Source organism: Semicossyphus pulcher, unplaced genomic scaffold (assembly GCF_022749685.1).
Source record: "Semicossyphus pulcher isolate SPU_LCO1_2020_fin unplaced genomic scaffold, fSemPul1.0.p SCAF_3, whole genome shotgun sequence".
In the NCBI taxonomy this organism is placed as follows: Eukaryota; Metazoa; Chordata; class Actinopteri; order Labriformes; family Labridae; genus Semicossyphus; species Semicossyphus pulcher.
The window spans coordinates 16,467,914-16,609,547 of record NW_027211704.1 but is presented as its reverse complement, the minus strand read 5'-3'; the positions used below and the strand labels follow the sequence as shown (position 1 = coordinate 16,609,547).

The following is a 141,634-nucleotide window of genomic DNA, read 5'->3' as shown; positions in this document are numbered from 1 at the left end:
GGGGGCGATGCCGAAATTGTTCCCCAGTTGCAGTGTACTTTGTACGTCATGTCCTGCATCATGAGACTCAGAGGCAGACTGTGTTGAAATTTTCTGGAAACTGTCAAGAAGTATTTGTGTGAACAAATTGCCTTGAAGCATCCTTTGAGCTAATTTGCATTTAATTTGAATGTCCCTACACACTGTTAAACACACACCTTCCCTTATCTACCTCCTCCTCTCCCTCCTCAGCCTGACCACAGCTCAGTGAACCAGCCGTCGGCCTCCTCAGCCCCATTACTGCATCACTTCTGGGGTAACCAGAGCCACCCCGGCCCCTCTGACACCCGCTCCCACACTCGCTGTCCTGTCAGACTTCTGATTTGATTTGTCTCCTCAAATTGAATCTCCCTCTGAAACAAACACCCTTTTACTCACACAAACACTCACAAACATGACATTGAAACTCCTCTCAGTCGATTGTTTACGCGCTGACTCTTATTCGCAGTAAAAGCTGCTAATAGGAGCAAATTACTGCCAACAACTTGGAAATATCAAGTGCCCGACTGCTCGGCTGTAATGGAGTTAACCGCTGACCAATCCGATTAGGGGTCTGTGAGGGGCTCATGGAGGGGATGGAGAGAGAGGAGGGCGTGTCAGCCTCGAGGGACGGGGGAGTGGAGGGTACCTGGCTCCTGGAAGCTAACTGTTGCTGCTCGGCTGTAATTGCGTTTGGAGTGGACGGTGGGTGAGAGCTGCTCATGCCATGCGGACTGGAGCTGGAGACGTGATCGGATCAGGCTTTATTAGGAAACAGAAAACATCTGCTCAGCTCAGGCCTTCCCCTGTCTCTCTTTTACTGTAAGAAAGATAATTCCTAGAAGTCTTCAACAGCACTTCCTGAGAAACTCTGCGTAAAAGCAGGTAAAAACTCACTCGCAAGAACGAGAGCAGAAGAAGCCAAAAACCTAACAGCTTTCTGGAGCATCTGCTACTTACCAGAAGAATTCAGATCTCTTTGTTTCACAGTAACGTGCTTGAGATGATTGAAGGTTTTATTGAGGTTAAGGACACGTACCTCTCCTTTGAGTCCGGGCACTTTCAGCCTCGTCCTGTTTGTTTTCGTTCTGCTTTGTGCGAGACATTAGGCTGCCCGTGACCCCGGAGGTCAGCGCGAACACAGCTCTCGTCTCCCCGGGTCAACTTTGTTTGACGTCTGGAAATGTCGGAGTGGTAACTCAAACCAGGCCTGTTAATCACGGCTAATGCACGTTTGATGCTGTATTTCTCCCTCTATCTCCTCCATTACCGCAGCCTTGCTTCCTCATTCCTCCCTCCTCCTCCTCCCTTCTGTCTCCCTGTGGTACTCTGCCCCTCTCCTCCCACTCCGCTCCCCTCAGGCATCCCAAACCTCATTTACACAGATATGTTTAGCCAGCACAGGAAGCAACCCGTGCCCTTAACAAAATTACGCTCCAGCCAGCGAATGAGCCGCGGGGCTGGTCTGCAGGGACCAATCAGAGCGGGGCTCGGCTCTCCCACTTCCTCCTTTAGTGGACTCCAACATGCTGACTTTTTTGTTTCCCCCTTTCTGTGAGACGACTCTGGACCCAACCGAGAGCTCCCCTCCTACATTGTGAACTAATGTGCTCCATTACAGCTTTTATATGTGAACGATGTTAATGATAAGGGCCGTAATGATGGTGATGTAAAGTGCTGCGTTCACAGACCCCGGGTGCACGGCGGCGCTCTGATCACTATCTCTGCGGCGCCTCAGTCATTTGGCTCTGAAGTTGGCCCTATTAATGGGACGCTGCGTTTCCTTTTTACATCCTCTTGTTCTTCCAGGATGAGTTTTAAAGAGATCGCACTGTTTAAATAGAGCTTCATATGCCCATAACTACGTTGGCTGACAAGGGCAGACACACTGCAGTAACCCAAAGGATTCCTATTAAGCCGGAGATATACTTGCTTGTAACTACATTTTTGCGTGTGCATGATGGATGCCATGCGTCGGCTGTGCACATCCTCAGGAATGAGCTGCAGTATGCACATGAACAGTAGGGGCAGTATAGAGGCAGAGGGGATCGAGGGTCGACACAGCAGCAGGGACAACAGTGACTGACAGTTCTGAAGACAAGCTACTAAACCAAGTCCACAATTATCCACATCTGCACGATGTGTCATTGCCACTGCACAGCCACAAACATGCCTGTCTAAATATCTGTTGACAGGTAAGTTCCACTTTAGAAGTCAACGTGGAAACCTGCAAAACTAAATAGAAAGCGGAGTGGGGACGGTGCCGTCGGTGTATTCTGTCCACCGAACACACAAAGGGCCCGATCAGACAGAGTGCATTTTGCAGGCTGTAAAACATGAGGCGCATCGCACTGCCTTTTTTGTTGAGGCCTACGGTTAATAAAAAAGAGCAGCTCACTGCGCCTTTTTTTTTACTGCAACCACCAAATCATAGCTGTCATTAACCTAACCGTTATATTGTAAACTGACAGAAGGCCCGCCTCTCCTTTCATCCGATTGGACAATCAGAAAAACGCCCATGACGTCGGGCGCTTTTCTGCTTTGAGTTGAAGTTTTTTCAACTCAAGGCGCTCAGAGCGTTTCCTCAAAAACGCGAAGCGCACAGAGCGGAAAAACGCAAGGCGCTCTGCAGCGCAAAAGCAGCGTGCAAATTGGTCCCTCCCTCACATTGAAAACAAAGACAAAAAAGCCCCCAGCTGCTAAAACGCACTCTGTCTGTCGCTTTTTCTGCGGTGATCTCAAAATTAACATATTAGTAACCACCTCGAGTGTCGCCATGTCTCTTGTTTACATCCCACACATACCGTAGTTGCATACAACCTGAGCTCGCTGGTGTGCCCTCTAGAGGTGTCCTCCAGTAACACACGTAGTGCATAGGCAAGTATGTGAACAATTACGTTCATGATGCAGCTGGTTGTGGACGCGAACGCAAGGTTTTTCTGTTGCATGTGTTTTATGTGTGTTTTTGCAGCACGCTACCTGTTAATGCATTTGTTTTGGCTTTTGCAGCATGTTTTGTGTGTTTGCACATTTCCATCGTTGCATTTGTGTTGGATTATTGCATGTGTTTTTTACTGTACATAAGTGACATATTTCTTACTTCTATTTATATTTCCTATATTCCTATATTTCTTCATGCTTCGCTCTGTGTCAGAGCAACTGTAACGCCCGAATTTCCCCCCAGGGATACATAAAGTCTCTCTGATTCTCATAATCTGCATTGTTTTCGAATTTTGCAGCCTGAAAATCTTTTTGGCCACTGCAGAGCGTTTGCACTTTTCAGCTACCGTACAAAACAGATGTTAAAGAAAAACAAAAAAAACCCCAGCAAACCTTAACAACCATTACTAAAAGATGCTTTTCATTTCTGCACGTCTGCAGGTCTGTTGGGCGATATCCCTAAAGATGAGCGTCTCCGTGTGATTCCTGTTTAATATTCCGTTGTTGTCTGTGGTCTTGGAAGCACCAGGATGCCACTTAAACAATCCCTCCTCCTCCTTGAACCTGTTTCAGTATGCACCAGGGACTCCGGAGGGGTCTAACCATGTGAGCTATCTCCCTTTCTCCCTCGTTCAAATCAGCTCTCCCTCGGTGCCCTCCGCTCAGGTAATTAACTTCTCCCTCCCGCCTCCACCCCCTCCTCACCCAGCCTCTCTCTGCTCCTTATCTGCGCTCCTTTCAGACTGTTAAAACTATCAGCCTCCTTCCCCCCTGTCCCCCCGCTGTCTAATTCCTCTGACTGAAGGTGGGGAATAGGTAGAAACTAATCCAGACCTTCCACCACCTCCGTCTCACACCACCTGAATCCCTCTCTACCTTTTTTTTGTCCCTTCTTTAAAAGAATCAGAGCTTTTCTCCTGCAGTCTGAATGGAGATTTAAGAGATGTGGATTAATTAGACATGTTATCCTGATCAGTGAAAGGGAGACTTGATCGCTGCTCGCTATAACCTGATTAGGACACACACAGGCTGAGGAGGAGAGGTGAGCAAAGACAGGCTAAATCTTTGACTTTCTGGGACATGGAGGGATTAAAAGGAGATTGTAATTGCCTTTTCTCCCCTCCTTCAGTTCATTTGTATTGACAGCTTGTTCCTCGTCTGTCTCGCAGCACAGAGGTCGCAGCTCTAAGAATAGACCTGGGCCGCCGATTGACAAAGACAGAGCAGGAATGAGAGGACGAGGAAGAAGCTTTCATCTCTTCCTGATCTGATCCCGAGCGTCTGTGTAAATGGTAACGCACACACAGTCGGAGAACACAAAGACAGGTACAATCTTTGACAGATAATCACAGTCATAATCGCCATAAAGGAGAGAGAGGCCTGATTGAATGTGAGAAGAATTAAACAGAAAGACGTGCGCGCTCCTCTCTCTCTCTCTCTCTCTCTCTTGTGCCTCTCAATGTTTCTACCCGTCTCTAATAGCCTGTGACTCGCAGTGTGTGGCACCGCTCGCTGAGTTCGAGGTCAAGTGTTAAGTGTTGTGTGTGTGCTGAGGATTTGTTCCAGATCGTGTGTGGTTAGCCGAGACGATGTGAAGTGCACTGTTAAAAATTACAAGTGTCCAGCTGAACTGGCTCGTAAAAGTCAAGTCAGCAGTGAGTTTTCAAACAAAATGATGAGATTAATGTTCGTAGCATCAACAGCCAAATAGGGATCTTTTTTAAGGGCTGCAGAAGTAAATTAGACGTTAATCACAGTTTTTAGTGCCTCCGACTGAATTGACAAACAAGTTAAAAGATTGGTTTGACTTTAGGATCCACTGCTTAGAGTTAAATATTAGGGACCTGTGGCAACTCAAGTGTTCAGCTGTCAAATTCAACCGTTTAATATTAACTAACCATTTTTTTAATCCCGAAACAAAAAGTACAAACAGGAAGTGTTGAGCTTTAGGTTCATGTTGTAGCTTTAAAAGCTCGCATAAGGTTTAGAAAAATAAGTTTATTTGAAGTTTCAGGTTATTTGCATTTCTCTGATTTAACCTGATTCTTTTTCCTAATTTTAGCAAGATACATTATCTCTTTTTGTGTATAATGTATGTTAGATTAAATTGATTTAAAACTGGGCTGCACACTGGTGCAGTGGTTAACGCTGTCACAGATGAATGGATGGATAAGTTTGTGCACATGCACGTTCTAAGCAGCGATACCGTACATAAATTGTCAGTAAAGAAAAAAAACAAAAAACTTTCTTTGTTGGGAACAAATGGACTAATTAAAAGAATCTTGACAAATCCTACATGTTTCCAGGTGGTGGCAGTAACGTGGCGCATTGGGCTCCAATATGCCACTAAAATACAACAGAAGAAAATGACCAGTCAAATCAATGGCTAATGTAGCTAGCTTTGGCGTGCTAGTCGCCAGCCTGGGAATATAGCCTCCCTCGGCCTCTCAATAGTCTGAATTTTGTCCTTTTCCCTGAGCCATAGCCAGTCTCCCGACCAAGACACGGCACGACTTTATGCCACTGTGACTGATTAACCTGACATGGTGACCATCGTGAAAGACAAAAATATTGTGTAGTCTGATCCCGGCATAAGGGATAATGTATAGAGAGAGTCGGGGTCCTGCGCATCCTGTCGGGGTTCCATTCTGCTATAACGACCTGCTCACTAAATATTATCGAGCTTATTACATGGCTATTTACTCAAGAAATCAATACATTGACACAAAATATTGATTTAGAAAAGATTTCATTCATTTTAAGATGATTTTTTCCCGTTTTCTGTTTAAAAACAGTCTGTTACACTCACAATGAGAGCTGCATCCCTAGCAACATTCTCTTCTTCATAGCAACGGTCTGTTATAGAGAAATAGCAGACCTCGGAATGCAGAATTAACCAATCAGAATCAAGTATTTATCACAGCTGTGTAATCATTTGGTTTACTTCATGGTTCTGTAAAACTGAAGCAATGGTTCGTAAAACAGTTATTTAGAATTTGTCCACATGTCCGTGAATTCAATAACCAACATACTGCGTATGCTGTGATCAACAGGTAAACAACAACAAATACTGATACGATATTTGTAGTTTTTTTTACTTAAGGAAATTAGTTTTACAGTGTTAAATTTGTGTCAGGATTATTCTCAGGGGACAAAATGCTTTAAAATGTAGATAACTAGATAATTGGAGTATCTTTTAGAGATCTTTTTTTTACAGTGTAAAGGCTCCTCTGTCAGGCGTCTGTGGTGGGCGTCCATGGAGGTAGACCTCTGCCTTCCACCTGAGCTTTTAGCATCAGCTGATCAGAGGTGATGAACACTAAACCAGAGGGTTCACTTTCCCTCTCCGCGTTGTGCTTCTGCTTCCACTTAAACAGCCTGAAATAATATCTCTGATGGTTTCTAATGTAATGATTTCTCTCCGTCACGGCCTCGGCACACACACACTGGACGGTGTAAATGTCTGAATCGAGGCCTCTTTCTTTTTTACTCCGCTGCTTGTATCATGTTGCCAGGACAAAGAAATCCCTCCTCCTTTTACACCTCTGTCTAAAGCCGGGACAAAGACCTGATTCACACACCCTCCATACACTCTTACCCCGCTTTGAGTGTTTACTGTTTACCGCTTTACACACAGCAGCATAGGTTGGCCTCCTACTCAAGTGAAAGCTGTGAGTGTTAAATGCGGTTCTGGCTGTAGCTGTGCAGATCTCAGAGGGAGAGCAGGGTGGATGGATGGATGGAGTCAGAGAAAGACAGAGATAAAGGTAGAAATAGAGAGCTGAAAATGAGCGGGTGCGAGAGGAGAGAGGAGATTACTCACAGTGCTTATCTCAAAGTGAAAGAAGGTTACAGTGAGAGAGGAGAGAGAGAAGGAGGGAGGAGGGGAGGGTTGATGCTTTGGGCTAGTTGGTCAACAGCTCCATATAAGACCTGGACGTCTGTGTGTGTCTGACCTGCCTGTGCAGTGACGCTGCACCAACATGAAATATAACTGCCTGTCATCTCTCCCCATCACCTCCACACTCCTCCACTATCTTTTCACTCCTGTCAGGGAAGTGATGTTTGTAAGAGCAGAACAAATATGCCAGACCCCCCCTTTTATAAAATAATGGGCTGCTGCATACTTGATTAAATGCCCGAACTCGGCGCAATGTCCCCGGCGCGAAGAAGACCTGCGCGGCGCAGCGTGATGACGTCACATGTGTCTACCTGCAGCATGAGAGAGTTAGAAGCCAAAATGTCTGTGGTGTGGAAGTTTTTCAAAGTGTCCGAAATAGATAGCAAAACTGCTATTTGCAATGACTGCTCAGCTTCGGTGATGCGAGGAGGAGCCAAGGCAAAGTCTTTCAACACTACAAACTTGATTAACCATCTCAAGACCCGTCACCCCGACCGTTGTGACAGATGTGATAAGAGTATCACCATTATACTGTACGCTAATTCCAATACAGAAGAGAGTTGATGATCTCTGCAATTAGGTGTGCGGGAAAAAAATATCGATATCGGTAATCGGCTAAATGAGTTGTAAAATATCGGCATATCGGATATCGGCAAAAAAATCCAATATCGTGCATCCCTAGTTGTGCATGCTGCCTCACCGCCACACTGTGATGGCTTTCTGGAATACTAAACTATAACAGCCATCCGCAAGCTCAAGGGACTCAATGTAGCCCCCCCCATCACCTCCTTCTATACTACTGTACTGTTCCAGCTGTCTTTTTCACACTGCTATCTGTCACTAACCGGGCCAAACTCATACGCATAACTAACACCGCTGCCAACATAATCCGTCTCCCCACACCCAACTCAACAGCAGGTCCATCGCACGCCTCACAACCTCAATAGAACAGGACATCACACACCCACTCAATCCCCACATCGCCCCATTACCCTCAAGACGCAGGTACATAACTCTGATACCCCTTTCCCGCCTAAATTTAGTGCGTTGGCGCAGCTTTTTCAGACCCGGGAAGGCCAACTTATAAATGCCGATTGTCTCTTTTCCCATTACAAGTGAAGTATACTCCTGTCGGTCTCTTTTCTGCTGTGTCACCGTCTGACGTCACAAACGCGCCGGAGACAGGGTCAGTAAACAGGGAAGATGTTTCGGTGGTTAGGTATTTATTGTATCTATTACTCATTCAGTCTATTTATTAAACTCGGAACTTGGAACAATGTTTGAGCGCTGCTTGGTCGGAGACGGGCGGAATTTGTGGCTGAGATGACAAGGAGTCGCAGAAGTTACCGACAGAGCATAGCATCGCAAAAGAAAGGGGGCGGAGATTAGCGTGTCGACGTGGTTTTTGTGTTCCCATCGGTGCCGATCGGAGCCGAGGCGATAATTACCCGGGTCTGCTGCAGAGTCATTTGACCCCGGGTCTGAATGCCGATTGTAGCCTTTCCCATTAAGCGAAAAAGCCGGGTGTTTTTTCTGAAAAATCCATGTCAACGCGCTAATTTCGGTGGGAAAAGCTGCATAAAAAACCCACCTTCACAAGAAAAAACAGTCATGTAACACACCCATTTTATCTTTCTGTTTCAACCGGACGTGACATTTTGCTCTTTCTTCCTCTTTGTTTGTTGTTCACAGTCCTCACTGTGCTGCCGCCACCTCTTCTCTCTCTCATTGTTCTCGTGGGTGACTCAGAAGATTCATATATCTTGTTTGCTTTGCATTGTCAGCTGTGTATCTTTATGTCTTTTTTTTGTCAGTAGGTTACACAGGTTATTCTGCAGGAAAAGATCAGACAGTAAATTTTTAGAGGCACAACATGTTAACAAAACACCATCTTGGGGCCTGTTTAAGGTCGTCACGGTAATTTAAACACAGCAGCCATCACTCATTCACTGTGTGACAGATGCTACAAAGTACGGCTACAAGCAGCTCCCAGGGGAGCGACAGACAGGAGGGAAGGATTCAGCAGTAATGGGATGCGAGGGATGGTCAGGGGAAGATAAGATTTCTGTGTCAATCAACCACAAAGTGTGCAGAAAATATGACATGTTGGCTCACATGAACACTATTAAATGTATTGTTTACCATGAAGAAATAGAAAGATTGTGTTGCACAGACCAGGGCCTCAGTTGTATTCTTTTGGATGGGTGCTCTGCTGTGCCCCTGTGACTGTTTCATTGTGTCTAACTGGATTAGGATGGACAGATCGAGATGGAACCAGCGGGGACATAATGGCATTAGTACCTGCAGACTGAGCACTAGTGATCCGTCGTCAATCCAAACCCGTTCAGCCGGGATTGACTGGTGATAAAGACTTTAAAATGAAGAGCACTTTGCCCTCCATGTGATAACCGGACGTTTACAGAAGTCTAACAGAGAGAGGTCACTTTACATGTATTAGCATTGGCTGTTTTTAAAGGTTCAGGCTATTGTGAATCAATCAGATGGAGTCTTGGCGTAAACCAGCTTTCCATTGACCACCTTTGTGTCCAGAGAGGAGCGAGTGTTGTATCTTTGTTCCCAGAAAACAGCAGTAACGGCGGCTGTTTCCTATAAGCCAGACACATCCTGTAAAAGGTAGAAATACCAGAGACGAGGAAAGATAGCAGAAAGTAACGGTAATAGTGAATTTGTGAGCAGTAATCTGCTGAGATCTCCATTAAGTGGCAGCGAGCAGCGAGCCGGGCAGATAACCTTTGTGTCTGGGAGCCGCCACTATCTGTAAAAGAAGACATCATTGGATTAAACAGCCGCTCCTACTGCCCAAACATCTGATCTCTGACTGATACATGCCTTTATTAATTACTGAGTGCAATTACAGCCCGACAGATGGGTGATTAAACTTAATCCGTGGCATGTTTCAAAGTCTGACTGTAACCTGTATTTCTTTATTATACTCTTTTTTTTGGCAGAGCTCTGTGTGCAAATACCTCTCAGAAAGGAGATGATCTGATGGATGTGGGAGTTTTTCATTGCATGCAGATGTACTGATCTGATAAGCACCTGCATGAGTTTGTTCCTCATACTTGTCTTGTCTGCATAGTGAACAAACAAACAAACATATTTTAGGTATTTGGAATCGTGCCCCTGCCGCATGTCATCCCCTGTTTCCAACACTGTCCTCTCTCTAACAATAAAGGCGTTAAAGGCCAAAGAAATTTAAAAAGTGAGTTTGAGTAATCCCCCGGCTTCTCAGCTCAGTCTGCAGTGAACGCCAGGTTTCACACAGTTTTTTCTGCACTTTGTGACATCACAAAGTGCAGCCTCAGCAGGCTTCGGAGAGCTGGCCAACCAGAAGAAAGTGGGCTTGTAGGGGCGGGGTTTCTTAAAGGGACAGAGCTGACTGAGTCCTTGCAGGCAGAGAATGAGGGCCTGCACAGAGCACCAGCTAAGCTCTAGGGCTGGGTTTAAGAAATCGATTCTCATTTGAATGACCCAATATCGATTAATAAATCCCAAGATAGATCTTTAAAAATATGTGTAGAAACGTGTCTGTGTAAAATAAAAAGAACTGGATATAACTTCTTTGGGGTCAATTCTTATTGTAAACATTAAAATGTTTGATAATGCACCAGGTTAGAGGTGCATTGATATTGTAACTGAAATACCCCTAACAAAAATTGAGACCAAATCGGATCAGAAATCGAATCGAATCGGGACCTTGTGAATTGGAATTGAATCGTATTGAGAAATCCTTATCGATACCCAGCCCTAAGCTACGCCACAGGTATCACAGAGTGCGCACAGTGAAATATGAAGCTTGAAATTAGCATTACACCCCCCCATTAAAGTCAGATTTTGTTTGGAGGAAAAAAAGGAAAAGACAACTGCAGCTCTGTTAGGTTGTGCAGGTAATGTTTATTAGTGCATTAGAGTGGAGGTAACTAGCTCTAAACACAAAGTAAATCTGAGGCTGAGGGAAAATCCTTACTTTTAAAGGTCTATGTTCGTAAACCAAAGTACAAATCAAAGTATCGACCTGATGTTGGTACTAAAGGAAACGTCACACATCAAAGGGATTTCAGTTCATCCTGAAAGAGGCATGTGCACCAAGTTTCAATGTTTGACGAGAGATTAATCTCTGAACAAATAATGTCAACCTCATGTTGGTGCTGGAGGGAAGGTCAGAGGATCATCTAAGTCATCAGGATTCATCCTCTGGAACCTCAGACATTTACAAGTTTTATTTCAGTGCATCTAATATTTGTTGAGTTATTTTAGTCTGGACCAAAGATGTGGACTGACAGGACAACCAGTGACCAACATTGCCAGTCCTATAGCCACGCTACTAACATTTATGAATCTAATTCTGCATTTTTTTTTTAACTAATATTAATCAGATCTATCCATCCCTCCATTATCTTTACCACTTCTCATGTTCACGGCTGCAGGGAGGCTGGAGCCTATCCCTGCTGTCATTGGGCGAGAGGCGGGTTACACAGGTCTGACACACGGAGACAGACAACCTTTCACGCTCACACTCACACCTACAGGCAATTTAGAGTCACGCATTGACCTAACAAGCATGTGTTTGGACTGTGGGAGGAAGCCGGAGTACCCGGACATGTAGACTCCACTCCCCACTTAGTCCAAACCGGGATTCGAACCAGGTACCTTCTAGAGCCGCTTTCCAACTGGTCAAAAAACCCACTAACACCCGGCTTTTTTGCTTAATGGGAAACACTACTATCAGCGTGATGCTGTGCTCTGTCGGTAACTTCTGCGACTCCTTGTCATCTCAGCTACAAATTCAGCCCGTCTCCGTCCGAGCAGCGCTCGAACATCGTTCCAAAATTGTCGACGTCAAGTTTGATAAAAAGACTGAATGAGTAATAGATACAATAAAGACCTAACCCCGGTAACACCTTCACTGTTTACTAACCCTGTCTCGGGCGCATTTGTGAGGTCAGACGATGACGCAGCAGAAAAGAGACTGAAAGCAGGATACTCTACTGGCAATGGGAAAAGAGACAATTGGCAGGTCTGAAAAACCCACGTCAACGCGCTAATTTCGGTGTGAAAAGGTTATAGCTGTGAGGTAACAGCGCTAACCACTGCACCACCGTGCAGCCATCAAATAAATAAATCGATCAAGCTTTTTTTTATCTAGCACCAAAAAGAGCAGGTACAGACCGTACTCTTTGTTATAGTACTTAGAAACCCAACATTGATCCACCATGAGCACGTGCTTTGCTCCGGTGTCAAGAGAAGCTTAGGTAGAAACCTCAAGCGGACTCATTCATGAACAGCCGCCTGCCTTATTAGAAGCATGCTCAATGTGAACCAGATTTCTCTATAGCTTTGATATTAAGGCGGTTATGAAAAAATGGAGCTAGTTGAATGAGTGCCGGATGTTTGCGGGACTTGAGAAAAAACAGACGGCAGAAGATGACCGATCAAATAAAAGCATCAGCGTGACAGCTGGTTTCAGAATTGACGAGTGTGATCTGTCACGGAGGTGTCAGAAGGAAGTCTGAATAACAGAGAATAACAAATGTAATGTGTTTTACGTCTCATAAATGTGATTAATATTAGTGTAAGTGAGATAATGTTTGGCTGCTGCTTCAGTGTTGTTTCAAAGGAAGTGTGCTGGCATGAATGAAGCCGTTTGAATGCAGGGCGGAGGGCGGGGAGAAAGCGAGCGAGCGTTAACACAGTGGAAGTGGCGCTGTTCATTTGTCAGGAGATGGATTGCAGCCATTGAGAGGAAAAGCTTTTAATTTGGCTCTGGTGTGGTAATTAGGTTTCAATTCGCTGCGCTCACTAAGAGGAACGAGGAGGGTAATGAAGTTAGTCATCTTACTGTGTGTGTTTGGAGAGAGGAGGAGGAGGAGGGGTTAAGTATGCACGGTCTACATTTCTCAGTGGCTCTCATGCTCTAATTCATTGTGTAATGCTGTTTATTACGGGTATCACAGCGCTTTAAAGCATTAGTTAAGTGGCCCCGGCGCATTACAGTAATGGGGAGAGAACGTGAAAACACACTGAAACCGGATCCAGCTCCTCTCCGCCGTGCTCTCCTCTCCGTCTTAATAATAAGCCTCTCTTTACACTGTAGGAAATACTTTACCTCCGCCTCGCTTGTCCTCCATCTTTTCCCCAGTGTCTCCTTCTCCCGGTCGGCTCGAGCCTCCGCCTGCACTGAGCTGATGTCACTAATGGCCGAGGAAATAATATGCAGACAAGGATAGGACGTGGTGCGTTCAGGTTACATGGGCTGGGAAAAAGGAGATTAAGAGGGAGTGAAGGGAGAATCACAGGAAGAAACAGGCAGTGAAAGATTAAAATATAGATTGAATTAGAACTAGTGGGATGGATAATACAAAACATGTCATTATAGTTAAAGCACGTGTGTACATTATATGCTAACGTGTCGTTTTGACGTCCTTTTGTGTTCTTGGTTTGTGCATTTGTTGTCTCTTGATTTACTGTGTGCTGAAGGGCTTTTGTGTCTCTGCGTACACTTGTGATTTATGTGTGTGTGTGTGTGTGTGGCGTTGCCTGTATATGTGTGTGTGTGTGTGTTTGTATATTTGGCAGTGGGCACAGTAGCCACATGACGACCCCTGCGTGACCCCTGAGAAGCGTGTAGGCGCCGGGGTTCAGTCTGACTCTTGTCACATGATCCCCTGCTGCCCTCCCTCTCTCCATTCACAATGGAGTATTAATCTGGACAACACACACGCACACACACACACACACACACACACACACACACAAACAGTCACACATACTTCGCTAAAAAGAAACACGTCTCTTTGTCTCCGAGTGCAGCTTTTTAGGAACGTCTGTCAGCTGTAACACGAAGGAGAAGAATCGATATTCGACGTGCATTTTTCTAGAATCATCTCTCTGATCTGTGTCTGATCTCTCAGATCAAAGGCAGCTGTCCAGATCTACTTATTCTTCCAACTTTTTTTTACAATCATGCATCCTGCAGAGGCATTTCTAGTTGTTTTTTTTAACCCTTCCCTCTTTCCTTCGTCCTCCCGCCTGCTGACTCTCCCTCTCATTGCTTTGCCATTAAAGGATTAGCGAGGTGAGAGACGGGTGAGGCGGCCTGAGGTGCAGCTGGTTTTCTGCTAACAGAGGACGCGCGACTTCTGTCAGTCATGTCATCCGTCTTCCCGCCACACTGGAATCAAAGCCCTCAGCGGAGTCTTATTTTAAATCATTATTTCTGCCTTATAAAAGCTAATATACCGTTAGGCGAGCGACTTCCTCTTACCTCTCCGCTCTCTCCCATGGTTGGGGCCTCCAGCCTCCCAGCATCCTTGGTGTGTGGGCTGACTCCAGCCCGGCTTCCTGTTATAGAAATTCGCGGAACCACGATCCCCCCCGCACACACACACACACACACACACACACACACACACACACACACAGCAGCCATCTGTAGGTGAGTGCGTGTCTGTGAATGCCATATACTGTATGTGCACCACTTTCTCACACAATAGAGTCCACACGCGAGACCCAACAGGACGGGCTGAGACGGTGAGTGAAAGGTGAACGGGTGGAGTAAAGTGACAACACAAATATACACAAGAAAGAAAGAATGTTGTAGCATTACACGCAACAAATTTTGAAAATGTAGCCGAAAGTCAAAAGTTGAAAAGTACAAAGTAAACATTGACAGACACAGTAATAAAAGGGAAAGTGGAAGTAGAGTGAGGATACCTTCCTGCTGTTCAAATTAGGGCTGCACTTAGAATATCTACAACCAAGCCAAGTTATCACAGCTAAACAGTCTGTGTCTGATCCATTAGCTTTTGAGTGAGCTAGTTTAACTTCCTGTTTCCCACGAGAGATTTGATTGGACTCGCCGCATGCTCGACAGCAGCTGATGAACGACACGTACGGAGAAACTTAAAATAACCGGTCTTCTCACTACTGTCCGCCGTAATCTCTCAGAGGAAAAGCCAACTACTCCCGACTGCTGGCCGACGATTAAATACATGTATGAGAAACACTGAATGAGCTAACACGTGTGCGACCGCAGTATGCCAGTGTTTGTGTCTCATGTGAAACCAGCATATTTTAACAACAAACATGACCTCTCCTTTAACCTTACCAAACTGTAACTTTAGCGTGTTGCAAAAATATTGTGTCGTGTAGGTGTGAGTTTATTTTTCATATGAAAAGTAGTGCATTTTTGTCAGTGGAAGGTGAGCACACAAAGTGCAGGACTTTGACATAGTGAATTCAAATGATCTTTTAGTAACAAGATGTAGTGCCAGAACAGATATTGTTGTCAATTTTGTAGAAACATTTGCAACAACCTTCTTTAAAATCTTTGCTAGTTATGTTGATAAAAGACGTAGCTTGTAGACTTTCATTACTCTCATTATGTAGCATTTTCTATTCTAACTTAGTCGCCTATAAAAGTAATCTCAATGAGGCAGGTTTGGACAGATATCTGAAAGTTTTCCCCGTTTTTCCTTCAATCTATTGAGCTCTCAGTGCTACTAAAGCGTTTCACATTCCTCTCCATCCGAGTCCTTCTCTGGGTTTGTGCTCCTGACCGATGAGCGAGTTAGATAGCATCCGAGCGGCCTCCCTGCACACTGCACCACCACACCACGACCACAGACGGGTGGGGGTTTGAGACGGGTTTCAGTACAATGTTTTTACTGTGTAGCAGGCAGACCTCGGCCATTGTGAGAGTCCTGGAGTCAATGTGGGCCCAAGCTGAGCCACTCACATCAGTCTGAGCTCGGACACTTTGACCTTTATGCTTATAGACAATCACACAATGTCAAACACTGATATAAGAAATGGTGTGTACAATAAGAGAGAGAGAGATTTTCACACGTCTCAGTGTAAGGAAACCCGACTGTCTACTCTAAACTGGATCTATTGTGAAACAAACACGATCAAACCGCTCGCTTACACCCTCTTTGTTCTTTTTATTGTCATTTAAGAAAATACTTCCTTCATGAACCACGGCCCCGGGCCACGTAACAGGACAATGGCGCTCAGATTGCCGTGACAACGCGGCCGAGGAGCTGCGGCACAATCGCGGTGGATTGAGTGACGCTGTGAGGTTATTAGTCCATGTTCTGAAACCTCACCCTGCTCACCTTCTCCGCTCATCTCCACCTATAAAGTACTGCTTTACTGCTCTGTTCTCCTGTTACAAGCACAGGACTGTAAGTGCTTCAGACACACTGTGTTACTGTGTTACTGTACCGCCTATCACATGTTTCAGAAGTATTATCAGGAGTGGAATTGAACTGTGACTGTAATATTGATGCTTTTTCATCTCATACGCTAAAAAAAAAGAACTAAAAAAAGTTAGTTTCCAGGCTGCCTTAAAGTCTTAGGTTTACTGTATTTGAGAAGATAAGTTGAGATACATTTGTATTAATTCAAAACAAATAACTCTTGTTAGTCAAATTAACTTTTACTTATGTCCTTTAGTTTACTTTTAATTACAATTTAGTCATTTTGTTAACTCAGACTTCACATTTGATTCATGGCCGAACTGGGGTGCATTCAGGGTCCTTCCAGCTGTGAGGCGACAGCGCTAACCACTGCACTGTACAGCCGCTTACATTTGGGACAACTTAGGGGGCTTTCACATCAGGGACCCGGGCCCTGATTCGAGTACACTTGACCCCAAAGTCCAGTTCATTTGATTAGTGTGGACACTGTGTACCATACTTGGGAATTATAAGTTACCATGATTAATTGTTTTACAGTGTATTTTTTTTGCTGCTAACTAAGCTAGCCACTCTCCTGGCTGTCTGAGGATGTTGCTACAGTATTCTTAGTAACTGTTGCTCGTATGTATTTTACTCTTATTACTTAACCTCCTGTGTTGCACTCATTTTTGGCACTATAACACCACCAACTGCTGAATTCAGCCGTTGCTTCGAGTCTGTTCAGCTCTCTGCATCACCGTGCACCTGCTCACATAGTGAGGAAACGTGTCAGAAGATATTTGTGTTACTAAAGAGTTAAAAAAAAAGCTTGATACAGGTCAATGTGTTTAGAAAGCAGGTGCACTTTTATGGCATTATATCTGTGTTTCTTAAAGGCTGAGGTATGGGACATTTTGTAGATGAGCAAACACAGAGAACAGGCCTGTGCTGGTATCCAGCACAACATCACTCCCTCTCTGTGATATTGCTTTTATACAACAGTTACACAAGCAGCAAATAGTAGTAAAAAGTAATAATCAACAACAGATTATTTTTTGCTCCACAACTTAACTGAAACTGGACTGTTGTTGCCAAGCAACCCAAACATTCTCCTGCACTCTGTGTCTACAGGTTACCACGGATCAGCTGTTGTTGATCATGTACATTTATCTGTATGTTTTCATTTATCATCAACCAGTGAAATAAGAGTCTGCTGTGTGATTCAGAGGTACCAGCTTGATCAATGTAGACATACACAGTCTGCTGTAATGTCATTAACAGTATTCAGACACACGGCTGAGGCGGACTGATGTTGTTCTCTATATCAGCACTTATGGAATACCTCTTGTCCAATCAGATTACTCGTTCAGAAGTAACTGTTGTATAATCTAAGTGTGATAACCAAATGTTGCAATATATACTCAGAACTGAGGCACAAATATAACTAAATGTAGCCTTGTATTTGTTTGAAATAAGAGAATATATTTTTACAGTGCGTGTCATGATCAATCCCTATACTGTTTTATTGTCTCATTAGATCTCAGCATGTAGTGTGTGTGTGTGTGTGTGCGCAGGCCTGCATATGAGCAGTCGACTGGTTAACAGGGTTAAACTGTTTAGGAAACACACATTGTCCTCCAGCTCATTGAGTCGTAGCAGCTGCAGCCTGCAGTGGTTTCTGGCTCCTCTGCAGGTGACAAACAGCCTCATTATATCTGAGCTGTGTGCGGGACAATACAACAGGGTGTTGCGGCCACTGCAACAAAAGCAGTGAAATTAAAGATGTGAAGACGCTGTGTGAGGCCGTGTGGAAATGGTTACAGAGGGCAGTGGTGGGACATTAGAGGGGAGGGGGGGGTCTGCTGGGTTATATACAGCACTGCAGCAGCAGCAGCAGACACAACATGTGAAGCGGATCCATGTCTGTCACTCTCCTTTTTTTTTCTCTCTCTCTCTCAGCGCTCACATCCATGTCTCCAGTTTCTCTTGGCCCGATTTCCATCCCTCGCCCCACCTAAGTGTGTGAAAGTTGTGTTGTGTTCCTGTGGAGCAATATGATCACTTTGTATGTGAGAAAAGCCCTGAGAAATATCTTTTACCGGTGAAAAAGTAAAGAATTAAATGTGTCGATTAATGTCAGACACGCACGCGGTGCTGGAAGGGTTAAAGAAGCACACCACAATGAGAAAAAAAAAAGCAATAAAAAGGAGAGGAAATGAGAAGCAGCTCGATGGTGAAGGCTGATAAGAGGTGCACTCGTCAAAAAGGCAATCAGCTCGAATTAAAAAAAAGAAGAAGAGAAGTTAGAAGAAAAAGAGAGATGTGAAGAAGAAAACGGAGATAAAGGCACATCGCGACACTTTTACCATCAAAGTCTTATGAGGGAGAATCAAAGCTGGGGGGAATTTGTGTGCGGGATCTTGTGTTTGTGTGTGCGTGTCCGGTTTTGCATATTTAGCTCATTATCAGTTTTGACTGCAGTCACTTCCAGCACGCTGAGTGAGATATCAGAGCGGGGATCTGATGAGGGGGAGGTGAGAGCTGTTAAAAAAAACCCCGCTGGAGTTGCAACATACGAGCTGAATGCTGGGTTCAATACTGAGGCTCTAAGCTTGTTCGAGACAACCTGATCATTTAAATCAACAAACACAGGCCCCAATGTGTTCATCCGTCTCACTCTGACTCGCTCTTATTCCTGTCACGGCCTCCCTCGTCCACCTTTCAACATGTCTTCTCTTTTCTGATTGTTGTTTTTCAGCTCTCTTGGTAGTGCGTGTTTCTCTTTTTGGCTTCTTCTCTCTCTCTGTGTTTCTCTCCAGTGATGTGTCCCTGGGCAAAGAGGGGGCCTCAGCAGGTCACAGAAGGGTCGGCAGAGAGACGACATTAGCAGCAGAGACGCTCGGCCTCCGGGATAATCCACGACCAATGATTATCTACGATCTCGCAAGCATATCTGCTCGTCGCCGTCGATGGGATCTATTTCAGGTACAAAACTCTGCTCTTACGTAAGGCGAAGGAAAGGAAAAGGTTTCAGGTCGGTGCTACCAACTGGAAATTTGGGTCAAATAAAATAAGTACTAGTGAAAGGTGGACAAGTGAGGAAGCTTCTCAGAGAGGAGGAAATGAAACAGCTAAATTATACCACAAGAGGAGACGATTGGTGTCTGGAGACCATCAGGTGTGTGTGCCAGTTTTTCATTGTTGTCTATCTGTCGTATCTTCTCACACACACTGGTAACACAATGAGGGAGATTAGCAAAGTCTACAGAGAATGAAGTGTTAACGTGTGCCTTATGTGCGAGGAAGCACACATACCTCCCTATTCTATGACTCTGATCCTGACCTTTAACCTTGGAGGTGTTTTGCAGTCACAAGATTGTCTTCTTCCATTAAATATTAGGAGTCACCTCTCCTTTTTGCAAATACTTTTTTGTATTCACCAACAATGAATTACTTGTGGTCTAGATCGCCTACGTTATGTCCCCTAACTCTTCCTTCCTCTTGTGCCACTGTGAGTTTAACATTTGTTTGGATGGTACTGAAATGCATTGTAGGGCTTTAATTAATGAGTATCATCCTTAGAGGAAAAGCCACTGTCAGTCAAAGCTGGTGTTCTCTGTAATCGATAGAAGCAATAATATTTGAAATTGGAAATTGAAATTGGAAATTGTGGAGAAAGTTGTACAAACAGCTCGTGGTTTCGCCCATTCTACATTCCTACAACACCCAGCGTGCATTGCGCCCCTCCCTCTGAAAGGAACGGCCCAGCGAGAGACACTGGAGTGAAATACCACTTTTTTTATTTACTGCAGGCAATGGCTCAGAGCGCTACAGAATCAGAAAATGACAAGAATATACAGACGGATCATCTAAAAAATCTTTGACTTTGACAGGACTTTGACAGTCTACATTTCAAACCTGACGATTTTTAACGAGACTTGACTCGGTTATAAATGTGGAATGTCTGGGAGGGAAAACAGGAGAGCAGGCAACGTTTCAAGGCACCGCACAGAACAAATGATTACATTTTACACTATGTGTTTTTTTCATCTGAACACCAGAGATGTGGACTTGAGACTTGATGACTTGGACTCGAATCTGACGTGACAAAAAATAAATGACTTGAGACTCGACTTGACTCGGGGCATGATGACTCAGATGACTTGAGTGTGTTAATAAGTTTGAATGTTTGCTGTTAAATATAAAATTATACAATTCAATGTTGTAAAGTTTCTGTCTAACTAACAAGTATGTACGCAGCGCAAACTGGGAATCATGATTGGACGCCTCAAAAAGCTCCCGGTATGTGATTGTCATGAATGATGAATGAACTCCTCGCTATGGCAACACGCAACATCAAAGCCCACCGCTACCTGATGTTTTTCCCCCAAAGAGAAGCCTCATCAGTCGTACTCATTACGACTCAGTACAGTCAGACAGATACAATTCATTGTCATACTTTTTGGTAGGTTATATAAATCGGGACTTGACTTGACATAACCTGTGACTTGACTTGACTTGACTTGCCCACGAAAACATGACTTGAGATTTACCTGGGACTTGAGCAAAGGCGGGCTTCCTAGATTGAGGAAGTGTAGTTTAGCGAGCTCCCTGGCCTCCACCAGATGACGTGTTTTATGTAGTCCAGTGGAGGTTTTCCACGGCCCACTGGAGAAGTGGATAGCGTCCTCCAATTAGCATTTTTTTCTACCATAATGGCATTAGCTCCACATAATAGCACGATGGGACAGAGGTTGAAAATCGGCAAACTGGCCCTTTAATGAGTAATTGTTAAAGATTATAGAAGACCAGGGAAAGCAGCAATCTTATAAATAACCAAATTTAAAAGATGCATAGTCAATAGACTAGTCAATAAATCATCAGATCATATGGATGCGATAAAGAGAGAAAGATGCCAAATTACAGTTTGGATTCAAACTTGAGTCAGGCAGCAGGATTTCAGCCACACCTTCAGTAGGAACAGGTTCAAACACTGTCGGCTTTGGCGGCGGTCTCTAAACTAGCTCATTTCACCAAACCCTGCTGTTACACACGTATATGGGCCAGTGTAGGTGCAGCGTACCTGAGATGTTTGGTCCCTCCCTCCCTGTGTCCTCACTCCCGGCCTAGATACCCCTCCTCTCAGATTTCCTGAGGGCTGAGCCCGGGGCTTTTTGTCAAATGTGTTATAAGATAGGAGGAGGGGGGTCCGGACGCCCAGTCCCAGGGGCCCTCACACACAGGACGTTAGCCTGGTGCTACAGTGTAGCTCTGTGGGGTAGACGTATGTCTCCCTCCCTCTCTGATGGACCCTCCCTCGTTCTTTCATTGGTGCAGCCGGCTGAAGAAAAGAGGCGATTGTTTGGAGACAAGAGGGATGAATTTGTCTGCCTCAGACGGGAGAAGAAAAGCGGTCTGAAAGGGACTTGTCAGTGGTTGTGGATCGGGTGGTTGGAGGGTGTCCCACTTTTCAGGGAGAATGCGCTGTGTGTCAGCATGTCCTACCTTTCCTGCAGTGTGTGTGCCTGTACAGTGTGTGTGTTAGTGTGCCCAGATTACTCCTTATTGTTGTAATGTAACACATAAGTGCCACCTAAAGGTTTTCCTCTTCCTGCTTTGTGTGTTCCTGTTAGGAGGAACTTTATCTTGTTCCTACATTTTGATATCTTAAGGTGAACCATAAAAGTCTCATTACTTTTGAGGAAAGACCTCAGCATACTTTATATCTCCATCTTTAAATATAAGAATAACATCTCCCTGTAGCACTCATGTTTGGCCTCAGTGAGAGTATGTCAGCGCGTCCCCGTGGACAGGAAAGTTTTGTCAGCGTTGTGTCGTTCACGTCTCCTCTGGGACGCTGCTGATTCTATCTCGTATTCTGAGGACGGCCGATAGTGGCCCCCTCTCTCTGTCTTTTTCCTCCCCTTTGAGATCTCAGCAGAGACAACGACTGTGTGAATCAAACCCAGATCTCGCTGAAGCTCGTCCCAGATTGCAGCCGAGAGGACACGTCTCACACACTCGGGTCCTCTAAGAATGAGCAGTGTGGGAGCATGTGTGTTTAAAATGAAATGACTGCATCACAGGTGTATTTGTCTCTTTGTTACCCGGGGGACGAGAGTGTGGAGACAGTGGGTTATTTTTAAGTAATCGGGGTCACAGTAACCTTTTTTCATGACCTTAGTCATCCTCTCCTCCCTGTGTCATTATTAGGGCTCTGAGCTGTCTAACTCCGCTCCTTCCTCCTTTCATCTCCTTTATCGTCATCTCTCTGCTAACCCGCTCCTCTGAACTCACTTCTGGCCGTGTTTTTGATTCCTTTAATTGAGTTTGGTAGAAAAACAAACGGTCTTAGGAGGGGGGCGCTCGTGCAACGGTAGGAAATATAAATCTCAGCAGTGAGCTGATTTAGGATGCCCACCCAGTCCCCCTAACTCCTCCTCCACAGACGTCCTCAGAGGGGGTTCACCTCGAGAGGACTTCTTGGCTGCGTTTTATCTCCTCTTTATGAGGAAAGTACCGTTTGTTCGCTAACATCTTCGGTGAGGATGTGACATTTTAAAAGGGTCTGTGAGTAAGCCTGAGTGCAGCGTGTGGGGGGGTTTGGAAGAATGACGGGGTAAGTGCTTCCAGGGTGAAAGGTCAGGGAAGACTTGAGAGGAGGCTGCATGCTGCACTTGAGTTGACCCTTAACTTTGTGTCATCTAAAGACTCCCGGCTGGAGCGTCGAGGTAGAGACGGCCTTCAGATTTCTAAGGAATTCAAACTGAGAATTTTTCTTACTGGTTAATGGACTGTACTTAAATAGCACTTTTCTAATCTTCCGACCACTCAAAGCTGTTTTACACTACATGTCACATTCACCCCTTCACACACACATTCACACGCTGATGGCAACACCCTACATGCCAATCTTCAATGAGTATCTATACACATTAATACCTGATGGCTGTGCCTTTCGGAGCAGTTCGGGGTTCAGTGTCTTGCCTAAGGACACTTTGACATGTGACTGTAGCAATCAGGGATCGAACCCCCAACCTTCCGGTTAAGACCGACTGTACCACTGAGCCACAGCCGCCCCTACTCTTTACGCCATTTACTAATCTCACCGACTGTATGGTTTACATTGTAGCAGGGCTGTGGCACTAAATTTTCTTTGGGCCCACTTAGTCTGTTTTTTCACTAGACTGACGCCCCTGATTATAGCTGATAATTTCTCCAACTAAACACACTAGCCCCTTTTTACACTACCAGTTCAAGGCAGGGTTAATATTCCTCTGTTATGCCTCATCTTTTATGTAAAACGCATGGGGGGGGGGGGGGGGGCAAAGTTGTTCCCCCTCTAAACTGGCATAGGAGGTACAGAGGCGTAACAGAGGCGTGTGAACGCTGTGTAAAACCACACACGGGGGCGGCTTTACGCCAGCGTTGCCTGGTTCAATGTAAAATGGCAAAGGCAGTGTTACAGCGCTGCAGCGGAACCACATTGAAAAAAGGCCGACTGACATATTGACCTGGTTTCTACACGCTAAGTTTTTAGAATATTCTTTAAATGTTCTCCCTTTAACCTGCTTGAGAAAGGTCATATTTTAAAGTGAATTGATCTGAGTTTTTGAGTCAGGTATCATTGTGTGGTAATACAGTTAGAATGTGTTTTAAAAGGTTAAAGGGTTTTACACTGCACCACCACACAATGTTTCTTTGACCCTAAAGCAGACGTGATGTTCACTGCCAGGTCTAAGGTGTCTTATGTCACTGTAAGAGCGCCGTCATGTAACACACTGATATCGAGGAGGCCAATTTCATAAGAGTATTATCTAATGAGCCGATGGTTAAGTAATTGTGGGGACATATGGCCCAGCCTGCTCAGTTTCTCAGCACTAATCTGCAGCTCTCAGTGAAGTAACCTGTTTGTTGGGAAGTGGTGTTTCATGTCAACAAGGGTTACAGGGGTGATGTTAGTGCATTGATACTGTGCTGCTGAGAATTACTGCAAAGCTCGTCCTAAAAGGAGAGGGTAGAAATGACTTGGTAGGCAGCCAAGGAGGTCTGATGAGCGCTACAAAAGCCCCTCTGTGCCCTGGTTGGACAATAAACATGGTTTATTGACTGTTTGATGAATAGAAGATGGAAGTTATGGAGTTTTTTCTTTTTGGCTTATTAAAGATAAAGTTTGTACAATTTCTCAGCCGTCACTGTTTATATGGTTTCTTTATTAATTAGCAGTACGCATTAGCCACCGCATTTTCTTTTCTCTGTGAGCGTGAATTCACTGACTTTGGCAGCATGTCAGAAGTGTTGAGCAAAAGTCATGATATAGAGGCTTAAAAAAAGCTGCACTAAACATCGTATTTTCCTTATTTAGATGCTAAGATCTCACCTCACAATGTCGCTGACATTAGCAACACTTGTGGAGCAGATTTGTGGAGGTCGAACTGGCTATTAGTCCAAAATCTGCGTAAGGAATAGTCAGAAGACATTTTGGGATGTGAAAGTGAAACCACTCTGGCATTTGTACAGGTAATACGAAGCTTAATCCAGCAGGGAGTTAGCTTAGGTTAGCATAAAGCTAGCTCTATTAGCACCTGCAATTCAGGTCTGTTTTACCCACGCTAAAAGTTTGAAAATGTCACGTTGTGGTCTTACAGAGATGTCTGACTTTAGCTTAGTAACTTCTGGGACTCAGGAAATTATGGGAAGGAATCTTTAGGTGTTGGATTTTGTAACCTTTGGACAGAGCCATGATAGCTGTTTCCCCCTGCATCCAGCCTTTGAACTAAGCTAAGCTAACAGTCATACCAGGGGTGTTGTACTGTGCCCCGTACGGTCATTCTCTGTCGGTCCCTCCCCACATCCAAGGCCATTCCTTTGTGTATTTTTGTGAGGCCCTGTATGTCGATCTGGATTTCCCCCCCTGTCTGACACCCATGTTCATGCTTTCAGTAAACATACAAGAACGACAATCATTCTTATCTAAATCTTGGCAAGAAAGTGCACGAGCCTATTTCTGTAAATGTTGAACTATTCCTTTAATGTGTTGATCCAGAGATAAACAGGGATGCATGGAAAGCTACAGAACATTTGATGCACAGAAAAAAACCTATATTATCATTGTACAAGGAAACAAATAGCTGACTTTTAAGGGTATGAATTAAACGCCTGATGGTGCGTTAATGAGGTGGGACATCTGTAACACGTACACTGCAAGTTACCATCCTGTCCCATTATGGCACAGAGGACAGCACAGTTAGCCGTATGACTTCCTGTATCTGTTCTTATTATGTAGCATTATATATTGAGTATTGAATAGAAGGAGCAGATGTGATAGTGAACTTGATCTCTTTATTTCTTATGAGTATAAATGTGGACCAGCTCAGAGAAAGCGCTTCAGCTAAAAATATATTCATAACTGTTGTAACAGCTTCATATTATGATTCAGGTGATATAGTCAGAAAAAAAGGCAGTGAAAATAAATTATCTTAATAACAATAATAATTATAATAATAACAATAATTATAATAAACAGTGTCATCAAATTCAGACTCATAAACCTTTTTTTGTTGCTTGTTTCTTTTGTGAAAACTCCTTTAAAATTGTCCATGAGCAAAAAAATCCAGCATATTTTATTTTAATGTTGTGAAGGAGACGTCCCCTTCAGACTTATTTACAATATTCACAGTTATTAAACCTGTAGGGCACATACCGAACCACACTGCAGCCAGTCAGGCTGTCAGTGGGGATAAAACTATGAGGTGCAATTACTTTTTTGTGTTTACATGTGTGCGCCCGGCCGACAGGAAGCAGAATATCTCTCTGACTTCCTCCATCAAATCAGGTACCAATAGATGAGAAGTACAAAAGTCCTTTCCTCCCACCACAGGTTCTGCAGCGTTCTTATACGTCAACCCCTCTCCTCTTCCTCTCAGCCCATGGCCGTAACCATGTTAGAGTGGTGCGGGTGCCCAAAGGACGGGTGTAGCGGGGTGGGTGTGGGTAGCATGTGTCCAGCGTGGCTGAAAGGCGGCAGGTGGCCCATGGACATGTGTCCGGCCAGCGAGGCGGCGCTGAAGGGAGAGTTCTTGTCGTGCAGGCTTTTGGAGAACTCCTCGTAGCTGTCGCTGCAGCGCTTGCTCTTTTTGGATTTGTTGGACATCTTTCGGTTGCGTGTCTGTATTCCCTCCTTTTTCATGGTCAGAGGTCGATTCACCTGTGTGGGGGAGGAAAGAGGGGGTGAGTGATCCGGCTTGAAGTGAAAGTTCAAACTAAGTACAGAAAATGTATTCAAGAACACCTATACATAATCTATCCGTTAATCTAACTAACTGTAAATCCTGTCTGAGCATCTGAGCATAAAGCCCATTGGTTCCTACCATGGAGAAACATTGTACTCTGCTTAAAACTTTGTAGATTCATTTGTTAACTTCCAGTAATTTTCCTGAAAGGCCTGGATAATGTGGTTTTTATGAAATGTACTAAAAGAGGAGTAAATACTAAATTTGTTAGGGACTATTTTCTGATGCGGATTAATTAATTTTCTGTCTATTGAAGAGAAAGAAGGAAGCAGGTTTTGGCTACACAGACAAAACTTTGCACCAGTTTAATGGTCATTTTCTTTCTTTTTGTTGAAATTTAGAGAAAAACAGAATCAGCTTCATCCTTTATAAGTATGCATGGATAGTAACTGTAATCTATTCATGCCACCAGTCTTAATGGTATTCATAAGGAGACTGCTCTTGTTGCAGTCCCACTTAACAGCAGTCCCACCATTGTGACTCTCGAGGGGATTACGCCTCCCATGGAAACAATAAAGCACAAAGAAAGAAAACACCAACCGGTCCAACAGTCTCTCTCCCTCTCTCTCTCTCTTTCGGCCTCACTTATCCCTCAGCAATCAGCGTAACCTGCCTGACTTTACTTCCCGTCTACTTGACCCTGCTGGCTTCGCACAGACCCAACTTGGCGATCAGCAGTCAAAAACTTACATTATGCAGTTTGTAGTAGAGGCCACAGGCGTTGCACACCGGGTCTCCGTTTGCATTGCGCCTCCACAGCGTGGTGGTGGTCGTCTGACAGTTAGCACAACAGGTGCCCGCTCGCCTGGCTGCAGACTGTGAGGAAAAAGAGATGAGGCTTGATTAGAGGTTAGTGACACAGACAGAGACAGCAGAGGGAAGTTTAGGAATTCATTTGGAATATATTCAAGTATCTATGACAATAGTTGAACTTTCTAAACAGCTTCATGACTTCAGGCCCTCAAAATAGATTATTTTGAATATTATACAGATCATCTTAGGAATAATAGATCAATTGGTTGGCCTATTTAACCGCAAATGCAAAAATTTGCACATGTTCCGATTAGTTATTTTGTTCCGCCAACAGCCCAACACAGAAATATTCAGTTTATTATCATAGGAGAGTAAGAAAAACAGAAATATCCACATTTAGAGGTTAGAACCAGTAAATCTAATTGATTGATTATCACCATTGACACTTAATTTTCTGTCAAGTGAAAAATAATTACAATCAACTATTTGTTGCAGCTTTTAAAAACATTTGTAGATGTTATTTTTGTTTTTTATAAAACTATAAATGACATCCTCAAATCCTTCAAATTAAAAGTCATAAACATGATGTCAGAGGGATGTTAATTTGATATAGCCTGATGTATTTATTGTGGAAAATGCTTCAAGTTCTGTTTTTAACTACAGTTATGAAATGAGTTAGGTCTACGTCCACTGCAGGAAATTATTACATCCATCTTCAACCAAAATGCTCTAATAATTATATCATTTATTGTAATCTATTAGGGGCTATTACTCTGAAAATCCCACCACAGCGCCCATAGTTGCCCTGTTAGGTCATACATCAGCGTCCATAACTTTTCCTATCGTCTGTTGTAATGTTCACTCTGTGCTTTCTCTGAGAGCTTGACCACTGTGAATCGAGCTTTGAGCCTGCAGTCAGGAGGCCGCAGCAGGAAACAGGCGCTGGCCCCGCTGCTTTATCTGGACCGGTCAGACATCCGGAGAGGAAACTTCTGGAAGCTGCTGCTGAACACCAGCGAGCTCCGGGCCGACCGAGCCGTACGGAAACCAGCCTGATATATGGCAGAGGGAGCCATTAAAGCTGTGAGACGCTGGAATACAGGCTCGTATATTTAGTATGAAGCAGACAGGTGTCTGCAGGTCGGTGTCGAGCAGATTTTGACCTGTTTGTCGCGGCGATGTCGACTCATTACAGCGCGCGTGCTTCAAAAAAACATACCAGATCACGTGAATAAAAATGTTTACTTTCCTTAAATTATTCTCTTATTATTATTGCGAAATGATCCCAAATTTCACAATAATTATATTGTTGTCGCCAAGTCTTAATAGTATCACCTGTTGCTCTTCTTGGTTGATTTATATTCCTTCAATAAGTCGAACATCATGTTGCGAACTTTTTTTGGGGGGGGCGCGTGCATGTTAGCGAATAGTCCATTGATTAAACAGCTTTACTACAATAGTGCTTTTACGTCTATTTTCTCGCCTTTTCACGTCGTCCTGTCGCATTCGTCGAGGTTTCCTTCAAAATAAAAGAGTTCAAAGCCATTTCCATACGTGTCACTGCCCTACAATGTTAATTAGGCTGCTGTTGCTTTAATGAGCAGCGTCTGTTGACTCTGCAAATACCCTGTCTTTATTTCGTTTTATAGGTGCCTCCTGCAGCTGCATCACACGACTTACACAACTGATGCACACGTTAGAGTAAAATAAGGGTGCAAATGTATTGCTTTACTTTGAAATAATTATATATAGCATATAGTAATATTTATTTCATGTTGCCTAAATATTTCAGAAGAGAGGAGAGATAATTATATATAAAATATATTTTTTAGCATAATTGATGCTTTTGGCTCAAAATTAAAATTGGACTTCATTCTTTACATTTTTGACGCCTGCTATTTACTTTTCTGAACAAAAGCTTTTATACGTTTAAACTGTTTAAAAAACTAGAAAAGTAGGATGAGTGGGGCATAACGTTTGGGCTGACTGATTCCCAGCAACACTGATGTTTGAAGCAGGTCATCATGGGACGATTAGAAAAGCTCCAAAGCTGCTCTGTCAGTTTACACGCACTCTTTCTGTCCTTTGACTACCATGTGTTGTCAAAACGTCTGCTTTTCAAGAGCTACAAAACAGTCTCTGTTTTCAGCTTTGTGACAATACAAGGTCACATTATCCAATGAGTTCTCAACTGGAACATTTTATCAAACTAAAAATGGTAAAACCTAATTTTGAGACACATGTTCTCACTGCACAGAAACAGTGCTACAAATATGTCAAAATAAAATCACCTTTAAAAAACATCACACTGCACAATAAGTGTCAGTGCAGCCCTGCCTTGTTTAGAGGGATGGGTTTCTGGCTCTGCTATCTATGTCAGAATCAGAAGCAGCCGTAATAATGATCACAGAGCACAGATAGCCCGTCTGTGCTAACCATGGTGCTAACAGCCTGAGCTGAGGGAGCAGAGGTGAGCGAGTGAGACAATTCCTGGAAACTGATTGGGAAAATATAACTTTCCTGCAATTGTCTTCCTCCTCCCCCCCTCTCCCTCCACCTTACACTCTTTTTATTTACTGCCACACGCACATGCACGCACACACATACACTGTGTAGTAATGGGACTCACCAGTCTGCGTTTGGGTTTGATGAGCGGTCTGTTCTGGCCGTTCATCTTGTGGTACAGGCCGCAGGCGTTGCACAGGTAGTGTCCCGTGCTGTCACGTCTCCACAGAGGGGTTGAGGTCGCTCCACAGTTCACACACTCGCGGCCCTCTGAAGAAGAACACACATGTGTAAGATGTGTTTGTTAGACCAACTTTGATTGCTAAATTTCAAACCCCTCTTACTGTTTGATTTGGCTTACAAGCACATATGTTAAATATGATGTGTTTGGTCGCCATCAGTTTTTACTGCCACTTTTCTGAAGTAACTTGTGTGTGCGTGCACGTGCATTTTTTCTGCATTTCCACAGACAACCCTTTCAGTTAAAGATAAAGTACATTTTGTATTTAACTTTTTGACCCACTGACTATTAAGAGAAAGAAACAGGTGGTACAAAGTGACTAATACTTCCGTGCATTTGCAGAAGCAGAAACACTGATACATTTTAGGAAGAGTGACAGTCAGTGAATAATATATAATAAATAGATAATTAATAGATCGTTTATTTTATAAAGCAGATCCATATAATCCCCCTTTTCAAAATAAATTAGTATATTTGAGCTAAATGTCCAAGACTGTCCGAGACAAACAACCAGTAAGGACAAAAAACGACGATAATGTAGGTCAATAAAACAGCAATCTATGTCATATCTATTGTAGAGTCATAATAATACTTTAGGAAATTAAGGTCAGCTCTAATTTAATAGGCACCAGTTATCCACAGTGAGTTCAGGTCTCCATCCTCTATAAACTGGTTAAACACAGACAGGCTTAAGCTGGGAGTCTCCTGTTCTCATCAAATAACAATCAGGACAGTGTATTCATGTCTAATGTAACCGAGAGGAGACTCGCAGCCTAAACACTGAGGTTTTGGCTCCGTGCACCTGCGGATCTTCCTTTCACACCTCTGGGTTCAATCCAGCTCACTGTTCTGCTGCAGCTCGCTTGTTACAGATTGGTGCTTTACAGAAGGGGATTATTACAGTGTATCTGTGGAGGACTTCTGAGGGCAGGCTCAGGCCTCCGAAAACATATATTGAAAAATACTATAATTTGTATTATTTATTCTTATGCAAATTCCAAAATTATTAAGAAGTTTACTGATGCATAAATCACAGCCTGTACATTACAGCAGGCTGGATGTGTTTAAGGACATGCAGAATAAATCAAAACCTGTTTATAATTAGAGATATATTTACATTTAATGAGTTTATAATGTATTGTATCCAGACAGACTGGACTAGTTAGACAACATTTCTTGTTAAAGTTACTGTTTTTAACATTAAATGTTGTGCCTTTAAAAATAAATAAATAAATAAATGAATAAAAAAATTAATTCTCATTAGGATTTGTTTGATAATAATCATGTGCTTTATATGTGTAATATGATCATAAACAAATTCTGTTTCATTTTATTCAGTTTATTTGTCATTTAAAACCAGTGCAAATGATGCAAAGCTGCTCTGTGAGAGCAAAATAATCATCCTTGTTCCACAAAAAGAGCAAATATGATCTTCAGAGCGCCAAGGCATATAGAGATGTACATTAGATTTTTTTTAACAACAAAAAAGTGGAATATAAACTCACAGACTGTCTAATTATTTATATATTTTTATTTTAAGGGCTGGTGTCTGCTGTGTTTCATGGACTCACCGGTGCAGGAGCGTGTCTTGCCCTTATTCTTGGTACTGTAGCCCGGTGAAGCTCCCAGCAGGCTGCTAGGGTGAAACAGACTTCCGCCGTACTCGTGCGCCGCTGGGAGCGAGTAGGTGGGATAGGTCGGTATGGGGTGGTGGGTCGAGGGCGTCTGAGCGCTCATGGAGGCCAGGCTGCTCCTCAGATGACCGGAGCCCTCCATCTTCATCCCCTCCGCTATCGACAACTGATATTTGATAGATTCCTTCTCGTCCATCGTCCTGGCGGAGGGAGACGCGGCTCCGGGGTCCGGTGAAACGTCCTTTGGCGGAGTAGGCGGGAAAGTGTACCGATACGGGCTGGGGTGAGACGGCGGCGTTAGCGAGGAGGCCGAGACCGTGTTTGAAGTGCTGCTGCACGGGTAGACTGCGGAGAGGCCGCCGGGGGAGGCGGAGCCCGGGTGGTGCAGGCTGGGCTTGCTGAAGGGGCTGACGGCCCAGGCGTTGTGGTGGTGGGCTGACAGCGCTGCTTTCCCTCCGTCCAGCCATGAAATCCCCGTCAGACGAGCTGACAAATAAAACAAAAGTTAAAATTAGTATAACAGAGGACGATGCAGCATTTAGAGAAACTGTTAGCTATTTTTTTTAGACTTGTTGATTCACTGGACACACTTTCCTGATTAACATGTGTAAACAAATTCACCTAAATTCACAAATATAGACGAATAAATCTGGTATTTCCTGAACTAAAATATAAGCCTACATTTAAAAAAAAAATCTGTTCCAGATTGCACACGTGCAAAATTGCATTTTCGAGGATTTATATTATTTATTATTTTAATCTCAAGAATTTTTTTTTCCAAAAACAAAATACAATTTTAAACCATAAAAACAAATAGGCTAATGAAAGAATGTGACGACATAATGAAATCAATGTGTTTATGAATAAAGCCAGAGAATAATTAACGTTTTAATTAACGTTTAACTTAAAAAAAAAAAAACTGTCACATACACCTCTGATAACATTGAAGGAGATAAATGCTATTTGTGCTATTTGATGAATAAACTATTTCTAAACCATTGTTTTCGGGAAAAAAACTTTAAATCTTATATTAGTTAAATGTTCTCCCCTGTTAGTGAGCTCCATCTTACCGTGTGCCTGGCTGTAGGACACCCGGGCCCGGGCGGAGTTGTGGTAGTACGGGTTTCCCTGCGAGTCCAGGTGATTAAAGAAAACATCCACCTCGTCCGGAGGCAGCAGCTGCGCCGTGGGCTCCATGTAGCCGTGGCCCAGGCCGGGGTGATGAGAGTCCGGGTGCTGTCCGTTCAGCACGGCGTGGTGGTGCATCCAGCGGGGCTGATCAGCCGCCACATCCATCTCTGTGTGGATCACTGATGCGCTTTAATGTCAGGAATATCCAGGCAGACAACACAGGATGACAATATGTGTCCTTTAGGAAATCTTTAATGTGTCCATTTACAGTAGAAGTGTTCTTTTTGTGACCTTCTGGCTTAAATTCCTCTCTTTAATTCTGGAGTTTGACACTGGAAACCTGCAACAAGCAAACATCAGATGTTAACATTTCAGAGGCAGTAATGTGTGATGTTATCATCACCTGTCCAAACGCCGAGCTCGTGGTGCACGTAGTGACGCAACAATATTTACAACCACATCACACTCACCCACATCCCTTTCTCTTATAACCCTCAACAAAATGCTCCACTCATGGCAGTAAAACAAACACGTCGTACCTTTTCCAGTGTTAGCCTGTTTTATCCACAGGTTCCGGTGAGCTCGCGCCTCTCTGTCTGACTGTCTCGTGCCCTTTTTTGCTGCTGCAGGTCCCCTCCAGGTTTCGGCTGCTGTTTGTCTGAGTAAACTCCGTCCGCTGGGACTTAAAGCAACACGTATAACTGTGGCTGACAGCGCGGGGCCAGGCTTGTCAAGCTGGTGGGCGGGGCGGAGCTTTGTCTCAGCCAATCACAAGGCAGCTGTGTAAAACCTCAAAGGCGTGTCGCGAGAGCAGAAAATCAGCTCTCTGATATTCATATGGCTGAGGAGTTTGTCTGCTTGAGGCCAGGACTGTATTATGACTTTGATGTACTTAATGGAATTTAGTGTTTAATTAGTGTGTAATATTCCCTGAAACATAATATATATGCTGTTTAAAATGAATAGGCTTTATACAAACATTTATATCCATTTGTCTACTGTTGCTATTTTCCATAAGGGCTCAGCATCACATCGACACAGACAAATTAGGCTGATTATATCTTAAAACATTGGATTAAAAATAGTAAATGACACACCTAAAAGAACTGGAGCTGTATGACTTCAAGTATTACCGCATCTTGTGATAGCCATTTGGTCTCACACTCCAGTGGAAACTTCTATCAGTAAGCTAAATGTGAAATAGTCTTTAAGGTGTGCAGCAAAACCCCTCAAATAAAACACTCTGTTTAACAATCTGTCAATCTGCATTTAGGATTTCATGAACTTCACAACTGAAGCAAACGGGTTGAAGAAAGGTTGTGTTCTGATAAATTCGGTGCTGATGATGTGTTTTGTTTCCCTAAATTTACCACCTTTTTATTAAATATTAAAATTAAGAAATAGCTTGTTGCGCTGCATTTCATGTTCGTTTTTTTCGGCCTGATTCCTGGTCTGTTATCGGTCGTTTAATGGCTAACCAGTTCAGGCTGCATTTTTTTTTATATATACAGCAAACTCACTCTCTCTCGTTACTCTCTCTCCCCCCTCGCGCATGATTGACAGACAATAATTGGAGAGGGAGCGCGTGCAGCCCCGGCCGGCCGACTCTGCCGCCTGCTTGACGCCGTTTCCTGACGTCAGTGCATCTTAGTGAAGAAAAAAAAAACTGAATCAGGACATGAACTTTAAGAGGGACAGAGAGAGAGAGAGAGAGAGAGAGAGATAAAGAGAGATGGACGGGGTTGCCCGGAGTCTGCTGCAGTCCCAGCGGATGAACTCGAGGAAGGACACTGCAGCTGATATTTACACTGTGGCAGCATTAATAATACATCGAGTACATCCTCAGACCTGCTGAGATTTCAAAGAACAGGCCAACAAGCATCAGCGAGGTTGACTACAGCCTTAAGATCAGATCAGATGACATTAGATTAAAAAAGTGAAATGTCCTGAATGAGGAAGAAGAAAACAAACATAATTTACCAGTAGTATACGTCATCAAATTTTATCTCATCTTATCTTACAGTCTACAAAATGCATAATATGCAGGAACATAGTAACAAAATAATGCTCCAACTTTTTAGTCGGTGTTTGTAGCTCACTTAGAAATTCAACAGGTCAGATCCATCTATCTTTCTATCTATCTATCTATCTATCTATCCATCTATCTATCTATCTATCTAACGTTGCCTCTAATAATTGTAGTTGCAGTCAGCTACCTTAGATGAAGAATCAGCTCTATTGTAGATAAGTTAAAGTCATTATTTATTCAGGGAAAACGCTTCTTTTCAGGCAGCATTAAGAGGAAAATCCTCCGTCTATAAACTGCAGAGAGCAGAACATACCGGAGGGACACGTGCGTCAGTATTAGAGCTCATCAGCATGATAATGTGAGAATACACATGCTTTGAGTGTGAGCCCTTTTGATCCGGCGTGGCGATAAAAACCTTATCGGCGAAGAACATCCACTTCCATTTTAGGATTTGACATTAATTCAATCCGCCCCTTTTTTTTTACTGCCTCTTTTTTCTCTCTCTCACGCGCTCAGGAGAGAGGTCGCAGCTCTGAGAATCTCATTATAGCACGAGAAAGTGGTTTAACCTAGGCCTTTTAAGAAAGATAAGTAAAAAAATCAAATGTCACTGCAGCAAATCATACAGAAAAAATCTAAACAAGTAGCCCGGAAATAGACGTTTATTATTTGTTTTAATAGTAATTTAAAAAAGCAAGAATTTTGAATTAGGTTTGGTTGGTGTTTTCTTTTTTCTTCTTCTTTTTTAAAAACATTTTGGTGTTAGTGTTTTGTTGTCGTGTGTGTATTAATTTTTTTCCTACTTAAACTCTTTATATTGACGTGTGTGTGTTGTGTTTACAAAGAGAAATCCAGCGCCTGTATGGGATCCTTGGCTCCCTCTGATTCTAACCCATCCCGGGGTAATTTTTCATCGGTGCAGGCTAATCTTTGTTCTTTGTGCAGATAATAAATAGCCTAATCGTTATCAGCGAGCTGCTGGAGGTGTCGGGGAGAATGGGGGCTGATCGGCCCGGGAAATAGGCTCCAAAGTGCCGCGGAATAAATGACATTTCTTATCTCTCCCTCCCAGATTATCGCCGCCTTTTCAACACTCGCACAACAAATAGATCCAACGCAGGGAATGCATCATTTACTGGAGCAGATCTGTGCAAATCATAGATGGATAGATAGAGGAAGAGGGGGCTTTATTATTTACAAGTTTAATGTGGTGCATGTGCAATGTCTTTATTTCAGCAGCATAAATACTGCTCGCTTTGCCTTTATTTTTTTGAGGTTATCTGCGCGAGCCATCTGAGGTTCCGGTTCTTTGTTGTGGTTTCTTATTTCTTTCATGTTGGATTGGACTGGATAAGATTTAAACAGACGCAGCAGACTCCACGCAGGCAGAAAAATATATTTGAATAATGTTTTCATGTGGTGGAAATTTTGCAAATAGCAAATGCTAGCAGGCGGTTTTTAAGCCACTGGTCCTGTTTACAAACAGATTTTATGAATCAGATTTAGCTGATATTTGAAACTCGCATGCGTGCAGGAGGAGTGTGGGATTGATTTTATTTTGTTACATGGTCTTAACTTTACAGCACTTATGTGGTTGGGAATCATTCTGTTGTGTAAATAATGAAAACACTGAAGATGATTTGATTAGGCCTGATTATTTGAAGGTCTTATTTTGAAAATCCATTTCAGAACGTCGTCAAAACACCTTAAAAGTTAAATTTTTAATGAGCTAAAAATGCAAAAACCTTATTTCAGTGTCTTGCGTTAAAACACAAAAAATACTAATGAATAAATTGAAAATGTTTCCAACACAAAAGCCACACAGAGATATACAAATACACAGTGCAGTGTGCAGCAGTGTGCGGGAGTGTGTTGGAGTGAGCAGTTGCGGCAGTCAAAGGTATTTCTCCTTCCATACAGACGTGATGCTTCATAAGTGCAGCTGCAGCAGCCCTGGGTGCTGCTGATGGTCTCCACGGTAACGCAGATAACAGCACACTCATTTTCCATATCTTACAGTCTATTATATTCAAGGATTAGTTCTCCTTCCCCTAAAGGTCAAACATAAAGTCAAGCGAAGCAGGAGTGCTCCTCCTCCTCCTCCTACAGTGACTGAGCGTTTCCCATTTAAACCAGTATGATGACCTTTGCTGACCTGCTCTGATAGATGCACACCTCCCACTATGGACAGCAAACCCCCCTCAATTTTCTTTCATATTCTCAAAGGGGCCTAACAGAGATTCTTTTGGTGTTGATATAGTTATATATGATTTTGTTAAACATGTGTGTCTACAGTTCATTCACCTCTTTTATGCTCTGTGACTCAAACATTGCTTTCTCTGGACTCCATAAACAAACAAACAAGATTGATATCAGACTTCATTAACACTACGTGCAGATTTTGCAGCATTTTAATCTTTGTTTAGCTGTATAGATCCTAAGATTTTCTGAAGTAGCATCCTAATAACTCTGTGTAAATGAAAGTAGTTCCAAACAGGCAGAAGTTAGAGACTGCCTGGCCTGCCAGTCGTAACTGCAGGACTCCTACAGTAAGTTTTTAGTCTTAAAGTAACTATAAAAGAACTTTGGCGCTAAATGTCGCTCCTAATTTATTCACAAAGCACATTTAAAAACAACCAAAGTTGACCAAAGTGTTGTACAATCAACAGGACCGCCAATAAGGGGGGGAAAGGGGAAGGCTTTATGGGGCTCAGCCACTAAGGGTCCCCATGGGGGCCAGCAGTAACCTTGTTCATCCTAACTATAAGCATTGATAGCTTTTTGATTTAAACCTAAATACTCACTCTTACTCATTAAAAGAACAAAAGCAGTACTTTTTCATAGGGTTGCTATATTTGAGTGAATCTTTGACATAACAAGACCGACGCAAAGAACAGGATACCAGACAGAAAGAAAGAAGAAGAGGGAGCTAGCACATGTACACAATAATGTGGTAATGATAGTGAAGACCTTTGTTATTGAACACCTAAACTTACAGCTTCTTCTGTGGATAATAATAATGAGGTTTCTGTTGATGAGTCATACATGTACTTGTTTATGTTTGGGGTCGTGTTGGAAGAGAAGGCGGATGTGTTTATATGAATAACTCAGATTTGGAACGGGCCCGTTCAGTCGACCTTTCAGGGGCACAGCCGTGACGGTGGGCGGGCCTGACAATCAAACGTAAAAATCAAACAACACAATAAAACACAAAGACCAACTCAAAAACGACGGGACAATAAAATAGTTAAAAGACGAATAGGAAAGGAAAAGGATTTAAAAAAGGCAACTCTCCTGCAGAGCCAAAAGCCAGCGAATTAAAGAGCGTTTTAAGGTTTGATTTAAAAGCAGGCAGTGTGAAGTCTTCAGATTGATGCAGGTAAACTTTGATGTCTGTCACATTAGCTCATCAACAAATCAAAACAGTCCAGTAAGACCAGAGATACAGTTTGTCTTCACTCCTCGGATGCTGTGGAATCATTTTACTGTTCTAATGAAGTTTTAATATCTCAGTTGTCTGTAAGAATTATAAAAAGAAAAGATTTTTGTGGGTCTGAAAAATCCTGCACATTCATCAACCATCAAACAATTTAATTATATTTAATTCAAATTAGCTTTAAAAAACATTTTATTGAACTTTAAATGCAATTTAACTGGATGTTATTACATTTTTTAATTACATTTTAATATAAAGTTCAATGTACAATTTAATTTAGAATATCCCTCAAATTTATTTCATTCAATTTAATTCACTCACTGACGCTGACGTACGGATCACTTTAGAGACAGTCCATCCAGAAACATGTTGTCATCCAGAGAAAAGAGGTTCAGCAGGAGTTCTTTCAGCAGCTTTGTAAACAGCTCTTTAAAGGAAACTCTGGGAGCTTCAGCACCACTGGAGGACTCCTGATGGTGATGTGTGACACTTTGTGAGCGTGCTGCGTGTGTGAATAACCAGGCGGACAGCGACACCTAGAGGAGAGGAGTTCCTCTCGTCATCCTCTCACACTGACGATGAAGGTGCCGCTTCCTCCTCTCTTTAATCATCCGAGTGTGCTGCCTACATGTTCATTACTCAAACTGAGAATGACCTATCTTTGATTATATGGTTCCATATTAGGAAAGTGTGAATAAAGTGCAAACAGCATATGCTCCTGTTTAAATGCTTTGAATTTCCTGTTACTCCAGTATATTGTTTAATGTCTCTGACTTCCCTGTGTGCCGCCCTGAGAAGGATCTTTAGTGAGCCATTAGAGGTCAGAGGTTCACTCCTTCACTTCCTGCTCAGAGAGCAGCAGGAAGTGAAAGTTTACAACACCTTGTCACTAACAACCTGTCAATCAAACTCTGATTCACCGGAGCTGTCCGGGGAGTTGGAGAATTCAAAACATCTTTTTTTTCTCAACCTGAGTGTTCGTTAATTTAAGCTTTTATTTTGTCTTCGTGTTAATCCAGATCCTGTGTGTGTGTGTGTGTGTGTGTGTGTGTGTGATCAAGTGTGCATGTTTAAATGTGTTTAACAGTGTGTGTGTAATCAGGACTCTGAAGGCTGACCAGAGAGTTTCAGCTACATATACTCACTTAGCTCCAATGTTTTTTGTATTTTCCTGAAGTAAAGTAAAAAATATAATTGAGAAACAAATAAGTTACACATTTTTTTTAATAAAATGTACAATTTTTAATACAATAGGGGAAGCAGTTTAAGTGCAGACTGGTTTGAAAAAACGACATCATGACAATAATTTTACTTGGACAAAAGTTGCACAGACTTAATGTTAAGTATGAAAAATAGAATTGTTTTATAGAGTGCGCTGAGACATTTTCATATCATAAATGAAAGGAAATCAATGAATGAATGACACATTATACAACCAAATTTGTTTTGAATATTAACATGCATGCAACATTTGATCATGGTAAATAACACAAAGCACAGGTATTTGGTCAGTGAGTCAGGGAGTCTGACATGAACGCCTGTACCATAAATGCAACTCAATCCATCCAAAATGTTGTTCAGACATTTCACTGAAAAACAATTAATCTTGGGCTCACTGAAATCATGAATACGTTTAATTTTGATGTCTCTCATCCCAAAGTGCAAAAACTGCAGTTCCTCGAGTGGCCACTTGAGGCTGGCTCCACAAACCAAAAAATAACATTACAGCAGATGCGAAAATGTTCATTTTTACAGCAGAAATAAACATGTTTACAGGCTGGTATAAATAGCAAATTTTACTATTCAAGATAACTGTACGGGGGGTGAATTTTTATATAACTCACCTGTTTGAATTATATTAACCCTGAAATTATAGGGGCGTGGTCACTTGAGTGACAGGTGGATCCTGCTGGCTGTCTGCTAGACCTCAACACAGACACACTGTCCCTGAACTTAACTTCTCCGTGTTTGTGTTGTTGGAGCCTTTTGGGGATTTTTACATTCAAAATTTAAATAATCTGTCTTGCTGTGTAATTTATGGAACTATCTGGTCTGTGTGTTCCCACTTTAAGTTCTAGCATTATTTTACTGATATATTTGCACTAAGTAGCAGGTATACTGCGCTTGGCATATCCGGCTTATTAGCTCGTTCAGTGTTTATCATACATTTATCTATTCACTGGGCCTGTGCAGGGGTTAGGATTGTTGGACCAGCCACAGGTGTAGATTGTTAAACTTCGATATCTTGGCATTGTCCAATATCTCAGTCCTCTGCAGCACCACCCTCTCATCCACATGTGGTCACTTCTGGCTCCAGAAAACCAACATGGCGGCGGCAAAGTCCCAAACTTGAGGCTTAATTTACTGTCAAGAAACCAATGGGTGACGTTACGGTGGCTAAGTGCATCATTTACACAGCCACACCTTTGATTACTGTGTGTGTGTGTGTGTGTGTGTGTGTGTGTGTTTAAGCATTGTTTCATGTGGTTGCGTGCATCTCTGTGCTCATCCTGTGTCTGATCCTCAGTGATTGTGAGTCTATAAATCCACGAATTTCCTCCTGTGAAGAAATGTCTGCTGCTTTGCTTAAGCTGATTCTCCAGAGCTAACCTGTCCTGCCTGTCACACACACACACACACACACACATATATATACACAAACAGAGAGATAAAGTAAAAACAAGATCTGCAAGATCACTTCCAATGCTCTGTGTTCCTCTGCTTCTCGCTTGGTTTATCTGTGTAAAAAGGTGCCTCGCGAAACCTCAGTGTGTGTGTGTGTGTGTGTGTGTGTGTGTGTGTGTGTGTGTGTGTGTGTGTATGTGTGTGGGGCTGTTCTGGCTGGCTGGCTGGCTGTGTGCGTGTACTTGTATGTGTGTGTTTCTCCCTTTGCCACAACTCTCTGCAGGTGCAGGAGAGAGAGCAGAAGAGAAACACAGCTGACCATTAGGCTGCTTTACCACATCCTTTGACTTTGTCCCCAGCAAACACACACACACACACACACACAGAGTTCATGTTTTATAATGACATATATTTGTTGTCTTATTAATTGTCAGAGGTTTTCCTGGTCTTTCTGAGGATTATGATGAGCTGCTCCTGACTCCCATGCTGTTTCCTTTCATGTGTGTTTGTGTCAATCTGTATTATCAGATTAGATACTCCTTTGATTTCACACTCTGCCTGATCAGCATCCTCAATCTGCTCACCTTCCTCCTCTCTCGACAGCTCCTCCTCTCATCCCTCATGTCAGAGTGACAGTTTGGTGGATTATAATGAGACAGTGGAAACAGCAGATACTCTGATACAAAAGTCTTTGGCACAGAGGTTTGATCTTTAGTCTGGAAAAAAACATATTATTTTATTTTACAACGATAGAATTTTTCCAAAATATTTTTGAAGAGGTTCAATTCAACTTTTAAATCTCGTTCAGAGAACACCAACGTACAGTATACATAACATAAACCGGCCTGACCTGTTGTCCATTGAACCAAAGATTTACCTTCATCTTACAACAACTAAACTCAGCACTCAGAGATATAATAAGCTTGTTGCAGAGCAGTTGGATATTTACATTCATTAAGGGTCATTATTTTGTGTATAGGATGAATGTAAGTCCAATATTCACTCTCCTTTCAATCTCTTAATCCATCGGCTGTTTTTCCTGCAGACCCCACAGCCTGCTGATACGTGATTGGTCAATACGACTTGGCTACAAACGAAACGCAGAACATTAGAATCTATAGATGAGTCCCCTTTAAGCTCTGTTTTTGGTCTCCACCAACTCCAGAAGGAAATGTCAGGCTCTTTACCTGCTAATACTCAACTAAAGTATGTCACCTGCTAGTTACAGTAAGTTTTGTGGCTGCTGTTAGATTTTGGAAACAGTTTACAGACGTTTTAGAGCTTTTACTGTGAGTGAACCAAAAGAGTTGGATAGCTAAACAAAGAGCTGAAAGACGCTAAAGATCTGAAAAGCTGAAGGTTCGACTCCGACTTGCGGCCCTTGGAGCATGTCATCCCCACTCTCTTCTCCCCGTATTTCCTGTCATTCTTCACTGTCTTGACCAATATTCATTATATCTGCCTTTAAGATTAGCCAATAAATGGAGCACTCATATTATGCCAGCTAACACACGGAGACAATAGTTTCTTATATATTTGTCATGCTTTTAACAAAATCACTACGATGTGACTATGTGATCAATAAAACATAAAAAGCATAAATATGTAGTCTAAATGTTCCTTTTCTTAACAAAGTTAAGATAAAATAATCATAATTAAAGTGGCGGTTTGGGAAATTTGGAAAGAAAAGCCAATAAAGGTGACAATGTGTTAGACCAGGAAGTGCTGAAAGCACCAGGTGTACTCCGGCCCTCCTGACCCCTCTTGACCTTTACTCTTCAATTATTAACAATATTGTACAAAGATGTCAGGCACCTTTTTGTCAGGAAATTCTCCAAAATAAAAGCTTTGGAACAGGCCAGCCAGAATAAAGACGCGAGAAATTAATATTTCTACCACCTGCAGTTTCTTAGCATCCAGTTTGTGCCATTCACAGTCAGTAAAGGTGAAAATACACTTCTTATTCTTTATTTTTTACAGAATTGTAATCAGTTATTAATCAGGTATTTAGTCAATTATGCATCAAGTGAACCAGGGTTATCATCGCTGCAGCGAGTGTGTGGCAACCACCATTTAAATCCATGCACCAAGCAAACAACAGCTGCACACAGACAGTTAATGACATTCATATTGTACATTTAAATGTTACTCAGTGTTCAACAACTCCACACACAACATCCTCTCATGCCTCCCCCTCCCTCACAAACCCCTTCACCTCCACTTTCTAGTGCACATCTAGAAACGACGAGAGATGGAATGAGGCCTGCCACATGGCGCTTTCTGTCTCCTCCCCTCCCTCCTCTCTCTCCCCCCTCCTCCCCCCTGCTCCTCACCACATCAGGATACACTTGTTCTGGTGAATTCCGGTTTCAAACGGAACGCTGCCTTGCTCTGCTCCTCTGCAGGACCAGTATTAAAAGCAGAAAGCATATGCTGTCTCTCAGTGGGCCTGTGGTCGGGGTGGGGGAGCCTCTAACGGCCCGTTATACTCACACACCTTTGAAACCTCACCCGCTCCTGCTTCCTCCCTCTCCTCACCCGTAACAGCCGACACGTAGACGCTTATCAACATGAGAGCAGATTAAAGAATGAAAGGTTCCTGCCACTGAAAGGCCTGAAAGTTCATCACCTCCTCCTCTTCCTCTCGCCTCTTTCAGGTTGCCACCGATCACTTTCAGGTTGTCACCGATCACGGAGTCTTTCTTTTTTTAACAGCACACACACTGATGCTGAGTCTGCAAGGTCAAAAAGCAACATCTTAAACATTAAAGCTGCTTTATGAAGCTAAACACAGCTTTTAAACTTTTGAATCTTGTCTCACTGTCGTCTGGTTTTGTCCTTTGACCTCTAACCTCAGTTATGCTGCCCCTAGTGTTGAAAGTATGCACTGCAAAGAGGGAGTTTTGTCAGATTTTTGTCAGATTTTTTCTTACAAAAAAAGACATAAAAGACATAAAAACTAGACAATAGACAGACAGACAAATAACTTTTAAACTATTAGTCTCAGACATTAAAACCACTTAAATAAAATCGCCAAAATAAAAGCTTTAATACATGACATCATCGACTCATTATCACATTATGTTTGCACAGTTATTGTTTGGACTGTTTATTTTCATACAGAGCACAATATGTATTGTTCAGTCTTTTCTATGCACAGTGTTTCTGCCTCTCTGTGTTTGTGTCCGAGCTGCAGTTTCTCATGCAAAACAACCAGAGAGACAATCAGGGTTTTGTCTCTGCTGAGCAACACTGCCACCTGGTGGACAACAGACACAGACTTCAAGTTTAAGATGAGAGCAGGTGGGTTTCAAGCTGCTGATTTTTAAATGCAGAATGGTGGTTGTTCTGAAACTAAACTAGATCTGAAGAGGGAAGTACATTTGTACCAGAGTGAAGTTGTGCAGCTTGAAGTAAAGTCATCCTTAGAAGTTGATAGATGGATATCTCCTGCATGAATAGAGTAAAAAACAGTTTGTTGCAGTGGCGATTTTAGGAATTGGTCACTTTTCATCCATCCCTCATCTATACCTCTTATTCTGTTCACGGATACGGGAGGGCTGGAGCCTGTCCCAGCTGTCATTGGGCGAAAGGCGAGGTACAACATGGACTGATCGTCAATCACAGAGCTGACACATAGAGATAGATCAAATCTTCACCTACGGGCAATATGAACCTAACCAGCATGCCTTGGGACTGTGGGAGGAAGCCGGAGTACCTGGAGGGAACCCACGCATGCACGGGGAGAACATGCAAACTCCACACAGAAAGGCCCACTTTGTCCAGCCGGGATTTGAACCATGAACCTTCTAGCTGTGAGGCGACTTTCTTTATCCTTTTATAATCTCTACTATGTTTTCACATCTTTTCTCCTCTTGGTTTAACTTTATACTGACTCTACTTTAATGTTTGCTGTGTGTGTGGTCTTGTTGTTTGGGTTATGTTGTTGTGCTGCCTTCTAAGTATCCTGTTCTTGCTTTGTGCGTCAAAGCACTTTATAAATTCTTCCTTTAAAAGGTGTTTAAAAAAGTATTATTAATAAACTTTCTATGATGATTAAGACATCTTGTACACGTCGGCCCCTAGAGACAGTGCTTTCATCAAACTCTACAGAGGTCGACATGATATATCAGGCGTCTGCTTTCAATCTGAAGTCTTCTTGTGGCACACAGAAATAAATGGCACAGGGTCACAGGGGAACTTCCCTCAGAGCAGCGCGGTGTTTCTCAGAGCGGGATGTGCTGGCTAACCGCTGCCCAGGCTGAAGCTTCCGGCCCGGGGGGCAGCAGAGCCTCACACCCTGCAGCACCGCCACTATCACCCAACAGCAGACACTGTGCCAGGATACTGTGGTGACACAACGCTGGGCCACTGTTCCTCCCTGTCAACAAGACTGATGGATGCAGAGGGGAGAAAATAATATTTATAAGGGACTGCAGCTCAGAAATGAATCGTTTTGTTAATATAAAAAGCTGCATTTGAGAAATGTATCATTCACCTGCACCCTTTAAGAACATTTCTGAAATATATATAACCTTTAATTTAACCTGCTGGAAAATGTGTACATAGTTTATAGACTCAGTGCAGATTTAAGCAAATGTGTTTGCTTAAAATAAAGCTTTTGTTTGACTCTTCAGTATGATCTGAAGCCACCAGGGGGCAGAACATAGAGCCTGCGACCTTTCAACCTTTGATAGTTTTCTCCACTAACACACACACACACACACACACACACACACAAACACACACATACACACTAAGACACAATTAAATGAGAAAGCTGATATGTTTCATGGGTGATTGGTCTTGATTACTTTGGGTTAACTATCTGCTGTGTGTTAGTGTGTGTGTGTGTCAGGCAGCTTATGTGTAAGACAAAGAAAAGGGGAGAGGGAGCTTGTGGCTGAATAACAATAATTAAGGCGGTAGGATCAAACCGTCTTAAATGGAGGCCATTTTATTTCTAATGTGCACTTGTTTTAATGAAGTCAAGCACATCATACAGCCATTTATCTACTGAGAGGGCCACTGAGTCTCCTGTGTGCGTGTATGTGTGTGTGTGTGCGCACCTTAAAAGAGGCATGTCTCTCTGCGTGTATAAGTAGTGTGTGTGAAATACCGTGGCTGGTCGGGAGTCTGGGTCTGTGTGTGTGGATCAGAGTCTGCTGAGCCCCCTCGCTGGTTAATATTAGACATCCAGCTTGTTGGAGAGACTGACGGCTCATCGTGAACGCCGCTAAAAAAGGTGCAGACATTGACACACACACACACAGATTGAAAAGCCACCAAGCATCACACATGCACGACCAACTCAGAGAAAAGCTGAGTGTGTTGCTTTGAGTGTTTTTGTGTGTGTGTGTTTTTGACTTGATATTAGTGGGCACATGGCTGTTTCATGGTATGATGACAGGGATAAGCTCCCAAAGGTCAGTGTGTCAGACTAAGACCTGGGAAAGTATGAGCAAGGTATGAAAAATGTCCTCTCCAAACCTGGGCTGGTCTGTGTTCAGTGTGAAACCACCAGCTTTGGGTTTGGCTCCGTATTAATGCAGCTGGAGGCAGAACACAGGAGCCTGTGGGTGGACAGAAAGCGGTTCATAAAATCCCCATCAGCTCTATGTCGCATGAATGACATGGTGATGAAGTTCAAATTTGAGGAGCCGCGTAAGGGTCACGATAACCTTTTAGCTTCAGTAAGTCAGACAATTTCTCTCATTACATCATCTGAGCTAAAATACTGATGCCCTTTTGCAAGGCTAATTCGTAAGCTTGTTCACTAGCTAGCTAACAACTGTGTTTCCCACAGAATGAGATTGTATCAGGGTGGTAGCTAACCAAAGATGTTTATTGATTAAACTTAAAAAGCTAAGAGAGCTTGCTGAACGTTGCTAACCCCGCAGCTAGCTTATAGCCTACACATCTTGGGTGGGAGTGGCAGGTGAACAAAACAAGTCAGGTAACTCAAAAGAACTGGTCTTCTCATCATCTTCTCTGCTTTGAAAAGCTATCCTGACTCCCATGCTTGGTCCACCACAGACAAACCAATGGATATGAACAAGCTAGCAAGCTAGATACAGTGCGTGCAGACACTGATACCTGATAATTAGTGCTACAATATTTATGCTAGTACACATTTAGTGAAAAAACTGCAACACAGACTTCTTTGCCTTTGAATTAACGACACAGAGAGCCACATTTTTGTCTGATATTTGCATGAAAAATGATCCAAAATCAACAACACAAACACGGCTGAGAGTTTAAGTTGAGTTGATGAGTTAGCTGAGGTGAAATCTAGCAGAATGCACCAAACTCACTCGAAGAGATGCCAAGCTGCTAGTTATGCATAACTTTTGACTTAAAGGGTAGTTGACCTATAAAGGTTAAAGTGTTTTAATATGGGGCCTAATGAGGATTGACTCTCTTTTGGAGCCAGCCTCAAGTGGCCAGTCTAGGAACTGCACTTTTGGATAATTTGGATACATCTGGTCTACATGCCTCACCTTCCTAACAGGCATTTTAGGGATTACCACAGTATGTAACATGAATGTACAACAAAGATTCTAGACATTTATTATGATATCAACTTTCACAAGTTATATTTTCAATATCTATTCCTTTGTTACACCGTTAAGGACTAATGGTATAAATGTGGTTTGCATGAAACCTTCTTAATGAACAATAAAATCTGTAATATGGGGTGCTAGTGAATGTTTATACATTATTTATTTAATTCTTTAATTTATTAGCTGCCATTTGCATGTGACTAATAAGTGACATAAAGCTGTCACACATTTGCCAATGCAAAACTGGGGCTGACACGATATTATTGTAGTCTAACACATGTTGATGGGAAATCGTCATCTTCAGGATGTTCCTACAAAGTTCCTGGGTCTTGTCTTCATCTCTACCCTCTTGAAGGAGTAGCGCTCTCCAGTTCGTCCGTCTGTCAGGATGTACCATGTCCCCCAGTAGATACCGTTTGTCACCCCGCTGTAGCGTCCACGGTAATACCGCCCATTCAGGTTTGCTGCCAGGCAGGCATCAAACCACCAGCCTGCACTGTAGTACTGACCACAGTTCCCGGCTGCGTAACGGTCATGGTCTCGATCAGCGGTGCTGAAGGATCTGCCATCGTGGTTGTAACGTTTGCTGTAGCTCAATGCATTGCCTGCATCTCCTGTGTACTCCCGCGCTGTTAGACGATACCTGGAAGACCAAGAAACAACATATGACAAATGTTTCATGTTCAATACCCATAAACTTTCTTTCAGGGGCTTTAAGGTGTTTTACTTCTGTGCCTCTGACGCCACTTTGAAGTTGTTGTAGGTAGCGTGGCGCTTCTGCTGGTGCCAGTCCTCCAGCTCGATGCGGACTTGGTGTTGGCCAGTGGAGGTGAGGGCATGAAGCGCTGCGTTCCCCAGCCAGAGCTCTCCCTGCGGACCGCCAAAGCCCTCCCGGTATTCTTGCCAAGTCCTGTTGAAGTCCAGCGAGCCGTCCTGTCGATTCTGGATCACCGTCCACCCGCCACCCGCCGTCTCCATGTCACATTTAGCCTGAGCCAAAACAAAGATGTTATAAAGCCTAGATTTTAGTGATCCACAGATAGCATGCACACCTCTAAAAGAAGAGAAAGAGGGCGGGGGTCCGTCTGTGTATTTTATGAGTGTGGTGAAGCTGAAATACCTCCAATGCTGGTCTGTGCAGGTCGGGCTGGATGGTGTAGATTCCATTCTCTTTGACCCCGAGCTTGTAGATCTCTGCACAGTCCTGAGGATGTAACCTCTCCAAGGGGGCCACTAATAACCACACACAGTACATCTTTAAACAACTTATTAATCAACAACTGTATCAGATAAACACTCCTAGTGCTCCTACCTGTGGGTGGATATTGTGTGATGCTCTTCAGGAAAAGCAGCAGGTCCTTCTCCCCCTCTCGTCCCACGGCTGCACTCTCTGTCAACCCAGAGACAGATTAGGTTATCACACTGTCGTCAGCGGTTGAAAATAGATGCTTTGTCTTCATAAACTGCACAGAGGGGTTCCAGTTGGTATCATGAGTCTTTAAAGCTTCTTCACATCATGATCCATACAGTATAGCTGGCTGTGTGTGCATGTACACAGGGGTTTTCTCATCCTTCTCAGTGCAGACAAATTCCTATGCACTCACCTATGACCGGCACTTAGCAGGCCTCATTGAGGTTCTGTTTACTATGTGTGGGGGAGTGACTCCGCTGGCATCTTGTATGTGTGTATTTGTGTGTGTGTGTGTGTCCGTGTGTGTGTTTGTCACTGTGTTACAGAGATGGGGGATATAAATGTGTATTACTCACCCAGACGTTTGGCCATCACCCCAAGGGCCTGGCTGTGACAGTGGAGGTCACACTCTGTCAGTACAGCTGCCATCAGTGCCAGGATGGCCCCTAGAGTGTTGCTGTCCTGGCCCCCGTGACTCCAGGGGCCCCCTGTTTCCTGGAGAGAGCGCATGCAGCGCTGCAGCTGAACCAGACGCTCTTTCACACCTCCAGCCTGCAAAGGCAGTGGTCAAAAGTCTTGATAAGACATTTTCAACACTGCTAAATCCTTTCAGTTCAACACGTTTTCATCTGACACCATGTTCAGGGCGGGAAACTTCAGTGCTTTTATAATGTCATACTGCTTTCCTGGTTGTCATATAAATGAGGGGTATCTGAAATCATAACCTGTCATCTTGATTATTGAGCAAGTGAAAAGACAATTAATGGTGAAAACCTGAAGGACTTCAGGGCATAATACAAGGAACAACATATTATATAGCCTGTTAGCTACAGTTAGACAACAACTAATTTTAGCATTCAGCTACTTTCTAGCAAACATTTTATTAAGTAACATAATGTAAGCTAAGGAGTAAAATCCTAGCTAACAATATGTTAGCTAAGAATTTACTCCTTTCATATTGTAGCCTCTCAAGTTACACTTCCTAACAGTAATATTAGCTTTCGGGCGCTAGCAGACATTTTGTTAGCTTACATTGTGTGAGCTAGAAGGAAAAATCTGGATAACATTACGTTAGCTAGGAATTTACGCCTTCCCCAATGTTTTTTGTAACACTAACAGACGGTAATATTAGCCACCTCCTTCCTTGCAGTAATATTAGCTAGAAAGTGCCTTAATGCTAACTAGTGTATTTGTCTCACTGTAGCTAGTGGAATATTACTCGTGGTGTATAGGCTACTTGAAATATGGCCCTTTTTCTCTCCAAACTTCAAATCCAAATCCAGAGTTTTTTCAGTTTAGAATTGGTATCATGATGATGCTGAGTCAGGTGCCCTAATTTTATACAACCTGGAACACAGCAGTATGGCATTATAACAACATTTAAGTTTACCACCCTGAGCCTGACGTCAAAGTTAAATGGCGGCTGTGTGAATCTGGTGAATGTCTCAAGGACATTTTATATCTATACATGTTGTTAAGTGAAATTGAACAAATTCCTTTTTAAGTACAGAAAATGAAGCTGTGTGTTTGTATTGTCATGCATCCAGTGTAGAAGATCCCAAAGGCTAAACCGACCACAAACCTCACAGCTCAGTGTCATACTTTATGTCACACTCGACCTGTCTCTTACACTTACATCAGCCTTTGTAATTGCCTCTCTCAAACACCTGTTGCTGCATGAGCTCAGCACAACCATATGATGAGGACATTTTTAAAGCAGACCTAATTTTATCCCCTCTTTGATTGCTGACTGTCATTGCTCTGTGGCTGTCAGGTGGTGCCAAGTTTAGTGTGCCGACTGTCCCATGAGGAAGGACCTGCTGCCCTGTGCCTGATGGTGCACTGCTCTGTCTCGTTCATAAACAGAGGATCTGCTCTGCCTATTGTCTGTGAATGTTTCCAAACCACCTCACGGTTACATGGCTGAGAAATATCTGATAAAAAGATTGCATTATCTGGCTTTATTAAGAATAACATTTTCTTGTTTGTAGGTTAGATACAATAAGTTTAATTTAGAAAAATATGCTGTTGATGATGTGACTTACCTTAGGCTGATCGTTCCTGTGCTCCACCCTGCGAGGAACATCTGAGACGGCTGGGAGTGAAACCCCCATCCTGCAGGCTGTTATCCCAATTTGACCCTCACAGGCCCCGGTGCCAGGCTGGACGGGTGCAGCCACCAGAGTGTCCCTGCAGGGAGGGCGTGTGCAGGCAGGAGATGCGTCTGAGGACAGCAGTGCTCCCACATACAGAGACAGCAGAGGGAGCAGACCCAGAAATCCGAATGGAAGCATGGGGAGATGCAGAAACACAGGCTGTTCAGTCCTGCAGGTTATATTTTAAACTCTAGCCTCCTTCCACTGAGCTGCAGCAGTGTCTCGTCCGTCCTTTTGTTGATGATGACCAAACTTTTACTTGACTTTAAGGCAGGTGTCCAGCTGCTGACCTGTCCTCTTTTTTAAAACTTGTTTGTTATCCTTTTCTGTCTTTTTTTCTACTCTTCTTTCATCTTTATTTTCCTCAGGTCATCTGTCTCCTGGTTCTTTTCCTCCTGCTCCCTCTCTGTTAGTGAGGTTGCTTTGGCTCAGATTCCTAGATAACTGTGGCACTCTTTGCTGTCTGACATGGATGAATGCACCCACCCCCTGATGCACACACACACACACACACACACACACACACACACAATCTGTCCATCTCCTTAACTCATCTCATTCTCTCTCTCTCAGACTCCCACACAGCCACACACAGAGGTGCATGTTTACACACTCACACACACACATGCACCCAGAATGTGAAGAGACCTTGCTTTCTCTTGTGCCCTTGTGCAGCGCAACTTTATGCACATATATCATCAGCCCTCTACAGATCAATTCATATTTTTCATGTTTTTTATGAACTCCGCACCTGTCTCTGTGCTTACACCTGTCTCACACACTGTATGTTCATGTTAGATATACTTACTTTTTTTATTCCTCTCAAGACCCCCTTACACATTCTAAACTGACTTTAACCTCCTCTTACCCTCAACATCAACGTGCATGCGTGTCAGTATTTGTAGAGATGCAAATGCAGCAGATGCTTAAAGTATGCAGCTCCTTTCCTCCTGTGTGCCATTTTGTCACTCCTGTCCTTTTGTGCTGCTCTGTTTGTGTTTACAAACTGAGTTCCAAAGAGGCCATAAAGACGCTACGTTCAATAGGCGCGAGAAGGCAGGAATTCCTCTATAAACATCCAGTCATCAGGATTGTGGAGAGGCACACTCCCACTAACAAGGAGCACAAACACACACACTTACATGGACGTGCAGCAGGAGGAAATCAGTCTTGAAAGATCAACACAATTACTAATGTTATAATGTGTAAGTGGCAGCTCTGGTCTTACAGGAATTAAGGCATACATGAGTTTACATTACAGTTTTTCTTGATTGCTTTGACCTGCTTAAAGAAACTGGGATCCACTCGGTTTTCATCATCAGTGTCTCAGCAGAGCACAAGACACCTCTTGCAAATGTGTTAACCCTTTCTCATTGGATTGACACATTTTCCCCACCCTTCTGCAGAACAGTTAACACGGATGTCATTCAAGCAGTCCAAACTCCATTGTTTTAGCTATGCTAACCAAACAGAAACCATCTGTTCCTAACTATTAGAAACTACCTACATCAGTATGAAATCGCTGAAGCACCTGTTTGACACTCCTTCACACAAATCTTCAATTAGCAATCAGTCTGCAGGCCTTACAAGGTGCAGCGTCTGTGTTGTTCTTTGCCAACAAGGATGGAAGAGGTCTAAGGCAGATGAGACTGAGTATCAATAGTGGCTATTTCTTATACTCTACAGTAATAGATTTTTATACTTTACTGTAATAGATTTTAATTCATTTTTAATTTCTTATCCTCTAATAGATTTTATTTTGGTTTACATGTATTTTGTGTAATATTTACAGTGTTTCAGTTTTCAGCCACAGTTTGAAAAAAATAATCAATGGAATCAATAAAATTTGCATCAAAGCATTTCTGATTCTGGATCCAATTCTTTGCAAGAAGGCAAATTTGACAACAAATGGCACTGGCATGACAGCTACGTACAGTAATAGGCTACAATGACAAGCAATGGTGCACTGATTTGCACTGACTGCTGTGTTTTGTATTTTGTTGCCCACTGTGTAATTGTTGATTGGAAGAGCTCATACACTTGTTTGCAAGTTGTGTTGTTTGAAGGCAAAATTTGCTTTTGTTGCATATTTTAAATGTTTTGGCACAGTTAGAGCCTTTTGCAAACAAAATGTGTCATTTCGACCATGAGTGCCACTGTTTCGGACTGTGTGTTAACTGTTTTGAAAATGTGGAGTTTGAGTTGACTGCTGCATCAAAGCAATCAAGAAAAACTGTAACATGTAAGAAGACTCAAAAGAGTCTTTTAATTCCACGCTCAACCTTTCTGAATTTCTCAAAAAACTATATTTGCATTTCTTATTTAGTATTTGTTCATTGAACATCAGACATTAAACCGTAAATGTGTTAGCTTACATGACTACTGTTTGTGCAGTATCCCAGGCCAGATTTGAAAAAGCACCCTTAAAATGAGATTATTGACATTTTGCACTAAATATCATTATCAAACAGTTTTATCAATATGATATTACGAAATTATTTTACTGTGTAACAATTTTTATAGTATTGTGTTATGAAATGCTAAACATGTTTTGTCATATTTTGAGACTATAAATGCAAATAAACAACTTAGACTCTGCGTCAAAAATGCATCTTTAAGGTTTTTGACGAGTAAACAGCTTCTACTACAGCTTTTACACACACGCACACACAAACACACACACTCACACACAGACAAAGTGACAAACCAGCAGAGATAAAACAGGCTCCATTTCTCATTTCATTTCAACACCACAGAGTGCTACATCACTCTACATGGGTCCAAAAAACATAACTGTGGGCTATTGTCTGGGATGACCAGCTCAACTGATTCATTAATCTAAAATGAGTTGACACTGTCCTCTAGTGGTGTATCCTGACTACCATCACATCTCTGATACTTGCCTGATATAAAATCTTATCTTGTGCTACATTGATCTCCGCCTGGTGATGAGGATGATGTGATAGGATCAAAAGCTCCAGAAGAGGCCATTAATTGGACCTTGACCTTTTCTAAACTGCTGTTTCCAAGGTCAATGATACTTTGAGCACCATGTTTTCAAAGGGCACAACCCTGATTTCACACAGAGTTGAACTAACTAGTCATGCTGAGTACTCAGCCAAAGCCTGATAACCCTGATGATGTTGTCAGGGTTATCTCAGCTCAGGCTGCACAGAGCTTTTGTCAATATGTTTTTAATCTTTCTTTTGTGAGCCACTCAGGATTAAAATGCTTAATTTCAGCTGCAGGCTACAAGTTTAACACCCTGATAAGCAGCCACAGGTAATCAACAATATTACATCTCTATATCAGTTCTTTGCAATATGAATATGAGCTGTCTCCTCACATGAACTCTGAAAAATGCAGCCGAGTCTGAACATATAACCGTTTTCAGTAGCTGACCTTGCTCTATTAGTCTGAGACCAAAAATACAATTGATAGATCAGCAGAGATGTGATGAGTAAAGAAGGGAGTGGGCTGGGATTATTAATGAGCTGCGTCTGACGTAGGACGCAGGCGTTGTTTTGGAGGAGGAAGTGAAAGGGGAACAGAGAAACTGGGGGTAGCAGATAGTTAGCTCGCTGGCAGGCGAACCTTCAAGCAAAGTGCCAAATTTACACATCAGTTGTTGGGAGTTTGCTGTGTCAATTTACGACAGGGTTTTTTAATTATTCACGCAAAAGGACGACGCGTTTTTCTAAGAAATTGCAACGAGGTATTGCCAAATTAACGTTAGCTAACGAAGTCAGTGCCAGTGAGCTAGCTCGCTAGCTAACGTAACGCCTAGTTAGCCTCTAACGCTAACTGACGCTAACTGTCCTGAACAATAACAGCTGGTTTGCTCGCAGTCAGGTCGGTTCCCGTCAAGAAGTCGCAGCTCCGGTGTGTAACAAGTTGAGGGTAAGTTCTTGAAACGGCAGCAGTATGTTCATAAGTTAGATTTTTGCTCACTCATCAGTTCGTGTAGTGTCATATTAACGCCAACGCTACAGCGGCTAATGGTGGTGCAATGTTTTTCGAGAAGCTGGTTGGCAAAAACAAGGCCGGCCCGTGGCTCCTTTGGGTCGACTCCAACAAGGAAGGACAGCCGGGAGTAACTCGGCTGGTACAGTAAAGCATCGCTAAAAGATGTCTAATGTTGTCAGAGGGAATATTAGTTCAGAAAATTACTTTTATTATTATTTGCCATACAGTGAAGGAGGGTTGCAGGGTACGCTCAACCTGTCATCTCCTAAATACTTGTTTCTGGATGCTCAATTATTAATATGACGAGGTGACATATGTCTATATGAGACAAGTTTATTGTACCGCTGCCGTAGTCTTTCCAGGCAGGCGGGGCTGGTCATGTGTTTTCCATGTTTATATGGTTTTTGTTTCGGTTGTGACTCACAGGTCACGCAGGTACATGTCGTTCAGTGTATCTGTTGGATCATAGGTACTTGAAAAACAATCTGTTGTGCCTACAACGCCCATTACATGAGCCAAAAAACCGACAAGAGTGAAATGAACCTAAAATCTGCTCCTGAATCTGTTCTGTATCAAATGCAGATATTGTTTGACACTGTCATCAAACTGTTCCTCTGTATTCTTCATATAATTTCCCAATCACACCTATTACATAACATTCAGTCTATGAATATAGATATGTTACAGCTGCTATTTGGTATTTTCTAACCGCTCCTATCAGGTTACTTGACCCTGAAGTACCTGCCTTGTACTTTTTTCCAGCTCTAATTTGAGATTTACTAATTTCCCGTGAGATTGCGTGAATTTGCTGATTCTTTGAATACAAATGTTCAACACAACTTTGTTTCATTTGAGCTTTTATGGTTCAACTCCCTCAAAGTTTGTCTCTCAGTTTACAATTTAGCATACACAGCTGTGTCTACTTTTACGCTGTGCAGTTCAAATTCCAGTTTGTAGTTGATCGTTGTCTGTAGGCTCACGTGGAAAGATACCTTTTTCTTTTAAAGCCTTTTTTCCCTATTTAATAGAGTCCTGAACCAACACGTCAACGAGTTGACAATGTTTGATCTGTAAATGTAGGTATTCATTTCAGTGGAACATGTTATTGTAAAGAAATCTTAAACTTATAGTGTATACTGCCTTATAACACTGTAAAACATTATTTGTTTATTGTTTTACATTCCTTCAATATGCCTACGTTGACTGTTATGATCTTGTTTTTTCACCCTGAGCCACTGCACCATCTGTTACACATGGGCAATAACTAAGACGCACACTATGTATCTGAATAATAAGAAATAAAGATGCCCAAACTCTGACGACATGTGTAGATGGGTTTCAACATTGAGAAACATCTGAAGTCAGCCTGCCAAATCTATATTTAGTCGAGAGTGTGTAAGGGTCTGCGTCTTTGTGTGTTCCAGTGATTTACAGACTGTTAATTTAGTCTCAACACAACAGTTTGGATCACACATTTCTATATATCAATAGATGAACAGTTAGTTTCTAATATTAGCTACATCAGTGGTGTGCAGCTGCCTCATTTGTAGTTAAAACAGACACTTGCCTTGCGTCCGTTCTGTTACTTCTATGATGTAAATATATAGCCAATATAATCACAGTGAAGAATGGATATAAAGTACCCGGTAGGTCAAATGTGGCTATAAAATTATTTGATAAGACGATAAGATTCACAGAATTAATCGATTGATGGTCACCAACTTCGTCTGTACTATTATTTTGGCTTTTGCATGAAGTTGAACTACACATCGGACGTTTAACCAGCAGCACTCATTTATTAAAACACAAAAGTGACAAACATCAACATACAATCATTAAAACATGTCTTTGTCTATACTTAAGTCTTTTAAGGACAACTTAAACAGCACAGATAATGGTATTTTCTTTCCGGACTTGATCTTTTTCTTAATCTGTATCAAGATTAATTCAGCGTGGACAAAATACTGCCAGACCAAACGAGACTGAACCTCCTGTCAGGCTTGATAGTCAGCCATGTCTCAATGTCCAACTCTTAGTCAAAGGTTACAGATCCAAGTTGAGTTTCTTCTCTAATCATGTGACTGTGGTCTGAGCATGCTCAGATGTCAGTGATGTACTGTTATTCATGCTGCTGTCAGCTAATCTGTGCTTCACAGTATGCTAGTCACTGGAGTGCTGTGCTGGTTCCATTCAGAAACAACACAAGTGTACTTTCCAGCACCTGATGTGACCTGAAGTGTTTGTGTTGTTTCAGCACAGTTTCAGAGGAGATGATGGGATTTAAGTTTTCTGTTATATGACTTGTTATTGTGCTTGAATGCAAAAAAAGACAAAAGTGAAGCTTTTTTTTTTTTACCCCACATAAGGGGCAGGATCGTTTATTAATAATATTTTTAGTTTACAGATGGCAAACAATGTCGCACTTCTTCTGTATCCTGTGTTCTGTACATAACTGTACATGAACTTGGCTTGAATCTCAGCTCATCCTTCGTGCTATGAGGAAATAGACAACATTCCCATCATAGCTGCTACAGCTGCCAGTCTCACTTAGAGTGTGAGCATGACTACAGAGATTTCTTCTCGTCGGCAGCTCTATGCTGGACGTTTTTATTTGGCTCTGATAAAAACGGATGTAAAAAAAGATAAAGCAGTCTCTTAAGAAATCAGGTTTATTTTAGTCTCTTGGGCCTGTTTGCACATGAATAAGGTTTGCAGATAACAAAGTAAGACCGGAACGTAGTGTTTATTTTTCTAATCCACAGTTCATTTTGTTATGAGAGTTTCCTCAAAGAAAAGAGTGTTCATTGTGTTTGTTTTTCAGCACAATGAAATCTTGAATGGCAGAGGGGAATGAGGAATGCATATCCCAAATAACAGCTGTTTTGAAGTTAAACATCAAGGAGTAATATGATACATGTAATTGTTAAATTGGACTGTTTGCAGCCTCATTCTGATGGAAACATATTTGAATGATGCTGCAATTTAGGTGTTTTCCAAATGAATCACATTCGCTAGTTTTTTTTTTTTATGTCTGGCAGTATGTCAGATTTAGCTTCCTTTATTTTGACGAGACTTCAGGGGGAAATGATCCACCTCACTGCTCACAACTGCATTTAAAGCATTCAGAAATGACACGTATTGCATAATGTTTGACTATTGTTCCTGCTTAAGTAACAACGCATACTTAATCTCTGACTGACCAACAAATCTGTGCCTCAGTCTCGCAAGTTCTCGTTTTTAAATCACACTAAAAGGTTTCACGTAGCGTGTTTACTTTATACTTCTTATATGTTTACATGGACACATACATAGACAATGATGTCCCAAAACTAATGTTGTCTATGTAGTTTTAAATGATTTTATTGTTGTATAGTGTATTGAGATCACTGAGCACAGTGGTAAGTTGTCTGCTTGCTGACAATGCCAGATGTGTCACTTAATCTCTGAGGTACAGAGAAGGAGTGAATCCTCTAGGAGGTAACTTCCTGTGCTGCGTGAAAGAGAAAGAATGATGTGTTCCTCGTGATTTGCCCAACAGCTTACAAAGCACATGACTGGAATGAATGGTATTCAAACCTGATTGGTCCAAGGGCCACAAACTCTACACACACACCAACTTTTGAGTTTTCCAAAGGGCCTGTCTGCATAGAAACACATCTACCTTTATGTATTGATTGTATTGTCCCTGAACAGTAGGAAGCTGGTGTTAGATAGCGGCAATGAAGAGGTTAGGAAGGCGTGTGCTGCTGAGCATGTGACGGCTCTCTGTGTGTTAACGTTGTTGCTCTTTGTTTCTCTGCAGCTGTGGAAAAATGACATCCAGGAAGAAAGTGCTCTTGAAAGTCATCATCCTGGGAGATTCTGGGTGAGTCACAACGTGGCATATTTCTGTCCTACGTGTCAAACGCAGCAATGAAGGGCTGGAAATCATCAGTCAGGAGGACTGGTCTTAAAATAGTCGGGGTGGGGAAAAAAATAATTACAAAGGTATTATCTTATTTTAGTTAATTGACGATGAGAAATGTGTAAGTGATACTTCCTTGTTGGCAGGAGGTATTGCTTTGCGATCAGCTGTCTCCAGGCAGAACTCTTCTCCTAACTGATGCAGCCCTCCTGCTTTTTATCTGCAGACTAATGAGATTTAATCACTGCCATTTATGTCGAGGCAAAGCACTGCACAAGATTGTCCCTGAAACGTTATTGCATCGTAATGTGCAGACGATTTAGATGCACTTTTATAGCTTTACTTTTTTAATAATTCTTTTAAACTGCATAAAATAAATTGGGAAAGTCCCACTTCCACTTTGTCTGTGACTGTTGGTGCTTTACTATCTTGTTATATAAATAGGACCTCCACAGCATTGTGAATATGATGGCCAAGCAGTTATTCATATTCACTGTTCAGCCAAATACTGTCAGAAAATTGCATTACTGCATCCTTTCAGACTCCAAAAAGGAAAAATGAAGCCACAGTATATTGTGAAACTGAAATAACCAAGTTCTGAGACAGTTTCTGGCCCCTTTTGTACTCGACATTTTATAATCAGATAAAATCCAGACAGGTATACCCACATGTACGCGTTTCAATCAGCCAGATCATACGTCTCCACTCATACACTCTTCTCCTTCACCCTTACAGATCTTTGTTTGTCACAGAAATAATGATGGCTTATCTAATCTCCACTAATCTCCACAGATGGCTTACTTTAGTAGTTTCACTTGGAAGTCGTTGGTTTGATCAGTCAGATATAGTTAGGGCCCGAGCACCAATGGGTGCGAGGACCCTATTGTAATTGAAGGAATTATTATAAATAAATAATAATAAATCATTGTCCTGGGGAATCGCATTTTTGGAGGCTTAAATGTGCTCGGAGCCTCATGAAACACGCGTCAGGTCTGGCGAAAAATGTTATATTTTGTGCGCCTCTGCCAGGAGATCAGCAAAAACAGGAAATTTCATGTTTTACGCTACAAGCTACTGCTCCAAGACGGTACAACATATCCTCCTCAAATTTGGGTCAGTAGGGACCGAAGACCTTGATTAAGGTTTGAGGGAAAAATCTGTGACTCTACCTCAGGACATCCGGCACAATGTCTCTTAAACACACCATGGCAGGCTCACATTTAGCTCCGCTTATCAGAGAATTAACATTGTAATGCCAACACTTGGTGATGTCTCTCTGAGAATGTGTTTGGAACATCAGACCGTGGCTGCAGGTTGCTCTGCGACTGCAACCCAGCCCAATGTGCGACACGCCCCGGCGTGCGTTAGGGGTCAGAGGGACCGTTAATGCCGCTTGCAGCACTAGGTTGGCTTGAATTCTTAGCATTACTTGCCACGTTTCACTACCGAATCCATAAACCGCCGGCTGCCGGCTGCAAGAACGCAACAGCTTCTCCAGAAGCTGCGTCTCTTGTCCTAAAGCCGAGACAGCGTAGATGCTCAGAGTTTCACAGAGAGGCTCCCAGTTATATTGGAATGTGTCACGGAGGGATGACAAAGTTTGTGCCGGAGGTCAGGCCTACGAGCTTGGGCATGACACTTTTTCAGTGTAGAGTATTGTTGGCCACGCGGGGTCACCCAGTTATGTTGAACTAACCCTGTTCCCCCAAGCGGTTGTTGAGAAACTAAGGCGGGGGTGTGACCTCTATGTACCTTATTTGGCTTGAATGCCTCGCAATGCTTACCACGTTTCACTACTGAATCCATTAACCGCCGGCTGCCAGCTGCAAAGACGCGACTTCTCCAGAAGCTGCGTGTCTTTTCCTAGAGCCGAGACTGCGTAGCTGCTCAGAGTTTCACAGAGAGGCTCCCAGGCTCCCACAGAGCTTAGGCCTCCGAGCTTGGGCATGACACTTTTTCAGTGTAGAGTATTGTTGGCCCCATGCCACACCCTGTTTGTTAATTTCATAACCACGAAGCCAGAAATAGCAGGCAACAAATGGCAGTTGCAAACATGTTGACATCAACGAGAGGGATTCTGTCTTGTTCCTCATCCCTCACACTGGTTAGGTCGAAAGGTGCAGACTGCAAGGGATGGCAGCCCCATTGGCCTGCATCGTTGCATAAGGGTCAGCCTGCCACCGCACGGGTCAAAGGGCAGGCAGCCACTGGAGTATACTGTGCTTGCTCAGGCAGCACATATGATATGATAACCTCTAACACCTCTGTGTACCTTATTAGGGCCCAGGCACCAACGGGCACAACAGAAGTGGCGAAAAATTTGATATTTTATGAGTCTCCAACATGTGTGCGGCAAATTGGCTCAATAGCGCCACCTTTAGACTTTCAAAAAGAGGTGTCCATAGAGGTTTTTTTCACTTAGGTGTATGAAATTTGGTGGTCATATTTAGCATACTCCTCGCGCCACCTACTCCTCTTGGACCCATACTGTAAGTCCAACAGGAAGTCTGGCATTTTCATTTTTTTGTCAGAAAGCGGTGTATTTGGCGCCATTTCCAGAGGTCATATTTTAACTAACTCCTCCTAGGGCTTTCATCCAATTCACCTCAAATTTGTCCTGTATAAAGAGGAGACATGACTGTGTCAAAGTTCTCAAAAACGTGTACAAAACTCAAAGAGCGTGGCCACGGCAGCTCGTCTAAGTTCCATGTTTTGCCATAAAACAGGAAGTCGCTGTAACTCAAACACACAGGGTTTTATCTGCATTAAAGTTTGCATGTTTGATATGAGTCCCTTCCTGAACACTTCTCCATGTTAAAATCAGTCTTTGTCAGAGTGCCACCTACTGGTTCGAGTAAGTAAGCCTCGTATGACATGCATCCTTCGCTTGACTGGCATTGTCACTGTGCTGTCTACACTTGATGTTGTGTCTAAATAACTTGACAATTTACAGCCGTTTTCACTGTTTTGTGGCTGTCGCACATTTTGGTCCGGTTAACATAGAATTTACGCTTTGTTGCCAACACTTGCTGTTGTCTCCAGAACACGGCAGAATTGAGAGTCTTTTCCACTTTTCTGTGTTTGATCATCACACTGTGGCTGCAGGTTGCTCTGCAACTGCAACACACCCAAACGTGCAAGACACCCCGCCGTGTGACAAGCCCCGACTTTCACACGGGTGCAAGGGCCCATTTATCGCTGCTTGCAGCTTTACTTTAGTTTGTAATGCTTTGTGGTGGCTTACCGATCTGCCAAGGGCTCATGAAGTGGTAAAAATTGTGAATAGGTTTTACGTTACATCACATTCTCAATCTTTATAAATCTGCAGTCATTTTCTCTTGGTCTAAATCTGCTGTCTGTTGTCTTCTTCTCTTAGTGTTGGAAAGACCTCCCTAATGAACCAGTATGTGAACAAGAAGTTTAGTAACCAGTACAAAGCCACAATAGGAGCAGACTTCCTTACCAAGGAGGTGATGGTGGACGACCGGCTCGTCACGATGCAGGTACAGAGAAAGCTACATCCTAAGAAATGATATGTGAATTTTTCGAGCATTTTCTAGATTTTTAGTGCAACACTGTTTTATTATGTTCTGTGGCTGTTTATATTCATAGCCATCTTCCCAACTCTTTAATCCCGTCCACTTTGTCGTCTTTTTGCCGTCTAGATCTGGGACACAGCTGGCCAGGAGAGGTTCCAGTCTTTGGGAGTCGCCTTCTACCGCGGAGCCGACTGCTGTGTGCTGGTGTTTGATGTGACCGCACCCAACACCTTCAAGACGCTCGACAGCTGGAGGGATGAGTTTCTGATCCAGGCCAGCCCTCGAGATCCTGAGAACTTCCCCTTTGTGGTGCTAGGCAACAAGATCGACTTGGAGAACAGACAGGTTAGTATTAGCTCATAATGCCTCCATGATGATGTCGTTTTAAAATCGTTACGCAGTGCTGCGTTTAAGTGTCAGGTTCATTAAATACTAAGGCCAATGTCCCAACAAGCTGTCTACACCAGAAATACTTCTTTTAAACTGACGTTTATTGTTACTGACAATGCTACTGTGTTTGCTGGTTGATAAATGGAAGCACTGAGGCCTCAAAGACTTGACTTTTATTTCTGTATGTCTTGGTTACCTGGCCGTAGCCAGCTATGAGGTTACTGAGATCAGGACTTCGAGGTGGCTCTGTTTATTTCCCTCCTTTTTTTTTGTCTTTGTCACATTGTTCCATACCTGAAGTGTGCACTGAGTTCGAGGAGTCACAGAGCATTAGTGAAAACACAGGAGACACTGTACCTGGGTAAAGTCCTTTCATGGTTGTGTAGGTTTATAAAGACTGATCTTTGTTTCTTTAAAGACTGATAATAACATATTATTAGTGTTCGAGCAGATCAGATCCAAACAAATAAAGAACTTGGCCCTCTGCTTGTTGCAAAGCAAATTTGTTTTTTTTAGCCTTCTCTACCGTTCCACTTTTTAACATTGCCCCTAAATGTGATGAACTGACAAAATATCTCTTGCAAAGTGCTTAGAGAGGGATCAAAAGCTGCATTTAGCAAAGTTTTGTCTGAGTCTTTTTTTAAGAGGTGATTATGTGATTGTCGCCTGTTTGTCTTAACCTGGGACCTGCAGATAAATATTAGCTTTAAGCTAACCTTGGTATGACCATTAAACCCCCATCCTCACAACAATAGCAAACTTTCAAAAGTAAGAAAGGAATTAATGCTAATCTTTTATGAATATTGACCTTAATAACACAAACATCTCTAAAAAGGTTAATAAGTAAGCACAAAAGTTGTCATAGTTTAAATTTATGTTTTTATTTTGTTCAAACTTTATTGAATACTACTTCAATATACAAACATTTGTTTACATTTAGTGGGGTACTGAACAATCAGGTTCTTCTACGTCACCAAGTTGGCTATGAAATCTGGGTAACTACCAAAGACGTGCAGATATGCAGACTTACGGAAAGTCCGCAATTTCACGTTGAAAAGTTCAGATCAGAGCCCTCACGCACTTGGTGATTTGACAGAGGGTCAGCAATAAGCACTCACACACTAAGCCACATTGTAGGCTGAGCTCAACTACAATACCGGTAGCTAGCAGGATAGCAAACTCGACATGTGGAAAACAGATGGTAGGCTGTAATTTGTGTTTTGAATGTGTTTCAAATGAAAGTAAATTGAAATAGTGTTGAAATAACTTGTTTACACGTTTTTATTAATAAATCATAATAGAAAACCTTCTTCCCTCTGGTATACCCCAAAAACAGACTGCATCTAATGTTCTGTTGCAACTTATATTCCGGATTTTACTGTAATGAACTAAACAAGCCTGGCCTTACGGCCTGAGGACGCCCCTGTGCGCCACAGCCTTGAGGGTGCGTAAGGATGAACATCAGGACTCGTCTGTTTTACATTGACCTTTTTTTTTTTGGCTTGTAAAGAACTTAAAGCTCTTTAATCTAAAAATAATTATGTGAGAAAGTGTGAGTTTAACATTCCTGACTTTATTAAAAAGGCCTTTTCTTTTACAGGCAACCTTGAACCCATCTTGAGCCTCATCATTTCAGCTCACCATATTAATGAATCTCTCCCTCTTCACACACACAGGTAACCACCAAAAGGGCTCAGGCTTGGTGTCAGAGTAAGAACAACATCCCGTACTTTGAGACCAGCGCCAAAGAAGCCATAAATGTAGAACAGGCATTCCAGACAATTGCACGTAACGCCCTCAAACAAGTGAGTCGCAAATGCTTCAAATGTGAAGTGAAAGAGATGTGTGCCTTGTTATTTTCATCCCTGCTGATTATTTCCCCCTTTTCTTGACTCGCCAGGAGACAGAGGTGGAGTTGTATAATGAATTCCCAGAGCCCATAAAACTGGACAGGAACGACAGAGCTAAACCTTCAGCAGAGAGCTGCAGCTGCTGAGGGACAACTTGGACCATCTTCTCTCTTGGCTCTCTGAAACACCGATTACATCACCTGCACCTCGCTCCCAGGGAAGGGACTTCCCTACTGGTCTTCCTCCTTCACGCCACTCTTCATTCCATTGACACCGCCCCTCACGCAGTCCGCTGCACATGGATGTACCCCTCTCTCTCTCCCGCACACACACAACACACTATTATACACAAATTATTACACTAGTGTACTCTAATAAATTCGCTGACAAATCCTGCGCCCAAAGATCACACAAGAGAAGAATGACACCCCTTCTAAACCGACAGCCCCGACTTTGATAGTGAGTGATCTCCTGGCCCCGCCCACCCACTTTCCTGACTGTTGCCCCTGCGTCTCACCCTGAGAGGGGCGAGATGGAGCTACGTTCAAAGAGTGCAATCGGGAACTCTATACGGACTGGCTGATGCTCTGTAATGTGAGACGATGTTGGCTAACGTCAGCATCCCAAGTATCTTATTCTCTCTTTCTGTGCTTTCTCTTTGCTTTCTTTTGCCTATGTGTCAAGAAATAATCAAGTTGAACTATATATAAATATATATATAAATATATTTTAATTGGCTGGTGTTATTTTTTCAAGCCAATCTGAAACACACTTTTGTTTTTTTGCACTTTCTTTTTATGTTTTTGCCTTTAAATGTTGTAGAGGGATGACTGATTTTGGACAACGTCTGCTACCACACGCCTTTCGGTATGCTCCAAATTACACCCCCTTACTTGTTTACCCCGTCAAATATCCCCTCGAGAATCTGTCGAACACTTTGGTGATTGTACTGCCTTTTCCCTCCAAGGTTGCGTTAAGGGGGTTATAATTGCCTCACACTGCAGAAGAAAAGTTCCGAAGTAGACAAGCCGATAACGCAGGAAAAAAAAGGATTAACTCCTCTATATTAATATTTGCCTTTTATGTAACATTAATTGTACTGCTACTATTACTGCTGTATGTGTTCTGTCCTTCATCAGACATCTTTCATCGCTGTGGAATTACAATACTTGTCACCAACACAGCAAACACCTGTCGTCTGTCATGTCTTTGTTATCGCTGTTCTCTCTATCTGCTTGTAGCTCAGGTTGGCTAAGTACTTAATATTTTTAACGGATTGTGCATTACGGTGTATAGATGGTTAAGGTAAATGGCAGGTGGATTGAACTGAAATGGATGGTTTCTCTTTCCATTTAAAGAAAAGATCCAACTTTTTGCCCTGGTATTACTCTTTCTCCTTATAGAAAAAAAATCACTGCGATGCCAATGATGTTGTCAAAGAAAACTGGGACGTCAAATAATAAAACTCTTGAATATATCAGCGGTCTGACTTTCTGTTTGATGGTTAATTTCTTGGTGCATGGACACGAGCCTCACGAGGAAAATGAAAGTTATCTTTTGTTTTTTTGGGGGGGAATTTGCATGTTTTCTTGTGTGACTTGAAACATGAAATATGTGAAACAATGCAGGGGGTGAAGCCCTCTCTACAGGACCGAGAGTGTGTACACAAGGTGCTTGACTCCCTTGTTAATGTAGCAGCGCCTTCATGAAAGTTAATGGACGGGCATAATACCAGTACTCTGAAACTGCATCATAAATGTTATTTCAAATCAAATCAAATCAAACTTTATTTATATAGCACCTTTCATGCAAAAAGAATACAACACAAAGTGCTTCGCAGAAAAATTTAAAACATATCACTAGAATTAAAAACATATCACAATAATACAAATACTGGAAACTTGCCCCTCCCGACCCACCCGCAGAGGCACACATACACTTTATCACACACAGATACAGACAGACACACATGTACACGTATGCACATACACACTCACACACATACACCCACCCACACACACGCACGCACTCAGGATAAAACATGGTAAAGACACATGGCAGGACACTGAGGAACAGGTGAGGAACCCTTACTATTCCTACGTTGAGATATTTCAATCCAACCATGGCCAATAAACCTTCTTAAAAAGCAGTTATTTTGGATCATAAAAGAAAGAATACAAAAAGGGCCTGTTCCATGTTTGTCCAAGTCGAGCTGTTAAAGTTCAGAAGCTACAGTCCAATGTGAACATTTTAGAACTACTAATGTAATTATGTTTAATTTCCTCGATGTATTATCTTCTTCCATTACGGATTAATGCTGTTTTAGATTTAAAAGGATTTTCAACATCCCTAAGTTTTACTGTAATTACACAGTTATATTTAAGATATTTAATCTATAACATATAAGAGACGTCCGTAAATAGAATAAGTGTGTGTAACCTTGGAATAATTGCCAAAAATATTAGTAGACCTCTGTTCCTCTCATGGTGTAGCCCTGAAATATAATTTTATGTCATGCTTACAATAGAGCAAAGTAATTTGGGTGAACTGAAGTTCAGAAATACTCTATGAAAACTTTTTGAAAGCCACTTACTTCCTTACTTTTTTATAGGACTATGGGCAAGACACAGAAATAGAATATGCATTTAACCAAATGTTGATTTTAGTACCAAGAAGAAAGTGATTGAACATTTTTGTCCCCAAAGATCTTGTTATTGTGTCTGGAGAAAAAAGAGGGAAATTGGGAACTCTCCAGGGTTTGTGTGTTTCGTTATAGTATTGCTAGAATTACTTATATTTTCGTTTTATTTAGAGCTTAAATAGCTTAATTGAAAGTGTAAAAATCTAATTTCTCCTTTTGATAGCTGTTCCTCAACTGGTTTATTTATTTATTTTTTGTTCCTCAACTTGTTGTCACCAGAAGAAGCGGAGGCAGAGTTGAGTTCCGGTATGTTCACTGACAAGTGGAGCTACTTCCGCCTTTATCCGCCGCTCATCTTACAGAGAAATGGTAAGAGAAATTTGGCATTTGTCAAGATAAACCAACGCAGTTTATCACTTTCATTTATCGTTATGACACTTAATAGATATTGAATCATTTCTAATTTTCGCCTTGCACTGCATCCTTTAGGAAAGCGCAGCTTGGTTGTCTTCTAGTCTTATTTTGACTAGCTTAGCAGGTAGCTAGTTAGCTAACAGGCTAACGTTAGCGAAGAGACAATCATTCGAGATAGTAGAATTTCGCTTACAATGAATACAGATGGTGGACCTAGATAATATATGTATAAAATTATTATTATCATTATTGTGAGGTTTGTCGTAGCACTTAATTGCCAAAAAAGTTAAAATGTACAGTGATGAACAAAAGAGGAAACATCTGGTGAACTAGCTAGCTGTCACTGGTACCAGCCGAGTTAGTTTTAACTTCTCCCGCTGATGTTGAGTTGCAGTTTCATCTTTTGAAGCTACTTCGTTCATCAGCTTTGAAATAATCGTATTGTTAGATTTACTGTTTGTCCACCAATGTTACTGTCATTCTCAAAACCAATGCTCGGTGAATTGCTGAGTCTTTTGCTTGTGCCAGCTGTTCATCAGCTGATGTTGATTTTGATAGATCGGAATGTAATGTGGTGGATTCGCATGTTTCTAAAGCTTGAAATATTTGTTTTGATAAAATGTGTCACTACTTTTTTCAAGATCAGCATGTGGACAGCATATGACTGTCATTAATTAATGTTTGAGGACAGTATGTATGATGATATTTTATAAAGAATAAGACCAAAGTAGATCATCTTACATATATTTTCTAAATAACCATATGTCAGAAACGTTTGATTGAGTTGTTCAAAGGTTTGGAACAACACTTTTCTGCTGGCAAAGGAACCAGAGTTAGTGCATGAGGTCGAGCAGGTTTACCTCTACGCTGAACAAATCCTGAATAAGTATGTAGGATCTGAGTGAGCGTCAAAGCCTCTCTCCAGGAGGCAGCTGCTAGGAATTGTGTATCAGACAGTCATGGCTTGTTCCCAAAGGGGTCTCCTGAGGCAGCAGGCATCCTTAGGTCAGAAGGGCTGCAGCTGCAGTGATACCCAAAGCAAAACTTGGGTTGTGGACTTTGACAAGGCTGTGAAAGCGCCATATATAGAACATTCTAAAACGTTAAGAGTAATCTAAGCATTGTTTTATGTCAAGAACATTGCTCTGGCATAATAGAGCCCAGGCTCATTAGGATGAAATGCTATTTGTGTCACATGCAGAAGCAGCTTCATGTGAAGACTCTTTTTCACTTTCCTTCCTCAGACGGCAACTTTGCGCCCTTATCTAAATGCAGTGCGTGCAACTCTGCAGGCCGCCCTCTGCCTGGAGAATTTCTCCTCGCAAGTGGTGGAGAGACACAACAAGCCGGAGGTCGAAGTACGGTGAGTCTGTAATCGCAACTTTGAGTGTGACTGTGGAGCGATTTTAAAACCAAGCAATGCATGAAATCCGAGTTTCGCCTCTTCATGTCTGTGGACTGATGTGTGTTGTTCCCACTATAGGAGCAGTAAAGAGTTGCTCCTCCAGCCTGTGATCATCAGCCGTAACGACAAGGAGAAGGTTCTGATCGAGGGCTCCATCAACTCTGTCAGAGTCAGCATCGCTGTCAAGCAGGTCAGTCAGGCTGCTGTCCTTATGCTTTGACCCTGATACAAACAGATGATGGCTCAACAATTAGTGATCATTGGAATGATCAGAACCGTATTTGTAATCCTATACCTGTTAAATAACCTGTTGCTGCAGGCAGACGAGATTGAGAAGATTCTGTGCCATAAGTTCATGCGCTTCATGATGATGAGAGCAGAGAACTTCTTCATCCTCAGGAGGAAACCTGTGGAGGTATGTGGCCGTTAAAAATGTAGAATACATATAGAGTAGTAACTTTTATAGATGTTAGTGCGAGTTATTACGGTTTGGATAACTCCTCATTTTTTCAGGGCTACGACATCAGCTTCCTCATCACCAACTTCCACACAGAGCAGATGTACAAACACAAACTGGTGGACTTTGTCATTCATTTCATGGAGGAAATTGACAAAGAGATCAGTGAAATGAAGCTGTCTGTCAACGCCAGGGCTCGAATTGTCGCCGAGGAGTTCCTCAAAAATGTGAGTTATAGTTCTCTACTGTACCAGGATGTTGGTTCAGTTATTTATTATGCAGTTTAAAGTCATATTAGCCTGTTATAAGGAGAAATATACATGTAATGTTTTACTGTAGCTTAGACATTGTTTTTCTTTTACTCTTGCAGTTCTGATTTGGAAAAAAAACACCCAGGAAAACATTCCCTTTGCGATCTTGGCCGTCGCTGTGGAGCGCTCACATCATAGCGCAGGGAGGAGGCGAAATGTGATCGGCCAAGAGAAGCTGAGAAAGATTAGACGCGCAGGCCAATGGGGTTTCACCCTTTAAACTTAAATTCCCCTTTGCTCAATAGCATTGATGTTTGTACATAATACGTGTTCACACCACACTTTAACCTTTGCCTTCAGAGCATCAGAAGAAGGCAGGGCGGGTCCTATTAAAACATATTTGTTATCAATAATAACGAGCACAGGGTTATATGGAATTTTAAACTTATTTAAATGTTTTTTTAATATATAATATATGCACATTTAATTTTTGTTATGACAGATCTGAAACCAGGAGGGCAATCAATTGGTGCATGTTTCCTGTCTAAGTACACAGAGTGAACCCTATTGTAAATGGAAATAATGAGAATACATATACATGCTGGCTTGTTATACTTGTGAAGATAAATAAAAATATTATCCTTTGTATTTTAGTGTTTTCTTCATCTGTCATGAAGCACAAGCAGCGGCTCTGTCTTTACTCCACACGTCGAGTGTTTATTGAGATTTTGACAGCTGGACACAAACAAGGCATTTGGAATCTTCTTTTTTTTCTAGTACAGTTATATACAATATAAAACGCATCATATCACATCAGAAAAAAAGACATCATATAATACATGTTGATTTGCACACTAAACTCACATCAAACAAACATGCGGGACAGTTTTCACAGTACTGTTAAACTCTCAGGCATTTAAATGATCAGGAATCAAACGCTGCCTTGATTTGTCACAGCATTTCACACATCTCCAGACCTTTGTTTGGTTCTACCATCATGATTGCGTAGAAAAGGGCCTCATCTCAAGATTTTGGTTTAAAGGACATGAGCTACATCCATCCACTATCTATACCGCTTATCGCAGGGTCGCGGGGGGCTGGAGCCTATCCCAGCTGCCATTGGGTGAACGGCGGGGTACACCCTGGACTGGTCGCCAGTTAAACACAGGGCTGAAACATAGAGACAGACAACCTTGCGCACTCACACCCACACCTATGGGCAATTTAGAGTCACCAATTAACCTTACAAGCATGTCTTTAGACTGTGGGAGGAAGCCGGACCCACGCATTCACGAGGAGAACATGCAAACTCCACACAGAGGGGCCCACCTTTCCCAAACCGGGGATTGAACCGGTGACCTTCTAGCTGTGAGGCAACAGCGCTTACCACTGCACCACCGTGCAGCCCGACATGAGCTACATCTCGGAGAAAAATGATCTGCTGCATGTGCGATGCATGCTGCCTGTTTGCATCATTTGTGGTGTCAGAGTTTGCTCTTCACCTCTGGAATGTTTAAGATTCATCTTCACCTTTGTTTATCAGAGAAGATACACAAAGCGACAAAGAAGCAAAGAAAACCAGTTAAAAAAAAAAACAGATGTTGAGTTTTGTCTTTTAAAATGTACAGTCAGGCATTAAAGACTGATTAAGAGCATTTGAACAGAAGTAGTTACAGTCTAATCACAGTTTTCTGGGGGTTATCGTCACACTTTTATACAATAAAAACATCTTCAGAAACACCGGAAGCACATGGCAGTATACACAGTGCACACTGTAATATACAGTAGGTGATATTAGGGGATAATTGCAACATGAACAGTAGACACACACAAATAAAAAATTGGCATGTTCCTCGATCTACAGAAGCAGCACAGTAAAGATCACAGCAGAACACGCGTATAAAAATGGATTACATTTAGTGAAAGTGCTTTACAGTAAGAGTCTGGGAAAATACTCAATTCTCTGGACCAGTGAATTGGACAGCACCGTTTTCCCATAATGCTGTTTTAGGGTCCGGACTGAAAGTCGGACGAGGTCTTGGCTGGAACAGGAAGTGCAGGAAATCAGAAGTGAGCTGGGACTGTTAGCAGAGCGTCTTCTGTGGTGCGCTGCACGTTCACATTCTGAAACAGGGACGAGAGGGCCGAGTTAATATCCAGTTTCACTTATCTGACCATTACACATTAACTGTTGTTTATTGAACAATCCCTCAATATTAATATCTCCATCACTGTAAAATAGTCGAATCAGAGTTAATGCTTTCTTCTGGTATTAACAGAGTATGAATGGATCTTACAGAAATGTTTCCATGTTTTTTCAACAGATTTTATCTCAACAAAATACAAATATTGAAGGTCGATTTCTAAAGGCATTAAAACATGCTTCAGAAATACTTCAAACATTGAACTTTTGAAGTAAACATTTTGCTGCATAGGTAACTATTCAAACATTACTTAATGCTTTACTGAAACAAATCATTAAGTGTTCTGACATGTGGGAGTATAGAGGACTTAACTTATTAACATGTAATAGTCAATAAACGCAGAGCAGCTTTGATATCATAACCGATCACTGGGTATTTTCACCAGAAGAAATTAACAGGAGAAAGAATGATTTTTTTTTTAATATTGACTTTTATATTCACAATAAGTAAACCTTGGCAAACACAAAGAATATAACAAAACAGTTACATAAGGTTAAATAATTTAGGCATGATGATGATCCTTCAATAAACAGTGCACATCTTGAATCAAAGGAGGATCTGGTGATTGTTCCAGTTCTGCTGGGCGTTGCAGATTTAATCATTCACATTTAAACAGGAAACAGGTTTAGAGAAAAAGGTTAGCTTAAAAAAATACTGGAGTGATTATCTTGTTCGATTCACATGCAGCACAAATGTATACACACGTAAAAAAACAGTTAATACGTGATACAAAACACAACATTCATTAAAAAACAATGCAAATGTTTAATTCTACATGGTGTTTAAAGGCAGTTTCAAAAACAATATAAATGTTTAATGTGCTTCTTCTTGTTCAGTCAGTATCATATTTATTCTAACACACACACACACACGCACACACAAACACACGCGCACACACACACACACACACACTCGCACACACACACACAGACTCCAGTCATGTAGTTCTTACAAAAGGTTTAAAAATGAGGAAAATATGTTGTCCTGCTCGCACTGCAACTTAAGAAAACACATGAAAATAGTAACGACACAAGCAAACAGAGGAAACATCTTCACTTATGTGATGTTCAAATTAATTTGAAAACGTATGCACAGCAGCTATAAACATAAAAAAGCTGCTGCAAAGTGGCGACACAAAACCACGTACAGAAATGCTGAAAGTCGCACAGAACACAGAAGGACCAACAGAAGTTTCCAGGAGACGAATGAGAAGTGATGAACACCCTGAGGACGTGTTACTTTGTGCCGTTGTTGAGGCTTGCATGGCTCAGACATTATTTGCTGCCAAACTAGCCTCAGCGTTTTGCTGATTACCAACTTACTGATTCAATTCTGAATCATGCAATTAAAGTTTAAACAAACAAAAAGCTGTTTTCTGTGTTCTGTGCGACTCGCAGCATTCCTGTATTCGGTTGAGTTTCTCACTTTGCAGCATTTTTCTAAATGCTTCATATTTGCTGTCAATTCATGATCTGCTTGTGTTTTCATCTCTTTGTATGCATTTTCTTAAACTGCACCATGTTGAGCTCTCAGAGTCACTGTGGGAAAAGACCTGAGAGTAAAAAAAACAGCATGACACGGCCTATTTCTGCTCCCACTGAGAGACAGAAATGATCAGAGAAACAGTCAGACGTGATGCTGACAGGATGGAGGTAGGAGTGTAAACACAAAGTGACGTCACAGTTGTCTTGGTAGCTGTCAGGGATCACAGGTGGATGGAGACTGAACGCGGTTCCCTCTGCCGCGTGTGAAAGATTTACATTCTCTGTGCAGCAAGAAGAGACAGGCGGGTCAACATCGAAGGCTAGACCTAAGTACGCTGGACGACACAGTGTGCCTCTCCAGAACTCAACACACACACATCTTTTACAGGTTAAGAGTTTACTGAGGGACATCCTCCTGGTCGGATAAAGAACGCAGCGAGGTGAATCACCCCTCATGTAGGTTCAAGTTGTCTATGTCGCCTGCTGAGAGACGTTTCTGTGTGCTGCCTGTGATACCTACCTCCGGTCTGTCTCTGTGCGTGTTCACAGAGTCCACGCCTAAATACACAGACTCCACTTTACATCCTGAGGAAGAGCAAAACGGATTATTAAAATAAGACAGGCAGGTGTCTTTATATGTTTAGGACAAAAATACTACAAAAAAATAATGCAATTTGTAGGGATAGACCGATTATCGGTCGGGCCGATATTCGGCATTTTGACGCATATCGGCATCGGCCTTTTTTTATTAATCCGACGGCCGATAAGAGATCAATTTAAAACTGGGTTATTTTGGCTCTGATGCAGCCCTCTCTGTCTGAAGTCACTACTCTGTCTCCAGCATTGTCCCACCCACAGCACTGATTGGTTACACGCAGAGCCATGGCACGGGTAACAGCCAATCAGCAGTGAAAGCTGTGCATGCAGAGTGCTCACACACACGGCGGAGAGGAGAAAAAGTTCATTTCTTTGCAAATGTTATTTAACTTTGTTTTATTTACTTAATAAAACTTCAGGAAGTTATTTATTTATTTATTTAAATTTTCAGTTAACTTTATAAGAGATGCTGCTGACCCTGGGAACTCCCCGCGCTTTTTGTTTGTTTGTTTAATAAACATATGCTTAAAAGGCATTTAAACAAAGTTAAGTGTTGGAGTTTGTATTATTCAAAATTTTGACGCCAATATTTTCACTTTTACTGCAAATGAATATCGGCTCCAAATATCGGTTATTGGCCTCCTTGACTACTAATAATCGGTATCGGTCCTGAAAAAACCATATCGGTCTATCTCTAGCAATTTGTTTAACTTAAAGTGGAAAAATAATTATTGTAAATATAAATCATGAATATTGCTCACCATAGGCCATGGGGGTCAACTTCAACACAGTGTGCAAAGCGCACTTTAGGTAAGGCAACTCATCTGTGGAGGCAGAGACAGCAAGTTATAAAACCTCAGTTTCAGGGTAAAGGCAGCTTGTTTTCATTTAAGGCTGCAAATGGAACATAAAGACTTCCTTTCGTAAAAAAATTGGGAAAATAATCTGAAAATGTTCATACACTTCAAAAATGTTCTTCATACCTGCAGTTTTGTCCAGGAAATATGCAAGAAGACAGCGCATGACGGCCTGGTGACAAACCACCAGGATGTTCTCCTGCCTCTCCAGCTCCATGATCACAGGCTCCAGTCGCTGCACCAGGTCTTCATAAGACTGACGGAGAATCACAGACGAGTCAAAAACACGGGAAGCACCCAAATCAATCACCTCTTACAGAAGAAGAAGAATAAGTCGGTTACAGGAGTCAGGCTCTCACCTCTCCTTTAGGATAGCGGTAGCGGTACTTGTCCTGGTCTCTTAGTGCAAACTCCTGAGGGTAGTGCTCCTGGATCTCCTCGTACATCATTTCCTCACACACACCCTTTGTGAAGAGGGGAGAAAGGCATGTTTTCATTGAATAACAATAAGTCCTTTTAAAAGGTATTTATCTGGCTGAATGTGAGAATCAACATACAGCGTCGATTTCGTTGAGAGACTTCCACTGCTCGTACGGGACCCCGAGGCTCTCAGCCGTCTGGATCGTCCTCTTCATCTGGCTGGTCCACACTTTCAGACCTTTGATGTTCTGGTCCTGGATGAACTTCCTCAGACTTCTGGCAAACTAGAAGGTGGAGAATGATGAGAAAGATTTCTTAAAATCCATCCTTTAAAAACTTTTAAACAACACTTACAGTCACAGCGGATTCCCTGTGCACACACCTCTTTTCCTCTTGCAGACAAGCCGGAGTCTCCTCCGATGCGTCCCTTGATGTTGAGGTCGCTCTCCCCGTGGCGGCACAGGTAGATGGAGCGCGGTGTGATGTGGATGTTCATCAGGTAGTAGACGATTCTGCTCTGGATGTGGTCCATGACGTGGTTCACCATGTAACGTCGGCCAACATCCATGATCTTTATGTAGGACAGATCCCTGCAGCAAGAGAGTACAGTTAACCATCTGACATCTCGAGGAGGCGGTTTAATCTGATTTCACTTATTGTTCTGTATCGTCACCTGTCCAGAACCTCGTCCAGAGGCTGGTAGGACGACTCGTAACACTTGATCCTCTTCATGAAGTCCTCAATGGCCTCCTCTGTGTCGCAGTGGATGTAGTCTGGGCTGCCCAACTTCACTTGCTACAAAGAGAGGAAACACAGAGAGAGGATGTGAGCGGAGGGAAGAGGAAGCTGGATGTCTGACACTTCGTTTGTTTAAATCTAAACCAGATAGATTCTGATAAAGTCTTTATATTGCTAAACTTTCAAGTACAATGCTCATTGAATTGGACTAAAATGTCTCAGAACATCTCATCAACATCTCGTTGTTTCCCTGTTTTCAATGTCTTTAAATGGAGAAAGAGGTGAAGCTTACCACTATATTTTGTGCAATGACGTCTGGGTCCTCACACACACACTCCACAAAAAACACCTGGATTGACAAGCATACAATTAACTTTGATGTCAAGTCGAGGTTGAATTTGTACCGTCCCTTGCCTAACGTACCTTGTACCCATTCTGCTCAGCGAACTTTACGATGGTCCCTCTTCTTTCTCTCGTCGTATTTGTGGCATCAAACACCTGAAACAGCAGGAAGAAAATGCTCCTTATGATATGCACTGATGTTATGATCATATGTCATTGAGAACTGAGGCACAGCACGTCAGACTCACCGCCACCTGTCCTCCTTCGACACTCAGGTACTGTCGGACATCGTTAAGTGCTGACGTGGCGCACTGACTGTTGAAGGACAGCAAGCACAGAGTGAGTACACTCACAGCATATGTAACATAGCATTTGCTTACATCGGCAATTTGGACAGTTCCCTTAATATTCACTGGTGTTTTCATGAGTTGTTTAAATTAATGTAAACCCTAAAGACTGTCTCATGCACAGATATGTCATTCATTTTTCATATATTGCAAACAGATTTACATTATTCTGTGAGTAATGTGAATATCTCGATGGTCGCCCGTGTGCAACAAAGAGGCAAACTGCAGGTGTTTATTCAAACTGATCTCCTCAGCAGGTGATGTCACAGCTGAGCTCCTCATTTCTCTGAGCAAGAGTTCTTATCAGTGGTGGACTAAAAACCTGCAGAGTCATCGCTTGTGGTTTGGCCGTCAGACAGTGAAGTCAGTGTCGACTTACCGCCTGATTTTTAAGCCTTCTTCATTATCTGGACGGAAGAATTCAAAGGACTTGTAGATCTTCAGACACTCCCTGCGATACTGGCCGACATTGAACTCTGCAACACATTAAAAAAAATTTGTAATTAGGCTTTTGGGATGCATTTGTAACCTGATCTGCTCGTAGTCATTGTTATTATCTAGAATATGCTGAGTCCATTTTTGTGGTTTTATTCTTGTCTTGTTTGTATTCCTGCTATGCTCCGATTAAATATTTGATTATTAAATATTTGTGAGTGTGTGACGGGGGTGTGGCCGTTACCTTTGGTTGGCACACCTATCCAGTTTAAGTAGCGCGTCAGCTTCTTTGAGATGTAGGTCTTCCCTCGGGCTGGAAGTCCAACAGTCACAATGACGGTCGGGCAGTTTGTCATACACACTGAGAGAGAGAGGGAGAGAGGGAGAGAGAGGGAGAGACTTTAATGAGTTTAACTTATTACACACATTCAGCTCAGTCTGTGATAGTGACACATAACAAAAAATCCGACTAGAGATCAAGAGAGCAAATATCATCCACACCTAAAACAGTGAACTGACTGAAAGCTAAAGATATTTAATAGTACTTTTTTCTTATAAAATAATACACCTCTTTGTGGCTTTATTCGTGGATATCAAAAACAAAAGCATACAAATAATAGATACTACAAACACAAATTATTTCCAAATTAAAAAAAATGTATTAGTCACAGTCCAGAGACCCTCCTGAGACGTCACACACATCAGACATGGGGTTCTGGACTGATGTCTAAAGACACACCTGCAGGGAGTATTGTGTATCAGGCTCACAATGATTAGAGGCGAAAGATGCAGCAGTGATCCAGCTGCAGTCTGTTTTTAAAGAAAACAGCTCTGAAGAGGGCAGAGCTTGACTCAGCAAAAACCAGCACAGACAGCCAGACCAGCTGCTCACTCTCACATCCAGACTGAATGGCTAACAGCATCAGACATGTCGGCTGGGAGTGCTGGTTCTGCTAGGTAGTAGGATGCTGTCGGATCATGCGTTTCTCATAAGTTTATCTCCACGAGCTTGCAATTATTTCCCCATGATCGATTCAGATTTACCTCCATGCACGTTAAATTAGGAGGGGAGATACACCAGATAGGTTGAGCATGACGCAACACTGATAAGCACCAAATGATAAGGATGCACTTAATTAGTGCGCAACATCTAAAACAACCGCGTTTACATGCCACATAACGGATATCTGTAAATCCACAGACTGGGACCAAGAAAATGTGCCTGAAATAACAAATGAGATACATTCTTAAAACAGAGCATACCGGGAGATGCCCCGCATCACCTCCCAGTCACATCCTGTGCCGGTCAGCTGCATCTTACCCCGTCTCTGAGCGATGTGCCCGTTCCTGCACGGCATCCAGATCTTCTTCAGCGGGTTCTGCTTGAGCTCCCGCGGGGAAGTCTCCAACCTGATCTCATCGTTGTCTAACATCCTGGATGTGGGATCATTGACGTTACTCCCTAATTAAGAGACTCAGGCGGTGGGCTCTATCTGTGGCAGACTGATTCTGCAGGGGGGATGGATGTCACTTATCAGCTGAGAAACACCAGTTTCTTTTTACCGTAACGACTGGAGACAGCGCGCACCAGCGCGTGCGGGAGCAAAACAAGGAGGTAGATACAGGATGTGACTTTGCTTAGCCAGCATGAGCCTCGTTATTTCACCTCTCTTGGCATTTTCAATTACTTATCCAGTGGTGGACAGACTTATTTCCTATTTAATTTTTAAACACACAAATGAATTAACAGGCTACTTTCAGACAGACAAAGGAAGTGTGTAAGTGATGATAAAAGGTAGTCATATTCACCTAAAAGACCGATAGAAAAATCATGTCAAAATCAAACAATCACAAAAAATCCCAACTGAAGGCCTAGGCACTAGCTTCCTGGGTCAAATCTGAAATGTTATACACATATATATATACACACAAGTAGCCTAATACATAAAGAGTATTTTTCTTCAACCATTACTCAAACAAATGCCCCATTATTCATAGAAAGATAGCCTATGTGTGCAGTTTTGTTAGTGTTGTTTTATTCATCTGACCAATCTTTTTGTTTTGTAAATGTGTTAAAAACATTTCCTCGAAAGCCTCTCACAAATATTTCCAGACTATACGCCATCCAAAACCTCCTTTCTAAGAAAACAGCTTTGTTTTCACTGATACCGTAATGCTCCAACGAGAGCGCAAGAGAAGCCGGAAAAGCAGATGTTGGAACAAAAACAAGCGTTGGGCCGTACACATGCAGCACACATGGGCAGTGAATGCAACTGAGGGCTCAGCCAATCAGAGAAGAGATGAGAGTTACGGCAGCCAATAGGAGAGGCAGGTCTGGGGTACGGAGGGCGTGCTGACTGCTGGGAGCTCAGATAAACATCATCACGAAAAATATTGAAGCCCCGTGTTTTACATGACCGAGCCACGAGCCCCACCATGTCCATCACACAGACAGTGTGTGGTAAAAGTCAGCAACAACTATACACACAAAGACACTGCCGGATATCCTGATTGTGAAAATGTAAACATTTTGCAAACGACGGATTTCAATCAGCCGCTATTATAGTTGGAAAAAGTAACACCACTTCTTCTTCTTACAATTAGCCTATTATTATCATTAAATTCATTTTTATCATTATTATTATCATTTTCAAATAAGTAAGCCAAATAAGAAAACTGATACATGTGTTGTTATTATATAAAAAAAACAAGAAATGATTTTTTTCATCATCAATTAATCTGCTTAATATTTTTCTGACCATTAATTGTTCTGACAGAGTCTAGAAAATAATCTGTAGACTAATCCAAAATGATAATAACTGATTGTTGCATCAACAACTTTCCAGAGCCGAATGTGGCCTTATGATATTCCGTGTTTTTGTCTGACAAAGTCAAAGTCCTCAAAACAAAGCTGCATAAAGCGGCAGATCTTTCCATGGGAGGCTTAATTAGGGTGTTTCTGCTTAATAAATGTCTTAGTTCACCTGTTACTAAAACGGTTGTGAAATAACACTCTGCAGATTAACTGGTAATTTGGTGAATCATTTAGGGTGCAGCAAAAATGCTTCAGGTTGAATTTGTTTTTTCCTCTTTTCAGCAATGTGAAACCAAAATATGTGCTAAAATGCTGACCACAGCAGTGTTTAGTCCAGCAGCCACACAAACACACTCCTCAGCAGCTATCTATATACACAAGTGGTTCACTTTTCACGTCAAGTAAAGACTGAATCAAAGCAAGTATCAACATCCTGACTTGCAGTGAACTTGGGATGCCTTCATGGTGGGGGAATATTTCTGAGACTTAATGTAGTGTCAGAGTTATGACACCAGGTGGCACTGTGTGCTCATCAGAACAGGACACAAGTTTGAAATTGAGTGAAGTGGACAGTCCATTGAAGATGTACCATGATGACAGCTGTGTTATCATTAAGCATCTACTGTGACAGTTAACACTCCCTGGGGTCAGCGGCCGGGCGCTGCTGTCAGCATGTCAACAGGACTAATCCCATCAGCAAGACACTACACTTCACAGCTTCCAACTATAATCCACCCTAATCTACGCTGACAACATGTGAGACAGTGAAAAACAAAACAAATGTAAACATACAATAAACACAAATAAATCCAATATCATACACGCCTTCATTTCTCTGATATGCGTGTGATATATGAACCATCCAGGACTCTGAGAACATCTGTGGCTGGCCTACTGGTCATCCCAAGAGTTAGAACAAAACACGGTGAAGCAGCGTTTTGTTATTATGCAGCACAGACCTGGAATAATCTCCCAGATGATGTTAGACAAGCCCCGACTCTGACAACCTTCAAGTCAAAGCTAAAAACTGCTTACTTTACTCTCTAATGGATGAATTATTCAAACGATGCACCCCTTGTCTGCACTTCTGCTATTTTAATTAATATTAATGAATTATTTTAATTGATCTATATTTTAATCTATTACCTTTATAATCAATATTTAATCATTTATAATTTATCTTAGATTTTAATCGATTTGCTATCATTTAAATATAACGGAAGATCGAATATTGCAGCAGTAGGAGTCAGGGAACTATAATTCAGTATACTGTTGCCTTGTTCTGACCGCACCGGTTTAATATTTTAATGCTATATTTTGCTTTGCTTTTCTTTTAATGTTTTTAATGCTCTGCGTATGAATGTACGAATGGTGCTTTATAAATAAACCTGCCTTGCCATTTAAAAGTCACAGGATCCTTCAGCTGCAGAGTTTAAACTTTAAACCTCTACACCACAATTACACCAACATTTTGATAATGTATCTTAACCTTTGAAACACTGCTCAAAAGTTGTTATATCAGGCTGAGTGCCAATACTTCAACATTTATTAACCACCCTGCACGTAAGTCTCCTTTTTTATCCGTTCTAACGTGTCATATGTTTGTGTCATGAGTTTGAAATGCTGCCCTGCCATAGATCTTTCATAACTGATCAATTCTGACCGGTGACAGCATTTGTAGATGTGATTCGCAGTAATGAAGCAGTATTTACACTGTCTCTCTTGTATTAACTAAGTTATATATTAACTGCCCTAGAAGTCGCATTGATGTATCCATTAGAATTTGTTGCTTTGTAGCTGTGCAGGTAACAGAGGAACAATTAAACATAATGTGTAGTCTATAATCTAATTTAGATTTAGGCTAAAGCACATTTAGGTGTTTAAAGAGTACATATTTTAGCTATACAAGCAATGTTCTATTATTCTACGTTTTTTTTCAATCATGTTGGTAAAGTTTGTCTCGTTTTAAAAATTGTATACACATTTGAATTTATATATATATAGCCAGGATTGGTTCACAGCATTTGGAGTGACCGCATAGCCCCACACTGCACTGTCACTCCAAAGCTGTAGAAAACATGGCTGCTCTAGGATCGGGTATTCGGCCTTATATGTATGAGCCAGAATCGCCAGGATGTATCAGAATAGTGAGCTGAAATCTTGACTACAAGCTAGTGCAAGAGGACAGCCTGAGCTGAACGACGGTGAATGACGATTCTAGCCAAAGCAAGGTTCTACGTAGAAACCTGCAGCTGTTCTGAACGGCCCATTTCAGAGGCGACCTTTTTAAAAATGTCATTCTGGAATTATGCAGTTTTCACTTTTGCACTGTGAACAATAAACTCCCATGCAAAATATGAGAATATGCATTCAAAATATATGGCCAATTTAAAAGACTTGAGGAGCTCACAATTCTGGTTTCTGCTGACCAGAGGGTCAAACGGGGTCAAACAGACAAACAACAGCTTCCACTTCTGAGAAGGTTTAATGCAGGATTTTGGTATCTGACTGCAGGGATTTGGATTTCCACACTGATGTTTGGCATTAAGGCCCGGCCCGCAGTCTGTTCACCCAAAAGGTGTTGGATGGGGCTGACCGAGGTTTGGATTCTGTGCAGGCCACTCAAGTTCTTCCACGTCAAATTTGAAGGATTATGTGGAATTTTGCATCGAGGTTGCAGATTGCAACCAACTCATAACCACTTTCTCCAGGTAGGAGGATTGAGGTAATCGCAAAAAACTCCAAAGGCCCGCTTTAGAGCCAGCCTTCGTCCTGCCTATACTGGGCTACTGTAGAAACATGGTGGACTCTAGGCACAAGCCTCGCTCTCTCTGTAGGTATAAAGAGCTGCTTCTAAGGTAGAGAAAAAATAATACCATAAAATTTGGTGTATAAGATGCACTTTTAATAAAAAAATTTTCATCTAAAAAGTGGGCTGTGTCCTATATACCGGTGCCACTAATATACCAGTATAAAACCCAGACGATGGCTATCCGCCATATTGTTAAATAGCGACGTCACATCCCCGCATTAAACTGTTTCTGAGTCCGAGCCGCTACACAACTCCTATTTACAATATGGTAAATGGTAATGGTAAATGGTAAATGGACTGTACTTATATAGCGCTTTTCTAGTCTTTGCGACCACTCAAAGGTGCTTTTACACTACATGTCACATTCACCCATTCACACACACATTCATACACTGATGCTACGTAAAGTGCCCAACTGTCAATCAGATATCACATTCATACCCATTGCCACCGGGAGCAATTTGGGGTTCAGTGTCTTGCCCAAGGACACTTCGACATGTAGCCTGAGAGAGCTGGGGATCGAACCTCCGACCTTCCGTTTGAAAGACGACCGACTCTACCACTGAGTCACAGCTGCCCCTGTCGCAGTACCGTTTCCCTTGATGTTTTAAGCGAGGAAAACTAACTTGATTGTTGCTAACGCTTCGACATGCACTGTCATGATCGCCACTGCAGCTGCCACCTTCACAACAATCAGCGTTATCGTAGGCTGCAAGCTACCGCTAGCTACAGCACCGCTAGCTAGCAGGATTGCAAACTCGACATGGCTTGTATTGTATACATGTTTTTATTAATAAATCGCTATAGAGAACCTTTTCCCTCTGGGATACCCCACAAACAGACTGCAACTTATATTCCGGTAATTCTTATTTTGAGTTATTTTACCCCCAGATTATCCCCAGATCTCACACACAGGATAGAGATGCCACAGAAAACCAGCAAAAATGAGCAAATTCAAATTCACCAGCAAATCTCTCAATGCTTTTTAGGCCTTTTTTCTCCGCAAATGATGATGAATAAAATAATTACTTGATTATCAAACATGTTTTTTTTTACCTTATTTTGTGACTAATCTTTCAGCATAAATTTAAATCCAATGTACTTCAAAATCTGTCTCAAGCTTTCTGTTGTGTTACATGCGACAAGGCAGAAGAGGGGGCTATTTCATCCTAGCCTGAACAAGCATAATTAATGTCTCCACACACATACACGTTTCTATATTTGAAAGCACAACAAAACAAAAAAACAATCCTGAACTTGAATGCCTTCAGATTCCAAACATCTGCTGGAGGAGTAAACTGCGCAGGCGTACAAGTACCGCATAGACACTACACACACACACACATTTCGCTACAGCTCTGCCTGAAGCCTATAATGAGATTCTGAGTGAGCGGATGAACTTTCCCCCAGATAGAGAGCAGACACAGGGAGGGAGGGCGGGAGGCAGGGAGCTGCAGCGAGCGAGTCAGTGAGCAAGGATGAGAGGGAGTGATTTTTTCGGAGGTGGGATCTGACGGAGATAAAAACAGAAAAAAAAGGATTATTGAGTATAACAGAAAGGTGGAAAAGGGGGCGAGAGGAGGCAGATTTACTGCAGCTGGCAGCGTGTGAGGCAGCCTCTCAGGCATGCAGATAAATATCCTGCAGGGTATAAAGCCACCGTGGACGAGTGCATGTAAGGATATAATCTGTGCTGAGTCTGCTGCACACACTGAAGCATCTGTCTCTCTCTGAGTCTGCAGCTCTAACCACATATGAGCTATATTTACAATATGGAGACGAAGCTAACTCCATGCTATCACAGCCAGTGTCATCTTAAGAACATATTTATACCACCAGGGCGTTTTAAAATGCATGTCAACTCTTATCACTGACCCAGATGGCCAAAATACAAAGTATCAAGCATGAAAGTATATCACTTTGTAGCATGTTTTTCCTGTTTTTCTGCGAGGCCCCACCTCTCTGGCAGACAGTCAGCCAGCAGAGCACATCTCCTACTTAACAGCAGCAGCAGCACAGCCTGAGCTCTGTTCATCCCTCGTACATCTGCCACACCAGCTCGGGGTGCAGACCTTTAAACAAGCTGTGACCACATTCGCAGAGGGAAGTGAATCTCTCTCTCAGGATTCAAAGTCTACAAGAGATTTTGTTTGAGTTTGCCCTCTCGGCATGGCTTTTGTCAACAAGACAGCATGTCAAACAGACCCTCCAGGCTACGTACATGACTGACAGCATTATGTAATAGCATGTTCCTCTAACAAATGAGTCACTGGATTATACAGGTGAAAGTATTACAAACATTGTTCCAGATGCAATTGACATGATCCTTTTATAATGTGAGAAGTATTTTTAGAGGAACCTCAAACACAGGACGAACACAATGGGCTGGGTTTAAAAACTGCAAAAGTAAACACACCTAAGATCAAAGATTGAAATGTTTTCAGAGCACGATCACACTGCACCCGATCAGGATTTTTAGAACCAAATTAACACTGAAATCTGCCCTCCGCCTGTACAATGCACAGCTGCACATGTTGTGGACAAATTCATTTTTATAGTAATTAAAATAATCTCTACTATTTCCTTAGAAAACAAACTGCTCTTAGATTGTATTTACGATTGTGCAAACCATATGGGGAACTCCTTACAGTGTGATACCAAAGCATGCACAGAGAGATGACTATCTGATCAGTACCCTCTCCTTCTGTCAGACGGCATGGTCAGACAGCATATTATATTGCCATTGAATAGTCTTTGCAATCCCATGTCAAACACTAGCTCTAAAAACACCCCAGACCAGATACTCAGAAGGGTGCTATAACCTAAAACAGATATTTTGTGAGTATTTGATAAAACATAATAAGTGACATGATATTTGCAAACCTTTCAGAAACAGTCAGTCAGTGTTTACAACTGTCAGCCCACCAGTTAGCTCACTGGCTAGCTAACCAGCAGCTGCAGCCAGACTTAGCAGCAGATTGAAAGGTGCTAACGTTTACTACCAAAGCATTTAACAACTGCAAAGTGACAAACTATTTCTGAGCATTCATGAAGACCTGAAAAGACCCAGTGTTTCCCACATTTGAGGTCAGCCTGTACGTCTTCTCCTCGGTATGTAAAGCCCCTATCAGCTCTGAAGCGTGCCTACGTGACACAGACTTGTTTACTTCATCCGCTCGCTAGCCCAGCTGCTCTGTAGCTCTCACTGCTGCACACAATGTCACCAGCAAAAGAGTGTCAAAATATAAAGAAAACAAAAGTGAGAACAGAGCGGGAGTTTGCAGCCTACCTGCCCTATCCCGCGTGTTTCTCGGGCGGCAGGAGCCCCTCATGGTCCCGGTTAAAAGCCTCTTCGTCCCAGCGTGCTGGTGAGGAGCGTAGTCCCGACAGCCTCACAGGCAGCAATGAATGAAGCGAGTGAGCGCTGAGACTCGCGCTCATTATCGCGTCCATACGCACATGCCTACATGCACACCTGCTTGTTATTGTTTAGCATGTTCCGCCATCTTTTACTTAACCCATATCTGGATATGTCCAAGCCGTTTTGTGTATGAAATATTATCATATTGGCACCAGGAAGTGCATGCAACTGCTTTTTGACCCCAGACCACAATAGGCTAAAAAAGGCTAAATTGTCACTAAACAGTTGTTTTTTTGTTTTATTCATTAATTGTAACTGTGTGACAGAATCTGCAACACTTTAAATTATATCAGGTAACATTTCCAAAAGGTCAAGTTACATCACCTGTCTTCTGGAGGAAACCTGATGATACATCAGTGAGAACAGAAGTCAGCAAACTCTCTACGTTAGCTAGCGCTGTCATTACGTTGAAATTACAAACCCTCAATAAACGTGACGAATCCTAATGTGACTAAAACTTTAGCCTATATTATCTTGTTCATTTTATTTAAGGTAAAGGTGCATCCCCTGTCTTCTGGAACACAGGGAGAACCCCAACGACACATCAGGGAAGGAGAAAGGAAATCAGCTAACTCTCTTTGTTAGCTAGTCTTACTTCAGCAACTTTATTAGAATGAAATTATCCTGAATAAATGTCACTAATTGTAACATAACTAAAACTTTACCTGGTCCGTCAAGATCATCTATGCCTGAGTGGATTCAGATTGATTTTCATGGGCAATGGTAGCTGTTTAAAAATAAAGAAATCAACGTCCGTGACCCCACGCTACTCTAATAAGGAACTAAATGTTTTGTTTCTGTTTTGATTGAGAGACCATTAGCAGCAGAAAAAACATACTGTGTGATTATGTTCAATATCTTCAGACCCTGTCTTTTCGGTCATATGTAAGAATGCAGTTAAAATGATGTGGGGTGTCATTGGGGGCTTCACAGTAATTTTTGCCCCTGGGCCTTATATCAAGTTAATCCGGCCATGCCCATGTGTAAGAACCAGAGGGGGAAAGGAGCAGATATTAAATGATGTTTCTTGCTCAACAAGTTATCATCTTCTGTCTCCCTTTTACTTCCATCTGCACCTATGCACCTATGCTTTGCTGGAGCAGCTGTGCCTAATGCCCTCAGGATATGGTCACCTCTTTCCTTGGCTATTGATGAGTCCACCGAACTACCATGGGTTTTGGGTCCATTGGGAAATGCTGCTCCCCATCCAAATTGTCGGGTGGCTTAATTCTCCAGAGAACAGAAATAAAGAGTAAGCCATCACCAAAAACCTGTGTAGAAAGTTGGAACCTCTTTGTCACTATGAATCACATGTGTCGCCGATTGAGCTGGCCCTGTCTGTTTTTCAGCATTCGTTATTACAATTGCCTTTGATCCTTTTTTGCAAAACAAAAGACGCTCGACAAGACAAATCAAGAGCCTAATGACAAATGACAGAGGTTCTTTCAAGTGAGGAGAGTAAACAAATTGTTGTGCATGTATTAACACGTATGAGTCACCTATTTATTTTCATTCCTACTGTGTTATCTTTATTCAGTCTGCGCTGCAAGGTGAAATACCTCTGCCTCTCTCTGATCTGCACAGCTCAGGCCTACGTGGTGACCCTGTGCGACACAGGAAAAAATGCTGTGATGAGCATGCTGCACACACTGATACTTTCAAACGGGGTCACCTACATCTGCAGGGAAAGTGTGGAAAAATGTGCTGCCGGGTACTTAAATGGGACATCAGCTCCTTCTTCCACAGTAACTTCCCACTGTGTGTTCAAAGAGGTACAAGGAAGAATAAAGGAAAGGAAGAAAGGAAAGGAGGGTTGTGTACATCTATTACAGTAGTTACATGAGGAAAAGTACTGACACACCCATCGAGAGAAGTCTCCCTATTGTTACTAAAGGAAACTGCAAATTAAAGGAAACACCACACGACTTTCCCAAGACAGCAACTTAACTCAAACACAGATAAAGAAAAAATGTCAACTCACTGAAGGAAGCTTTGTGTTATCAGGTGTGAGTAGGTGGATAATCATTTTTTGCAGTTCCTCTTTCCTTGACACAGTAGAGATGCAGGAAGTTAGAGTGAATGGACTCATTCAGTGAGACTGTTAGTGTCTTTGGGCATTAGTCTAAACACTGTCCTGATTGTGTGTATGGTTCAGTCAGTGTTTTCCCTACAATCCCCACTGTTTTTAACCATTGGTATTTCCTTTAAACCCAAACTATTCCTTAAGTGGGTTCATACAGGCGGACTGCCAAACTTTTTTTTTTATGGTATGAGATCTGAAGTTGTTTTAAAACATACTCATATCTATTCTGACTCAGACTACGTTTGTAGTTTTACGTTTCTTTCTGGTTTAGTTTCAGAGCGTTGTGCAGCAGCGAGGCTGCTCCTCGGGGAGAGCCTGACCTCTTTTTAGAGACTCTGGGAAATGATCCATTTAACTTCTTTTATATATCTTGTGTCAGTTTCATGAGATAAAAGTGTTTTATTAAACATGTGAGATACCACAGACAAATTATCACCATCCGTAGAACACAGAACATGCAGGGTGGGGGGATTGAGGTCTACTGTTGTTTCACTTTGATTAATTGTGTAAACCGCTATGCCGATGACACGCTCTTATACCTGTCCATAAAACAAACTGCAATCTATTGTTTCATTTATTTTCAAATAGTTTTTGTTTTCAGTGGTAAAGGTTTTATCTTTTCACAGATAATTGCAATGATTATTTAGAGACTAAATACATCACAGAACTTAAATTTTACTTTTTATTGACTTGCTGTAATGTGTCGCATTACTTGTGCTTATGTTTTACTTTCTTTCTTTTTGTTATTTCACTGTTGACTTATTCACTCTCAGTCTTTACTGCAAAACAGAAGATTAAACTCTCATGGAAAATTCTTCTCCTTCTTGCATAACCAGTTCTGGTAACACATTGTGATAATGCCAGGCAATACAAACAGGTAGCAGACACTATCTGTAAATAACGACAGCCCACACAGAGAGCCTTTTCATCAACCAGGCCTCCTCTGATGCATGCCACTGATAACATGATAACAACCCAGGTAACAATGCAGATGATTATGCTTCGGGGAGAATATAAAGGAGATTGTAGACTAATAAAAAACAACAACTATATCATCCATGTGTTCATACGACATACAATGACATACAAACATTGACATTACTTTTGTGACTGCATTAGATATTATCATTTTGCCATTGTTCCTGAGATTTAACCGTTAACATGCAAGGACATGAAAGAATATATATAATTGTATTGTATACATAACTGATTTATTTACAGAAACTTAAAATGGTTTAAAAAGACAAGTATAAGTTATAGAATAGACTACCTACTATTATACTTGGTTCCCATAATGCCTTGTGTTCAGTAGTCTTTTTTTTATGTAGGGAGATAAAATAAAGCCGGAACTCTTCCTGTAACGTGACCATTATCTTTGAGTTAAGAAATCTTGTACAAGTCAGGTGTCATTCTTGTTGGTCTACAAATAGCCAAGAAAGAACATAAAAATCCTGTTATGAGTCTTCAAAATATAAATATAATATATACAATATTATAGATTTAACTTTCCAACTGTATGTATTAGGAGTGGGAATCGCAGGGCAACTAACGATGCAATACGCGACATGTGGCCCACGATAACGATAATATCACGATACAGCGATTCTCCGATAATTGATATATTGCAAGACCATCATATAATGATGCATCACGATAGCTGATGAACTTCTTCTTCGGCCAATTAAGGATGAGTACATTGCCATATCGTTATTCGGTTCCCCCCCTTGTATGTAGAGTAGTTGAAGTCAAGTAACTGGCTCAGCCAAAACTATAAAACATTAAAAAGGATGTTAACATACTGTATAGTGGACATAATGGTTATATTTTTACTGCCTAATGAGTACTTTACCTTTTTATACTCTAATATAATTTAGGTTTATATTGATGTACAATGACTCCAGTAAAACTGAAGACTCTTATTTGTAATGCAGTCATTGATACTTCTTGTACGACTGGCTACACCTTATACCACCATCCTAAACACATTAAACATTAACAGCGGGTGTTGGGTTTACAGGTTCAGTGCTGATGTCGTGCTCATTGCAGCTCTTATGTTTTCATTTTCCTAACTTTACTGAGCACTTAAAGTGAATGAACAATTATCTTGCTTTTAGAGTTACAATAGGCAGCATTGATGACTTGGTGGAGGCTCATAGAAGAAATTTCACGTGTGCAGAAATGTCTTGTGCTGTTTATAAATAACACAGTGCAGAGGCATGTTATCACCCTGAACACTCTTGGTTTAAATGTGACTGTACATGTTACAATAACCACATAATAACTACCACAGAAGTGCTCAAGAGGACTTATTGTTTGAATGTAATCTGACCTAATAAATATGTTTTATGGCTTCCAAATACTGCCTGTCTTTGTTCACAACAGAAAGAACCTATTTCTCACAGCGCCACTAAATGTCTGCATTCAGCTGACTTTATTTAAAGAGGTTTTATAGACGTGTTAGTGTCAAACAAACAAGGGTTCAAATACAAAAGAGACACAACACAGCTGTAAAACACAGAAGATGACATTTTTATTCAAATGTTAGAGTAGCAACAGTCAAAATAAAAGACTTTAGTGCAGTGATACAAAAAGGACATGAAGTGAGTGAAACACAATAAGTGATATGTGGATGGGAAATGTTGCATATTTATACTTTCATACTAGTTGTGTCAAATAATCATTGCCCCATGCTCCTCAGAAAATGTCACTTCTCTGTGACTGTTACACCCCACTCCTCCGTCTCCTCCGTCCCCGTCTCCTGCGTCCTCTCCTCCAGACGTGGGCTTCTTCCTCCTCTTGTTGAGCAGAGGGTTGTTGGACAGGTCCAGGTCTTTGATCTTCACCTGGTCGTAGTCGACGCGCATGGTGGCCAGAGCGCAGGTCATTTCCTCCTGTTAGGAGACAGTTTGTGGCGTTAACCCGGGGCTTCACTGCCACCTGCTGGTGATATTGAGAAAATAAACAGAGTCCCACCTTCACGTCTTCCCACAGCTCCTTGTCCTCAGTCAAAACACGCGATGTGTGCAGGGGTGTGGGAGGCACCACCATGGACTGCTGCAGTGTAAACACAGAAGCCTTATGAATAAATGTGGGAACGACAAACAGACCTATACAGACGTGACAGAACAAAGTGAGAACCTACACTAATCCAGGGATGGTTCACAAACTGTCCGATGGTCATCCTCTCACTGGGTTCTGTCTTCAGTAACTGAATGATAAGCTGTTTGGCTGGAGAGGACACACAATAAATCACAGTTGAAAAAAATCATTAACCCAGTAAGCAGTCTGGAATTACAATAATGTCCTCTGTTGTGTTAGCTGGATGTTGCACAAGTTGTTAACATGTGATTGGGTATGCGGAGCATGCTACATTTAAACCTACGTTAATTGTTTGTTTGTTTTGCCACTTACAAGAACACAACACTGTTAAGTTCCGATGGTGAATGCTAGGAAATAGTTGTTCCATTACACATCAAGCAGATTTAGAAAGACGTTATCCTTCATTAAGAGTTGTGTCACTTTTGCTCTAGTTTTGGTCTCTAGCAATTCCTAAAGAAAATATGTGGCTCTTTAGCTGCTAAATGCTAACAGCTAGCTGCTCTGTGCTGTTTTAGCTCACTTGGTGAACGGGCGCCCATACAGAGAGGCTACAGTCCTCGACTCTCAGTCTGTGATCATTTTGTGCATGTCATCCCCCTCTCTCTCCTCCCCACATTTCCTCTCTCTCTTCAGGTGTCCCCCAAATTAAGGCAAAAGCCAAAAAAAACACCAGCTAGTTGCTAACTTTGTATGTCTGCTGATTGGTGCTGAGAAGGTAGCATCTGCTTGTAGCTCAAAAAGAAGTGACAGAGTGTGACCTGACGGGAACCAAAACAGTAAAGTTGTGGAGAGGAAAAGCAAAACTTTGAGCTCAAAGACACTAAAATAAAAAATTGTTAAGTTGATGACATCATGTGATAATTCTCTTTGCGTGATCCCTTTCACGTCAGTCATTCATAACATTATTATATTGACTATAGCAGCTCTATGTAGGGATACATTTTTATTGTGAATATTCTTCATTGTGTGCCGTATTTAGTCTTGACTTTCCCCTTAATCTGATTGTAATAGAAAGTAAGAAGTTGGTGCAATGAACATTTTCACAACCCTGTCACTGTTTTGAAATCTTTCCTTGTCATTTTGAATTTTATGTCAGAAGTCTGACCTTCCTCAGAGACATCAGCCCACTCAGGGTTTGGGAACTCGTACTGGCCAAGTCTGATCCTCTGCTTCATGCCCGGTGAGATCGCCTGCCCGGTGTTTGAGTAGAACGGAGGAAACCCGCACAGACTGGACACACAAGAGAAGAGAGGAAAGACTGTTTTATTAAGCTGTCTTTAAATGTTACATTAAGTTGCATCAGTGGCCGACGCACATGTGATACTCACAGGATGTACATGATTACGCCCAGAGACCACATGTCACATGACTTGTCATATTTCTCCGGCCCAAGCACTTCAGGGGCTGAACGGACAAACAGACACATGAAAAACAACACAAAGATGTGGAGAAGGAAAGACGCCCTCGCACAAAAGCAGGTCAATATGCAGACACACGTGGACAACATGAATAATAGCTCCTACTCCTGTAATAACACTGGTTTTAAAGTCTCATGGCAGCAGACACTCACCAACGTAATACGGAGTGTAGCAGGGAGTCTGGAGGGAGTTGTACAGCGTTGTCTCCTTAGCAAAGCCAAAGTCAGTCAGTTTTAGTGTAGCGTTACTCTCCTTGGTGGTGTAGAGCAGGTTTTCAGGCTGCAGTGTGTATGAGAATGAGAACGTTATTAGAGATTCAAAAGTCTCATGTACATTATCTTTGAAGAACAGCAGCTGCAGTACCTTTACATCCCTGTGAGCGATGTCCATGTGGTGGAGGTACTCTATGGCCGTGCCGATGTCGTGCATAATCTCCGACGCCTCTGATGGACACACATGACAAAGATGTAACACGTGCAGGACGCGGCACAGAAACCTGTTAATCTAAAGTGACCTCCGACCCACCTCTCTCCGTGAAGGCCTGGTCCCCTCTGGCCTGAATGCGGCTGAACAGCTCCCCTCCCTCCATGCTGAGACAAGATTAACAAAGAGATCAGAACAGGGGCAGCGAGGGCACTCCTGGCAAACAACCACTCTGCTTGCAATCATGGACTGACAACAAAGCAAGTCATTGTGCCGGGTTATGAGTCCGGGGACACTCACGCAGTCAAGTGAAAAATGAAGGCAAAGACAGCATGTATATAAAGCCAGTGTGTTAACTTTACACTTTGGAGTTAAGCCAAAAAAAGCAGATATAAACAAGATGAAGTTTCCAGTGAATCTATTGAATGTCACGATTTAAGTCACAAGTGTACAGTGCTAAATAAACGTGTCATCCAGTGACTCAAGCGACATTTACATGGTCAGGGCTGCAAATGAATCCCGGCAAGTCTAGTGTGATAAACAAGTAGCACAATCCTTGCAAACAGTCTGTGTCAGATCTTTACCATCTGGTCCCTGTTTGCTCGGCACTGTGAAGTCTCACTTTCATTCTGACTTTAATTATTTGCACAAGTTAAATTTAAACTCAGATCAAAATAACAATGAAGGGTAACCTGCTTGGATGGGAAAAAAGGCCCAAAAAGGGCATGTTTGTTATGGCTGCCCAAAGACATATCTGATTATGTAAGAAAGGTCACTACCCAAGAATATTAAGTAAAAGCAAAGTTTGCTTTCCCAGAGGCAGCGAGAGGAAAAGAGCAATCAGGATTTCTTTGTAGTTTTATCCAAGATGCAAACAGACTCTGGGACTAAACACAAAGCTATCAAACAAAACCCTCATGAATCTATTCCAGCATTTTTTCTCCCTTTAAGGCCAAAATAAAGCAGACAGTGAATAAAGCAGCGCCGCCCCTGCTCACCACTCCATTATGATGAGGAGACATTTCTTCCCCTGGTGAAGGTTCTCGTACAGGCTGAGGATCCGGACGATGTGGGGACCTCCGGAAACTCGCCAGTGCAGCTCCACCTCCCGTCTGGCTTTGGGTGTATCATACAGGATCTGCTCCACATGAGGGAAACACAAATCAATGATAGGAATCATAGTGGTCACAACATCAATCGACTACTGTTTGATGGCTGTAATTTCTAGTGAATGCATTTAGGGTCCAGACTTCAAGAGAACATTTGGTAGGAGTGGGAATTGCAAGGTAACTCACGATACGATACGATATGATGCATCACGATATCTGATCAACTGAGGACGAAATGCCCCTCAAAATGTGAAGTGCAGGATTAATGTGTTTATTCTCTGCAGTTTGGTGCCAGTTTCACAGAATTAGACACAAGTTAAGATGAAACAGAGATGCGGAGAGTCAAATTGGCAGGGAAATGTTTAGAGCTCCGAATTTTTTCAGTGTATCGATATTTTGTCCCACCCCTAGCATTTAGCAACATGCTTCATCTTTAAAGGCACAGTGCTGCAGCTGTGCTATCACAGACAGGGGAGGAGGACATCCTATTTTCCTCTACAGACACTAGCTCAAATCCTTGTGGACATTTTGAGCCCCAGAGGAGGAAAAAGCCTAATAACTCACAGGTTTGTAGAGGTTTCATTTTCCCTCAAAGCATTTACTCACAAAAACAGAGCTAGAAATGATACCTTTACGATTGTGGCTTAATACCACTAAAGATATCACACAGAAAACATGTGGAGGCACTTACGGGGCAGCTCTTCCTGTTTGTGTTTTCTTAAAGCTCTGCTGCAAGCCAACAAGCATCTGTTGAACAAATTACCTGCTCTGATTCTCCCATATTTCCTTAGTATATTTGAAAAATAAACATTTAATAAGCCCAATGTTGGGTCTGTGAGTGAAAATGCATGTTTGTTGGATGTCAGAGGCTCAGATGATAATGTAAAGCACGAACAGAGCAGATTATTGTCCACTGAACAATCGTGGAAACTGTGTCAAAGCATGCCAGACAGAACATCACTGTCTCACACACTCACGCACTGTCTGAGCAGATCAGGGACTGGATTTGCTTTCAGATTCAAACATCCATGGTTGGATTGATACTTCTTTGCCGCACATAAAACCCACAAAAACATCACAAAAACAAGACTCAGTGCACATCCAGTCTAAGACAGCATTAAAAGGTGGGGATCACAGAGAGGGGATGAATAATTGATGGACGCTCTCTTTCTTTTCAGCCTCAAGAGGCCAGTTTATACATCACACAGGATGGAGAAGCAGACAAGCACACACAAAACACACACCTTCAGGGCACATTTCTCTCCTGTTTTCTTGCAAAAGCATTCCAGCACTTTCCCATTGATTCCCAGGCCGAGCACCTCAGCTGTGATTTTATACTCATCAGTCACCGCATTTCTCCTGAACTCCAGGTTACAGTAAGGAGGAGGCTGGAGGTCAGAGAGGCCGCCGACCAAGCTGCTCCCCGGGCTGGTGGAGACGCTGTGCTGGGCGGTCCCTTGCTGCGCAGTAATTGGATTTCCCGGCTGCTCCCCCTGGTTATGATGCATTTTTTTGCGCTAAAAATCAACTGTGAGGCCATCAGTCTCTGCCATAGAAAAAAATATCCGGTGCCAACATAATCACCAGGACTTTCGTACGTCTTCCCAGCCCACTTTGAACACTGTGCAAAATAAAGTATTCAATCTGTCCTGGGAGTGTACAGAAAAGGGCGGAGGTCTGAAATCGTACCGTTATGTTTGCACAGAGAACTTTAAAAGACTCCACCTGTTCTCTGAATGAAAAGGTTGAGATATAAAAACTAACTGATTGACTACGAGTAGATAAAATGCTAAAAACTAATCTGGTACCCCTGCCTGGTACTCCTCATCACGTTTATCTGCCTCCTCTTGCAGGGAACACCAGCCTCTCCAATTCCCTGACGTCAGCGCTCAGCGGCTCAAATTCAGTTTCTTAAAGGAACAAACACGAAAAGACGTGTCAAAGGGGAGAGAGGAAATGTGGGGAGAGAGGAAATGTGAGCAGAAATGAAAGTAACAAGTGGACGGTTCAAGTCGAAAGATGTGGGAATGGAAACTTAGTCCCGAAAAAAATGACTTTGTTGTGTCCATTTTAAAGAGTCGATGAGAAGCGTCTAGCTGTGTTGTACAATGATTGATAATAGCCAATTATCATGCTATCTAGGAACCATTAAGGGATTAGATTTGTAGGAGACCAGGGTGCACACAGTGTGCCAAGAAATCTTTTACATCCTCACAGTGTGTCTCCAGGTTGGCCCTATATGTGTCTGTCTCATATAATTGGCTGGGGAAGACTGAAATGGTTGCAATCCAACCTGATTTGTGTTTAATGCATTTAATAAAAATATCGGGATTTTTAAGGATAATGTCGCCTATAGTCAACTTTCCTTTACACCTCTAAACCCAGGCTGTGAAACACAGAGCTACAATTTGTATTCATTAAAAAATGAGTGCTGTGTGATTGTGTCAATGTTTTTTTTTAACACCAAAAAGTTGGTTAAATGATCATTAAAGTGGAAAATATTTTCAGTTGGAGACAACCTTGTTGCTGTGGTGCTGTCAGCAGAGACCAAACTTGGCATCTTATAAGAAAATCTTCCAGACTTTACCTGCGTGTGTTTTACTCTTCATGTGTAGAATACCTTTCTCTCGTCCACAGTATAAAACAAACAACTACAAGTGACTCATAGGGCTTTATTATGTATATATGAAGATTTTTAAAAATAAAGAATATATTCTTGCAGATTAAATTACCAAAAACAGCCGAGCACAAATATTGAAGCCTACTTTGTATTCTCCGTGTCCATAGCAATCATCTTGTGTTACAACACTGCCATAACTCCGACACTTATAGCAGGTATTCAATGTGTTGAGGTGTCTTAGTGAGTGATTTCTACAAGTCACCAGTGAATAATTTAAACAGCTGGATAAAACCTGATTCATACACTACTGACGTGACTACAGCTGCAGGATTCCTTTGCAGTGTGGCTGTATGAAGCTAGCAGTTAACCTATGCTAAAGTCTAGCTTATCCCTGCAGGGCACGGTCCAGCACGTGCTCGTCCTGAACAGGGAACGGCATGGTGACTTGCAGCTGCCTGTTCTCCTCCATGGTGCGCTGGATGGTCTCATAGGCGTTGGAGTTTCCTGACCAGCAGCGACGAGCCACCTGCAGGACACAGACAGAGATTAGGCGGCTATCATCTGCAATTTGTCATCATTGTAAATAATAGGTGAGGCTGTGATTCATCAAGCCTCTCTCCTCATTCTCACCCCATTGGACACGTCCCAGTTGAGCATCAGTCTGGCGCGCTGTGCAGCCTCCTCCGAGCCGTCCAACAGCAAACCAAACCCTCCGTTCATCACCTCGCCCCTTTAAGAGAGGCAGGAGATTAAGTAACACAAGTAAACATTAAATATTGATCAAATAAATGGGTTTCATTCACACAGATTTGTATTTTGAATACCAGCCAGCCTTACCAGCCAACACCACCACCGTTGTGCAGAGACACCCATGTGGCGCCCCTGAATGCATCACCGACAAAGTTCTGAACCGCCATGTCTGTAAGAGAAGGACATTGTGAGCTGTTACTTTGACTTATTCTGTAATATTCCTGCAGTGTTACTGGTTTATATGAATAAAGACAGACTGGGACAGCTGGAACAAAGGAAAAGGAGGATTCTGTGTGGGCTGCTTCCTTATGTTTGATCATCTGTCACAATGTCTCCTGTTTCGAGGCACGTTATATTGCATCTTTGTCCATGTACAATATAAACACCTGGTTATATCAAAAGAAAGAAAGTCCAGCTGCAGAATCCCTTACCAGCACAGAAGGCAGATCCATCGTACACATTGGAGGTTTCTCTGAAGGGGCTGTCTGTGCCACTAACATCATGATGGTCTCTGCTGATAACCACAGGAGCCTGAGCAACAGAAACAACACGAGACACTGATGAGACTCCTCTATGAATGTGATATCATGCAGACGGCAGTTAATGGAAAATGCTCTTCCGAGCAGACAATGTTTCCTCTTACTGAGACTCTTCCATCAGCGATGGCCTGGTTGATGGCCAGAGCAATGCAGACTCTTCCTTTCTGGTCCGAGTAGAGGATTCTGGCCTGAGATCCAACAACCTAAACAAAGAGAAAACACACACTGTTTTTTGATGCTTTTTTTTTAGAGAGCAAATTCAGGCATAGGTTGCCCAGAAAGTTACCAACCATCTTGTGTTTCCCAGCCTCTCTGATCCAGCGGATGTTGTCGTTGTACTGCTGTCTGATGCGATCAGTCACGTTGGCACTAATTTCTTCCAGCACAGTGGCAGCGATGTTGTCCGTCACGTCAAGATCCTGAGGGTCGCCAGATGTGCACACCCAGCGGAACGGGCCAAAGCCCAGAGAGAAAATATCCCTGAAAACAGAGTTTGCAAACTATTAATAGCAAGAAGAAAAAAACTGGTCACAGTTTGTTGGTATTTCTTTTGATTTAAAATGTTCTATTACAGGATTGATGCTAGATTGAATAAATGAGAAACCATCTCACCCCATAATGTGCTGGACGTAAGAAGGGTAACGAAATTCTGTTGCTCCTCCACCAACTTTTTCTACATCTGCGCCTATAGGAACAAGAAAAACACGCCTCTTTAATGGTTGGACGTGCTCATTTAGTGGTAATGATGATCTTTTTTTGTGAGTGGTAAATAACTGACCTGCTCTCTGGGCCTCCAGGAGAAATGCATTGCCGTAGTCCCAGAAGAACATGCCAGCATCAGACAGCTTGTTGATGGCTGTAATGTGTCTTCGGAGGCTGTGATGGTTCGTAAAACATTCACATTAATAGAAGCAAATACTGCAGGAAAAGTCCATCTGTGTGAGTAACTTCACCTTTCTTGGACCATGTTTCTAAATCGATTCGGATCAGTCGCCATGAGCTGGTTGGCCTGCCGGAAGCTGAGCTGGACGGGGTAGTAGCCTCCGTTGTAAGGGTTGTGGAGGGAGGTCTGGTCTGAACCCAAATCCACCAGCAGCTGTCCCGTCCTCTCGTGCTCCAGCAGCAGCCTCTCCCTGGTGAGAAGAGACAAAAAGGCGTCTCTGTCATTGTAGCTGCACACCTGGGTCGTCATGTCTGGGTTGCAGATGGTTTTTTATATCTCACTTACCATAGGTCTACAATGTTGCCATGGTAACCCAGACTGAGGGCAGTCTTGGAGCTCTTGGCCTCTCTGAGAGACACAAAATAATACGAAATAAAAAAAGACAGATGGGTATCACGGGCTCTTTCACTGCAGTTAGAGCACTAAGATGTTGAACAGAAACAGACGTCAGCCAACGTTAGTACATTTACTTAAGTACTTAAATAAAGATGTGCCCATCAGCACCTCTGAAGCTTAAAAAATAACATGTTGTAGTTTAACAGAGGGTTATGGGTGGAAAGATAACAAAGTCTCTCCGGAGGCCAGGAAGTTAATTGCACTGCCAAGAATTTGTTCCGCACAAAAGCTACATCAGTTTTTGTAAGGACTGTACAATTGAGATGGAGATACTGGTGGGTACATCTTGTTTACTTTGGATGGAGTCAGGCTAGCTGTTTCCCAGAGTCTTTGAGCTAAGCTAATTAGCTGCTTGATGCAGCTTCATGTTTTTTAATAATGAATGATTGGACGCTCATACTTAATTCGTCTCTTTGTTACCTGATCCGTTTGATGCAGTGCTCAATGTTGCTGGTGACCTCCATCAGCCAGCCCTGCTCGTGTCTCTTTCTAAGAGGAGCCTCATCCACCTACACACAGAACAAATGACACATCACATTCAGCGCTTCCCTCAGTCTGGCTCCATTAGCTGTGAGTATTAACAGGAAGTGTCTGGACACCAGCTGACCTCCGCAATCACGCCAACACAACCGGCAATGACAGCTGCTTTGGCCTGAGCTCCACTCATGCCCCCCAGGCCAGAGGTCACAAAGACACGCCCCCTGAGGTCGTCTGAGCCCAGGTACCTCCGGCCGGCATTCAGGACCGTCAGCTGCACAGAAAAACACAAAGAAATGTAACTTTTAAAACGTTGGCTGTGCTGTGAATGAAATACGTTTTGAGTGATCTCCTCTCCTCAGATTGTTGTGAGAATTTTTCCAGGTGCAGTTTTTCACAATAAAAGACCCAAAAATAAATATTAAATAAAGGCCTCAAAAATAATAATTTTGCCAGAAGCAGCCTTTTTTTTTTTTTTTTTTCTATTTTTGACATAATCTTTTACACTAATCTTAAAAGTAATCCCTATTTTCCATCAGTCCTGTGTACATTATCTTAATCTCACAAACCATGGTGCCATGAACGATTCCTTGTGGTCCAATGTAGCAGTAGCTGCCTGCTGTCATTTGACCGTACCTACAAACGGACAAATTAAAGAACACGGATGAAATCAAAACATGTGGAGCTACAAAGGAGTTTTAAGATAGCGACTTTTCTTCTTCCTGAAAACAAAATATATACTACTTACATTGACACACCGAGGGCAAACATCTTCTCATACTGCTCCTTGGAGGAGTAATTAGGAATGACCTGAGTGATGTAAAGAAAGAGTATGTCAGTATACAGGAAAGCGTGTGGGCTGAAAGTATCATTGTAACAGATGTGTGTCGGGCAGTTACCATGCCGTTGGTGATGATGGCGCGAGGTGAGGAAGGCAGGCTGGGGAACAGGCCCATGGGATGACCGCTGTACATGACCAGAGTTTGCTCCTCTGTCATCTCACTCAGGTAATGCATCACCAGGCGAAACTGCACGCACACACACACAAAGCTTTAATATCCATCTACTCAGACTCTATAGATCAGAACCAATCCTAATACGTGAACACATATAGCTCTGTGGGCTCACCTGGGCCCAGTTACTGAACACCTGTCCGTTCCCTCCGTAGGTGACGAGCTCCTGGGGGAACTGAAGGATAGGAGAGACATGAAGCTGTCATCAAACACAACACTTCACACTCACGCTGTAACAAGGTGCAAAAAAAGCTGCGTCACCTGAGCCACAGCTGGGTCCAGGTTGTTCATGATCATGAGCATGATGGAGGCGGCCTGGCGTGAGCGGCACGGGTACTGATCTATGGGGTAAGCTCTGAGGAAACAGAAGGAAGCTCACATCACTGTATGTGCTATGTAGTGTTAATGAAAGGAAAGCAAAATAATCTCTATTCATATCACGTGTGTTTATTATCTATATATGTCCCATGTCGGTTAGTCTCTCATCGTCTGGTTGCCTCACCTCATGCGTAACGTGGGGATAAAGCGGTACATGTAGATGTGTCCGTACTGCCGCAGCTCTTGAGCAAACTCAGGTGCGAGTGTCGCGTGGTGGGAGGGGGGGAAATAACGCAGGGCGTTTCTCAGCGCCAACTAGAGGGAGGAAGGATTCAAAGCAGGTTAGTGACACACTGCACAGTGCAACGAAATGTTTCAGTAGAGCCCCACGTGTATGATTAAATCATTGACACTTCCTCTTAAAATAAGAGGCGGACCACTCACTGTGTCTCTTTTAAATAGCCTTTGGTTTAAGCTCTGGCATTCAGTTAAGGACCTTAGAGAATAATCCATTTTTAGGAGCTCATGAGCCAACAAAGGTGATGCAATAAGGCAGAGTACACAGCAAGGCATAATGTCAGTGGTGCTGCTACTTCTGACACATTTAACATAAAGTAACTGTCTGTATTAGTCGTGCCTGAAAATGATTTATAAATAATTGAGATACAAATGTGTTTAAATCTTTGAATAAACAGAAGCTTTGTGTATTTACTCACCCGTTCCTCCTCTGCTGTCAGGTTGGGGGTCCGCATGGGTGCATGTGACACATTGGGGTCTCTTCCCCGGTTAGAAGGCAAAGGGTCCAGGGGGAGACCACTGCATACCTCCTTTAGAGAAGACATCCTGATGAGTATTTTCTGTTGCACACTTGAGCAGACACCTTGAAACAGAAGCTCCCACCCGCACGGCTGACGATCTGAGGCCGATCACTCTTCCACTTACGGTCTCACTGGCTTTTTGGCCGCCTTTGCCCTCCCCTGTCCACCAATGGTACGGTGTGGAGAGGAATGGGAGTTTGGTAATTATTGATCCCTGAGAGAGTTTAAAGTGGCACATGCTTCAGAGGACAAACACGGTGAGTGACCTCTGACCCCTGCAGTTCAGACATGTAACTTAAAAGTTAAACAAAAGTGCGGGCCAGAACCTTTGAACGGGTCAACAAATATTATGTAGAATTGTTTTCCCTTTCAGTTTTACTCGCACAACACAGAGCATTATCACCACCCCAGCCTGCAGATACAGCCATGTTTAACTGAGGTTGAATTCTGTTTTGTTAATGACAACAGCTTTTTTTAACATCAACATGTGGTCACTTCTTTCAATAGCAAAAAACGCCACGTGTGTTAGCATCAACAGATCCAATGACAGAGCTTATTTTTCGTTACACGTTTTGCTGTTGTATGTTAAATATGTTTAACAAAGACAAAATAACACAAACAAAATAAAGCTGTTGATTCGAGTTATCAAACTTTTGATATAATACTCTTCTTAATGATATACCTGCATTCACAGAGGAAACGTCTGACACACCACCTGTGCATGTTATTTAGGCTTCTAGGCGTCCTGTGTGATCTTTCCTAGGGATGCACGATATTGGATTTTTTGCCGATATCCGATATGCCGATATTTTACAACTCATTTAGCCGATTACCGATACCGATATTTTTTTCCCGCACACCTAATTGCAGAGATCATCAACTCTCTTCTGTATTAGAATTAGCGTACAGTATAATGGTGATACTCTTATCACATTTGTTACAACGGTCGGGGTGACGGGTCTTGAGATGGTTAATCAAGTTTGTAGTGTTGAAAGACTTTGCCTTGGCTCCTCCTCGCATCACCGAAGCTGAGCAGTCATTGCAAATAGCAGTTTTGCTATCTATTTCAGACACATTGAAAAACTTCCACACCACGGACATTTTGGCTTCTAACTCTCTCATGCTGCAGGTAGACACACGTGACGTCATCACGCTGCGCCGCGCAGGTCTTCTACGTGCCGGGGACATTGCGCAGAGGTCGGGCATTTAATCGAGTATGCAGCAGCCCATTATTTTATCGGTTAATTATATCGGCGGATGGCGGCGTGTTGGCCGATATCCGATAGTTCATTTTCAAGCCAATATCAGCCAATACCAATAACGTGCCGATAATATCGTGCATCCCTAATCTTTCCTGTAGAAGTCTCTGGCAGACAGCAAACGATGTATTTGGAGAAGAAAGAGTTTCTTGTGTCACTAGTTTAAGGTCGACCCAAACTTTACCTCTGCTAAAGCTGCTCACGTGCTCTAATGATGCTAACACATTTACTCTTTCTGACAGTGACTTTTAAGAGAGAGAGAAGATGCACAACATGTAAAAATTGGTTTTCATAAGCACCAAACAGGTATATTTTTTATTGTAAAAAATTCCACAATATTCAGTTCAATACACGTCGATCAGTCCTGCGTTGTACACAAATGGATCCGTTGAGTTCAGCTGAGGTAAACGTGTAGAGTCTGATAATAAGTTAACACAAGAAATGCAGTCCCACAGGACAGACAGGACAGACAGGACAGAGGGCCACTGTGGAAACACGACTCCAGATCCCACAGTATAAAGATACTTTTATAAAAAGGTACTTTTCAGTACATTCTTCACACCTCTGATTAATGTAGTCATTTTTATAGGTAACATTAGCAAAATACATTTCAGTTAAAGTTTAATATGAATATAATCTTAACATATAATTTATGTATTAAATGCCGTATGCTGAACATCAAAGAAAACAGATATGACATGTCAGTGGAAATGAAAATGTCAGTGTACTGTCATTTTACAGTTTCAGACTCTGTTATGGGAAATTCCAGCATGGCCAAGTAGAACTGTCAATTTTGAGAAATAAAAATGTAACACTACACACCTCAGTGTGTACGCTAAGGTTGGTCCTCCAAGCTTTACGTAAACCAAAAGGGCGTATTGAACAACTTGAATTTAAACACTCCAGATAGACATTTTCTTTGCTCACATTATATTAGTTTTACAAAACTATAAGCCATCGTATTTAATGCCCTCTTCAGCTGCTGAGACTGAAATGAACATATTTCCCTGATATTTTCTTTAAAAAAAAAATGGAAAAAGGAAAAGTTAAAAAGGACGATGTTATTTTTCAATGCAAAAAAGGGATGAATAAATGTGATTTCTGTTGGACCTAAAAGCCTTGTTGCTAATATTTACACCAAAGCTCACTATTAGCTCTCCACTGGTCCCTCTGTGGTTTTGCTGGTGTTAGAGTCTTGCTCAGTGGCAGATGTTGAGTTTGCACCTGACATTTCTGCAGATTCAGAGTCTTGTGAGGTCTGGTCTGTTTCTGATGATTGCTCTCGTGGCACCTTCTCATCTTCTTGTGGATACAGCTCCGGGTAACTCTGCATACACTCCTGCATGGCCCTGAAATTATCCAAGCATTCAGAGCCCTTCACCTCCTCCTTGCTGTAGTGGAAACAGGAGAAGGCCTCCTTAAATTCAGTCCCACAGGGTCCACTGGCCATCCCACCCAGGCAGGGGCAGTTCCAGTTGATCTCCCCACTGGGAAGAATCAGACCTGGGAAGAGAGGTGGAGTTTAAGTTGGTATGCAGCTACTAAGCTATTTCAAAGTTCACCCAAGTTAGCCAGACACTGCTCCTCACCTTGCTCCTCATACGGGTCATCAGGATCTTCCTCTACAAGCTCAGCATTGCTGGGTGTTGCATGATCCTCTTTGGTGACAAAGATGATTTGGTCTTTACCTGTTGAAGGAAAAGGCAAACAATGGGACCTTCACTAGGTTTAGTCCACATTAGCTTGTGACATGAGAGTTTGAGGTCTTAAGGAAACAGTGTTTTCAATACATAATATCCCAACAGAGACATGTTGGTTTGTTTGCTGTTATGTGAGTTTATAATATGTTTATATATAAATTAATAAATAAATTTATAAAGTAAAGAAAATTGCTTTCCATCAAAACCAGCAGAGTCAAGATGTCCATGATATTAACAAGATAAAATGATATCCATTCAATGACAGAACTCGGGGTGACTTTCTATTAAAAACACCTTCGGGTGAGTCATTGCCAAAAAAATGCTGCATGACACATTGCACTATTGTGGCTGTTCAAGGTTAAACACTGAGATGTAACAGCTAACATTCCTGTAACAGTAATAATAACACACTTATAGTAACAGGTAAATGTTACAAAGAGTCCCGATTCTTATCTTAGTATGAGGCCTTTCCACACATTTTTAAGAACAGGAAACAACACCTGCATTACATTTTCATTCAGACTAAAATGGACTTCAGGGTTAGCTTTAGCCGGCTGGCAAACCATGCTTACCTTCCTGCCTGACCGAGCTCATATTTCACGCTGAAACAAATTAAATTCCTCTTATTGACGTACAGCAACTAATACGAGGAAAGCGACTCTTACTGCCACACAACAAAACACAAGTATATATCAATAATTCTAGTCCAGCATCAGCTAACTTGTTTCACAACTATCCTTGCTTGTGTCCATGGAGTCTTCTTCTTCTACGGTTCTGCTTCCGGTTGCGCAGTAGGCCCGGTGGCGCGTTGCTGCCAACAGTGAAAATACTGCATGCAAAAACAGTCAAAACATTTTTTTAAGAGTTATTTTCTTTAACTTTTCACAAGCAATTTAAAAAAAAGACCCCTCTTACTGTATTGTTCAATTATATCTCTCTTAAATTTTTCCATGAAAAAACGTTATACCATGAATACGCCCAAACACGGAAAATAAATGTGATATTTAGGGGGGAAACAATCCAGTCTCATCCTTTCTATACGCTACAGTCTATTTATGTGGGACAATGTGTACACTTACATAGTCACTTACAATAACCCTACAGGCTGCAACACATGCTTTTCCAATCATAACTGTTTTATGATGAAGATAATACGCATTAGTGATAAAAAAAAATGTCTATAAATGTTTTAAAGATATTTACGAAATATAATCAGGTAAAAGTGTAAAAAAAAATGGTATCATGTATTGGATATCACAATATAAAAAAATCACGTAGTAAAAGTTGTAACTACTAAAACGTGGAAGCTAAAAATTTCCTACCAAAAAAGATCATATATGAACTAATTTGTCTGTCTTCTATAGCAGTTTACATTAACCCCCCAGTTAGCAGTAATAAGCATTAGCCAAAATAAACACAACATAAATATTTAAACAAACTATTATGCAGTTCAAACCAGTTATAATACTTTTTCCTTTTACATCCATAGCTCCTGCATACATATTATATTTCACATTCATGGAAACTGATCCATTAAAACATTATTTTAGATAAGAAATGTTGCCATAGGAGGATTATACGCCATTGCTTACGCTGCATTACTATATTATAGTAGATCATAAACAAAATGATTAAATGTGTGTTTATAAATGCTTTCTAACAGGGTTAAAGCAAAATGTTACCGCTGAGGCCAAACTCAAAAGGTTTTATAGCTGTAGAAAAATATGCCAAATAATGTCAAAAAGCATAATATTAAAACTACAAAAAGCCCCTGAACCCTGATTTTGTTAAATGAGACACAACCTGTCACTATACCCAAAAGTTCACTTTAATTGATTCGGGAAGATTCAGACAAGTAGAAGAGTCAAAAGATACTTCCATCCTTTTTTCCACAAAAGGTTTTATTGAGAATGTTTTTCTATAAGTTTGTTCTGAAATGCATAATTTCTTTACATATTCAAAAGCTTTTATCTTACACTCAAGACAAATTCAATTATTCAATGAATGGCCTATGTACAGAAAATCAAAATTTGTCAGCTGTTGAAAAGCAATTATTGTCTGTTTGCTTAAAGCAGACAAAAAACAAAAACTCTTAGGAAGGTGGTAACAAAGATGAATATGACATGTGAGATAATACTGCATCTCCCTGGGAATGCTATACATTAAAACAGAGAGGACCCTTGTTCATGGTTCATCAGATGACTGCTGACAAAAATAGCAATTTCTTTTGACAGTCAGACCCTTTTCTTACGAGACCCTGTTCAAATAACAGCTATAACAATGGGTCACACATCAGGAAAATAACAGTACTTTACTCAGCGTTTGAAGGTTCAGCTACTGGTCCACACCTTCGTGTAATTGGCAGGTGCTCAGAAAAAATAAAATAAGATTGAAAGTAAAAGTATAAAGATAACACCAAGCAGAACATTGAGTGTTTTATGCACATAGCAGGCAGGTGACCTCCGTCCTCTGTGTCGAGTATGCCTGCATACTGAAGCGCCCCGCTGTCAGTCTGGAAAAAAGACCAAACTCCTAAAGGACTGCATCTCATACAGAGCTGAGGAATCCTTTAAATACATCTGGGGGGCTCAAGTCAGTAAGAAAATCTGATCAATTGAAATGTCGGTCTTTTGTTTTATTTTGGAAGATTCATGGAGGGAGCAACAAGCCGTGAAGCCCCACCACCTCGTTCAGTCCCATTTCAGACCAGATTCCTGAAGATTCCTCGAACTACCCGATGAGAGCTGACGATGCGGAGGCTTCACTAGGATGTAAAATAAATGCAAGTTTGGTGATTCTTTTAAAGTTGGTAGAAGGACGCTGGTTTTTCTAGAAGAGCAGCCCCCCCATGCTGCCGACTTCGCTCTGTTCTTTCACAAAGATCTCAAAGTACTGATAGATGATGGTGACGGCCAGCAGGATACCAGTACCAGAGCCAATGGCTCCGAGGAAGTCAGCCATGACTGATAGGCCACCTATACACAGTCCACCAAAGGCAGCTGCAGTAGGAATGTACCTGGAACACAAAACAGGGACATAAGATTAATATGAATACAAAGAACTTCATGATACAATGATTTCAATGATAGGCAGGAGGAATGCCAGATAGATATTCCAACACATTCATCATGAGTGTGGGATGGTGATTACTGGAATGGTTCGACGTTTTTGGAAACGTGTCAAATCACTATTATTGCCAAGAATTAGATATAAACATTAACATCACTCTCAAGTCTATCGGTTATCTTTTTACCCTATAGCTAACAGCCAGTTAACTTAGATTAGCATTGGGTCAGAAAACAGGGGGCAGCAGAGCGCTGGAAAAAAACTTTAAAAAGCGCGTTTAAAGAAAAAACACAACAAAACCAAAAACATAAAATCTTCCAAATAATCTCAACCCAAACTAAGGACTTCTTAAGGGGACCTGAGATGTGTTAGCGGCTAAAAGCTTTGAAAAAAGGTCGTACATGGACATTAACTGTCTTATTAATTTTTCTGTCACATGTACATATTGAGGGCAGTTATACAGAAGGTACGGCTGTCTATTTCTTTCTCATCTGACTTGAAGAGTCAGAGTGGATGCTTAATTTGTCAAGATGACATTAAGACATACCGCAGAAACACTTTTACCATAAAACTTGGTGTATAAGACGCACTTTTAATACTTTTTTTTTCATATAAAAAGTGGTCTGCGTCCTATATACCGGTGCGACCAATATACCAGTATAAAATGCAGAGAGAGGTATTTTATTGTCTTACGGAAATTTACTCAGACGATGGCGCTGTAATCTGGCTAAAGCTTCGTCACAGACATGTGCCATCAGTGCAGCCGCCATCCTCACAACAATCAGTGTTACTGTAAGCTGATCTCAACTACCGCACGGGTAGCTAGCAGTATTGCAGACTCGACATGTTGAAAACAGATGGTTGGCGGTAATCTGTGTTTTTTATTTCAAATTAAAATAAATTAAAAGAGTGTCATATACACATTTTTAATAACCTCCTGAGACCCTGCGTCCTCACACGGGGACATTACATTTTGGCTTCACACTTTGTCCACCACCCTGTGGTCACAGAAGCAAATTACACTGATCGGTGTACATTCAAGATGGCCGTGATCCCGACCAAAATATGTTGCAGTCGGTCTCTACAGAAAACTCAACCAGGTACAAAACCTCTTCAGATTTTGTGATTGAAACTTGTTTATTTAATGCGTATTAATAGTTGTAGCTTGATATGGCAGACAAATTTGACTAATGTTATCAATAGCAACAAGCTACAACACCGTTACGACAAGGTACTCACATGAGGATTTGGGACTTTTTCAATGTAACACAAAGACAATTCTTAGGTTTTATACTTTTTAGGTCCTATTAATTCCCCAAAAGGTAGGAGGCATTAAAAATGCATACCAAACAAAAGCTCGGGTCTCAGGAGGTTAATACATAACTATAGAGAACCTCTTTCCATCTGGGATACCCCCCAAACAGACTGCGTCTTATATTCCAGATTTTACAGTACTTGCCATTATGTGAAGACTAATAACATTAAGTGTCACACTGCTGAGGTACCAAAAGGCACAAAGCGATTACACATTTGTTTATAGAGAAATTTAAGGTGATGCCAATGAAACGCTTTGATTAAAAGACAGGGGATATTTGCCGTCTGCGTGCCGTTAGATAATGTAACTCATTCTAACTGATAAACTTTAAATGTAAAGTAAGAAGGATCTGTGCGTGAAAAGGCTTTGGGTTTACCTGTTCAGTTCATGGACCATGGAGGTTTCTCTGTGTCCCCTCATCACCATCTGCTGCTCCTTCAGCTGTTTGGCCACCTGGATGAAAACAAAGAACAGAGCTTAAAACTCTATCAGTTTTAAATAATCCCATTACCGTCGCTGCTTGATAAAAGTTACATCTTACATCTTTGGCAGAGGAGCCGGAGACTTCAATCCAGGTTTTGGAGAAGAAGGCACATGATCCGAGCATGAAGACGATGTAGATGACTGCGTGGACCGGGTCGTCCAGAACAGAGCCGAACGACTCAGGAGGAGAGAGGTAGTAGCAGAGTCCACCTACAGGGTAGGCACGGGCTGGACCCCCTGTTGACGTGTCCTTCAAAGAAGAGAAAAGAATACTCAGCTTTAACAGGCAGGAAAATGTTCTAGGATGTGGGATTGACAGAAACGATAAGTAAAATCCTTCTTGCAGACTCTTTCTTTACAAAAAAAAAAAATACTTACAGACCAAGTGCCGAGCAGATTAACCAGGAAGTTGCCACTGAAGCGTGTGGAAAGCATCTGGGAGATAACGTACAAGTTGGAGACCAGGGCAGACTGCAGGATGATGGGGATGTTGGAGGTGTAGAAGAGCTTGATGGGGTAGGTGTTGTACTGGCCACGGTAGCGGGCTGACTTGATGGGCAGATCCACCCTGAAGCCCTGTGTGGAAAGATGAATGTGTTGGACAGATGTGAGCAATTATACTGTTTCGTTTGCTAAATTTATCTTTGTGTTATTATTGATGTAAATGTTGGGAAAAGACAGCAGCTCACCTGAAAGTATATCACTACAGCAAACACGAAGACAGTGGCGATGAGGTTCATGAGGTTGGGCAGGTTCTGTCTGTAGAAGGCCTCTCTCAGAGCTCGCACTTTGTCTGTACGAGTGGCCAGCAAGTGGAAAAGGGCGATGATTGCTCCCTCAAACTCTGTACCTAAAACACAAAAAAGACACAAGGATGAGGAGCAGCTCTGCAGAGTGCAAAAGAGCAACAGGATGGACTTCGCTGGTTGCTATAGTATCTTTATTTATCCATCAAAAGGCCACATGGTTGCTTACCTCTTCCGGTGTTCACAGTTGTGGGGCTGAAGGCCTTCCAGACGATCGTCTCACAGATGTTTGTAGCAATGAAGAGTGAGATCCCTGAACCAAGACCGTAGCCCTTCTGGAGCAACTCATCCAGCAGCAGGACGATCAGCCCGGCCACAAAGAGCTGTGGAGGAACACAACAGATTCAGTCAGCTGAGTCACTTTGCTACGAACTCACAGTTCTTTTGAGAGTCTTAGTTCATTCTGAAGAGGCATGTTTGGCCATTTATTTCTATTATCGAACTTAATAACAGTGTGAGTTTTACAGAGCAGCACTGGAACATATTTCACTTCTTAATTAATCAGCAAACCTGTTGGTCTTGTAGCTCTAAGTATATCCAATACACCATGACTATATGCATGTTATGACTTGACAAAATGAGATAATCTGAAATGACTTTGATGCACCTCATCAGTAAGAAGCTGGTTTCACAGTATCAGTTTTACGCTTGTATGTTTTGATTAATACTAGTTTAAAAGTTGACAGCACGACTGGATTTGTTTAATAATCAATATTTGGGGAACCTTTGGTTAGCAATGAAGAGATGCTAACGGAGGGCTACATTTAAAGAAGTAGTCACGATCCACACCTGTTGGTTTGTTCTTTATCATAATGTTCTCTATTCACATCATAACATTTCAATTGTAAGTGCATACTGGAAGACATTTTGAATAATATATTTTAGGGGTTATGAACATTTTTATGACAAGTTTGAGGAAAATTCCTGTTCTCACCTGAATGATGATGAGCAGACAGATTCCTGCACCCATCTCTGAGGGATCTCCATACATGCCAGTCATCACGTACACGATGGCCTGGCCGATGGTGATGATCATTCCAAATACTGAAAAAAGAAAGAAAAGAAAATAGCAGTGGTTAGACAATCCATAGACATGAACATAAATTTAAACCATATATCCTGGGATCACCACCTGATCAGAGCTTCCTTACATTTCTGTGCTCCATTGAACAGGGCTCTGTCCTTTGGCGTGTCTCCGACTTCGATGATCTTAGCTCCAGCCAGCAGCTGCATGATCAGGCCTGAGGTGACGATAGGGGAGATACCCAACTCCATCAGGGTACCTGGAGGGAGATATTCGGGTTAGGATACACCAGCAGAAGAGGAAACATGCATTTTATATTTTTATTTAATAATCATCTAGTGAAATACCTCTGTTGGAGGCCAGAATGACTCTCATCCAGTAGAACGGATCTGCAGAGTCTGACGACATGATGCCGAAGAGGGGGATCTGGAGGAAAACAGTTTTCATTGAGTATAATTTCCTTTATGAACTTGTGTGTGTTATTCCACTTTAATGTTACTTATTCACAAAGTGTGTCAGGTTGCAACAATATGTACATATCAATGTTATTTTACTTGAGATGGTTTGATTATTAAAAGGACAGAAACATTCCTAGATAGACAGCATAGTACTCATACTGCCAAGTGCTCATTTCCCTGTGTGTGGAATATCACCATTTATTGGTGAATTCACAGATCAATTTGCAGAATATTAACTGACTTTTTATTGACATAATAGACATCTTTTAACTATAAATGTATTGTTCCTCCTTTAATTAATATTTAACTCTTTGAGTTGTTGGGTGAGAGCAGGACTCTCTGCAAATTCAAGGCACAACTTTGGGCAGTGAGTTGTTGTGATCAACATTGTAAAAAAAATTGTAATTTAAAATATATATATATATTAAGAATATGTAATTAATAAAAACAATTGATATATTAATAAATAATGAAAATTACAGTTGGACAGTGCAACTCACTTGTTAAACAATATTTTGTCAGGACTAAGGCCTTATTGAAGGTCATTAATTAATGTTATCAGATGAAGGTCAGAGGACCAGATTAAGTGAGTACAAGTGATGTAGAGTGCATGATTGTTTAGTGTGAAAATGTTACACATTGCAATGATAGAGTTTCCCTTCCTGTAGTTTGTTAACAAACTATGTGACAATACTGACAGAAATAATCAGTGACACTTACCTGGCAACACACCAGGAAGATGAAAAGAGTGATGGCAGTCCATAATACCTTCTCTCTGAACTGGATCTGTTGGACAATAATATTAAGACAGGTTTAATAAAAATTAAGAGTGATTTTATTACTATTGCTAAATGCAAATGTACTGATAAAATGAAAGTAAAACACACCTTTCTCTCAGGTTTTTGGATCTCTGGCAGAACTGCACAGAATGGCTTTATGACCTCCAAGAATTTGACTGAAAACAAGTAAAAATGAGTTTGTATGTGAGTTAAATTGTAGGTCTTCAGAGGTACGTGGCAGTGAATGGTGGGCGGACTCAAGACACATACATGCTTACAACGATACAATACCAAACACATTAAATGTTTAATAAGGCATTTAGTATCATGGTGTTTATAGCTATATTAATAGACTTTTATATTATCATTACAATCAGTGTCTTATTGACATTAAGCAACTGATTTCGGAGCTGCAGACTGGAGATAACAGCGGAGTGTTATGCGTCGTCATCACTAGACTGTCAATGTCTTTGAATGAGTGGCTAACAGGTTAGCATAGATGTTTCCAGCCAACAAGAACCACCGTGTCGCTTCTAAGATCTAACTACAAGCAAGAAACAAAGCTTACAAAACTACTACGAAATTGTATAAATAAATCATCTGACAACTTATCACTAGAAAGACTCACAATTGTACAAAAGAAACTGTCGGCTAGCTAGCTAGCATCGTAAGCTAACAGCCTGCTATCAATGCCAGCGCTAACCCCGTTAGCTAACGAAGTTGTCCAACACAGTTGAAAATACATTTTAGCTGTTGCTCTACAGTCTCTAGAAACCAGTCTCGTTTAATGTTTGTGCTAAAGTCATACTCACTGCCCATGATGTCCACACGGTCCTCCTCTGTGTCTTTTACTGTGTAAATCTGAGCACACTGAATCTCACTACTGAGCCACCGGGGAGGAGAAGAGGAGGAGCGGAAGGAGGAGACACTTTAGAGACACGTCACCACTATGGACACGAACACCAACGATTTAAAGGAGCAGCCCCTAAAGACACACTGCAAAGATATAATTTTTCCCTTTTGAAACTCAGTATGACGAAACCCTTAAGTCCTAAATGGTGGTACTCTATACATGAGATTGAAACTTTTTCCCACAAGTCAGTTGGACAGTATTATAAACGTATTCCAACGAAATAATAACTTGTTTTATAAAAGATAAACTTGTTCACACCATATAAAGAAAATTAATCTGTTCTGTCAAGATTGTTTTCTTTTGTGCACAAGATCATAACGTAAGTTGTCACCAAAAGATAACATTTTGTTCCTGCAAGACAAAAATGTTCCCATAGAATGATAAACATATGCGCAGAAGTTCATTAACTGTTTCCCAAAAGTTAAACTTAATTTCACAGGAATAACTTGTTCCCACAAGATAATTGATCTTCACACAAGATATAACTTGTTCCCTTAAGATAATTTACTTTTGTGCACAAGACCATAACTTGCCATCATTTGACATTTGAATAATTTGAAATATTTGTTACATGTCATGATCTTTTTGGCAGCTATAGAGACTGTGGTGATTAGGATTTTTGTCAAAACATATGGTTGAAATATGGTTTGCTATATATTTGCTAACCAGCACTAGCAGTTTATAGGAGCTTTGTTTTTTTAATATAAGCTTGCATTAATATAAATGTTTTCCCTTGTTTTAAATGAGTCATCTGGCTCCTTTTTCCACTGCTAAAATATGGCTAAAGAGAAAGGAACAAATTACAAATTATGTAACTTTTTCCAAAGTATCATTTAAGTAGCTTTACTATTGACCAGCAGATTGATGACGTTCCACTGTTCCACCTTTCTGCATGAACACGTCCACCAGAGAGCAGCAGTGACCTGAAAATAATCAGGGTCCAAACATCCGGTCTGGTGAAGACAGTTTGAAACAGAGCTTCTCTCAACCCAGACAGACAGTGAGCCAAGGCAGAGTCACACACGTAAGACGTTGTTGACAAAATATCCGGAGCACGGTTGCCCTGCATTAAACCCTTCATGTGGATTTCAACAATAGTGAGAGTAAAAGGCAACACTATAGGAAAGTTGACAGAGACCTAATGTAACCATGGGTAAATGGGGTCTGTTAAGGTTAGAGCTGAATGAGTAAAATCACCACTGATGACTGATCCAGTATTTTAAATATCACAAATATTATGTACATTATCAGTTCTTCCTCTCTTTCTTTGGAGAAAGCAAGAATAAATGATAGAGTATCAGGCAACAGGATGTCGTAAAAGGTTGATAAGCATTTCTCACATAGTTGACAGAGGAGGACAGCACAAACAGAGCAGCAGAGAAAGAGCTCAGTCTTTCAGAGCGCACCCTGATAACAGAGAGTCCACAGTGTCGGCGCTCAAGGGGAAAGTTATCTACTAGGCTGCAACAGCATAATTAAGACTTAGCTAAGGTTTTGTCCGATGACAGGGAGCCTCTTAATTTGGTTCGATATGGTATGAGATCTAGAAGCCGACACTGAACTTCAAAGGTCACCCGCCCCAGCCTACAGACATGGTGAATAGAGAACATTTAGTACAGGAGTCTCTGTTCATCATCAGAGTGACTGTTTGTGGTCAGATAAACAGTTAAAGTTCATGTGATGATATTAAGTGAATATTGAGTATTGGTTAAAGCAAACAACTTTCAATGTTTAAGTTATGTTGCTGTTGTAATGTTCATAAGGTTGTGGAATAAGACTTAAAGCTAAAAGCAAGCTAAGAAATAAAACCTGTATTCAAAATTAACCTTGCGTTGGTGATTTAAACCAGAACAGAGCTACAGTAGCCTCTTTGTCTGAACTGTTGATGTTGAAGCTACTGCTAGGCTAGCAGTTGGTTAGCTTGGCTTAACACAACAATGACTACAAAACACAGATAAACAACTGCCTGACTGGCTTATTGTAACTAAATCTGCCCAGTAACACCTTACATTTGGAGGAAACAAATATAAATTCACATTTTGCTGGACAACCATTGGACACTCAAGGAAGTAACTTCTCCAAGCCGAACAATAGTCTGTTACATAACCTCTTGTAGTTCCCAAAATGTTACGCTTCTCCTTACTTTTGGGCCATTTTTGTCTTTTTATTTTTAAACTTCAGGCAAGAGAGAAGAAAGGAAGTTCTGGTAAACAGTACCAGTCAGTACCTAGCGACACTGTATTCATTTTAAGAATTCATATAATTCATATTATTTATCCGTTACATGTACTTTGTAAAAGTGAAGCTTTTATGTTGACCGTAACTAACAGTGTAGAAGTGGATATTGAACTGATTGGTCGTAAATCTCACAGTCACATTACTTAGTGATCTAAAGCATAGACTGTATAAAAAGATGGACGACATGACAGCTCCCCAAAAAGTGAAGACAAATATCTCTATCGCCCCCTGCTAACTGGCTGCAGTACAGGTCATAAAGCCTGCCTCCTTCATCTTAAAGGGATAGTTCAGTTTGTTTGAAATGGGGTTGTATGAGATACTTATCAATAATAAGTATACTACATACAGTGGAATGTGTTGAGAAACTGGCCAGGATGCCAGCATGGAAGCTAGGCTATATGCCGCTGCAGATAGGGTCATTTTCACACATAATTTATCCACTTATTAGGATGTCTCACCTAAAAATCAATAGTTGTATACGCTATATTTGAATATTTCACCGCATTTCACTTTTCAGTACGAACGCCTCTTTATTCTGCACTACTTTGTGTGTACCGCAACACATATGTGTTACTACACCTGCATCGTACGGTGTTGGATCAGCTGTTTGTGTCAGCGATTTTGTAGAAGAGACAACAAACAAAAGAAAATACAATATTATGGAAACGACAAAGTGCCATTCACAGTGGGGAGCAGAGGACATTGTTTTCCTTCATGTGTGAATTATTCATTTATAGCGTACAATCCAATTCTGCTTTTCAGTTGGCCGACATGAGGGATTTTTACTGTGTTTTTCAGAAAGTTTAAAGCGTGCTTTGGTTAGTGGAAGGGGCGGGACGTCAATACCGCAGCTCCACCAACCAACTACTGATGCGCAGACTCTGGCAGCACAGACTCTGGCAGCTAAAAAATTAGAAGTTAGATATTTTTCACAATCTCTGATCTGTCAGTGCATTTGTGTGTCTCCAGCTCAAACACCCTAATATAAATCCTTCTCTATGCCAGTGTGAAAACAGATACATGAAAATTTAACTTGGCAGGGGGCATTACATAAGAGTCTGTGAGTTTAACAGGAAGGAATGTTAAATTGCTTTAACACTTGCTATTGTTCTTTGTTCTATTTTTTGTCACATTCATCACATTCTTTGTTCAACCTCCTCTAATGCAAGAGATCTATTCTTTACACGGGTTAATACGCTCCATCCAAACCTGTTCTTTCACCTCACAAACTCCCTCTCTGTCTTGAGATCAAAAGGTTTACAATCCCCTCTACTTTGTGTTTATTCAAATGATTGTTTGTGCTTCAATTGCGGCACATCTGTGTGAGTATTTGGCAGATTATCACGCTGGAAGAGGACAGGGGGTCCTGAAGTAGGGAAGCAGATGTCAGGGGCTTTAAAAAGGCCACAATCAGTGTTTACAGTGACAGGATAATACTACGTTCTCTGACATGTTCCACCTCCCTGTATGGTCTGTGGGGTTCTCAGAGGGGAGGGGTGAACAGTGGGTGCATCCATAGAAGAAACTGGGTGGGCGTAAAGATCACAAGATCTCCATGCGACCCAGCAGTGTGCGTCACTCCCTACTCGGCCTTCTTATCCCGCTTCTACGGTTTTCTGTTCCTGTCATTGGAAAAAACACAACATTTACAACCCATAGCCATCAAGAGGAACCTGATTAGACCTTTCTGTCCTCATTTTCTTATGTTCACATAAATACTGATTTTCAATACTCAGTGGATTATTTGTGTTCACTGGTGTCTTACTGTTCTTTAAGACTACGCTTTGATGTGTAAGCTGCTTTCACTGCTCTGATTCAGCACCTCCTCTCTGTAGCACACAGCTGTTCTGATCTCTGATATACTGCCTATGACAGTAATGGAGCACGTCTGCTGTACCAGAGGTCAGGGGGTTAGGTTGGTGGGTTTTAACTGGTGGATTTATTTGTCCCCAGTAATCCACTACAGTGATCCAGCAGACAGAAGAACACTGTGTCCTCAACCTTATGCACCGGGTTACATAAACATCTGCTGTTCATAAAGACCCCCTAACACCTCCCTGCAGACCTTTTCTCACACGGCTTTAGAGGGTTAATGAAGAACAGCTCGGCCTGTCAGCTGTAAAAAAAACGCGGTGGGATAATTGCACTAATTGCATCAGATATGGAGGAAACGTCTCTCAAACTAAATCTATCAGTCTGAACATAACCAATATAAGATATTTGTCAATTTCATTGAAATACAGAGGTTGCAGAGCCCAATCACAACATAGTGAGAGAATGCAGCCGAATGAAAGGCTCTGCATGGAGGTCATTCCTACGTTCACAGGATCCTATGTTTAATAACATAGTAAGAAAAACGATGTCAATGTGTTAAAAATCTTTCAGAAGGCAAGGTTTCAGAAGTATGGACTTACTAAGCTATAAGCTATAGGTGAGTGAGGTGAGTTTAACAGCTTGACCTTCAGGACATACATCGATTATCTGACGTACGGAGAAAAAACATCTTGAGAGCATAAAACCCTTTGAAAGTTTACCTTAATGTGTCATATAAGGAACTAAGGCACCCATCAGCATGCTAACATGCTCACAATTACAATGCTAGCATGTCAATGTTTAGAAGGTATTGTAGCGTTGCGGGGAGGCAGAACGAGTAAGAGGCGATGTGCGTTGCTAGCTCAACGGAGCCCAGATTTATTTTCTTGTAGCTGCAACAGCTGACCCGAGGTTGACGTTGGCTAACAGGTTGGCTAACTGCTTTCTGCACTTAGCTCTCTTTCTTGCAACATGCGTCTTTTCTTCCCCAGAGCCCGAACTCACGCTTAAGAGTAGCTTTATAACAATAACACCCTCTTACCTCCCCCTGAACTAATTATCAGCCAGTTACCCACTACAAAGCAAACATAAACAGGAACTTATACCCAGCATTCACTGTTCTACAACAGTGCTTAGCCACTTTAGCATGCTAACATTTGAAAATTAGCACCAATCGAAGCAGTGACTGGGTCACTGTCACTAGTTGCATTTTGACGTAAAACAGAGTACTGATACTGATATGACAAAATTACTCAAATAAAATTTCAACATTAGTGCAGCGTGATCTTTCAGGGTACACAATTTCATAGTAATACGGGGTTCAAATATTGCAATGAAAAACACAATTATTAAACTGCTAGTGGCAAAAAGAGAGAGGATCCCGAAAGCCAGTACAACACATAATCTGGAAACAATAAGTGTGTGTATGAAAAATGTCATCACAATCTATCCAATTGAGATATTCAGTCTGAACTGAAGTGATAGACCGATAAATGTTGCCATCGCGTAGCTAGCTAACATGGCCAAACAGGTGTCACTGTTCAGTAACCTTTAGTTAGCTCATACAGGAAAGAGTAGCTGGAGAGAGAGGGGATAGAGAAAAGAAGTGACGTGGGATATGTCTCAAACGGAGATAAGACTGTAAATAATATTCTGAATAGCGTGGGGAAGTGTTTGCTGTTTTTGCTTTTGTCCTCCTGCTAATCTTACTTTAACAGCTGTGCTCAGCGCTGCTTCAATGTAACGCTCTTATATAACCTGCTTATCTATGCTCTTAACATAAACACAGCCAGGACCAGTTGACCCCAGGCAAGAGATACATCTCTCCTAACCAAATGAATCACAATGTGTCCTAAAAGACAAGTTGTCCATTGAAGATTATAGATAAATCTCAATTCAAAAGCTTCCAACAACAATATAAAACACAATAAGGAAGACAGTTTTCCACACATGCTGCAAAAATGCCTGAATGAGCAACCATGACATTATAGCACTGTCGGCCTTCATGCTGTAATCTTTATAACAGTAATTAAAAAGGTGTTCAGTGACTTCTGAGGACTCCTCCTCCACCCACATACAGACAAACCTACTCATTATAATCCATCTGTGGGCACTGCTTTACTTTACTGGTGTTACGGCATATATGAAGTGGAAAATGTATGTGAGGAGGATTAATGCAGCCGGTGAGGAACCAAAACAATCCCTCTGACAGACCACAACATTAACCTGTAGCATGTCATGAGGCTTAATCCAGATTATTCCAGACTACGAGCTGTACACACATAGCTCTCTCTGCCTGTCTTGTCTTGTCTGGGTTATTTTAAGCACCCATACTCATCCTCCTCTCTGTGGTGGCTTCAGGGAGAATGAGTGTGCTGTATAATGCGGATACAAAAAATATTCCTCCCCCTCCTCAACTTATTGCATGGTTTGGCCCAGAATGGGTGTCAGATTTAATCTATTCACTCTCCACGTGTTTGTGCGTGTGCTTCAATATTATTATATCTAACTGGCCATTTAAAACAACACAATACTCAGAGAAGGGAAGATCTTATCTGAAAAGAAATGACCAGTAAGTTAAGTTAAGTTTGGGTAATGATACATCACTTTACACATTCATCAAACAGGCTTCTCAGTTTGGAGTATTTGCTGCTTGTTTTGGACAGTTGGTCAGACACAGGATACAGAAGCAATCACTAGAGCTTCCAGAAAGTGTGGTGCACATTTATCACTGTTTCCTGAGATTTTAAAGACCAATTATTTAAAGAATGATTAGGAAAATAATTTATGAATAAAATAAAAATGTATTGCAGCCCTGTTAAGATGATGTGCGTTTTGTAAATGTCAACAATCTGACCCTTTGTGAAAGGTCAGCACAGACTGACTCAGCCTATTACTTATCGTGGTGTTTACATTGAACTAAACACTTTTTGGTACAAAGATTTCGCTCTTATATATGCTGGTAAAACAGCTCTCCACTGCCATCGTCAAAACACCAAACAACGCGACATTGTTGAGGCGTTGTGTTCAACCCTCTGAGAACCTGAGCCAAGTATGTGAAATGGACTATGTGGTTGTGCTTGACAGACAAGTGCTGAACAATAGTCTTTTGGATTTGTTGAAGAGACTGTCTGTTGATGGCCTGACACAGCCTCTGATGGCAGCTGCTGAGAGATGAGACAATACAGTCTTTGACACCCATGTGGAGTTATATAACCCAAAGCAGGCCCTCACTGGGCCCTTTAAAGAGAGTGAAACTCTGCTCTGCTCTCTATCCATCTATCTATCTATCCATCTATCTATCTATCTATCTATCTATCTATCTATCTATCTCCATAGCAGTCCCCATTACGAGGTTATAAATATCAGGCATGAATTTTTAGGGACAAAGGTTAAAGAGGTGATAAGAGTTCGACATTAAAACCACGGCAGCAGGATAAGTGCTGCTACAGAGGTGATTCAACCGGCCTGATATGAAAATGGGCCAGCAGCTGTAAGGACAGGGCACAATGTGCTCTGGTTTATTGTATCATAAATTCTCACTCAGATCAACTGTCACTTTATTCTGTCCTGCTGGTTGGCAAGTTATCTGATCGAGTTTTTGACCTCAGTTCAAGGAGGGTTGCGTAACATGCTGTGACATCGCAGTCTTTGAACATATGATATTTTGCGCGTGGTCCTTACATGTATATATACTATATATGGCATACCTCTATATACAGGTATCAGTCCCTTCCTGTGTGACCACTTTAATGTTCCTTTGGCACATCACAGCACAGAGTAAGTTTTGCTTCCAGGTCACCTCCAACATGGCAGTCTGTTCTGGTGTTAGAGCCCATGGTTAAACTCTTACAGCAAAACTCCCTAGGTAGTGATAGTGTATGTGTTCCCATTGGGTAAGGTTACTCAATCATGTGTAGTGTTGACCTTCCTCTTCCACGTATACCATTTATAGCCGTGTTTGGATCGGTCATCATATTTGTTTATAACACAGTTAAGTAATGGGTAAGTATCACACTTGAGGTCATGCTGTTGTACTGAATGTCAGATCAGGTGTGAATCAGTTATTGCCAAAGATATTCACAGCCGTGCTGATATTCAGTGCAACAGCATGACAATGAGTGTGATACTGCAACAAGGAAAAAGTAATAGCCAACAGTGGGGATTCTTTTTTTAAACATCTATTTGGCTCCACCAACACAACTAGTTCCCAAACTTGTCTGTAACTGTGTCTGGTTTTTCCTGCCCTCTAGCTACATTATGTAGCTACACATTTCAGACAGACAAGATGCGTTATATTATGTACAGTTATTTGCATGTTTCCATTTATCTTGAAGCTGGTTAAACAAGAGTCTGCTGACAGTTGCCTTCGCATGTGATTGATTCATCCAAAGAAAGACTGTTTGCTGTAACATTAAGTAAAACACCTAAAGCAGAGAGATACACACGATTAAAAGTCCCATGCCGTTATACTCTATATCAGCACACACGAAAAGCTTCTTGTCCAATCAAATAACTTGGTTGGCGCTAACTGTTGTAAAATGTTGTAAAATCTTCAGGTCTTTAAAGACATATCCAAACGTTGAGTCTGTGCTATGAGTAGAGTGAGTACTTCTGCCTTTTAGCTCCAGTCTGGATTATTTCCAGCTCACATACACTTCTCTGTCTTTGCTGCAGGGAGAGCGTGACTGCATGTGCTGGACTGCAGATTCACGTTTTTTCACATCCTACTTCAGTCAGTTTCACAGAGAAGTAGCTTCTGTTTTGTGGCACAAAGTCAAGTCTGCAACAGACTGCCTTTTAAAGCCACCAGAGATACGCTCAGGTAGCCGGAGGGACAATCAAACAGTGAGATAAGAATTTCATTACCTTTGAACTGTGATGACTGTTTAACCATGTGCGCTGACACTACCATGTATGTACTACAGGCCTCGATGTAGCAAACAAAAACACCTGCGTGTGCACCTCCACGTAAGAACCGTCCTATCATAAGTTATCTATAGCGCTTACATCATTGCTCACACTTTCCTATGTGCTTTTGGGGTCAATGCAGCTTTTTCAGATCTGTAAGTACGTTGCAAAAGCACCACGTAATCGGCCTGATTACATTGAAACCTGTGAGCGTAACGCTGTGCAAACTGAAACCGAGCCAGCTTCCTAATCCAGTGAAAAAGATGCTATTTGGTCAGTTCTCACTTTCCTCTGCAGCATTTAACATTCGCTCTATTCCACGTGTCTTTCATTCAGGGTTTGTGAATATTTATGTATAAGCAGTAAGGCCATCATTGCATTTCATGGTACATAATGACTTGAAATGCTGGTGCTGTTGCCATAGTAATGTGTCATTGTAAAAAAAAAAAAAAAAGTCTATTCAGTCACCAAGGCAACTGTCTTTGTCCCATACCAGCGCACCCACATACATACAACTCAGACACAACACAGACAAACAACCCTCTTATCCCGAAAAAATGTGCAGAAATATCTCAGCGGGCGGACACAGCAGTGCCGTCTTTCCTTAATCTAATATATTTTTAGGCTTCATCAGTAAAAACCAAACAAACAAACTCGACTCCAGTAAAAAAAAAACCATAATAATCTAAATCTGTTTTGCAGCTTGCAGCAGATGAGCAGGGAAGGTTTGGATATTTTTAGATCTGGAAACAGGAAACGATAATCCGTTTCATCTGGTGCCTCTCTCGTGCATCCTCAACTGCTGGTGTCTCCCTCTGCTTTCCTTTGATGATGAAGGAAACATCACCAGAGCTCTTATACCCTGGACAGACAGACAGACAGACAGACAGACAGACAGATAAGAGACTGCTTAACATAAAGATCAGCAACTTGTTCAGAAAGCCATGCAGCCATAATTGAGTTAAAAAAACAAGATAAGATTCATCCAAATCTACGTGTCGTTTTGTTATGTTACCTTTGAGGGATATACTCATGACTAATCTTGAATATTGCACATAAAGCGTCGGTATGTGGGCAATCTGAAAGCTCTCAGTCAGTCAGTTCCAGTCAGCTGTAGGTGAACTGCGGGTATGATGATGTTGTTGTGTGGTACGAGAGTGCTGTGTGATGCTCCTGAGGGCCTGTAGTTTGTTTACTGGGCGTCTGCAGTCACACCAGTGTGTCATGTATGCTAATGTAGACAAATAAGTACCATTGCACAAACACAAGAAAGACTATAAAACCTGGGAACACATTGTATTATGGAAAAATGTATTATTCTTTTTTTGGAGTCCTGTTAAAAGTTTCCCAGCATCAAAGCACCTGTGTGTGGTTTTTTACCACCTCCTCCTGTTTCACATGTCGTGCAATTTTCCAGAAATGAAAACAGGTATCTGCTTCTTACTGTCAACGACACCACCCTTCATGTGAGCCAAGTTTCGGAAGAGTGACGCAGCTTTCTAGGCCGCACGCAGCCAGCGTTTCCGCTGACTTACCCTCCTGAGCTCGAAGTGTTTTCCATTGCTGGAGATAGAGCCGATTAGGCTGACTACCAAGCTGCTGGTTCTGACAGGCAACACCTTCCGCCTGGGGAGTTCAGGGTTCGTGAAGTATGCTGAACAAATCGTGGTCATCTGAGGTTGCCGCTCTGGAGCTGTTGGTGCATGTGGCTCCTGCTCCCTCCTTGTTGTGCTTCCTTCTAATACTTCCTGCTTAGCATTACAGCTGGATGTTTGTTCCTGATTGAAGTGTGCAATGTGAGCAGGACTAGTGCAGATCAGGCACCGATGTCACGGCTGAACGGCAACCAGGCCAAGTACTGCAGCTGAACTGCTTAGTAATGAACTGTGCTGACGCATGCACTCTGAGGGCTGCAACCTTGCACAATGATTGTGAATACAAAGAAAAAACCCAAAGAGAGGAAAGCCTGTTCTCCTGGCAGAGACTTCCCTGTGGATCAGCAGGGTCTAAATTATGTAAATTACACAGGTCACCATGTTCTGGCTCATAATCACATTATAACTTCAGGTTGCTGCATGGAAACTCATCTCAAAGTGTTTAGTGGGTTTATAGCAATGACTCCAGAATACGGAAAACAACTCATTACCCAATGTTCCCGGTGTTTGAGAAATGTCAAACCGCAGCTATGTCACATCACGTTTCTCAGCCCGGCCCACAATGTGCGTTTCTGTCTCCTTATTTTATTGTCAAAGCTCTCAGTAACTGATCTGCGGAACACCTCAAACTTATCTAACCTGATCTAAAAGCAAGTTCACAAACCTTCTTTCCGAGTGCGGGGATTCCAAAAGTGTGGTGCGTGCACGTGAGGAAAAATGTCATGGTGGTGTAATGGTGTATTTATTACACCAAGTGGGATTTTTCACCTGAAAATGACCCGTTTCTGAGCCGATGTGTGTGTCAATCTAATGTTTCTTTATTTGGTGGATCGCGTGTAACTTTATTGCAATTCGATTCAAATTAGGCGACTGATGTTCTAACTTCTGTAACCGCTATGTTATGTTAGGTTATTGTAATTTAAACTTTATTCTTTAATGCGGCTGAAAATATGACAGCATTTTCCCCATCCCTCGCCCTCACTCATCTTATTTGCTCTTTTAAAGTGAGGACTTGTGAGTTTGTTGCAGTGTAGTTTCAGTTGCGAATGTAAGAGCGCATTGTTATGATCTGTTGAATATTTTGAATATGTTGATTATTTTTGCAGATTAAACTTGATGCCTTTAATGGCCTATGAGCAGAATATGTTGCATTTGTTTTTCTAAGTGTCGGGGGTTGGGGGTACATCAATCCGGTCGGGATGTAGAAGGCGTAAAAAGTTTGGGAGCCGCTGTCCTAGATCAAGAGTTGGTCTGAAGATGAATTGACCTGTTCTACTTGGGTGCTCCCGACTGCGGTCCGACACTTCAACCTAAAAAAAAACTACAACTTGAATGCTCAATTTTAGTCTATTAGTCTGCTTTAGATTATTAAAAAGATTTCATCGTGGACATAAGTTTAAAATGTGTCCAAACTGAGCCCCGGTTTATTCTCAATAGAAACCTTTAAAAATTTAAGCATTGAATCCCTCCTTTGCTGACTGAACAAGTCCTGTAGTCCTTTAAGTGTGTAGTTTAAGTTAGAGGTGCTTTTTGTAAAGGACGATGAGCTCATGGTAAAAACTCACTTTTCTCTAATATTCAACACAAAGGATGAGTCATGTTTTCCTCAGCACTGCATCACTTAGTCACACTCCACACCTGCAGTCACGGATCTGGTATCAGCATCCTGCTCACGCACCTGCTTCACTACTTCCTGTCCCGTGAATACACACACACACAATGAACACAAAATAGACTTCAGATTTTTTTTACCACAAATGAATGCCTTTATTTTCCAAGACACTGTTAACACACAGGTACACAAGAGCGGTATCGGCTCTCGCAATAATAAAATAAATCAAAGTCAGTATCAGAACAAAACATTTAAAGTGGTAATATGGAATGTAGCTGTTTCCATTTTTTTTTGTTTTTAAACAATCCTTTCAAATAAATAGTCTCTTTATAGTCTTTGTAGCTAGTGTTTTTAAATCAATATATTCTCTTTGTTTAGTCAAAGTTTCAGGAATGAAGAGGAGAAAGTCGGACGAAAACAAAGACAGTGACAAAAACAAGGATGTTATCCCCTTTGAAAAAAGTTCAGTTTATAGGCAGAAAGGTACAGGAGAGAGCGGCTGTTGAAAAAAGGCAAATCCCTTCTTCTTCTAATCCTAAATTAACTTGTTCTTCTACCAAAAAATCAGAGTGCCCGGTTGAGACAAAAACCATGTTTGTTGCGAGGTCTTCAGAGACACCAATATAAAACACAAAAAGTCTCTCAGAAGCTCAAGTCGTCATTTGCTACAAGGCTGCCGACCCAGCCAGCCAAGGTCAGCGTGTACAGTCAACTTCCCCACTAATATGTGCTGTGCTGTTGGGGGGGGACGCAAAGTCCAAACTTCATCCAAACAGAAAATAAACTCATGTCATATCACAGGTAAAGCACCACGTCAGGCTCCAAGAACTAGCTTCAATGACCTTTGCCTCACTTTCTCTCTCAGAGAGAACTTAACAATGAAGAGACTCGTCTGTACCCGAGCGAGAAAAGGGGGGGAGGGGGAGTCCTAGGATGCTACAGGAGTCCCTGTGTTTGTAGAGAGACCGCCACCTCCCACGACATTTCTTCTACCATGTATAACCAAGAAAGGGAGCAGTCTCAAAAAGAGGAAAGTGCAAGTAAGGGCCCAGGCAGCCCTGTCCTCTGGCCGGGGAGGGAGAGCGCAGTAACGACCACACAGACTCTCCCACACACCCCGAGGTGTCTGAGGTTCCCTCCAAGCAGAGGAGGCTCAGAACCCCATGTAGGCGTGAAGACGATGCACCTTGGAGTAGCAGGGTTGTAACTCAATGAGCTTTTCCCGTGCTTAAAATTCAGACCAGGTTAGTTCTGTTTTAGCTTCAGTCAGTGCTGTGATCCTCCAGCTGGGAGATGATAGTGATCAGGTTCTGGAGGCCGAAGATGAACCCGCTGTCCTGGCCTTCGTGCACCACACTGTCCTCTCCGTAGTGCCGACAGGTTGTGTGAGCAAAGTCAATCATGCGCACGTCCACCGCGGGGCTGCTGGCCTCTCCTGTGCCGTGAGACGAGCGACCGCTGCTGCTGTTGCTGCTCCCTGCGCCCACACCGCCACTGCCCCCCGCTGAGGAGGAACGAGGGAAACCAAAAGCCCCCTCTTCTTCCTCTTCTTCTTCTTCATCAGATGGCTCATCCTCATCGCCTTCTTCCCCGCCGCGGTGTCGGGGTCTGGTGGGAGTCCTGGGAGGGTCGCCGTCGTAGATGATGAGCAGGGAGCTGGAGTAGAAGCGATAGGACTCGCAGGCCTCCAGGGCGGCTTGCATTTCGCGGAGTCTGCGCAGCACCGGGGAGAGCAGCTCTCGACGCAGGCGATGCCCGTCGTGGAAGAACTGGTACAGGGCCTCCTTGAAGCCTGCCAGGGTCAGCTTACGGCCGTGGTACTTATTCATGAACATCAGCTGGCCTGAGTCCGACTGGTACACCTGCAAGAGACACAGAAACATGAGCACTGCAGCTCCACATGCACAAAAGAGCATCAATGCAGAAGTGATTCAGGTGTAACCATACCTGCATGCCACAAAGTCGCACTCCAATAGAGGCCGATGTGCTCTGTTGACACTTGCGTATCTGGTGGGCTTTCTTCTCCTCTGTTGCATCGTCTCCATGTTGGCGAGTTCCCATTTTCAAGTCTAAGACACAAGGTACTCTGTAGCGCCATGTCAGGTTCTCCAGAAGGATAAATTCTTTGAAAGGGGGTCAAGGATCACACAAGAACAAACACGGACAGTGTATACATGCTTCTATTAACATCTGAGACATCCCTCTGCCTCACTGCAAGCTGAGACACCCAGGAACTGGTTGTTCATTCATGAAAGGATACTGTATTGATTACGGTGCTTTGCATTCTCCTTCATCCTCTGCAGGTGCTGCTGGTGACATTTCAAACTCCAGGGGTTGTGTTTGATCTGCGGCACCACGTTGCCTTTCTCCATGCTGAAGTAGAGAACCTCCGCCTGCTGCTGCTGCTGCAGCAAATCATCACGATTATAACTGCAAAGGCGACAACACAAAGAAAAGAGTCAGCTTTGGTGTAAACGAGCTTATTCATAAAGTTTGTCGTTGCTTATTAAAGCATTAAGGTGCTGACGCAAGCATCCTCACCTCATGATCTTGTCTTCTTTGCGGCTGTGTCTTGCTCTCTCTTTGCTGTAGTTGTCATTTTCCAGAAGCAACGACGACTGCTTCTTCTTGCTCCACTTTAGCATCTTGGTCTTGGGCTCACAGTCTGCCGAGGGATCTTTGTTTTCCAGGTCACCCAACTCGCTGTGGAGGGGGTAGGCGATGAGGCACAGGTTCCCTTCCTCATCCTCTTCAAAACTGACTGACACCACACCTGAGCAGGGGGGGAGGAAGCACCAGATAGTTGTTAGTTGGTCATTTTAATAAACAGATCATTAAATATGACTTAAAAACAACAACCTAAAACTCGCCGTGCTAAATGTAATTCAAGATATTGACACATTCATACAGTCATTTTACTCCCCACACAAACTACATAGAGGTTGAACTACAGATGTGACAAAAAGGTAGAAAAGTCAGACAGACGCAAAAACATTTATCACATTTGAGTGTGCATGAAAAGTGTTTATATGACTCATTATTCAGCAAATAAGAGACACAAAACACCACGCAAGGCTGAAATATGTCAAACTGAGAATGGCATTTATTGAGCAGCTGCTACAACATCTTCATAAAACACACACAACAACTCATAATACAGAGTTTCAAGCAGTTTGCAATGACATGAGAAATGAAGTACAGTTCTCTCTTTCCACATACAGAATCAAACATCGAACAATACACTGCGATTCAGTCACAATCAGTCACCTACACACAGTTCATAACACAGTCCTTAAATGCAACAAGAAGCAAACCAGCACTTCACAATCAACCAAAATGTTTGAAATGTATGACATGATCCACAAACAGGCACTCTATTATCATCCCCAGCCCAGCCCCCATCCAACAGACCCTAGAAGGGCCTGTGTGCTGCACGTCTCTGTGCAGTGTGGGGGAGGTGTCGCACTGAGAATAAACCTCACAGCTGCAGCGGCTGATACAGACAAACCACAGGAAGAAAGGACGTCGCTGAAACTGACCGAGAGAGAAAGTGCCCGAGGTACGCACACAGCATCCAGGTTGATACATGCATCCACCAATAAAGGCTGTAGTTGTAGGACAGTACAAGATACAATGGCAGAGAATATATAGGAAATTACCCAAAGAATAATCTCACCAAAAAGAGATCGTGTTTAAAAATGCAGTGGTGTGTTTTTGCACGTTAAGCGGCAGGCCTGAGGACCCAGCATACACGCTTGTTCCGCAGCTCGAGGCCTGGCTGATGTCATGTGCCCTGACATCACCAGCCTGCAGGAAGCCCCGCCTCCCCAGTCCTAATGGAAGAGCTGCACTGTCATCACACCACCTCACTGAGTGTGGGAAGTAATGAGACATCAGGAGTAATGCGTGAATATGTGCGTGGATTAAGACTATCGCACCCCAACCTCATTAATGATACATGCAGGGGTTTGACAGAGCTCCATATCATCGTCAAATAACAGTGAGTATTGTTTTAATAGGTCAGGGGGTCTGACCTAAAGCTAATGATACCAGTAATGACTCCTTATAAAGCAGACTGGCACCTTTTCCTCTTAGGAATTGGAAGTGTGTGTATCATGCGATATAGAAGAGTGTCGAGGAGCATCCAAAGTCCCACGAGTCCTCTACTATCTTCTCTCTAAATCCCACTCCTCATCCTGTGTCTTTTTTTAGTCCCATGCTGCATTACTGAGGGTCAGATGCCTCCATCATACGGCCACCTTCAGACAGACGTACTGGGTGTCATTGTCTGGGAACTTCTGAGAGACTGTTGGCCTGGACGCATCCAGGGAACATGATATTGCCAATTAAAAGCATGTAGGGGGTGTGTAGGGGAAAATGTGTATTTGTGTCCATGTTTTCTGTGACGGAGCTGAAATCAGACCTGGAGAAATCTCTACTTGTCTGATTTATTTTTGATCCCCCGTGGAATATTAATCCTGAAACTATAGCCATCCTGAAAGACACACACGGCACTTAAAAGGCCTCTGGTTACTCGTCCTCCTGGCAGGTAGTCAGGCCGTCAGCTTGGATGCTACCTGACCCCCCCACCCCCTCCTTGAACATGAAGGTCTGTTCGGAAAACTGGACATTGTGTTAGCCAAATGCTCCAGCACTGATGAAACTGTTCACAAGTCACGTTATGGGGTATTTGAAAAAAGAAATGCATCTATCTATCAATAGCTACGAGATACATTGTACACTCTCGTGTACACCATGTTCCTTGAGCCCTTGTAGCAATCCCTTACACAACACACAACAAACAAAAGCTAAATAATATTCTCATCCTTTGACAGATGCATTTTTGCAATGCAATAATAAAGGCAAATATTTAATTATATAATGCAGGCTGCTAATATACGGACATGGAAAGAGAAAGAAAGGATTAAAGCCTGGTACCAAAACAACTTCACACATGCGCAGTTCGGACGGACAGCTTGACAATTCCTCCAGATTAGGGATAGGGGGTCTTACCTTTAAACTGAGGGGTGAACTTCCGCATCTCTGGAGGGAGGCTCTTGTAGAACTGGTGCTCCCGGGGGATCAGGGGTTTACAGATTGTTTGTTCCCCGAATCGTAGCACACAGGAGTGGCCTCCCACCTGGTGCACGAAGGGCTCAAGCATCACCCCTTTTCCGGGATATGGAGTCCCGTCCGCCTGCATGAGGGCTTCCAGAGCGGGACTCATCCTCACTCCGCATCGGACAAATGAGCTGGGGGGGCCCACGTCGCTCGGGAGGCTCCAAGCTCGGCCGCTCGTGTGGCTCCCTATCCTCGAGCTCTTTTCTGCTGGCTCGCACGGGGGCGCTACTGGTCGCCTGCTCGAGCGCAGCACTGAAAAACAAAGGGCTGAACAGGAAGGACAGAGACGGCGAAAAAATCCCTTATTCCCTTACTTCTCCGTGAAGGAGGAGAAATTATAAAACCTCCTCCGCTGGGCTGAATGTACTCCGTGTTTGTACGTGTATTAAAAGGCTACTTTTACAGCCCTAAAGCTGCTTTAAACGTTCACAAGCCACGTCCGGTTCCGTCGTCTTCGTCGCCTGGCTGTTACCGAAACTGACGACAGAGCTGTTCGTCCAGCCACAAAACCAGCAGAAGCAGCGTTAAAGCCCAGCCCCCAACCATAACCAGCCAATCACAGAGCCGCTGCTGTCGCTGGGAGGAGTCAAGGCACCTAGGAGAGGATCAAGCAGATCAGGCAAACAAAGAGGAAGGAGAGAAAACAGGGGGGAGGGGAGAAGAGGAAAAAAACGAGACAGAAAAACACAACACTGACAGTAATCTGTCAATGTACTGTACTTCCAAGTTTAAACGTTGTTGTTGCAGAGAAGACGAGCTGCCCGTTGCATTATATGTTCAATCTCATCCTTGCAATATCTTAAATCCTATCATTGAGGCAAAATGGTTCAGACATGTTTAAAAGAAGGCAGGAAAGACAGCAAAATAGCACACAAATCATGTTCCATTTTACCATTTTTCATATCACAGTAAGAAGGAGCATAACTGAAGGATTAATTTGGTTGAACTTGAAAATAAATATAAACAAATATCAAGTCAATTCATACTTGTAACCTGTGAAGGTTTTTAACATTAGCATATGTAAAAAATACATATTTTGCATGGTTATTCTTCAACAGGAAAGATCACTGAGAGACACTATTCCTTGTCTTACCTCATTGGCACAAAATGTCAGACACTAATGCTGTGTTCACATCCTAGAGGACAGGTGGCAGAGATGGGGATGATTCCACTGATTACAAGTTTGAAGTGTACATGTCATCAGACAACTCAGACATGGTTGTTAATGTGATTATTGGAATTGCGTTGCCTGAAGTCAAGACTGGACATGATAATTAAGGTAAATACTTTTCACACGTTTGACACTGAGTCATCACACTGGATGCAATATGAGGCCTTGCTCAGACCAATAAAAGTATTTATGTACATTACAGTTCAAACAGAGAATATGCCAAATACTTCCTGGTAGGCTTACGGTTTGTGAAGCCCATCACTGACTCCACCCATAAACTTCACATTTGAGATAACATTAGATGTTCTAGGCCGTGGAACACTTTCAAATATTACAACTTTATTGATTAACAATTCACAAATCAAAAAAATAACTGTCCTTCATTACTTTTAAAGGTGTCCTTTCAATAGTTTAACAGACTTACACTGGTAGGTGTGTTTGTATCACAGCTCCCCAAATATCCCTGGTTTGAAGACTTATCAGACGCCAAGATACTGCACTGCACTTTATTTTGCAACAAGGCAGCAATTTACATCTCCGCAAAGTTACCATGGTGGCAAAAATCTAATCCATAATTGCAAAATAACAGCAGACAGTAGGCACAATTCTGAATGGCACAAGGAATTCAGCCAATGCAGGTCAAGTGTGCAACGCTAAACGAAAAGAAAGCAAAGAAACTTTTCCTATCAGCGCACCATCTCTGAATCAGAAAACATCCAACATCCTTTGGCACCGTAACACACATTCCAGTCGCAGATTTAAATAGAACCGTTTTGTTTAAAGGGAGAACATTGCAAGACAATGCAAGATCACATTCCAGCTACAGTGGAGTAAACACCTTAACCTAGTTTGTATTATATAACTGAATGTGAGGAGACATTGGTATCGTTGATGGAAAAATACTGTACCAATGGTGAGTTCAGCAGGTTAAAACTGCATGGTATGGTGACTCTGAAAGCTCCACATCCTGCTACGGCGCTGTAACTAGCTTTACTTTGGCTTGGTGACAAGTAAAAGGATCTTTGCTCACCCAACAAGCCTCAGAGGTACAAACCAATCTGGGTATTTCTTTGTGAGTGACAGTCGACCCCAGTAAGTCTGACTGTTTAGGCCGGACAAAGCTGAAGTACTGTAGGCAGCTCAGGTCAGTTGACGGTTTAGCCTGATCACGCACTAATCTCTGATGTTCCAGTTCAGCACTGGGATTACATGTGGGGAAGAAAGGATCCCAGACACTGGCAGGGAGGGGATTAGATGGTCAGCACTTGAACAGGGCCTGGTCTCAAAGATGGGGACTTGCTGGTGTCCGGTTTGAAATGGAGAGAAGAACAAGGAGAAGAGAAGATAGAGTGTGTGTAGAGCAACCTGTGCGAGTGTGTCAGGAGGGACACACAGGGCTTCCCAGAGGTTCTGATCCCAGGATCAACAGAACAATACTGACTTAATCATGCCAATCCATCTTTTGGGAAAGAAAACCGTGGCCGTGTCGCGTTACCGTAGAGGACTTACTTGTGTGATTGCAAAGGTGTAGAGTGGGCCTCAAGGGAATGTCCAGAGTACAGTTGGTAGTCTTTCAATCAAAGCACTACTTATCTTGAAACTGAGTCTTTATCATTGTGTCTTTGGACAAACCTTGACTTCACTACATTCTTGATATTTTATACCGTATGAAGGGTCCGGGAAAGTGTGTGGTCATGTGTATGAGTTGAAGTCTTTCTCGCCTAGTCACCCTGGCCTCACTGATGCGTCAGTGTTATGTCAGCTTAGCACGGCTTCCCCTCTCATATCATGGGTCCATGCCCCGGGACAATAGGCCCAGGCTGTGCCACAGGGCCCTCAATCCAGCCATGAAACAGAGCAGTGATGCAATGTCAAACCACCTCCTCTATGCACGTTGTATTGTGCGTGGCCTTCTACAAACACAGTAGTCATTGTGAACTCCACCCACCAGATATGCAGATGAAGTCTCTAGAAATCCAGGCTTGAATCAATGCCTCAGCACTTGCAGGAATAAAATGGTAGTGGGACAGAAAAGGTGGATTGCTGCATCCCGAGTTCTTACTTTTCCTGTGGCCAAGCTGCTAATGGATTCTGCCTTATCTGACCAATATCTATTTGAAAAGGTGAGGTTCAAACATCCCTGAGAGAAATCCCTAATCAGCTGACTCAATCAAGCCTGTTAGAGCACAGAATACATTACATTGTACTATACTGTTCAATGTTGTGTGACCCAGACAACATGACCTATCTCCCTCTGCCTCTTTCCCCCATGAGCTTAGCAATCACTCTAGTCAGTCGCTCATCTGTCAGTCGCTTGGCCCAGTTTGCCTAATGGCTCATTCTGAATATTGTACAGACTAACACAAATGGATGTCTGCAATTTACCTAGCCCCATTCGAGAATGTGTCATCCTTCTTGGCAGAAGCTGAGTCGGGCATCTGCACGGTTCTCTTTGATGGAGGTGTCAAAGATATTAATACATGTATATACTCAACCAACCAGTTAGTCTTCATCTTTGAAGTCTATTATAGAACCAAGAAAAAGGCTGTTTGGAAACCCTGTTCTAAAACAGGAATCGCACCTCTGTGTTTGTCCTCATCGTGTTGCATCAAGCATTAACAGGCCTGTTACATACACTGTACAGAAGAAGCTGATGTAGGTTCCTGACCCCACTTTTTGAGGCCTTGAGTTTAAACAGTCGCCATCTTGTTCTTTGGAGCCAGATGTGACAATATTTGGATAAGAGGGTTGACATGCATTGTTAACAGGACACAGTGGTAGTTATTTGTCAATCCCAGGTAGCCACGTCTGAAAGCATATCTTGCTTTATCCACCATTTGACTCTAAATGGGACCATTATTTAGAAAATGGACATCAAGCTATTGAAGGAGACTTGAAACTAGCACTTTGCATAGTCATTGGGAAAATGTTAACCAAGGTAACTGGGAAAAAGGAAAGTTTCCTCATCTAGTATCTCTAAGCGGGTTCCTTTTGCAACCTGTTCAGTCGCCCCCTGCTGGCCTTTAGAAAGACTGCAGGTTTAAGGCACTTTTGTACTGGCTTTACTTTTAAACAAAGGGATATAAGATGTAGACATCTGACTTCCAATCTATGGCCTATTACTGCCCCATGAGACCAAAAACAGAAAAACAATGGTACTTGATGGTTTGTTAGAACCTCAGTTTTAGTGACCGTTTTCCTCCAATGGCCACGACAGGCAACGATGAGCCAATTATACTCCTCAAAAACAAACGTAGATAAGAGACTTTTAAGTGAGATTTATGCTTTGGTGGAATTTTTCCGTCCGTGTTTTTTGGTCTTTCAAAAGAAAAGACTTACAGAATATTTTCCATGTCTTGTACTGCCATGTGCTGAAGGCAGGGTCAGGTCTTGTACAGCCTGAATATGGACTTTTAGTGGACTACTTTTTGTCCGAGGCAATGAGTGACGGATTTGAAAATCCCCCTTCCCCTCACGAGAACAGAGCAGAGTTTCAGAACAGCTGAAAATCGGGGGTAACGTTTGTCCTGCCATACAAGGAGTGCCTCAAAATTCCTGTGCGGAGGGAAATCACAAAGGAGTTATTCCACCATCTCGACATCCCCTTTCCCAGTGCTTCCTTAAGCCCTCCCCCTCATTCCCAGACACGTGAGGAAGTGGAACATGGGTGAGCGAGAGAGCTTGCCAAAGAGAGGGGATGAGCCCATATGCTCCTTCATTTAGACGACAGGCTGCTTTTGTAAATATAAGTGTGTTGATAGTGATGAGTGTTGTTAGCACTCAATGCCAAGTCAAGGACAGTGTTGTTTATCAGCACTCCCCTCTGCCTCCCACGTGCCTCAGATCACTCCCTCTGCATTTCTTCTTGTCTACAATGGAAAATAGGCTGATCTGACCACAAGATACTGCTGCTTGAAGATAAGAATACAAGCAGAGAACCTGTTTGTCATCTGTCCGCCAACCTCATAAAAACACACACGGATTTCCCTGAAAAAACATTTACTGAAAATAGATTCTTGCTGCATTTGTATCAAGAAAACGTCACTTGATTCTACAAAAGCTATTTTATGAGCAGTTCATTTGGCATCAGTCAGTGACAAACGAGAAAAGAGTGAGTTTGAGTTCCTGGATGGGTGACGTGGTTTGGTTAAACAGTAATTACAATTGTAAAACGTGAGCAGGGCAATATACAGTAAGTAAATGATCCATTGTGTGGATAAGACTTCCTCAATTGATGAGCAAATATCCAAACATGTGGGCAATAAAACCATACAGTGCAGAGTCAGGGTCATAAACTAAACGCATTTGTATTGTTTACACAGGGAAGGGTTGTCAGAAGGAGACGCTAAGGAGTGAAAATAGATGAGTACTTCACTCAGATTACACAGGGGGACATCAGAACAAATCAACTGCATTGATTTTATATGAATTACAGTACATATACGGCATACATAATGATGAGAACTTAAAGTGCTAATCTCGAAGATCTCAGTTTCGTTCTCTTTGGCAGCACCCATGGCGATAAACGGTAATTGCGGGAGCACGTGTGACGTCCATGGTTGGCTCTGGTTGTAACAACAACTAAAATTATTTTTGACGTTTTATCTGTAGTCATCTATCTTTTCTTTCTTTGTTCAGCCATAGTAGATTACTGTTTACTCGCAGCTGCTTTACACACAAGTGTGTATGTTGCGTTAGCTCCGCCTACCCTCTCTAGCAGACCAACCACTGCTGGGTGATGGAAAACACGTCACTAACTGGGCGGGTGCTTTTATTTGTAGTTTCATTTTGTAGTTTTACAGTTGTTGGGTAAAGTACATTCCTTTGTCTACAAACAAACGTACCTGTCACAGGAATCACTGAATAGGGAAGGCTGCCCCGCATTTCCTCACCTGTTTAACTTTCTATGACGTCATCCAGGCAGTTAAAGTCCCTACCATGTTGGGGGGAAGCACCTGTCAGCATTAGTATTTATTTCTGTTATGTACGATCGGTACGGCTAGAACAACCCATGTTGTGATGCATATAAGTACTGTGGGAAATGTTCGAAATGCTTTTGTGTCTGTGTTATTTCTCTTGTTTAAGATGATGTAGGTGCTCAACCCTGTAGGGATGATGGTTACGGCCAGAGGCAGGGAATTGGAGAGGTATGCCTCTATATATTCAATTCCTCGGGGGGAAGCCCAGGAGGAAGGTCAGGAACAGACGGCAGGATAATATGCTGTCCTCAGTTTCTTGTGTTAATAGTTTTTTGTTTCACATTTTGTTGTTTTGCATGTTTCCTGGTTGCACTAAGTCAATAAATGTCCACTGATGGGACCTTAAATGCAGTCTGGCTAAGTTATCCTACAAGGATTTCCTTTCCTTTCCTTTTCTAAACAATGGCTATGGAGGGCACCTAAACACCATCACAACTTAAACTACAGATTCTTCAAGTACATTGACACATTCCTCAAGTGCATTCCTGCAGCCCTTTAAATGGCACCACATTCCTGCTCTGAGGCAAGCTGGCTGCCTAAACAGTCTACACTACAAGCACTTTAAGCAAACGACAGTATAGCGTGTATATAGGAGTAGATGTTAGGCTCTGTGCCAACATAAGCTATACTGGGTGCATAAAGCAGCGACAGAAACGCCCCCAGAAGTGACCGAGATAAGTGCACACAGTCATGAGATGCCTGACACACGATGATTACAGCGTTTCAAATCGCTGCAGCCTCCGTACGTCGTTGCAGATAAAACCGTGCTATCACACAGCTGCAACCTGACCCACTTTAAAGGAAGAAAACGCAGCGTCTCTGCGTCTTCACAGGGTGGGTCTCGTGCAAGGTGGAGGCCCTCAGAGTATCCAGGTGCGTGTGCGTGTGTTTACAAACACACGCACACGCAGTTATATGAGGCATGAAGAATTTCTAAGGTGATAGAGGTGAGGTGAGGGTGTGGGCCAAAACAAAGCACAGGGAGTGTCGTGGTTTATGTTTGTGTCTATTGTGCAGAACATCCCACATGCTTGTGGTGAAAATACAGAGATGTGTCTCACCGACTCGCTGCCATGTCCCAGTTTCTGCACCCAGTAGATCAATGCTGGAACTCATCTCCATGGGAACAGTCTCATGAGGACAGCGTGCGTGTGAGCAGTGTGGGAAGAGATGTTAGTGGGTTGTAGAAAGTGAGGTCAGGATGCAGACGGTGTTAGGAAAGTTGGGTTTCCGGAAAGAAGTTCAAACCTGACATTTTGTTCTTTATTTTTATGTAAACATCAACATATAAACAAACACATACATATCACACTTCAGGTCAATTCAGCCCCAGGTTATATATATCCCCTGTAGCTCCTGTTCGGTGGTCTGTTATGGCTCTGCTGACACATATTTACACACCAGCACCCTGCCAAATTAGCAACACCCCATCTACCAACCCTACCCTTGACTCCTGACCTCCAGATCTGGGATGGCGTGCCTTGATACTTAACTCCCTGAGCTCTGATTTCCTCATGACTTGGAGGTAAAATCAGGTCATGTCCAGGATCTGGGTGGACAGGTTCTGGCTGCGGGCTGTGGGCTTTGGGTACTATCCAAGCTCCAGCACCAAGTCTGCTTCACGTGCTTAGAGTAAGACACTCTCCTAAAGCCCCGCCTCCTGCCCCACATCCTGTCAGGCCGACTGATCTCCTGTCAAAGTCAAAGGAAAGTTAGTAGGTGTCAGTCTGGGGCGAGTGGACAAGGATGAATGGGCACTGGCAGGAAATATACTGAGCGGATCTAGTGCAACCTTTCACACATCCTGTCCACTGCTGTGTGAAGCCTTCGCCACCCTGTAGAGTGCTCAGTGTCTCGTTTTGTTTTCTATGTACAACAAACTTGTATCAGCATTTTGCAACTTTCTTTTTCCAGATTTACACCCACCTGCCTCGTTGATTGATGATTAAAACAACCACTAAAAGTGGAATAAAGGTTAAATGGCAAAGTAGGAGATAGAAAGCCTAAATACATCATCTGTGACTTCTCACTCAGTCCAACTTGCTGTCATCACCTCCACTATTTAGGAGCAGCACTCGTATAGCTTCCTGCCTGAGTGTACAGATGCACGTACACAGACAGGGATACATCTTAAGCATCTTGTGACCACGTGAATACAACAGCAAGGCTAAATCTAGCTCCCATGAAGTGATGTGCAAAATCATCTAAACACACATGTGCATTCAGTTTAAAGCCAAGCAGTCACTGTGCTCAGCCGTCAGTGTATACCAGGGTGAGTACACAAAGTAAAAGAACCACAACAGCACAAACTAAATTTGCTTTTGGCGTATTAAAACAATCATTCAGCTTGTTAGCAAATTAAAGTGGATTTATTTGTTTTTTATGCGATGCAACTTGGTGTGTATGCAAGGTATGCAATGCTAACAGAAAGCACACATACAGTAGTGTCCTGCATGGCTGAAAAACAAGTGGGAGGAGACTGTAAGATAAGAAAACAAACTTTCTAACCTCATGGCCTACATCAGTTTTTTTCTATCAGGGAGAAACATGAGCAGCTTTATCTCCTGTATCTACCCTGCAACCTGCTCCAAACCTGGAGTTAATACAACAACAACAACAACAACAGAGAGGGGTTTATCATCTCCTGTTGCCTTTAACTAAAACTTACTGATAGTTTCATGACTGCAGTCTGCAGAGTTTTCCGAGAGAGCTATGTTGCTTAACTATGTGTGTGCAGGTCTTGCAGCTCTCTCCCTGCAGAACGCTGTACGTTAACGAGTTCCATATGACCCAAACATGCAGGGGAGGGACAGATTTATATAAACAAAACCATTCCTCCCTCTTTCCACGTGCAACACAGGACGTCACGTGGAGGCTACCGCTGCCAAAATCTAGAAAGCATAATATTTTGATTTTCATGCCCCCGTGCAGGTCCCAAACACGCTAAATATATATTCTGTCTGAGCCGGGGCTCGTGCACGCCGAAGGTTCGGGTCCAAAATAAACAACAGGGAGAAGTTTACCATTCAAGGACTTCCACGAAACTGTCGGGTCACATGAAAGTGGTTAAAACGTTCAAAGCGAAGGCGCAAAACTTTAAAGAACTCTTATTATCCACAGAATCAATCACCGACCCACACATGGAGATTAATGTCCTTTAAAGTTTTTACAATCCTTGAGGCCCTGTATGGGATTACATGGAGTGTAAAGTAGACGAATAGTTAAATCTGCATCTGGAACAAACACTACACCTGCTTGTCCCTGAAACACAGATTAATGAGCAGAAATAAAATGCTTTGTTTCTTTTTGTCCTGACACAGAAGTTGCCGGTGGCTGGTAAAAAGTGCAGTTTAGATTCTTTTCAGGGTCAAAGGTCACGGCTCTCCTCGCCCCCGCGTGCAGTGCTGTCACCGCCAACTCGGTGTACACTAGTTTTCTATTTCCAGGAAAAGTGGGATAAACATCATCTGTTAAAAGTCAGAAGGGAGACTCCTCCCCTCCTGGCAGGACACGGAGGGGGCGTTGTTGTTTTCAGTCTGCAGATGTAAGGGCTTTTGGAGTTCCCTCACATATCAGTGCTGTGGGAGGATGTGTGTGTACTATGTGGTCGGGGCATGTGTGTGCATGCCTGAGTTAGTATATGCATGTGTGTGTGTGTGTTTGAGGAAGAGGAAGGAGTGATTTTAGGCTCTGTGTGCTCCAGCTGGGTTATGCAATCATCCAGTGAATCCAATCTGACTGTATCCAAACCCCATGATATTATATTGACAGGCAGGACAAGCTGTACAAGATAGTGGACAAAAACACACAAGCACAACCAATTTCACACTGATCATCAAACCAACAAGGCTAACGTTTTTAGCCTCTAGTTTTAGGCTGTTGTTCATACTTTGGGAGTCCACCGCTGAACGAACAATTTTTAAGCAGTGGACTATGAATTGTGGGTCAGAGAAAAACACATGCAACAAAGAAAGTTATTCCTCGATGTCATAGACTGTCACAGTCTTTATTATATTTTATGCAAGTTTCAAGTGAATTCCTTTCAACTTGAAAGAACTGAATTGGAACCATTGTTTAAAAAAAAGGGGGCTATCATACATTACAAGGCATGCGTTTAAACAGGAATGCACTTGATGCATCATAAATTAAGTTAATAAATGTGATTGCTGTCTTGTAAAATGCAACACTATGCACGCTCTGTT

The 141,634-nt window shown here is 42.2% G+C and overlaps 10 protein-coding genes across 13 annotated transcripts; 2 read left to right on the top strand and 8 right to left on the bottom strand.

The window, feature by feature from the left end:
• Window positions 1–25,381: 25,381 nt before the first annotated feature.
• On the bottom strand, window positions 25,382–33,319 carry gata2b (GATA binding protein 2b). Its single transcript, XM_069678062.1, has 6 exons — window positions 33,155–33,319; window positions 32,555–32,955; window positions 31,422–31,970; window positions 29,734–29,879; window positions 27,042–27,167; window positions 25,382–26,266 (listed from the first exon to the last, which is right to left on the bottom strand). Exons 2-6 carry the CDS (start codon window positions 32,778–32,780, stop codon window positions 25,982–25,984), a joined length of 1,332 nt encoding a protein of 443 aa, XP_069534163.1. The 5' UTR covers window positions 32,781–32,955; window positions 33,155–33,319; the 3' UTR covers window positions 25,382–25,981.
• A 14,249-nt stretch (window positions 33,320–47,568) lies between these two features.
• Window positions 47,569–50,973, bottom strand: LOC138606164 (fibroleukin). The gene is made up of 6 exons (XM_069678629.1): window positions 50,725–50,973; window positions 49,036–49,231; window positions 48,581–48,658; window positions 48,389–48,501; window positions 47,996–48,258; window positions 47,569–47,911 (listed from the first exon to the last, which is right to left on the bottom strand). Exons 1-6 carry the CDS (start codon window positions 50,971–50,973, stop codon window positions 47,569–47,571), a joined length of 1,242 nt encoding a protein of 413 aa, XP_069534730.1.
• A 3,398-nt stretch (window positions 50,974–54,371) lies between these two features.
• On the top strand, window positions 54,372–65,961 carry LOC138606047 (ras-related protein rab7-like). Its single transcript, XM_069678506.1, has 6 exons — window positions 54,372–54,735; window positions 58,604–58,666; window positions 62,082–62,208; window positions 62,371–62,589; window positions 64,311–64,439; window positions 64,535–65,961. The coding sequence occupies exons 2-6, from the start codon at window positions 58,614–58,616 to the stop codon at window positions 64,628–64,630; spliced, it is 624 nt and encodes a 207-aa protein (XP_069534607.1). The 5' UTR covers window positions 54,372–54,735; window positions 58,604–58,613; the 3' UTR covers window positions 64,631–65,961.
• Window positions 65,962–67,442: 1,481 nt separating this feature from the next.
• arpc4 (actin related protein 2/3 complex, subunit 4) lies at window positions 67,443–70,300 on the top strand. Its single transcript, XM_069678323.1, has 6 exons — window positions 67,443–67,494; window positions 68,784–68,902; window positions 69,023–69,134; window positions 69,264–69,359; window positions 69,458–69,628; window positions 69,772–70,300. Exons 1-6 carry the CDS (start codon window positions 67,492–67,494, stop codon window positions 69,775–69,777), a joined length of 507 nt encoding a protein of 168 aa, XP_069534424.1. The 5' UTR covers window positions 67,443–67,491; the 3' UTR covers window positions 69,778–70,300.
• Window positions 70,301–70,359: 59 nt separating this feature from the next.
• Window positions 70,360–86,091, bottom strand: pfkfb4b (6-phosphofructo-2-kinase/fructose-2,6-biphosphatase 4b). Of its 3 annotated transcripts, none has more exons than XM_069677748.1 (14): window positions 85,993–86,091; window positions 77,321–77,437; window positions 77,021–77,117; window positions 76,543–76,609; window positions 76,376–76,450; window positions 76,245–76,301; window positions 75,888–76,009; window positions 75,597–75,804; window positions 75,352–75,498; window positions 75,154–75,258; window positions 74,921–75,050; window positions 74,699–74,761; window positions 73,861–73,925; window positions 70,360–71,776 (listed from the first exon to the last, which is right to left on the bottom strand). In XM_069677748.1, the coding sequence occupies exons 1-14, from the start codon at window positions 86,033–86,035 to the stop codon at window positions 71,717–71,719; spliced, it is 1,356 nt and encodes a 451-aa protein (XP_069533849.1). In that variant the 5' UTR covers window positions 86,036–86,091; the 3' UTR covers window positions 70,360–71,716. The 3 variants fall into 3 exon arrangements, with proteins under 3 accessions (XP_069533849.1, XP_069533847.1, XP_069533848.1); XM_069677746.1 differs by lacking the exon at window positions 85,993–86,091 and adding an exon at window positions 78,398–78,553; XM_069677747.1 differs by lacking the exons at window positions 70,360–71,776; window positions 85,993–86,091 and adding exons at window positions 72,096–73,621; window positions 78,398–78,553.
• A 4,635-nt stretch (window positions 86,092–90,726) lies between these two features.
• LOC138605670 (MAP kinase-activated protein kinase 2-like) lies at window positions 90,727–96,113 on the bottom strand. Of its 2 annotated transcripts, none has more exons than XM_069678064.1 (10): window positions 95,501–96,113; window positions 94,146–94,285; window positions 93,250–93,314; window positions 93,088–93,167; window positions 92,877–93,003; window positions 92,635–92,710; window positions 92,412–92,536; window positions 91,350–91,435; window positions 91,181–91,261; window positions 90,727–91,098 (listed from the first exon to the last, which is right to left on the bottom strand). In XM_069678064.1, the coding sequence occupies exons 1-10, from the start codon at window positions 95,762–95,764 to the stop codon at window positions 90,877–90,879; spliced, it is 1,266 nt and encodes a 421-aa protein (XP_069534165.1). In that variant the 5' UTR covers window positions 95,765–96,113; the 3' UTR covers window positions 90,727–90,876. The 2 variants fall into 2 exon arrangements, with proteins under 2 accessions (XP_069534165.1, XP_069534166.1); XM_069678065.1 differs by having other exon boundaries at window positions 91,181–91,258.
• An 866-nt stretch (window positions 96,114–96,979) lies between these two features.
• On the bottom strand, window positions 96,980–102,154 carry uroc1 (urocanate hydratase 1). The gene is made up of 19 exons (XM_069678886.1): window positions 102,029–102,154; window positions 101,497–101,627; window positions 101,256–101,349; window positions 101,110–101,169; window positions 100,881–101,009; window positions 100,730–100,791; window positions 100,551–100,617; window positions 100,112–100,255; window positions 99,925–100,013; window positions 99,394–99,456; window positions 99,119–99,298; window positions 98,944–99,041; window positions 98,778–98,850; window positions 98,456–98,645; window positions 98,270–98,368; window positions 98,058–98,157; window positions 97,714–97,795; window positions 97,507–97,606; window positions 96,980–97,402 (listed from the first exon to the last, which is right to left on the bottom strand). The coding sequence occupies exons 1-19, from the start codon at window positions 102,152–102,154 to the stop codon at window positions 97,262–97,264; spliced, it is 2,028 nt and encodes a 675-aa protein (XP_069534987.1). The 3' UTR covers window positions 96,980–97,261.
• A 1,544-nt stretch (window positions 102,155–103,698) lies between these two features.
• On the bottom strand, window positions 103,699–105,832 carry LOC138606224 (mitochondrial intermembrane space import and assembly protein 40-B-like). Its single transcript, XM_069678687.1, has 3 exons — window positions 105,662–105,832; window positions 104,979–105,077; window positions 103,699–104,892 (listed from the first exon to the last, which is right to left on the bottom strand). Exons 1-3 carry the CDS (start codon window positions 105,681–105,683, stop codon window positions 104,540–104,542), a joined length of 474 nt encoding a protein of 157 aa, XP_069534788.1. The 5' UTR covers window positions 105,684–105,832; the 3' UTR covers window positions 103,699–104,539.
• Window positions 105,833–106,969: 1,137 nt separating this feature from the next.
• sec61a1a (SEC61 translocon subunit alpha 1a) lies at window positions 106,970–113,914 on the bottom strand. Its single transcript, XM_069677877.1, has 12 exons — window positions 113,833–113,914; window positions 113,129–113,196; window positions 112,962–113,027; window positions 112,131–112,209; window positions 111,911–112,042; window positions 111,694–111,803; window positions 110,929–111,082; window positions 110,643–110,803; window positions 110,332–110,529; window positions 110,012–110,203; window positions 109,847–109,923; window positions 106,970–108,105 (listed from the first exon to the last, which is right to left on the bottom strand). The coding sequence occupies exons 1-12, from the start codon at window positions 113,837–113,839 to the stop codon at window positions 107,919–107,921; spliced, it is 1,431 nt and encodes a 476-aa protein (XP_069533978.1). The 5' UTR covers window positions 113,840–113,914; the 3' UTR covers window positions 106,970–107,918.
• Window positions 113,915–126,291: 12,377 nt separating this feature from the next.
• Window positions 126,292–131,586, bottom strand: ip6k2b (inositol hexakisphosphate kinase 2b). Its single transcript, XM_069678523.1, has 5 exons — window positions 131,175–131,586; window positions 128,703–128,934; window positions 128,422–128,591; window positions 128,109–128,284; window positions 126,292–128,023 (listed from the first exon to the last, which is right to left on the bottom strand). The coding sequence occupies exons 1-5, from the start codon at window positions 131,386–131,388 to the stop codon at window positions 127,424–127,426; spliced, it is 1,392 nt and encodes a 463-aa protein (XP_069534624.1). The 5' UTR covers window positions 131,389–131,586; the 3' UTR covers window positions 126,292–127,423.
• Window positions 131,587–141,634: the final 10,048 nt, after the last annotated feature.

Excerpts from the sequence above, each read along its gene's own strand:
- sec61a1a (XM_069677877.1), bottom strand. Across the intron at positions 112,210-112,961 it reads TCTTCCTGGTGTGTTGCCAG|ATCCCCCTCTTCGGCATCAT; the intron begins GTAAGTGTCACT and ends GTTTTCCTCCAG. Across the intron at positions 110,804-110,928 it reads AACTGTGAACACCGGAAGAG|GTACAGAGTTTGAGGGAGCA; the intron begins GTAAGCAACCAT and ends TTTGTGTTTTAG.
- ip6k2b (XM_069678523.1), bottom strand. The coding sequence starts at position 131,388 with ATGAGTCCCGCTCTGGAAGCCCTCATGCAGGCGGACGGGACTCCATAT. Across the intron at positions 128,935-131,174 it reads GTTCACCCCTCAGTTTAAAG|GTGTGGTGTCAGTCAGTTTT; the intron begins GTAAGACCCCCT and ends CCCCCTGCTCAG. Across the intron at positions 128,285-128,421 it reads AAAGCACCGTAATCAATACA|AATTTATCCTTCTGGAGAAC; the intron begins GTATCCTTTCAT and ends CCCCTTTCAAAG.
- arpc4 (XM_069678323.1), top strand. Across the intron at positions 69,135-69,263 it reads TCAGCATCGCTGTCAAGCAG|GCAGACGAGATTGAGAAGAT; the intron begins GTCAGTCAGGCT and ends CTGTTGCTGCAG. Across the intron at positions 69,360-69,457 it reads TCAGGAGGAAACCTGTGGAG|GGCTACGACATCAGCTTCCT; the intron begins GTATGTGGCCGT and ends TCATTTTTTCAG.
- LOC138605670 (XM_069678064.1), bottom strand. The coding sequence starts at position 95,764 with ATGCATCATAACCAGGGGGAGCAGCCGGGAAATCCAATTACTGCGCAG. Across the intron at positions 93,315-94,145 it reads CTCCTCATCATAATGGAGTG|CATGGAGGGAGGGGAGCTGT; the intron begins GTGAGCAGGGGC and ends ATCTTGTCTCAG. Across the intron at positions 92,711-92,876 it reads CTACACTCCGTATTACGTTG|CCCCTGAAGTGCTTGGGCCG; the intron begins GTGAGTGTCTGC and ends TTGTCCGTTCAG.
- uroc1 (XM_069678886.1), bottom strand. The coding sequence starts at position 102,154 with ATGTCTTCTCTAAAGGAGGTATGCAGTGGTCTCCCCCTGGACCCTTTG. Across the intron at positions 100,792-100,880 it reads CCATCATCACCAACGGCATG|GTCATTCCTAATTACTCCTC; the intron begins GTAACTGCCCGA and ends TACATCACTCAG. Across the intron at positions 98,158-98,269 it reads TCGCTGATGGAAGAGTCTCA|GCTCCTGTGGTTATCAGCAG; the intron begins GTAAGAGGAAAC and ends TCTGTTGCTCAG.
- LOC138606164 (XM_069678629.1), bottom strand. The coding sequence starts at position 50,973 with ATGCTTCCATTCGGATTTCTGGGTCTGCTCCCTCTGCTGTCTCTGTAT. Across the intron at positions 48,502-48,580 it reads CACACAATATCCACCCACAG|TGGCCCCCTTGGAGAGGTTA; the intron begins GTAGGAGCACTA and ends TGTGGTTATTAG. Across the intron at positions 48,259-48,388 it reads TGCACAGACCAGCATTGGAG|GCTAAATGTGACATGGAGAC; the intron begins GTATTTCAGCTT and ends GTTTTGGCTCAG.
- LOC138606047 (XM_069678506.1), top strand. The coding sequence starts at position 58,614 with ATGACATCCAGGAAGAAAGTGCTCTTGAAAGTCATCATCCTGGGAGAT. Across the intron at positions 58,667-62,081 it reads ATCATCCTGGGAGATTCTGG|TGTTGGAAAGACCTCCCTAA; the intron begins GTGAGTCACAAC and ends TTCTTCTCTTAG. Across the intron at positions 64,440-64,534 it reads CACGTAACGCCCTCAAACAA|GAGACAGAGGTGGAGTTGTA; the intron begins GTGAGTCGCAAA and ends TTGACTCGCCAG.
- LOC138606224 (XM_069678687.1), bottom strand. The coding sequence starts at position 105,683 with ATGAGCTCGGTCAGGCAGGAAG. Across the intron at positions 105,078-105,661 it reads GAGCTCGGTCAGGCAGGAAG|GTAAAGACCAAATCATCTTT; the intron begins GTAAGCATGGTT and ends TTCCTTCAACAG. Across the intron at positions 104,893-104,978 it reads TGACCCGTATGAGGAGCAAG|GTCTGATTCTTCCCAGTGGG; the intron begins GTGAGGAGCAGT and ends CTCTCTTCCCAG.
- gata2b (XM_069678062.1), bottom strand. The coding sequence starts at position 32,780 with ATGGATGTGGCGGCTGATCAGCCCCGCTGGATGCACCACCACGCCGTG. Across the intron at positions 31,971-32,554 it reads GTCCTACAGCCAGGCACACG|CTCGTCTGACGGGGATTTCA; the intron begins GTAAGATGGAGC and ends TTTATTTGTCAG. Across the intron at positions 27,168-29,733 it reads TCAAACCCAAACGCAGACTG|TCTGCAGCCAGGCGAGCGGG; the intron begins GTGAGTCCCATT and ends TTTTCCTCACAG.
- pfkfb4b (XM_069677746.1), bottom strand. The coding sequence starts at position 78,509 with ATGTTAGACAACGATGAGATCAGGTTGGAGACTTCCCCGCGGGAGCTC. Across the intron at positions 75,805-75,887 it reads CTGGACGAGGTTCTGGACAG|GGATCTGTCCTACATAAAGA; the intron begins GTGACGATACAG and ends CTCTTGCTGCAG. Across the intron at positions 74,762-74,920 it reads TTTCCTGGACAAAACTGCAG|ATGAGTTGCCTTACCTAAAG; the intron begins GTATGAAGAACA and ends CTGCCTCCACAG.